Source organism: Salvelinus alpinus, chromosome 2 (assembly GCF_045679555.1).
Source record: "Salvelinus alpinus chromosome 2, SLU_Salpinus.1, whole genome shotgun sequence".
NCBI lineage: Eukaryota > Metazoa > Chordata > Actinopteri > Salmoniformes > Salmonidae > Salvelinus > Salvelinus alpinus.
In genome coordinates, this window is record NC_092087.1 from 45,833,922 (window position 1) to 45,978,100 (window position 144,179).

Consider the following 144,179-nt stretch of genomic DNA (forward strand, 5'->3'; position numbering starts at 1 on the left):
CGCTCGTCCACACGAAGCCATACACGTGGTCTGCGGTTGGACATACTGCCAAATTCTCAAAAATGTTGTTGGAAGTGGTTTATGGTAGAGAAATTAGCATTACATTCTCTGGCAACAGCTCTGGTGGACATTCCTGCAGTCATTATGCCAGCTGCATGCTCCCTCAACTTTAAACATCTGTGGCGTTGTGACAAAACTGCACATTTTAGTGGTCTTTTATTGTCCCCAGCATAAGGTGCACCTGTGTAATGACCATGCTGTTGAATCAGCTTCTTGATATGCCACACCTGTCAGGTGGATGGATTAGCTTAGCAAAGGAGAAAAGCTCACCAATGGGGATGTTAACACATTTGTGCACCAAATTTAAAAGAAATACACTTTTTGTGCTTATGGACAATTTCTGGGATCTGTTATTTCAGCTCATTAAACATGGGACCAACACTTTACATGTGTTTATATTTTTGTTCAGTATAGTTTAAGAAGTGGGGAAAATGAATTCAATAAGTGTTTTGTGTTAATAATACTAACTCTAGTAGTTGAAGAGAAGTAAAACGTTTGGATATTGTATTCACATAACTGTATGACACCATGAACCACCTTATTCACAATACGGATTCTCTGTACTGACAGTAAGGCGTACAGCTAGGGTTGCAAAGCTACCGGTAATTTACCAAAGCTACTGGAATCTTCTGGAATTTTGGTAATTAACATAATCTATTTCAATCTATAGCTAGGTATCCATCCAATTGCGACAAATTTTAATGCAAATATTCTAAAATCTCTATAAAAACAATATGCACTTACAATATGGTCATATTTCCATCAAATTGACTTGTGGGAAAAAGTATGTGCGCGATGATGTAGTGCACATAATTACTTTTGTGGTTGAATTTCTATTCCCATGTTAAATGGTTTTCCATCTTATTTTCAACTCTTATGATGTTTTTGTCAGCATATATTTTGGGTTATATAGCGAATGTGTCCACTCCGGTCTTGGCACATGCTCTAGCCAACAGCTGGCAGGTACAATGCAGGTATAGCCTACATGATGAAATTATTATGTACAAGAGCGAGATTATTTTTATTTGTCAAACAGCAGCCAAGCATTGATCATCGTGTCACCAGAATAAGACCCTCGATATTTATTGGAATGTAGCATCAAGCTCATGACTGTCCACTTTCACCACCCTGTGACGTTCATAATTTAATTAATCTGTAGCCTACATAAACTGCATGCTTTCCTTAGTTACAATTACAATTACAATTTCCATTACAATTCCTCGCATAATTAATTTTACACACACAAAAAGATTCCACCTTGTCTAGTGTGTTTTGTTGACATTTGGAAAGTTAACAAATTAGCCGTTTCCATCAGGACTAGTGCAATTTATTTTCCTACATGTACTTAACACACAAAAATCTGGGATGGAAAACTGATCTTTGTTCATTTATACTTGAATATAAATATTTGAAAATATATATTCATATATAGTATTCATTTTTTATATCTGTGTGCATATTGTCCATGAGTTTCTAGTAGATAGACCATAAAGTTCAGGAAAATACAGCCTAATTAATGAAGAAAGCACCTAATCAACAATTGTTTTCATTAACTCTTCAAACTATTGACTTATTTCACAACTGCCACCAGTTTGATTCCAAAACATTTACAACATAGATATTGAAATAGTAAAATAAATGTGTATATAAAGGATATTTCATGCTGAAACCATCATATTAAACACCAATGGTGTTCACTTAGTTGATGGTTTATATTTAGGATAATGCTTGTCTTTGTATTTTTTATTTTAAAATCAACTTATTGAATTATTTCATAATTACAGACACGTGATAATCTGAAGTACTAAAAAGGCCACTCGATGTCATTTTATAAAATTCCAAAAGAAATCTGAAAATTACCAAAATTACCAATATTCTGGTAATATACCCTCCCTTTGCAACCCTTCATACAGCAGTGCATTCAACGACAAGTCTATCCTGAAACCAAGTAAAATCAATGCAATGTTGTTAAATCTATACAAAAAGGATTTACACTCATACATTACGTAATACTGGTATGTATAGTCACATAATTTAGCTTTCACAGTCCTCTGTCTGAATAGAGAAAGCCTCTAGTTGTCTCTACTGTAAATGGGACTTGAGATATGACATGAGCGTTATGTCATCAGCAGCCTTGTTGGATGAGAGGGGATGATTTCAGATGGCACTGTAGCTTGTGTTGTTTGGAGAACGGAGGAATGATACAAGCAGCTCAACCTCCTTCACAAAGAGGACGTAGTGGAGTCCACCACCTCACGACCGTTACACACCGTTGTTACCGCTGTTGGCACACAGGCAGAGAGAGGCTGATGCAACAATAATAATACAAAATAGAGAGTAAAAATGTAAAATACCATTTTTTTTAAAGCAGATAAAAATAACTTGCTTGTTTTTCCACATTGATTAAAGCTAAAATAAAAAATCTGGTTTTAGCACATTTTAGTAGTGTTCTGCATACGCCTATATAGTTGCCAAACACAACAGACACCTCCACTGTAATCATAAATATCAGTAGACCTATGTATGTTTCAGATGATGGCTCACTATTTTTGGAACCCATAACCAAATCTTGTGTGCTTTGGCCAGCAACATCTATGTCATGAGATGCATGTCATGTTCACCAACAATGACTGAAACGTTCATATTTGCCAGTGATAGCTACCTTTTGAGGAGCTGGGGACGGAGGCTGATGTTGTGGTGACCGTGGCCCCGAAGCGGTTGGCAGGCACCCTTAATGTGGTCACGTTCTTCTGGGGCTGGAATAGGATGACGTGGACCTTAGGAGCGAAGAGACAGCCTAGCACCACAGAGCCACTCAGACTGACAGAGATACACATGGTGGTGGTCTGAACCTGTATAGGGAGATAGACCGGGAGAGGAGACAGGTTGAATCATCAGGATTCACTGAATAGACTGATAGGGCTGGGGTCTTAGTTGTTTCCTGACAGACATTGAGCTCTATTACAAGACAAGTGACTAGTGGTCTTTTGCTATCTGCCATTTCTGCCAACCAGTTGAGCTGTCCTCAGCATCTCTGGAGGACCAAACTGATGGAAATCTCATTCAACTGTGCCCACTAATGACTGGCACTGCTGTCTGTCCTGGCAGAGCCTGGGCCCAGATTCACAAAACACTTCTTACGCAAAAACTTAAGAAGCTTCTTAAAAAAAAGAAGTTCATATGATAGTTTGTAAGTGAAATTCCTCAACAATATCTTAAGATTTAATGAATTTCTTACGAACTTCTCCAATGTCTTCTTACAAATCTTCTTAAAATATTTGTTGCTGGGCAACTGTTTGGCAATAATGTTAGTATATTTCTTACTGAGATTACTGTTCTAAAACATGTTCTTGGGTTTAAAATAATCAATACTGAAATTTTCAGATTAAGTTTGTGAGTGAATTAAACGTTCAATTGCTTTCATGAGCTTGTTCTCTCACTGCCCTGAGTTTAAGACAAGGGGTTAGCTATCTTGGAATTAAGATTACTTTATTTTCAAGAATCTAATTTCTTCTTCACTTTTTGCTTAAGGAGAAACATATGAAATAGCGCAAGCACATTTCCAATAACCTTTTTAAGGAATAGCAACTTTGCTTAACTTTCTTCTCAAGTCTATGGTTAAGGAAAACATGGCAGTTAAGAAGACATGTCTTCTTAAAAAGGTTCTGTGAATCTGGGCCCTGGTTTGTCATCATGAGCCAATCGTTAATCTGCTCTGACTCCTGACCTGTGGTTACTCAGTCTTCACAACCAATAGGCTGCCTCGTACCACTGCTGTTTCCGCATGCAAAGATCACCAGTTCACACAACAGTATGGTCTGACTCTGAGCATCAAAGCACATCTATGTAGTACATTAACAGCATGCACAATCCATAATAGTATGATGGAAGGCTTTCAGATTTGTTTCTGTTGAATTTGAACTCCATTTCACCCTGATGAAATAACACTATGACAGTGTGACACTGCTTTTGTCCAGGTCACAGTTGAGTGTGAATCTCCAAGAGCTGTCAATGGCCCTTCGCTGACCTCAACAAGCATCAGGTTTGATAATATATATATGCATGTATGTAAAGATACAGTAGGCATTTAGCTACCTAGGAGCTATTCAATGCATATTTTAACACAAGATAATTTAACGAACCATGCACTAGACTAGATCAATAGCCTTGAGCTTTAAGAGAGAGAGAGAAGGTGACTTAGAAATCAGGAGAGAAAGAGAGAGAAGAAAAGTCTGCCATTTCACGGTTGCTGGAAGCACCGTCTGGAATATTGAATGTCCATGTCCATATGAGACCCCAGGTTCATTGAAATTCAATGAACAACACAGCTTGTCTTTCATGTGAGAACATCTCCAATGTTGAAATGCAGGAAGCTGAGCCCAACTGCTGTCATTATTAATGGCACACAAACAGAGAGCAAAGCGTTCTGTTGCATAGCCAAAACCTTTTCCTAGCTTAATTATTCCGTCTACCACAGCTCCAATATGAACACTCATCATCTATATTCAATATGTACACTCATCGTAATACTGTTCATCCAGTCTCTCACTCCTTTCTCGCCTGCTTTCTCGCCTCTTCTCTCAAACCTTTCTCTTCCAACTCAGAGGTGTTTTTTGCTAGTACATAGAACACCATAGAGATGATGAGGAGATAGCCTGGGGAAACTCATGATTCTGATGCAAGGCCAATATGAGACTCCCTCCTCCTCCCCCTCTCTTTTCTCCTCCCAGAGCCCAGTGGCACACCAACACCAACCGGACTGTCATTAGACTAGACTAGATTCAGCCTTGGGTCACCGTTATCATACACCCTGGACTGAACTTTTGTGTCAGTTGTATACATATTGTCTCTCTTTATCTTGCTTACATGCCAACAAAGACTGCATAGGTCTGAAACACGCTGATGAAAGCACCTTTAAGCTATATTTTGATATAGATATAATATATACAGTAAGTCATCTATCCTGTTAGGCTATATTGTGGTGTCATATTGGTCTCGTCATTTGGGTGTTGAGAAGGGGCACACTGGGTCACTGGTTCTGGGTGTTCATTAGTTGATTAGTCGATCAGTTAAGCAGATGGCTGTCTGTAGATGACTAAGACAATCTTAGCATCAGGCCCTCAGAAGCCCAGCTATTCCCTTGTTTGAACTGATCTCAGTTGAGAACTGGAAACGAAGCTGTGGCAATATTGTAGAGAAATGCTGGGAACAACCCACTGGGCACAGACATCAGTTTAACATCTACTTTTGATTTACATTTGGTTGAGTTGTCAACTAACATGAATTCAATGTGAAATCAACAAAAAATTCCGCCATGTCATTGGATTGGATTTAGGTTAAAAATACGAAATTCCCTTACGTTGATGACTTATTTCAAATCCAATCAGTTTTCCACCTTGATTCAACGTTATCATATTGAATTTTTTGGTTGAAATGATGTGGAAACATCATTGATTCAACCAGTTTTTGCCCAGTGGGAAGAGTCTTCCTATCTAAATTCCCTGGGGGAAATCTCCTGCACATTTCACTGTCGATGTTAGAAGGGAGAAAAAAAACATACTTTTCAAATCATAATGTAACGTATATAAATGGCGATACTGGAGTTTTAGATTAGATAAGGAACGTCATTTGGAGAATGGCTATACGAAGAAGGTGATGATCAAAAGGAATTTATGTATGTCACGTAGATCCATTGGTACACTAAAGACACATTCAAGGACTTATAGATTTCTTTAATAATGAAAATATACCCACCTTGTCATTAATAACGTAATGACCCTAGTGTTGATAAGTACAATTACCTCGTTCTACTCCGTCATTTCATTACAATAGATTGGAGTTGGGGTTGCAAAATTCCAGTAACTTTCTCCAAATTCCCAGATTGTCCAGAAGTCCTGGTTAGAATATTCCCAGAACCAGAAGGGGAATAAGCAGGAAATCTGGAAACCTCCAACCAGGATTTCTGGAAAATCTGGACATTTTGGTCAAGTTACCAGCATTATACAACCCTAATTGGAGTATATTTTTACCACTCACCCTGTAGTCGCTGGCTGTGACGTAGAAGATGGGTTGGAAGGCCAGCCAGATGATACAGGTGGTGTACATGGTGAACCCAATGAACTTGGCCTCGTTAAAGTTCTCTGGACACTTCCTGGTCTTGAAGGCGTAGACTGTGCAGAGGACGATTAGGACGCAGTTGTAGGCCAGAGCAGCCAGCATGCTGGAGTCCTTGCTGTTGCACTTCAGGGTGACTATATCCCTCCTTTCGGGGCTCACCTCCATATAATTAAATAAAACAGAACCATATTAGGAAATAGAGTAGTGTATACAGTATATTAATATAGAATATTATTATATATTTCTATGGTCATGTGATGGGCAATAATATCACTGTGCTTGCTTAACAGTATAGCTTTCTTCCCTGACCCTCACTGGGCTGGAACCAGGGATCATCTGCTCTGCAAACATACACGACCCTCCACTTGACAAAAGCTAATGAGTTGATAGCTTGTGTGGAAACATTTCAGGCCAGGGAGTGATGTTAGGAATCCAACTCTGTTACGCCCACCTCCTTCCTCACGCCAGGCATCTCTACCAGGAGCCAGACCACAGCCACCAGGAGCTGACAGGAGATAAGTCCACCGCAGATGGCCACCTGGGAGGCTGGGCTGATGAACCGTGGCCGTGTGGCCCCGTCCTTCACCCCGCTGAAGATCCTCGCGATGCGGTTGGTCTTAGTGAGCAGTGCCGAGTAGCACACGGCGAAGGAGGTTCCCAGGCCTAGTCGACGTAGGGTACACACGGCCATCGAGGGCTTGGCGATGTAGATGAAGGTCATGCTGTAGCACATTAGGACCCCGAGTAGGAGGATATAGGACAGCTCACGGCCGCTGGCTTTGACCACAGGGGTGTCATTGTTCTTGAAGAACAGGCCCACCACGGAAAGGGTACACAACATGCCCAGGCAGGAGATGGTGACGGGCCCAATGGCCCAGGCATCCTAAATCAAATGAAGGTTTATTTAAAGTGTTATTTCACACGTAAATGTCTCAAAACACAGACAAATATTTTAAAAAGAGGAGAAAAATTTGGTAAAACAGTGACAGTACCTCCCAGCGGATGTACTCCTCTGGGAGGTCGAAGCAGCCTGTCAGGTTGGCCTGGGGCCACTGTCCGAAGCTGCAGTCTGCACAGGTGAACTCATCCAGCAGGTACTGGTAGGGCTGGCAGGGGAAATAGATAGTTAAACATCTACAGAACATCTACAAACTATCAACAATATTTCAACTTACTATCCACTTACCCTAGCCCTAAACTTAACCATCCTAACCCCCCCCAAAAAAGGTAGTGCATACTCAACCGGCAGAAATGAATGGCGCCGGATGGAACACACCCTCAAAGTGAGCTGCTGATCATCGGAAGATAAACTATACAATGAAAAAATAAATGAATCTCTCACACTCATCTCTCCTTGCTTGTGGATGTATTACCTGGCAGGGGATGCAGATCCAGCAGCACACATCTCCAGGCTGCATGCTCTTCACCTCGTTCTTCCTGCAAGGATCACTGCACTGGGAGGTGGGGGGCGCTCCGGCTGGGCCCCTCCATGGCACCTGGCTGGTGTTCAGGATCAGGCCCTGGGCCCAGTAACCCACCTGAAGAGGAAAGGAGAGATACTTTATTCTTCTTCCTTTTTCCCATCCCCAGACACACACACAGGGTCAGCCGTGGTTCAGCACTCCTGGATGAAGAGCTACATACCTTCCTATACACGTATTTATCATCCAGTTTGTGGTAGTGGAAGATGTTGTAGCGGCCCAGACTGTCCCCGTAGGTGTCAAAACGCACGATGTTCTCCGTGTCGGCAGGTCTGAAGGGAGCTGAGGGGAAACAGAAATACTGTATATCAATGATGACATTTCAGAAGAAAGAACAACTCTGCAAACAAATCACAAATGAGATGTTATGTCAATGTTTCCTTTATCTTATCCATTTGCTTTTTAATTCATTTATTTAATGGAACATCTATTCAAGAGGCATCTTCTCAAAATAGTGCACGCTGTTCGCCTACTCTAAGCATCTTACTGAGTCCCTATTTGTTACTGATCCCACTGCAAATCAAATCATCCCCAAACCCTTTTCAACAGGGACACAACATAAACTGCGAAACCAATCTCACGGTAAATTCAGATCGGCATTTGTTTCAAATTGCCCCAATGTACCAATATTGATGAAACATTTAATACTCAATTATAATTAGACATCATTCTAGGACTAGCTCAGGTAATAACAGGATTGCTATGTGATTCTGAGCTGCTTCCGCTCTGTTCTTACATTCTGCGTTATCACATTGAAAATAAGAAATGTAAGAATAGATTAAATGTATTATTTCTGATGACATGAATGGTACACTATATATACAAATGTATGTGGACACTCCTTCAAATTACTGGATTTGGCTATTTCAGCCACACCTGTTGCTGAAAGGTGTATAAAATCAAGCACACACCCATGCAATCTCCATACATAAACATTGGTAGTAGAATGGCCTTACTGAAGAGCTCAGTGACTATCAACGTGGCACCTTTCCAACATAGGATGTGGCTGAATGCCACCTTTCCAACAGCTTACAGCTGCCCCGGTCAACTGTAAGCTCTGTTATTGTGAAGTGGAAATGTCTAGGAGCAACAATGGCTCAGCCGCAAAGTAGTAAGCCGCACAAGCTCACAGAACGGGACTGCCGAGTGCAGAAGCGCGTAGCAACACTCACTACCGAGTTCCACACTGCCTCTGGAAGCAACGTCAGCACAAGAACTGTTCGTCGGGAGCTTCATGAAATGGGTTTCCATGGCCGAGTAGCAGCACACAAGCCTAAGATCACCATGTGCAATGCCAAGCGTCGGCTGGAGTGGGGTAAAGCTAGCCGCCATTGGACTCTGGAGCAGAGGAAATTATTTCTCTGGAGTGATGAATCACACTTCAACATCTGGCAGTCCGATGGACGAATCTGTGTTTGGCGGATGCCAGGAGAACGCTACCTGCCCGAATGCATAGTGCCAACTGTAAAGTTTGGTGTAGGAGAAATAATGGTCTGGGGCTGTTTTTCATGGTTCAGGCCATGTCCCTTAGTTTCAGTTAAGGGAAATCTTAACACTACAGCATACAATGATATTCTAGACGATTCTGTGCTTCCAACTTTGTGGCAAGGCCCTTTTCGGTTTCAGCATGACAATGCCCCTGTGTACAAAGCAAGGTTCCTACGAAATGGTTTGTCGAGATCGGTGTGGAAGAACTTGACTGCCCTGCACAGAGCCCTGACCTCAATCCCTTCTAACACGTTTGGGATGAATTGAATCGCCAACTGCGAGGCAGGCCTAATCGCTCAACATCAGTACCCAACCTCATTAATGCTCTTGTGGCTGAACGGAAGCAAGTCCCCGCAGCAATGTTTCAACATCTAGTGGAACGCCTTCCCAGAAGAGTGGAGGCTGTTATAGCAGCAAAGGGGGTACCAACTCCATATTAATGGCCATGATTTTGGAATGCGATGTTTGATGAGCAAGTGTCCACATAATTTTGGTCAAGTGGTGTACATATACAGTTTAACTATAAATTACAGTACAAGCCAAACGTTTGGACACGCCTACTCATTCAAGGGTTTTTCTTTATTTTTAATATTTTCTACATTGTAGAATAATTGTGAATACATCGAAACTATGAAATAACACATATGGAATCATGTAGTAACCAAAAAAGTGTTAAACAAATCAAAATATATTTTAGATTATTTTAAGTAGCCACCCTTTGCCTTGATGACAGCTTTGCACAGTCTTGGCATTCTCTCAACCAGATTAGCCTGGAATGCTTTTCCAACTGTCTTGAAAGAGTTTCCACGTATACTGAGCTGCTTTTCCTCCACTCTGTGGTCCAACTCATCCCAAGCCATCTCAATTGGGTTGAGGTCAGGGGATTGTGGAAGCCAGGTCATCTGATGCAGCACTCCATCACTCTCCTTCTTGGTCAAATAGCTCTTATACGGCCTGGAGGTGTGTTGGGTCATAGTCCTGTTGAAAAACAAATGATAGTCCTACTAAGTGCAAACCAGATGAGATGGCGTATCGCTGCAGAATGCTGTGGTAGCCATGCTGGTTAAGTGTGCCTTGAATTCTAAATAAATCACTGACATTGTCACCAGCAAAGCAACCCCACACCATCACACCTCCACCTCCTCTATGCTTCACGGTGGGAACCACACTTGCAGAGATCATCCGTTCACCAACACGCCGGTTGGAACAAGAAATCTCACATTTGGACTCATCAGACCAAAGGACAGATTTACACCGGTCTAATGTCCATTGCTCGTGTTTCTTGGCCCAAGCAAGTCTCTTATTGGTGTCCTTTAGTAGTGGTTTCTTTGCAGCAATTCGACCATGAAGGTCTGATTCGCACGGTCTCCTCTGAACAGATGATGTTGAGATGTGTCTATTACTTGAACTCTGTGAAGCATTTATTGGGGTTGCAATCTGAGGTGAACTTGTCCTCTGCAGCAGAGGTAACTCTGGGTCTTCCTTTCTTGTGGCGGTCCTCATGAGAGCCAATTTCATTATAGAGCTTGATGATTTTTGCAACTGCACTTGAAGAAACTTGAAAAGTTCTTGAAATTTTCCGTATTGACTGACCATGTCTTAAAGTAATGATGGACTGTCATTTCTCTTTGCTTATTTGAGCTGTTCTTGCCATAATATGGACTTGATCTTTTATCAAATAGGGCTATCTTCTGTATACCAATCCTACCATGTCACAACACAACTGATTGGCTCAAATGCATTAAGAAGGAAATAAATTCCACAAATTAACTTTTAACAAGGCACATCTCTTAATTGAAATGCATTCCAGGTGACTACCTCATGAAGCTGGTTGAGAAAATGCCAAGAGTGTGAAAGTTGTCATCAAAGCAAAGGGTGGCTACTTTGAAGAATCTCAAATATAAAACATATTTTGATTTGTTTAACACTTTGTTAGTTACTACATGTTTCCATATGTGTTATTTATTCATTTTGATGTCTTCACTATTATTCTACAATGTAGAAAATAGTAAAAATAAAGAAAACCCCTGGAATGAGTAGGTCTGTCCAAACTTTTGACTGGTACTGTATATCTAAACCTGTGCAGTGAATGAAGGGTGCATATAGGCTAACATTGTGATATAGCCCGTAATCAAGTCACCTGACCTTATATGGCTGTTAAGGCCATACACATTTTATTACATTACCCGCAGAATTGGATGCACTGCATATGGCCTCCGGTCCACCCATCATGGAACATTTACTTAAATGGGGATTTCCCTTTCTGGGAGTTCTATTTCTATTGTTAAGACTGCTTCACTCACCATCGAACTTGGCCTTGAGGATGAAATCCCTATAGAACCTCTTCCCGGTGCCTGGCTTCATGGCATCACAGATCTTGGTTGCATTGAGTGGGCAAACTGCCTGCCTCATATTATGTAGGGCATGAGCCATAGCATACACTGCGTTCACTACAAACATGATCTTGGACTCCTGCTCAAACTTGCCGTCCCGCAGACTCTGTTCGCTACAACCAAGCTCTGTGAGACTACAGTCGAAGCGGTGCTCCCAGAATTCTCTGAACCAGGGGTTCCGTGTGTTAGTGTAGGGGTTCAGCTTGGTGAAGTAGTCGGCAAACTCCCGGATGGGGTAGGAGGCCAGCTCGATGGTGAAGGCCCCCTCGGCTGCTGTCTCACTTCCCCTCACAACACTCTCCTGCAAATCATTCACATTTTCTCAGTAATTGGAATGAAAATACACCCTCTATCAAAATCGCAAAACATTACATTTCATGGTAAACAAAGGTAAAATGATGGAAATCTATTCTTATAAAGGAATGTATTCCTTAATTGTGAAGGAGTCGATTTTGATTGTTAGGAAATCGAGAATCAACTCTTTTTGAACGGAAGCCAAGGCCCTACCTGAGCCCCCCAGCCGTCGCTGGCCACCCAGATGAAGGTGACGTTCATGCGGGCGGCAGCCACTAGCAGCTCCCTGGCATCCTCACTGCGTGTGAACAGAATGACCACCTTGGCATTGGACTTCTGCTGCAGCGAGCGGATCACCTGGTCGAAGCTGTACCGGTTCATCGAGCGGCTCACCTGTTAATTATGCACCAGCTTTGAACCATCATGTGCTAGAATAAGACATAGTCTATAACAACAAGGCAGCAAAAGATACAACACTATTCTAAATGGAATCAACCAATGTCAGGATTTAATCTGATCGTGGGTTGTCGACAAATCAGCTTTTAAAGCCAATTTCCAATTGAGCTGCAGTGTTTACAGTGAATGCGATCTCTGCTAACGCGGTAAAATTGCCTTTAGAAACCCCATTGTCGTCAACCCGCGATCAAATTAAATTTAATACCATGCAATAGTATTGTAGCGAAATCGGTGGGTAGCCCATATTTGGATTCTAACCCGGGTCCAGAGACTCTTAAACCAACACCTTAACCATTACGCCAAGATTTCTGAACTCCTTGACAAGGTCCGTAGGTGTTGGGTAAATGTCGCTACAGTATGAAACCTTTGTAATGATGAATTATTTTCACTGTGAAAGTGGAAACAACAACAAACAAACAACAACAACTGGCTGACCTTGGCCGAGGTGGCGATGCAGATCTGGCGGGCGCGGGCCTCCTGCTGGAAGGCATCGATGCCTGTCTCACCGTAATCGCCCTCGGATGCCACGGTGGACACGTAGGTCCAGTTGAAGTAACGCAGGATCTCGGCGATGGCCTTGGCCTGGTAGAAGTCTGGCGGCACGGTGCGGGCGAAGTAGTCATAGCGAGACTTGTCACTGAGCTTGGCGCTGGTGGAGGCGTAGCTGATCTGAGGGATCTGGAAGAGGCGCAGGAGGTTGGCCACCTGGGGTGGGAAGAAGCGAGGGAGAGTGATAAACCATGCCAGCTAGTCTCAGACATTTAACATAATGCAATCATCTCCCATCTAATCTAAAATTCTAATCTCATAATAATTGAATGATCTCGCCATTTCCACTACTGGAAGAGGCAGAGGGGGGAGTTTGGCCACCTATACAGAGAGAGAGTGAGGGAGGGACGGAGAAACTATGTCAGCTAGTTCCAGACATTTACCACCTACACTTACTGTTGAAAAAGGCCTAAGAGAGCTTTATCCTCATCTAAAATTCAAATGGGCTATAATCACCATATTTATCATGTAAATTATTCTCACAGTGACAATGGCTGCAGCATGTGTATGCTTGGACGTGACCATACACAGTTCCCGCCTTGGGTTAGGTGATCTCAACCGGCACATCATTTATATATACAGTTGAATTCGGAAGTTTACATACACTTAGGTTGGAGTCATTAAAACTCGTTTTTCAACCACTCCACAAATTTCTTGTTAACAAACTATAGTTTTGGCAAGTCGGTTAGGACATTTACTTTGTGCATGACACAACTAATTTTTCCAACAATTGTTTACAAACAGATTATTTCACTTATAATTCACTGTTTCACAATTCCAGTGGGTCAAACGTTTACATACACTAAGCTGACTGTGCATTAAACAGCTTGGAAAATTCCAGAAAATGTCATGGCTTTAGAATCTTCTGATCGGCTAATTGACATAATTTGAGTCAGTCAGGAAGTCATTTGAGTCATTTGAGTCAGTCAGTCAGGAAGTTAAAGCTTGGTCGCAAATGGGTCTTCCAAATGGACAATGACCCCAAGCATACTTCCAAAGTTGTGGCACAATGGCTTAAGGACAACAAAGTCAAGGTATTGGAGTGGCCATCACAAAGCCCTGACCTCAATCCTATAGAAAATGTGTGGGTAGAACTACAAAAGCGTGTGTGAGAAAGGAGGCCTACAAACCTGACTCAGTTACACCAGCTCTGTCAGGAGGAATGGGCCAAAATCCCCCCAACTTATTGTGGGAAGCTTGTGGAAGGCTACCCAAAACGTTTGACCCAAGTTTAACAATTTAAAGGCAATGATACCAAATACTAATTGAGTGTATGTAAACTTCTGACCCACTAGGAATGTGATGAAATAAAATCTGAAATAAATCATTCTCTCTACTATTATCCTGACATTTCACATTCTTAAAATAAAGTGGTGATCCTATCTGACCTAAGACAGGGAGTTTTTACTCGGATTACTCGGATTATTGTGAAAAACTGAGTTTAAATGTATTTAGCTAAGGTGTATGTAAACTTCCGACTTCAACTGTATATATACAAGTGTATACTACCGTTCAAAAGTTTGGGGTCACTTAGAAATGTCCTTGTTTTCCATGAAAACATACATAAAATGAGTTGCAAAATGAATAGGAAATATAGTTAAGACGTTGACAAGGTTATAAATAATGATTTTTAATTGAAAAAATAATTGTGTCTTTCAAACTTTGCTTTCATCAAAGAATTCTCCATTTGCAGCAATTACAGCCTTGCAGACATTTGGCATTCTAGTTGTCAATTTGTTGAGGTAATCTGAAGAGATTTCACCCCATGCTTCCTGAAGCACCTCCCACAAGTTGGATTGGCTTGATGGGCACTTCTTACGTACCATATGGTCAAGCTGCTCCCACAACAGCTCAATAGGGTTGAGATCTGGTGACTATAATAGAGTGGCCAGCACAGACAGAATACCAGCTGACTGCTTCTTCCCTAAATAGTTCTTGCATAGTTTGGAGCTGTGCTTTGGGTCATTGTCCTGACGTAGGAGGAAATTGGCTCCAAATTAAGTGCCGTCCACAGGGTATGGCATGGCGTTGCAAAATGGAGTGATAGCCTTCCTTCTTCAAGATCCCTTTTACTCTGTACAAATCTCCCACTTTACCACCACCAAAGCACCCCTAGACCATCACATTGCCTCCACCATGCTTGACAGATGGCGTCAAGCACTCCTCCAGCATCTTTAAAATAATTTCTGTGTCTCACGAATGTTCTTCTTTGTGATCCGAACACCTCAAACTTAAAAATGTGTTATTTTTCCCATCTTAATATTTTATTTTTATTGGCCAGTCTGAGATATGGCTTTTTCTTTGCAACTCTGCCTAGAAGGCCAGCCTCCCGGAGTCGCCTCTTCATTGTTGACGTTGGGACTGGTGTTGGGTGGGTACTATTTAATGAAGCTGCCAGTTGAAGACTTGTGAGGTGTCTGTTTCTCAAACTAGACACTGTAATGTACTTGTCCTCTTGCTCAGTTATGCACCGGGGCCTCCCACTCCTCTTTCTATTCTGGTTAGAGCCAGTTTGCTCTGTTCTGTGAATGGAGTAGTACACATCGTTGTACAAGATCTTCAGTTTCATGGCAATTTCTCGCATGGAATAGCCTTCATTTCTCAGAACAAGAATAGACTGACGAGTTTCAGAAGAAAGGCCTTTGTTTCTGGCCATTTTTAGCATGTAATCGAACCCACAAATGCTGATGCTCCAGAAATTCAACTTGTCTAAAGAAGGCCACTTTTCTTGCTTCTTTAATCAGCACAACAGTTTTGAGCTGTGCTAACATAATTGCAAAAAGGTTTTCTAATGATCAATTAGCCTTTTAAAATGATAAACTTGGATTAGCTAACACAACGTGCCATTGGAACACAGGAGTGATGGTTGCTGATAATGGGCCTCTGTACGCATATGTAGATATTCCATAAACAATCTGCCGTTTCCAGCTACAATAGTCATTTACAACATTAACAATGTCACACTGTATTTCTGATACATTTGATGTTATTTTAATGGACAAAAGATAAGCTTTTCTTTCAAAAACAAGGGCATTTCTAAGTGACTTCAAACTTTTGAACGGTAGTGTATATATATATATATTAAAGGTGCACTATGCACAAATCGCTCCTCCATTTCCTGGTTGCTAATATTCTAAGAGTTCGCCTAATCTTCAGTTTATGTGAAAAAGTAATTGTGTAGAGAATCATTGTAGCATCTAAATCGCTGTGAAATATTTTGCGTAACCAAAAATATTGTATTGTCAGCTGTTTAAAGCTGGTGTACAAAACTGAAAGTAAAAGACACATAAACCAAACTTAAGAATGGGAAGCATAGAAACAGAGCACATAGAACAGCTATTTCGCTTCTTAGACTTGTTTTCAAAGCAAATGACAGATCTATAACTCTCATTTCTATGTAAATGTGATCGAGTCGCCCAAAAAGTTACATATTGTAGCTTTAAAGGAAATTAACAAAACCACTGCAGCACAACATGTGCTCTGTTTTCAGAGCTAATTTATCAGGGAGTGATATCAACTGCGCAGCCCCAGTCCAAAGGTGTCTATAGTTGTGTCTTAAATGGCACCCTATTCCCTATATGGTGGCTCTGGTCAGAAGTAGTGCACTATATAGGGAAAAGGGTGCATTTGGGAAGCATGAATACATATATATATCTGTAATAAATCTTCTGCTGTCCAAAAATGTTGATCTCTTTATTTCTGCAGTCCCAGTCCAAAAATGCCTATTTCTACTGTATCAGTCTTCCTCAGAGGAGCTTCTTTAAAACAGCTTCTGCTGTCTATCAGGAGCCTACCTTAGGATTTGACTTGCATTGGTGAGATGAGGAGGCCTCCAGCCAATGCCCCTTTGACATATCTCCAACCCTGTCTACCATGTCAGCTATCCACAGTACGTGGCGCAAGAGCCATAAGTGGTTATAACAACCATATCTGTTTAATTATATGATAACAACAACAAAAGCATCATTGAGATAAGAACATTAGACGCTTGTTTTGCAATTTGCCCAGCAGCTTAAAGCTGTCTAGTCCAAGGCCAGATACAGTCAAGCCCCCAGAAAGACAGACTGAGGTGTGTGTGTGCGTGTGTGTTGTAATCTACAGTCAATATTCTGACACCATAAGCTCATTATGCCCCAAATAACTTGAACAAGATTTATTGAACTACAGCGTGGGCGCTAGTGAAAGTGTATTCTGCTGAGAGCAACGAGGGACATTACTATGTGTGATGCACCACTCTGAAAGCAGATCATGTTGAATGAGCATTAGAAATTGTAATCATTGTCACAAGAAACATGTGTTTGTTTAGTGGTTAATGTACGTCTATGTTGCCCTTTTTTTTATTGAGTGCCACATTGTCCACAAGAGAATGGTAGCAAAAGTCATCTTCCTTTCAGCAAGAAAAATGGTGTCGATAGAGAGGGCTGCCATGCTTCTAGCTCTTAGGAAACTTTGCAGTATTTAGTTTTTTTATGTGTTATTTCTTACATTATTAGCCCATGTAAGAAATATTACATACAGCCGGGAAGAATTATTGGATATCAGAGAAGCAGTAACTCACCAGCATTACCAGCATTACGACCAGGAATACGACTTTCCTTTTTTGTTCGTACCCCCCAGGGCAATTGAAGTGATTCCAGATGCTAATCAAAAACACTCGGAGTGGTCTTCTAGTCCGACTCAGGAGGCGCACACACCACCCACAGCTTCCGAGTATATTACTTGCTAATTTTCAGTCTCTGGATAATAAAGTTGGCGAGTTCAGGGCGAGGATTTCCTTCCAAAGAGACATCAGGGATTGTAACGTACTCTGTTTCACGGAAACATGGCTCTCTCGGGATATACTGTGAGTCCTTACAGCCAGTTGGAATCTCAGTTCATCGAGCAGACAGGAAAACATATCTCTCCAGGAAGAAGAAGAGTGGGGGTGTATGTTTCATGATTAACTACTCTGGTGAGATTGTGATAACATACTCAAGTCCTTTTGTTCACCCGACCTAGAATAACTCACAATCAAATGCTGACCGTATTACCTCCCAAGAGAATTATCTTCGGTTATAGTTGCAGCCGTGTATATTCCCCCTCAAGCCGATACCACGACGGCCCTCAAAGAACTTCACTGGACTTTATGCAAACTGGAAACCACATATCCTGAGGCCGCATTTATTGTAGCTGGGGATTTTTAACAAAGTAAATGAGAAATTGAGAAAAACCCTGCCGAAGTTCTATTAATACATTGACTGTGGTACTTGCACTGCTAAAACACTAGACCACTGCTACTCCAACTTCTGGGATGCCTACAAGGCCCTCCCCCGCCCTTCCTTTGGCAAATCTGATCATGACTGCATTTTGCTCCTCCCTTCCTATAGGCAGAAACTGAAACAGGAAGTAGCCGTGCTAAGGACTATTCAACGCTGGTCTGACCAATCAGAATCCTCGCTTCAAGATTGTTTTGATCACACAGACTGGGATATGTTCCGGGAAGCCTCCGAGGTTAATATCGACGAATACACTGATACGGTGACTGAGTTTATCAGGAAGTCTATAGGAGATTTTGTACCCACTGTGACTATTAAAACCTACGCTAACCAGAAACCGTGATTAGAAGGCAGCATTTGCGCAAAACTGAAACCGTGAACCATCGCATTTAACCATGGCAAGATGACTGGGAATATGGCCGAATACAAACAGTGTAGGTATTCCCTCCATAAGGAAATCTAACAGGCAAAACGTCAGTATAGAGACAAAGTGGAGTCACAATTCAACGTCTCAGACACAAGACATATGTGGCAGGGTCTACAGACAATAACAGACTACAAAGGGAAAACCAGCCACATCGTGGACACTGATGTCTTGCTTCCCGGACAAACTAAACACCTTCTTCCCCCGCTTTGAGGATAACACAGTGCCACCGATGCTGCCCGCTACCAAGGACTGTGGGCTCTCCTTCTCCGTGGCTGACGTAAGTAAGACATTTAAGCGCGTTAACCTCCGCAAGGCTGCCAGCCCAGACGGCATCCCTAGCATTGTCCTCAGAGCATGCGCAGACCAGATGGCTGGAGTGTTTACCTACATATTCAATCTCTCCCTATCCCAGTCTGCTGTCCCCACATTCTTCAAGATGGCCACCATTGTTTCCTGTACCCAAGAAAGCAAAGGTAATGGAACTAAATGACTATCGCCGCATAGCACTCACTTCTGTCATCATGAAGTGCTTTGAGAGACTAGTCAAGGATCATACCACCTCTATCTTACCTGACACCCTAGACCCACTTCAATTTGCTTACCGCCTTAATAGATCCACAGACGATGCAATCGCCATCGCACTGCACACTGCCCTATCCCATCTGGACAAGAGGAATACCTATGTAAGAATGCTGTTCATTGACTATAGCACAGCATTCAACACCAGGTGGCTCAGGTAGGAAAAAACACCTCCAAATTCACCCATGACTGTGTGGGCACGCACGCCTCCAACTCAATCATCAAGTTTGCAGATGACACAACAGTAGTAGGCCTGATTACTAACAATGACGAAACAGCCTACAGGGAGGAAGTGAGAGCCCTGGGAGTGTTTTGCCAGGAAAATAACTTGTCACCCAACGTTCAACAAAACAAAGGAGCTGATCGTGGACTTAAGAAAACAGCAGAGGGAGCATCCCCCCTATCCACAATGACGGGACCGCAGTGGAGAAGGTAGAAAGCTTCATGTTCCTCAGTGTACACATCACTGACAAACTGAAATGTTCCACCCACACAGACTTGGCACCTAAAACCCTCACAAACCTTTACAGATGCACAATTGAGAGCATCTGTTGGGCTGTATCACCGCCTGGTGTAGCAACTGCACCGCCCGCAACCGCAGGGCTCTCCAGAGGGTGGTGCAGTCTACCCAATGCATCTCCAGGGGCAAACTACCTGTCCTCCAGGACACCTACAGCACCCGATATCACAGGAAGGTCAAAAAGATCAACAAGGACAACAACCACCCGAGCCACTGCCTGTTCACCCCGCTATCATCCAGAAGGCGAGGTCAGTACAGGTACATCAAAGCTGGGACCGATAGACTGAAAAACAGCTTCTATCTCAAGGCCATCAGACTGTTAAATAGCCATCACTAGCAAATTAGAGGCTGCTGCCCTATATACATAGACTTGAAATCACTGGCCACTTCAATAGCGGAACATTACTCACTTTAATAATGTTTACATATTTTGCATTACTCATCTCATATGTATATACTGTATTCTATCCTATTTTACTGTATCTTAGTCTATGCCGCTCTGACATTACTTGCCCAAATATTTATATATTCTTAATTTCCATTCCTTTCCTTTAGATGTGTGTATTTACATTTACATTTAAGTCATTTAGCAGACGCTCTTATCCAGTATTGTTGTGAAATTGTTAGATATTACTGCACTGTTAGAGCTAGAAACACAAGCATTTCGCTACACCCGCAATAACATCTGCTAAACACTTGTATGTGACATTTCAATTTATCTGATGTTGTTCTCCATCTCTCCAGCTTTCCATGCCCGCCCCAGGGTTTCTGAGTTTGTGCCAATGTGTGTTCTAACACTACTGTAACTAACTAGCACTGTCTCTCAGGCACCTCATGATGCCTAGAGGGTTCCACAGCCCTACCATTCCCTTGGAGCTCATTTAACAATTCCTCTTCACACTAATCCACATTTAGATTCCCATTCTTTCACCAGCCTTCATTCGCTTCCCAGTTTCCAGCTTTAAGTAGCCAGATATTAATCTTTAAATAGGGAAATTAATCCAGTATTTGATACTTCATGCACATCCTTACACAAACAATGTTCTGTGGAACATAAAATACAAGTATTCGTATGCCGTGTTGCAGCTGTATGTTTTTCAAAGCACATATGTGGCCTTTTTCATTCTGTAATTCTATACATCACTGACACTGATGACTTTTTCAGAGCACATATGTGGCCCCAATTGTGGTTTATGTGGTATGATATGATTGGACATTGTGCTGTCTTCAATCAGATGTACAGTATGAGATGCTAAAGAGTATGATCCTACAGAAGTCTCGCCATTTGTGTCTGAAACAGAAAAATAAGACTTAACTTACCATAGATGCAACATAAATGTACTGCTTATTGCCTAAACTGTAGACAACATTCCTTCAGTCCTATGGATGGCATCTGGGAGCTTACAGCTGATTGAGCGATTTTGTCCAAGACATATCTGGGTATTTCATTTCAAGGACACTGTTGCATAAATAAACGTCAGGGGCATCAAAGTGGACGGACATTGTACAAGCTGGAGAGACCAAATAGACCAGTTAGTATGGTGAGTGCAACGCTAACATACTGTGTAGTGCGTCTCCCTGGAGCGTGCCTCTATAAACTGGCCATAGAGTTGGATAGAGAGGACGCACTTACCACGAAAACCTCAATGGGGCTGCCCATGCTGTCACAGAAGTGATCATGGCAAAGATAGGGGATGGGCTATCTTTCTAACTCAATGGAGTTAACTGAAATTAACCCTGATCTTAACCGACTCTGACAGTTCCATTTAAAACACCCTGTAGACCACAGGCCTGGGGAAGCAGCAGGCACACTTTGTCCCTAGAGAAGAAATGGAGTAAATATTATCTATTTAGACAGGCGCAATGCAATGATCCCTCTGGACAACAGCGTAAGTCCATTCCATGTCCTCCTTCTAGCTGAATATAGAACAGGAGCAGAGGGTCGACTGATATATGAATCCACTGAGAGAACTAAACTTTAACATATCATGATGGCTACCTGGGGCGGAAGGTAGCCTAGTGGTTAGAGCATTGGGCCAGTAACCGGGGTAGGCCGTCATTGTAAATAAGAATTTGTTCTTAACTGACTTGCCTAGTAAAATAAAAAAAATACTTGCTTTTATTGGTTCTCTGTCTTTGCAACCATTTTAACCCTTACCTTATGTTCAATTCAGCCTACACCATTTATGTTCAGAGTAAATTAAGTACAGTAAGTACAGTAAGTACATCAAGATAATACATATATGATTTTAACCTCCCAAAATGTATTTTCCAGTAGATGAGAATGTTCTCTTTCATATATGTCTTTCCCCTGAATTGATAGACCCAACTGTTCCAAATTTAGAGTCAAATGTTTGATTACTGTACCAAAGTCATATATCATTCAAATTATGACATTGTATTACATTTATGGAAATGTTATGCTCATTTTTTGCCAAATTTTCGATCACTGTCCCTCAGTGTAACGAGTGCCCTGAGAGTCGGAAAGCAAGTTCAGGGAGTGAGTGTTTTAATAAATAAAAGAAACAATGAACACGAAACACAAACAAAGCACCGACATGAAAACAGAGTCAATCACACCTGAGGATAGAACCGAGGGGAGTGACAGATATAGGGAAGATAATCAAGGAGGCGATGGAGTCCAGGTGAGTGTCATGAGGCGCAGGTGCGTTTGATGATGGTGACAGGTGTGCAGGATAATCAGCAGCCTGATGACCTGAGCCTGAGGCCAGAAAGGGAATATATGTGACACTCGGCCTCTAAACATCAAAATACCTGAACATCAAAATACATCAAAATACCTCTGAACATCAAAATCCTTGTGATCATCATGGATAGACCTTTACTGCACATAATACCATTTGTCTCTAGCACAAAAATCAAGGTCAATTTGACTTCAAATTTACTTCAGAACAGTGTTGCTCAGCCTCTGAGCATCATCGGGACATCATTTGGTAACACTTTATTTGGATAGTTAATCTGTAAATGCTCTACAGACTATCTACAGACTATCAGTAACATTTCAACTAACTATCTACTAACCCTAGCTCTAACCGTAACATTAACCCTTATCCTAACCCTAAACGTAACCCTAGCACTAACCTTAAACCTTACCCTAACCCTTATTCTAACCCTAACTGTAACCTTAGCAAGCAGTTGCTTATCAACAGATAGTTTGTTGATAGTATAACCTTCTGTAGAGCATCTACAGATGGAAAATCCAGACTATCCAAATAAAGTATGACCCATCATACTGATATCTTTGTGATCAGCATGGTTTCACCATTCTTGTGCAGGAAGCAGCTTGTTTTTAGGACACACAGTTCACAAGTTATATACAGTGGTTCATCCTTAAAAAGTTGCGTCATACTGCGGCACACCTGCGGCACACTAACTGATTCCATATGTGTTATTTCATAGCTCTGATGTCTTCACTATTATTCTACAATGTAGAAAATAGTAAAAATATTGAAAAATCCTGGAATGAGTAGGTGTCCAAACTTTTGACAGTACTTGTTTAATTAATTTGATTAATATTATGGTGTTTCTATTGCAGGAAAAACTAAAAACCCGCTGTGTTTCTGTTACGATGGAACAGAAAATATGGCACTGTATAACGTGACGCTCATAAATTCAAAGAGTTGTCAGATTGTCAGTTTGTAAATTCAGACCGTTTCGCTCTGACGTTGTAGGGTTGATTTGAGCGTTCTGGCCTTACAACGGCAGTCAAGCATCCAAGCTAACGTTGGCTAGCTTGCTAGCTACTTCCAGACACAAATGAGACCACTCTGACCATTTTACTCACCCTAGTAGAGCTGGTTAGGCAATTTTCGTGTTAACCAGAGCGTTGGTGACTCTAACTGTGCTGCTGGAAACAATTTAATTATGCTTTTTTGCAGATGTTTACTGACACCGGCCATATTCAACGGGTGTTGAGCACTCATAAATTCATTATTCTGTGCAGACGAGAGTGCTCTGAAATCGGTGTAGATTGCCAGAGCGAATTTACGATAGCACCCGATTGTCCATTGAGAACGCACAACGACTATACCTTTTAGCCAAGCTAAGAATGACGGGAATAATCAACTCAATAAAAGTTGGGTAGTTAGATAGCCTATAGTTAATATACTGTCAAGTTTGATGTATACCTATTAATGTTAGGTAGTCAGCCAACATAACGTGTAAGGTAACTTATATGAGAAGTCATTACTTTATTACATTGAGTAGCAAGCTACTGTGAGACCGCACTCTATCAACTCTGCGGCTTGAGCATGCTTTTGGTGCACAGTCGATAGCGCGCTGAACTTCGGGCAAGAAGGTTGAGGGTTCGAAACCTGCTCCCTGCTTGTTTCATTTGAGGTTGTGCACAATTATCAGTTTATTATTTGGTTTATACTGCCCATTCATTGTCAGTTAGAGACACGGTAGTGTATTGAGACCCAAAAGCATAATCAGTGCTCTAACTCCCCCTTGGTCGTTAGGGCAAATCTGGTCTGTGATAGGAGGGGGGGTTTCACACCTAGCTCGGCTATTAGACTATTCTTTAGTAAAGGTTCAATAGTCTATTGTTCAGATATTAGTCCCCCTCCCCAGCTTGCAATGAATTCATGTATTTTTGTCGAGAGCAAAACGTTTTTATTTTCAATCAAAAATTATTTTTCTGTAAGCAACTTTTTTTTATTTTCAATCAAAAAGAATTGTTCAGAAAGCAAAAACGAGGTTTCAAAGTAAAAAAATTAAATTGCAATTTAATATTTTGTAATAGAGCGCAAAACTTTACGCATTTTGTTCCCCCAAAATATTTAGAGAACAAAAAGTGTATTTGAAAACAAAACTCCAATTCAATTTCTCTATCAACCATTTTGGCAATTTTTTGAGTGTCAGTTTGGCTACAACCAATACTGTTCAGCCTTTCTTTACAACACAAAGAAGTGACCTTGGATCACCTACGAAGAAGGACTGTCTGATTACGGCATCTCAGGTAATCAGCTGAGCGTTCTTCTGTCCAACTTTTACATAGCTCTTAGTTAGATCCTACGATTCAGTGTCGTTTCATAACATTGTACTATATTACATACATGCCGTAGAATGATAAATCATGCAATTACTATTCTCAAGCTAACCAAAAGCATTTAGCTACGAATGCCTGTACAGACCATTTTCAGTTGAATTAATCTAACTTTCTTTCATGGCAACTCATAAGCAGGCCATGTCCTATTTGTTTCATAGTCGATATATAATCGTATTTCATGACAGTGTAAACGGTTAGCTTTTTTTACAGAAGGATGAAAGAACACAATATGTCTGTCAGATAAAGAAATAGACCAGAAAGTCTGCGCCATTAAGGCAAGGATGCCCCATGCGGGCTTTAGAATGGTCAAAGGAAGTTTCAGAGCAATGGGCCATTGTGTACAATGCCGAAGAGTTAGGGAGTCTTTGCAGCGTGTAGATGGTGCAGGTATCATTGCATATTTCCCATCACCTAATGAACAACCACAATACCAGTCTGGTGTTAAAGGGATAGGTCTCTTTTTTCTCCACTTCCTGTCTGAATGACATGCCCAAAGTAAACTGCCTGTAACTCAGGCCCTGAAGCCAGGATATGCATATAATTGGTACCATTGGAAAGAAAACACGTTGAAGTTTGTAGAAATGTTAAAATAATGTAGGAGATTATAACACAATAGATATGGTAGGAGAAAATCCAAAGAAGAACACACCGGTATTTTGTTTTGAGAGAGACCATCCTCTTAGAAATGTAAGAGAAAGGTTGTATAGCTCTCTGGATGCAATTCCTATGGCTTCCACGGGGTGTCAGCAGTCTATGTTCAAGATTTCAGGCTTGTAACTTCAAAAACAAATAAGAAATATCAGTTTTAGGAGAAAGACACAGTCTTGGAAATTCGTGTTTGCGCGCCATGAAGACATTACGCACCTGATCGGTTTCCTATTGAACATACTTCTTTCTGAAAGAAATATTACAGTTTGATTACATTTTAGGGTATCTGAGGAGTAAATACAAATGTATTTTGACTTGTTGAAATAAAATTTAGGGGTAGATTTTCAGATTCCTTTCACTGCAAATTGAACGAGTGGATTACTCAAATCGATGACGCCAACTAAACATACTTTTTGGGATATAAAGAAGGATTTTATCTAACAAAACGACACTACGTTATAGCTGGGAACCCCCGGATAACAAATCAGAGCAAGATTTTCAAAAAGTAAGTGAATATTTAATTGTTATATGTGAACGTATGAAACCTGTGCCACTGGAAAAATATTTTGAAATGGGGCACTGTCCTCAAACAATCACATGGCATGTTTTCGCTGTAATAGCTACTGTAAATCGGACAGTGCAGTTAGATTAACAATAATTTAAGCTTTCAGACAATATAAGACACTTATATGTACCTAAATATTTAAAATAACTAATATTTATGATTATTTCTTTGAATTGTGCACCCTCCAGTTTCACCGGAAGATGTCCAACTAGCGGAACACCGATCCTTAAGATGTTTTTAAACTTTCTGTGCTGTATTAACGTATCCTGAAAATGACATTTGCTGCTTTAGATTGAACGGTCATATCTGAGTTATTGTAATCATATCTACAAAAAATAAGCTATTTTCTTTACTTTCAAAGTGCGAGCTGATCAAGGGGTCAAAAATGTAGATATTGCCAGATGTTCACTGTCCGAGGAACAGGCCGTGGAAGCTTTATTGCTGGCAAAAGTGTCCATAACCAGAGGTAATTAAACTGTTCTGTGTTCTTTTTCTCTCTTCCTCTCTGCCTGTCTTGTTGTACATGGAACCTGTCTCACATTCACAGTTTGGAGGAAGAAGGATACCTTGACCTGTCGAATTCTATCCACCTCTTCTGTGTGGGATATGTGTTCTTTCCTTGTCTGCGGGCAGATCTGCAGCATTTCACAGAGAGTTGGAATAATCACCATTTAAGTACAGAGGCGATCCTGACACCTCACCAGCTGTGGCATATAGGAATGCTCCAAACACCTGTGCACATTTTTCCTTTTGCCTTAGCACTACACAGCTGATTCAAATGATCAAGTCATCATCAAGCATTAAGTGGTATTTATGTCTAATAATGACATTATCTTCTATCGTTTGTCCTCATGTGTCTGTTTTTCAGCATAAAGTACTCTGTAGCCACTTAGTGTGGACACCAGGTGAGACCACACACACACAATAACAGTCTCTCTCCTTCACTTCATCCCTCTCCCCCTTCTCCCTAAATCCTCTAGGTTATATCAGCTGTGTCGGTGAACCCCTCCTGCATCTGAACTGGCTGACACAGATGGCACAGCATGATCATAGGTGAGAGGTCACTTGGTTCGGGTCAACAGGAAGTGTTATTAAAGAGATGCTTTACATTGAAATACAGATAGAGATGTAGTAGTCCCAGAGTTAATGATCCAAGGTCAGTTTTGCATTTCACTTTCTAATTATTATGATGACTGACTGTGTTAGAATAAAAAAACACGGCTTAATCATGCTCTCTCTATCCATCTGTCTCTCATCTGCAGGTATGTTTTGATGTGAGAGAGGAAGCCAGTCCCGTCATCGCCAACTCACCCGCTCTTAACGGGATCATTGCCCCTCCAGCGGGATGGTTGAGCTAATGTGCGCTAATGTGATTAGCATGACGTTGTAAGTAACAAGAACATTTCCCAGGACATAGACATGTATTTTATAGGCAGAAAGCTTACATTCTTGTTAATCTAACTGCACTGTCCAATTTACAGTAGCTATTACAGTGAAGAAATACCATGCTATTGTTTGAGTAGAGTGCACAACAAAAAACTTTCATCACGGCAACTGGTTTGATACATTCACTTCTGAAGTTAAATAATGTACTTGCATTCAGTAATCTTCCTCTGATTTGTCATCCTGAGGGTCCCAGAGATAAAATGTAGCATAGTTTTGTTTGATAAAATCCATTATAATTTTCAAATGTAAGAACTGGGTTCTACAGTTTGAACCCCTGCTGTTTCTGGTCCCACACCCACCCCGCCCGGCCATCTAGATATGTGAAGGTTAGTTTGTGTATTCTGTAGGTTTAACGGTTTTCTTCCAGGGGTGAAGGAGAGGACCAAAATGCAACGTAGCCAGTGCTCAACATGTTTAATTAAAGAACCAGTGAACACTACAAACAACTTACAAAATAACAAACGTGAAAACCGATACAGACCTATCTGGTGCAGAACACAAACACAGAGACAGGAAACAAACACCCACAAACTCCCAACACAAAACAAGCCTCCTATATATGATTCTCAATCAGGGACAACGATTACCATCTGCCTCTGATTGAGAACCATATTAGGCTGGACATAGAAACAGACAAACTAGACACACAACATAGAATTCCCACCCAGCTCACGTCCTGACCAACTAAACACATACAAAACAACAGAAAACAGGTCAGGAACGTGACAGAACCCCCCCCTCAAGGTGCAAACTCCTGGCGCACCCCTAAAACTCAAGGGGAGGGTCTGGGTGGGCATCTGTCCGCGGTGGCGGCTCCGGCGGTGGACGAGGACACCACTCCACCACTGTCTTTGTCCCCCTCCTTAGCGTCCTTTGAGTGGCGACCCTCGCCCACGACCTTAGCCTAAGAATCCTCCCCAAGGCCCCCACATGATTTTGGAGGTAGCTCAGGACAGAGAGGTAGCTCAGGACAGAGAGGTAGCTCAGGACAGAGAGGTAGCTCAGGACAGAGAGGTAGCTCAGGACAGAGAGGTAGCTCAGGACAGAGAAGTAGCTCAGGACAGAGAAGTAGCTCAGGACAGAGAAGTAGCTCAGGACAGAGGGGTAGCTCAGGACAGAGGGGTAGCTCAGGACAGAGGGGCAACTCCGGACTAATGGCAGCTCCGGACTGAGTGGCAGCTCCGGACTGAGTGGCAGCTCCGGACTGAGTGGCAGCTCCGGACTGAGTGGCAGCTCCTGACTGAGTGGCAGCTCCTGACTGAGTGGCAGCTCCTGACTGAGTGGCAGCTCCTGACTGAGTGGCAGCTCCTGACTGAGTGGCAGCTCCTGACTGAGTGGCAGCTCCTGACTGTAGGGCAGCTCATGACTGTAGGGCAGCTCATGACTGTAGGGCAGCTCATGACTGTAGGGCAGCTCATGACTGTAGGGCAGCTCATGACTGTAGGGCAGCTCATGACTGTAGGGCAGCTCATGACTGTAGGGCAGCTCATGACTGTAGGGCAGCTCATGACTGTAGGGCAGCTCATGACTGGCTGGCGGCTCTGGACGCTCATGGCTGGCTGACGGCTCCGGCAGATCCTGTCTGGTTGGCGGTCTGGCAGATCCTGTCTGGTTGGCGGCTCTGGCAGATCCTGTCTGGTTGGCGGCTCTGGCAGATCCTGTCTGGTTGGCGGCCCTGGCAGATCCTGACTGACGAATGGCTCTAGCGGCTCCTGACTGACGAACGGCTCTGACGGCTCGGGACAGACGGGCGGCTCTAACGGCTCGGGACAGACGGATGGCTCAGACGGCGCTGGGGAGACGGATGGCTCAGACGGCGCTGGGGAGACGGATGGCTCAGATGGCGCTGGGGAGACGGATGGCTCAGACGGCACTGGGGAGACGGATGGCTCAGATGGCGCTGGGGAGACGGATGGCTCCGATGGCGCTTGGCAGACGGCCAGCTCAGACGGCGTTGGGCAGACGGACAGTTCAGACGGCGTTGGGCAGACGGACAGTTCAGACGGCGTTGAGCAGACGGGCAGTTCAGGCGCCGCTGGGCAGACGGGCAGTTCAGGCGCCGCTGGGCAGACGGCAGACTCTGGCCGGCTGAGACGCACTATAGGCCTGATGCGTGGTGCCGGAACTGGAGGTACCGGGCTGAGGGCACGCACCTCAGGGCGAGTGCGGGGAGCAGGAACAGGGCACACTGGACTCTCGAGGCGCACTATAGGCCTGGTGCGTGGTACCGGAACTGGAGGTACCGGGCTGAGGGCACGCACCTCAGGGCGAGTGCGGGGGGAAGGAACAGTGCGTACAGGGCTCTCGAGGCGCACTATAGGCCTGGTGCGTGGTACCGGAACTGGAGGTACCGGGCTGAGGGCACGCACCTCAGGGCGAGTGCGGGGAGAAGGAACAGTGCGTACAGGGCTCTGGAGACGCACAGGAGGCTTGGTGCGTGGTGCCGGAACTGGAGGCACTGAGCTGGAGACACGCACCATAGGAAGAGTGCGTGGAGGAGGAACAGGGCTCTGGAAACGCACTGGAAGCCTGGTGCGTGGTGTAGGCACTGGTGGTACTGGGCTGGGGCGGGGAGGTAGCGCCGGAAATACCGGACCGTGCAGGCGTACTGGCTCCCTTGAGCATTGAGCCTGCCCAACCTTACCTGGTTGAATACTCCCCGTCGCCCGACCAGTGCGGGGAGGTGGAATAACCCGCACCGGGCTATGTAGGCGAACCGGGGACACCATGCGTAAGGCTGGTGCCATGTAAGCCGGCCCAAGGAGACGTACTGGTGGCCAGATATGTAGAGCTGGCTTCATGGCACTTGGCTCAATGCTCAATCTAGCCCTACCAGTGCGGGGAGGTGGAATAACCCGCACCGGGCTATGCACACGTACAGGAGACACCGTGCGCTCTACTGCGTAACACGGTGTCTGCCCGTACTCCCGCTCTCCACGGTTAGCCTGGGAAGTGGGCGCAGGTCTCCTACCTGCCCTTGGCCCACTACCTCTTAGCCCCCCCCCAAGAAATTTTTGGGGTTTCTTCTCGGGCTTCCTTGCTAGCCGCGTACCTTCATAGCTTCGGTTCCTTTCTCCGGTAGCCTCTGCTCTCCTCAATGCCTCCAGCTGTTCCCATGGGAGGCGATCCTTTCCAGCCAGGATCTCCTCCCATGTGTAGCAACCCTTGCCGTTTAAGACATCTTCCCATGTCCATTCCTCTGTCTGTCTCTGCTGCTGTCGCTGACCGTTGCCACGCTGCTTGGTCCGGGTTTGGTGGGTGTTTCTGTAACGGTTTTCTTCCAGGGGTGAAGGAGAGGACCAAAATGCAGCGTAGCCAGTGCTCAACATGTTTAATTAAAGAACCAGTGAACACTACAAACAACTTACAAAATAACAAACGTGAAAACCGATACAGACCTATCTGGTGCAGAACACAAACACAGAGACAGGAAACAAACACCCACAAACTCCCAACACAAAACAAGCCTCCTATATATGATTCTCAATCAGGGACAACGATTACCATCTGCCTCTGATTGAGAACCATATTAGGCTGGACATAGAAACAGACAAACTAGACACACAACATAGAATTCCCACCCAGCTCACGTCCTGACCAACTAAACACATACAAAACAACAGAAAACAGGTCAGGAACGTGACAGTAGGGAAGCTAATTTTCCATCATTTATGACCTTCCTGGGTGTGTGTATTTTTTTTATTACCATATCATTTTTGTATGTTCTCTGTAGTTATGTACTTGAAAATGTATCAACTGACCAATTCGGCACATTTGGGTAGACTTGCTAAAAAATGTCTGATGTATTGCAATGCTTCACTGGATCAGTCTGAAACTGTGCACATATAGTGCTGCCATCTAATGGCTAAATCCTAAATTGCTCCTAAACTGCAACATTATTTTATGGCCTTTCTCTTGCATTTCAAAGATGATGTAACAAAAAATAAATTAAAAAACATGTTTTTTTTGTTTGTATTATCTTTTACAAGATCTAATGTGTTATATTCTCCTACATTAATTTCACATTTCCAAAATGTCAATGTGTCTCCTTTCAATTGTATCAAGAATATAAATATCCTTGCTTCAGGTCCTGAGCTACAGGCAGTTAGATTTGGGTATGTTATTATAGGCGAAAAAAAAAAAAAAAAGTGTTCAGTCCTTAAGAAGTTTTAAATGCTGTGTTTTACAAGTTTGAGACTCATACTCAGGAAATTAGATGAAGGGTCATGGTGGGTTAAGCATAAGAGTGTATTAGGCTGCATGAACCAACAATGAGGTCGAAAACTCTCATTACTGGCAATTTTTATACATTATTCGACTTTATATAGCTAACTACCCTTGAGCCAGGCGGTCACACATGCATGGGTACCACATCCTCCAGCACTCTCAGACATACAGTGAAGTGCCATTTAACTGTCACCAGATACCACCCCCTCAAAAAAGAAATCTTACAGAAAACATATCAGCATACCACTGGAGTGTGTGACAGTAACTGTCTGTGTATCCCTTCCTGTACACTCTCTCTCTCTCTGTTTCATTCACACTTTCTCCCTCTCTTTGCAAGGTACGACTACGAACAACTCCGCTGCATTAGACCCTTATCAGGTACTTCAATTAAATATTTTTCCAAAAGTCAAACCTTCACCTGTGTCACGTTCCTGACCTTGTTTTCCTTTTGTATTGTTGTGTTTAGTGGGTCAGGACGTGAGCTGGGTGGGCAGTCTGTGTTGTTTGTTCTATGTTAAGTGTCAGGTTTAATTGACCTTGTATGGCTCTCAATCAGAGGCAGGTGTTTTCGTTTTCCTCTGATTGAGAGACATACATAAGGAGGTTGTTTCACATTGTTTGTCGTGGGTGGTTGTCTTCCGTGTCAGTGTATGTTCGCACCACACGGGACTGTTTCGTTGTCGTTAGTATATGTAGTCTGTTCCTGTTCGTGCGTTCTTCATGTTTTATGTAAGTTCTCTCATTCAGGTCTGTCTACGTCGTTTTGTTGTTTTGTAAAATTATCAAGTGTTCTTCGTGTGTTTAGTTTCGTCTTGTTAATAAAGATAATCATGTCATCATACCTCGCTGCAAATTGGTCTTCCGATCCCTCTCTCCTCTCCTCGTCCGAGGAGGAGGAATTAGAGTTTCGTTACAACCTGCTTAACCTTTAATTGACAGAATTGTGTCATTCAATTTGTACTTAAACTCTGCTAATATGATTCCGATAGACTGTATTATTCAGAAAGAGTTTAAAATACTAGCTGAGTGAGTAGCTCCCCCCTCAATGCTGCTTTAACCCCGGTCAGGTCCAGAGTGAGTTGAGCCTTGAGACAGTATAGTAATGCAGGCATTACAGCAGGACTAAGGAACAAATTGTATGTGAGGTTACAGAATTGTTTATGTAAGAGTGGAATCATAGCAATCCTTTAACAGTAAGAGTTCCAGTTATGAATTGATTCCCTATACATACATGAGACTACATGGACAGAATGCATCTATGCATGTATCTATAAATTCATCACTGTTTGAGATGTAAGAGTTCCAGTTATAGGTGCATGCCTGTTTCTATATACTGTACAAAGAAGATTCCAGTTCTAGTTAAGCCCCTAGAGTCGATGTCCGCGCCCCGCAGAAATCTAATTAGCATAACAAAAAAATTGCCAAAAAAATCCATCAGTTTAAACTAGAGATATCTGTTTTTCATTGGATGCGTCTCAATCGACCGCATCTGGCGATGTCGCACTTCCGCATCTGTAGTGAAAGGTAGCAGAGCTAGAGCGGTGTTTGTCAGACCATGAGACATCGCAAAAATTGGTCTCCTCACAAAGTTGTCTCTAGTGTCCAAATGGTTTATGACCCCTCTAAAGAAAGATGAGACTCTCACGAACACAATGGTGTTCTCCGTTGTTGCTCTACAACCCTCACAAGCGTATTGGGACTCCTCTGAAGTCGGTACAGCCCATCTGCCAACCAGAAACAGCAGGGGTTCAAACTTTAGAACCCAGTTCCTACATTTGAATATGAAAATGTATTTTATCAAACAAAATTATGCTACATTCTATCTCTGGGACCCTCAGGATGACAAATCAGAGCAAGATTACTGAATGTAAGTACCTTATTTACCTTCAGAGGTGAATGTATCAAACCAGTTGCCGTGATAAACGTTTTTTGTTGTTGTGCACTCTCCTCAAACAATAGCATGGTCTTTTTTCACTGTAATAGCTACTGGACAAAAGCTAAATTGGACAGTGCAGTTAGATTAACAAGAATTTAAGCTTTCTGCCCATATTGACATGTCTATGTCCTGGGACACATACAAGATGGAGAGGAAGGAGGGAAGAAAGCTGAGATACAGATCCACTATAGATGACGTGTAGAAGAGAGCAACTCAAGCCCTTATCTATTAGCCTCTCCTCTCCATACTGTCACGCCCTGATCTGTTTCACCTGTTCCTGTGATTGTCTCCACCCCCTCCAGGTGTCGCTTATTTTCCCCAGCATATTTATCCCTGTGTTTCCTGTCTCTCTGTGCCAGTTCGTCTTGTATGTTAGTCAAGTTTACCAGCGTGTTTTTCCCATACTCCTTTTGCTATTCTCTTTATGATAGTCTTCCAGGTTTTGACCCCTGCCTGACTCTGGACTACTTTCATGCCTGCCTGATCATCCTGCCTGCCCTGACCTTGAATCTGCCTGCCCTTTGGTATCTTTTGGACTCTGAACTGGTTTTGACCCTTTTGCCTGTCCACGACTATTCTCTTGCCTTACAATATTTATTAATCCAATATGGTACGACTCCAACCATCTGCCTCCTGTGTCTGCATTTGGGTCTTGTCTTGTGTCATGATACATACAGCCTTCTGCCATGGGAAAACACAAACTCAACTCAACTGTGTACTGTCAGTCAATGTCAGATATGACAATCATTTGATTGATAAGGAGATTATGTGAACCTTGTAGATTGTTACTCTTTTCTTTATCTGAATCTTACTCTCTCTATGACAATCTCTATGGCCAATATGGGCTGTGTACCCATTGTCTAAGGCCATGGTGCTCAGCTTAGCCTGGTTCATCATGTTCAAAACCACCCTATTATACAGTGCCTTCAGAAAGTATTCAGACCCCTTGACTTTTTCCACGGCTTTATTCTAAAAATGATTAAATCGTTTTTTTTGGGCTCATCAATCTACACATAATACACCATAATGAGAAAGCAAAAACAGATTTTTAGAAATGTTTGTTAATTTATAAAAACGGAAATATCACATTTACATAAGTATTCAGACCCTTTACTCAGTACTTTGTTGAAGCACCTTTGGCAGCGATTACAGCATCGAGTCCTCTTGGTAATGACACTATAAGCTTGGCACACCTGTATTTGGGGAGTTTCTCCCATTCTTCTCTGCAGATCCTCTCAAGCTCTGTCAGGTTGGATGGGGAGCGATGCTGCACAGCTATATTCAGGTCTCTCCAGAGATGTTCGATCGGGTTCAAGTCCAGGCTCTGAATGGGCCACTCAACGACATTCAGAGTATGTCTCGAAACCACTCCTGAGTTGTCTTGGCTGTGTGCTTAAGGTCGTTATCCTGTTGGAAGGTGAACCTTCGCCTCAGTCTGAGGTCCTGAGCGCTCTGCAGCAGGTTTTCATCAAGCTTCTCTCTGTACTTTGCTCCATTCATCTTTGCCTCGATCCTGACTAGTCTCCCAGTCTCTGCCACTGAAAAACATCCCCACAATATGATGCTGCCACCACCATGCTTCACCGTAGGGATGATGCCAGGTTTCCTCCAGATGTGACACTTGGCATTCAGGCCAAAGACTTCCATCTTGGTTTCAGCAGACCAGAGAATCTTGTTTCTCATGGTCTGAGAGTCTTTAGGTGCCTTTTGGCTTTTACTGAAGAGTGGCTTCCATCTGGCCACTCTGCCATAAAGACCTGATTGGTGGAGTGCTGCAGAGATGGCTGTCCTTCTGGAAGGTTCTCCCAACTCCACAGAGGAACTCTAGAGCTCTGTCAGAGTGACCACTGGGTTCTTGGTCACCTCCATGACTAAGGCCCTTCTCCCCCGATTGCTCAGTTTGACATGGCGGCCAGATCTAGGAAGAGCCTTGGTGGTTCCAAACTTCTTCCATTTAAGAATGATGGAGGCCACTGTGTTCTTGAAGCCCTTCAATGCTGCAGAAATGTTTTGGCACCCTTCCCCAGATCTGAGCCTCAACACAATCCAGTCTCGGAGCTCTACGGACAATTCCTTTGACCTCATGACTTGGTTTTTGCTCTGACATGTACTGTCAACCTTATAGAGACAGGTGTGTGCCTTTCCAAATTATGTTCAATTAATTGAATTTAACACAGGTGGACTCCAATCAAGTTGTAGAAACATCTCAAGGATAATCCATTGAAAAAGGATGCACCTGAGCTCAATTTTGAGTCTCATAGCAAAGAGTCTGAATACTTATGTAAATAAGGTGTTTCTGTTTTTAATTTTGAATACATTTGCAAAAAATTCTAAAAAACATTTTGTCAATATGAGGTATTGTGTGTAGATTGATGAGGATTTTTTTATTTATTCCATTTTAGAATAAGGCTTTAACGTAACAAAATCTGGAAAAAGTCAAGGGGTCTGAATACTTTCCGAAGGCACTGTACACAATACATACTAGTATAGCGAAAAACTCCAGTCAGTCAGTTGTATTGACCCGAGAGAGGCTGCATGGTGTCTGTCTCTCTATTGATGAAGCCGCATTGATCTGTGTGTCAATGAACAGTAGACCTGTGCAGAAGGAATCGGTGGAGTGCTCAACACTTAAACAACAACACCTCACAACCTCAGCATGAGATCAAGACTTGAGTCAATTTTGAGCTGAACAGAATATACCCATGATGTTTTTATATTTTGGTTTTAGAGCTAAGAAGAGCACTGAGACTGAGATTCTCCTCCGGGTGTTGATGTGTCCTTCCCGTTCCCTTCATAATCAGACAATTATTGAGATCGTATTTCAATAACCTCACACATAATACGTTTGACTTGGATACAGAATGCATGAGGTCGGTCGAATAGTGCTTAAAATGTGAATGAAGGGAAGTAAATTAGGTAGTTTGATTAATCATAGCTCACGATTGCACACATACCTGCACTGACCCTCCGCACCTTAGTACACAGATCAGCTTAGCACATATTCATTCCCTCACGCACACACAGATATGCACTTATGATGGAGCCGACAGAGATGGTCGCCTCACTTCAGGTCCTTCGAAAAATATGCAGTTATTTGTTTTTTTATGTATTATTTATTACGGTTGTTAGCCCAGAAAATCTCATGTGTTATTACATTCAGCCGGGAAGAACTATTGGATATAAAAGCGTTGTCAACTTACCACCATTACGACCAGGAATACGACTTTCCTGAAGCGGATCCTTTGTTCGGACCTCCACCCTGGACATGCGATCTTATCCCAGAGGCCGACCCAAAACAAAGCGGTCACCGAAGGAGAGGCAGACGGAGCAGCCTACTGGTCAGACTCAGAAGGCAAGCACATCATCCACCGCTTCCGAACATATTACTCGCCAATGTCCAACCTCTAGATTGTCAGAGTCGGTACAGCCACCCGGTTTCTTCATGCATCGCGCCAACAGAAACAAACATCTCTCTGGTAAGAAGAAGGGCGGGGGTGTATGCCTTATGATTAACGACTCATGGTGTAATCACAACAACATACAGGATCTCAAGTCCTGTTCACCTGACCTAGAATTCCTTACAATCAAATGCCGACCGCATTATCTTCGAAGAGAATTCTCTTCGATTATAGTCACAGCCATGTATATCCCCCCCAAGCAGATCCCTTGTTGGCCCTGAAAGAACTTCACTGGACTCTATGTAAACTGGAAACCATACATCCTGAGGCTGCATTTATTGTAGCTGGGGCTTTTAATAAAGCTAATCTAAGAACAATACTTCCTAAATTTTATCAGCATATCGAATGCACGACAAGAGCAGGTAGCATTCTGGATCATTGCTACTCGAACTTCTGTGATGCATACAAAGCCCTCCCCCACCCTGCCTTCGACAAATCTGACCATGACTCCATTTTGTTGCTCCCAGCCTATAGACAGAAACTAAAACAGGAAATGCCCATGGTCTGACCAATCAGATTCCACGCTTCAAGATTGCTTCGATCACTTGGACTGGGATACGTTCCGGATAGCCTCAGACAACAACATTGATGTATACGCTGACTCGGTGAGCGAGTTTATTAGCAAGTGTGTCAGAGATGTCGTACCCTCTGTGACTATTAAAACATTCCTTAACCAGAAACCGTGGATTGATGGCAGCATTCGCGCAAACCTGAAAGTGCGAACCACTGCTTTTAATCATGGCAAGGCGACCGGAAACATGACCGAATACAAACAGTGCAGCTATTCCCTCCGCAAGGCAATCAAACAAGCAACGTGTCAGTATAGAGACAAAGTAGAGATGCAATTCAAGGGCTCAAACACGAAAAAGAAAACCAGCCCCGTTGCGGACATCTATGTCTTGCTACCTGACAAATTAAACAACTTCTTTGCTCACTTTGAGGACAATACAGTGCCACTGACACGGCCCGCTACCAAAGCCTGTGGGCTCTCCTTCTCCGTGGCCAATGTGAGTAAAACATTTAAACATTTAAAACATCCTTAGAGCATGCGCAGACCATCTGGCTGGTGTGTTTACAGACATATTCAACCAATCCCTATCCCAGTCTGTTGTCCCCACATTCTTCAACATTGCCACCTGTTCCTGTTCTCAAGAAAGCTAAGGCAACTGAACTAAATGACTATCGCCCCATTGCACTCACTTCTGTCATCATGAAGTGCTTTGAGAGACTAGTCAAGGATCATATCACCTCCACCCTACCTGACACCCTAGACCCACTCTAATTTGCTTACCGCCCCAATAGGTCCACTGACGATGCAATCGCCATCACACTGCACACTGCCCTATCCCATCTGGACAAGATAAATACCTATGTAAGAATGCTGTTCATTGACTACAGCTCAGCATTTAACACCATAGTACCCTCCAAACACGTCATTAAGCTCGAGACCCTGGGTCTTGACCCTGCCCTGTGCAACTGGGTCCTGGACTTTCTGACGGGCCGCCCCCAGGTGGTAAAGGTAGGAAAGAACATCTCCACCCCGCTGATCCTCAACACTGGGGCCCCACAAAGGTGTGTTCTCAGCCCTCTCATGTTCTCCCTGTTCACCCATGACTGCGTGGCCATGCACGCTTCCAACTCAATCATCAAGTTTGCAGATGACACTACAGTGGTAATCCTGATTACCAACAACGACGAGACAGCCTACATGGAGGAGGTGAAGGCCCTCGGAGTGTGTTGTCAGGAAAATAATAGGAAAATAACTCTCACTCAACGTCAAAAAAACAAAGGAGATGATCGTGGACTTCAGGAAATAGCAGAGGGAGCACCCCCCCATCACCATCGTCGGGACAGTATTGGAGAAGGTGGAAAGTTTTAAGTTCCTCTGCGTACACATCACGGACAAACTGAAATGGTTCACCCACATAGACAGAGTGGTGAAAAAGGTGCAACAGCGCCTCTTCAACCTGTCGGGCTGTATCACCGCCTGGTATGGCAATTGCACCGCCCTCAACCGCAAGGCTCTCCAGAGGGTTGTGCGATCTGCACAACATATCACCGGGGCCAGACTACCTGCCCTCCAGGACAGCTACAGCACCCGATGTCACAGGAAGGCCAAAAAGATCATCAAGGACAACAACCACCTGAGCCACTGCCTGTTCACCCTGCTATCATCCAGAAGACGAGGTCAGTACAGTTGCATCAAAGCTGGGACCGAGCGACTGAAAAACCGCTTCTATCTCAAGGCCATCAGACTGTTAAACAGCCATCACTAACATAAAGAGGCTGCTGCTAACATACAGACTCAAATCTCTGGCCACTTAAATGAATGGACTTAATAAAGGTATCACTAGTCACTTTAAATAACACCACTTTAATAATGTTTATATATCCTACATTACTCTCATCTCATATGTACATACTGTATTCTACACCATCTACTGCATCTTGCCTATGCCACACGCCATCGCTCATCCATATATTTATATATACATATTCTTATTCATCCCTTTACATTTGTGTGTATAGGGTAGTTGTTGTGAATTTGTTAGATTACTTGTTAGATATGACTGCATAGTCAGAACTAGAAGCACAAGCATTTCGCTACACTCGCATTAACATCTGCTAACCATGTGTATGTGACCAATAAAATGTTATTTTATTTGACTCATCCACACACACACACACACACACACACACACACACACACACACACACACACACACACACACACACACACACACACACACACACACACACACACACACACACACACACACACACACACACACACACACACACACACACACACACACACACACACACACCACACACACACACACCAGTGTTAATTTGTCAACGAAAACAGTGACAAAAATACTTATCAAACACCTATTTTTCAGTGTCAATTGACGAGTGCCAACTGACAAAATAGACCCAGAAAAAAACTATAACTAAACAAAAATGATTTCTCATTTCGGTTGACATAAACAATTTGAGGCTAAATTATCTCTTTGACTAAAATTGGATTAGCATTCGGTCTTGCATTCGGTCTTGTTTGAATCAACACAATGAGTAAAGTGGACAAGACTTTTTGGAGAGATTGAGAGCTTTTTAATGTTATTTGTTTATCCCAATCAAAAGCATGCATGACATTAGCAGATTGTTAAGGCTTTCTCATTGGAATATTGCAATACGGTGGAAAATAAATGCCATGCCCAGGTCATTCACTAGTCACCTCTCTAACCGGCATCTGTTCTCCAATTTGGTGGCAACAAATCATTGATGCAACAAAGGTACACCCCATGGCTACTCTTCAGGTAGTATAAGCTCCCAGTAGAAAAAGGGCCAATGTTTGGAGCCACTTTACTCATTGTGTTGATTCAAACAAGACCGAATGCAAGGTTTCCACTGAGAAGTTTTGTTTATTACTGCATTTTCACCCACAAGTTGACGGGAAAAATACACCACCCTCAAGAGACATCTGAAAGCGCATCATTCCAATATATACGCTCAGGTAATAACAGATTGATAATGCTGGCTAGTTAGCTTGCTGCAACCTATCAGATCACTACTTATGACAGAACTTTGATTACAATATACCTACAGTATGTCAAGCGGCAGGGCTCCAGACTACAACCATTTAGTCACATTTTGCGATCCTTTGACTTGGCTCTGCGAGTTACATTTTTAATTGGTCACATCAGTGCGGGCCAACCTTCATTGTATGGCCACCTCACTCAAAAGTGAGTGCATTATCCTCATTATTTCTGTAATGAAAGTGTCTTCCCAGATCCTGGGCCTGTTTCGCTGAGGCCTGTCTTGCTGGGGCCTGATGCTGTGTTAAATGAGCCACTTGATGTGTGCTCTGGGAGAGAGAAAAAAGCCTTTTAATTGTATAACATTTCTAAATCCTATTATGGGAGATACATAGCTTTGGAAGCAAATACTGTTGGTCTCAGCTTTCTGTGGGTCTAATTTTTATTTGTCGTCGTAATATTGAGCTCAATAGAAACTATTCAACAACTGAGATATTTGATATTGCTTTAAATGTTGACTTTGGGCATGAAAAACGGTCCCTTTCCGCCACTTTCTAAATTTTCTAACAGAAATGGGGTGTGCCTTTGGTGGTTCTTCAATATATCATTCTGGTCATGCGCACCATAACCAACATTTAGTTTGTTAGCTAGTTTGTTAGCTAAGCTAGCCACTTTAGCTAGCCAGTAACTGCTCCAGTATGTGTTGACATCATTTTAAAGGATTTGTTTTTGGACCGAAGCTGTAGAGATCTTTAAGAAATGACACTTCTGTAACCAAATATCGTATTCATCCCTTTTTTTACGCATTAAATTACCTGGTATGATGGTGCATTGATCAGTTATACAGTTTAAACCCGTTCTTTTTGCATTTTTGCCCAAAGTCGACTGTTAATTACGATACGAAGTGTACGAAATGGGCAATTGCGCATCAGCCATTGCAAGTGCATAGGGTAGCAGGCTCCAACAGCAAAGTATTTTTAGGAAATAACATTTACTGTTAGATTAATACATTATTACTAGCAGTGGGTATTATATTTAGTGTTAGCAATCTAGCAAATGTGTTTTGAGTTTTCACTTCCTCATGGTGGTGAATTAGCCCCAAAATAAATGTGCCTATGATATTAGTGCACATAAAGATGTAGGAAAATTCATCTAAATTCAACAACACAATTCAGAAAATTCTGGAGTCCTATTTTGACATTAAAATATAACCCTAATAATACCCTATTGTCAACCTACAATTCATGGCAATCACTGGATTAGGTTGTACATCAAAATATCTTGAATCATGCATTCCTGCTTGGACAGATGAAACAACTTATTTATTGAATAGCTTACCATCTCAGTAGTCTATTACACAGTGTCAGGCACTGTGGATGACTTTATAAGGTGATAAAAAATATATTATATTGTGTGGCGCCGCAGAAAAAAATTGGTGCAACCAAATTATGAGCTGGTGCCACCAACTGAAAAGGTTAGTGGCACCAGTGCCACTAGGGGAAAATGTTAGTCTGGAGCATTGTCAAGGGGTGTGATTTTTATCTGCTGCAGAGTAATGTGTTCCTCTGCCAATTTGGCTGTTGGGAAGAGAATCATGCGATAGTATGTTATGCCGAAACATATGCTGGTACAACAAGGCTATGTATGTTTGTGCACATGGAAGTCAGTGATTTATGTTTACTATAGATTAATGAGGCAATAAAAATGTGATGTGACTAAAATGAGACTGAACTAAAAGGGCATTTAGTTGACTAAAATGGCCCACTGTTTTTGTCATTTTGACAATAACTAGACTAAATCATTATTTAAAATGTGACAACTTAGTGATCTATTAGTTAAAATAACTAAGACTAGACTAAATCTAAAAAGAGTGGCAAAATTAACACTGACACACACACACACACATGCGCACACGCACACACACACACACACACACACACACAAACAGACGCAGCCTGTGAGATGTTATTGGATCGGCTGACAGTGCTCTTTACAAGGAAGTCACCCACAGCCAAATCAACCACATGTTAATGACCTCTATTAAAACTTCCTCCCACCTCCACACCAACAACAATGCAAGGCTCAGAGTGAGTGACCACAAAAATACCCCAACACACACACACACGCCTGCACGCCTGCACGCCTGCACGTCTGCACGCCTGCACACCTGCACACACAAACACATTGTTCTGCATCATTTGTTTGCAGAGCCTGTGTAATGCTATTTTCTCCCCAGTCTCCCGCATTGCATTTGTAAAAAAGTCTGAAACAATTCCAGGTATTTTTTATTTCATCATAGTTGATACCAGAGGATATAAGCTTGTCATGCATATTTATGCATATAATTACATTCAAAATGCAGTGTGGAACACCCAGAGGTTCTGAACAAAAAAATGAACATTTATTTAATGTCACCTTGTGAGAGAGAAGGAAACAAAGACAACAACAGTTCTCTGGGAAATGGGAGGAACAAAAGGTTTGTGTGTGTGTGTGTGTGTGTGTGTGTGTGTGTGTGTGTGTGTGTGTGTGTGTGTGTGTGTGTGTGTGTGTGTGTGTGTGTGTGTGTGTGTGTGTGTGTGTGTGTGTGTGTGTGTGTGTGTGTGTGTGTGTGCATGCGAGTTTGTGTGAGCGCACGTGGATATAGATTGTCTGGCATTAACAATGCCTGTCTCTGTGTGGTACGCACGGGCTTCTTGAATCACACTTCTTTCAACCTCCACTGATTCCCTCACTTCTAAACGACATTCTGCCGCACTAATTAGCGTCCCTCACCGTAGTTTGCAAAAATGGAAAGTTTTTAAAATCACAGGTTCAGGTAGGAGAAGGTGGGAGGAGGTGAGGAGGGAGGGAGGGAGGGAAGAAGGGAGAGAGGGAGATGGCAATGATACCGCACAAGACCCTTTTGAAGTTCACACCAAAGGAGAAGTATTTTTTACCCTGCATTGCAATCTCTGTGTGATGCTCAGCTCAGTTTGAAACACAAACACACACAGTGAGAGATTCATCCACCCGCCTAGCCACTCTGACACATAATCAACACTTATACAATACTCTAGCACACTCTAAACCTGGGGCTCGATTCAATCCGTATCGAGCTGAAGATCAGCGCTGTAGTGCGATTGAAATTGAAAGGTCATTTCAGATTTAGCTGACATATGCAGCGTTTACCGTGAACGCAGGAACATTGTATTTAAATGTCAATCAGGCTACGACACAGAACTTCAGCACTACGGAGTGATTCGAGCCCCTACACTCCAACATCTACCTCATAATTACTATTATCCACCCTGAGATAACAACACCCCAAATCACAGTGGACCTCCGTCCTCAAACAACTCATATTGCCTCAAGTTATGAGAGTTGTAAAATAGATTTTAGTAATGTGATTGGGTGTGCCGAGTCTCTTTTTCTAATTCGCTGAATTTATGGATTGATATCTAACACCTGCTCTAAGACATTGAATGTTCATATGCAATATTTTCCTATTTTGATCTACAGGACACCATGCAGATATGGGGCTGGTATATCTGAGGTTAATTTAAGGTGACAAATAGAGAGACTTTCTAGAATATTCACATGGAGTGAGGTGTTGTTTTGTGAGGAGTTCACACAAAGCCTTCTGTCTGAATACAAAGCACGACCACAGAATGCTCGGACTGGTTAACAAACAGACCATCTTAGTAGACATGTCTGTCAAGTAGAAGGTATGTGTTGAACATGTAGAAATACAAGTCTGACCACAATAAGCATCACGCATACATATTCTATTTCTAGTTGTGGTGGGTAAACAGTAGCAGCATAGCTAATATAAAGAGCATCATTTTTGATACACTTTGAAATGGATAGGGTATATCCTTATCATTTGCACCATGCACAAATCAATTCCACACGGATTCAATTTCTACTTGTGGTGGTTGGTTAGCAATAGCACAATTTATAAAGCCTAAAGAGCATCATTTCCAGTATGCAATTAAACTTGTCAGCTACCTATCATTTGGCACCTGAACTAAGTGTAATTTAGTCATCAGTGATGCTTTGCCCCCAGCCTCATCCCAGATGGTGATAAAGCGTTTTCACATCAACGAGAGAAAAAACAGCTAATCCAAACGGGTAGGATGCTGTCCCATGTGCTCTCTGTCTGAGTTTCCTGTTATAGCCTATGGATGTGTCCCAAATGGCACCGTGCGGAGGCTGTGAATGACTGGTTCTGACGCCCATGCATACATGCACCACCAGATGGCCAGCACATCACACAACCCCCTCACAGGCAGCCCTTGGCCCCAGTGACGGGCATCTAGGCTGGGGCAGTGTCGCTGCGTCTTTCCCCCACCACAGTCAGGTGGAGAGGTCCGTGCCAAGATTCTCAGTTTCTCTGTGGCCCTGTTGCACCCTACAGATGGGAAAAGCAAAGCAGCTCCTCTGAAGGATGCAGACAGCATCACAGAATTGAATAGATTTCTATATGAGTGTTATATTGTATCATATTGTATTATTACTTTGACATATTATTACTTTTCTATTATTTCTCTATTTTCTCTCTCTCTGCATTGTTGGGAAAGGCCCGTAAGTAAGCATTTTGCTGTTAGTCTACACCTGTTATTTACGAAGCATGTGACAAATAAACATTTTTGCAAACCTTTGTGTGCGATAGTCCTGTAGAGTATCCCTGCCTGGCTCTTTTTCCCAATCACGGTGAAGTATCCAGTCCCTTTCAGCTTACCTGTCACTGACTGTCATTGACCACAAAAGGGGCCACAGATGGCCACACAGGTCCATTAAGCTCTACTCTCTCAGTAGGGAGGCCTTGTGTTTGCTGCGGTCTCAACTGACTCAACTGAAGTGTATAATACAATCCCTGCTGTGTTGTCTGGTGTTTCTCTACCAAACAAAGAGCTACAGGTGTACTATTTGAATTTGATCACTATGTGGCAGGACATGCAAATTGTAGTGTATTTGAGGTTTAAAAAGCCTTCTAAAGTTTGTAATTTCCACTTTAAAATGCCAGAGTTGATTTATCTTAACAAAAAATGTATCAACCTCTACAAAAATGTACATTAATTTTAACCCACATAAAAATGTACATTTCCTGTTGTCGCAAAATACTTTTTTTGCTGTGAGAAACTGGTCAAATTAATATTGTCACGCCCTGACCTTAGAGATCCTTTTTAGGTCTCTATTTTGGTTTGGTCAGGGCGTGAGTTGGGGTGGGCATTCTATGTCTGGTGTTCTATGTTTTCTTTTCTGTGTGTTTGGCCGGGTGTGGTTCTCAATCAGAGGCAGCTCTATCATTGTCTCTGATTGAGAACCATACTTAGGTAGCCTTTTTCCACCTGTTTGTTGTGGGTAGTTGTTTTCTGTTTTGTGTGTTCACACCTGACAGGACTGTTTCGTTTCGTTCATTCTCTTTATTATTTTGTTTAGTGTTCTGTTGTATTTAATAAACATGGACACTTACCACGCTGCGTTTTGGTCCACTCCTTCTTCCCAGGACGATCGTTACAAATATAGAATATCTGTATAGACCTTCCCCAGAAATGTATTTTATGCGAGCTCTGAACAAAATCTTTAATTAGACCTTAAAAGTTCAATCGACTTCAATAGAGAATGCAGAATCGGGAAAAAGAATGCAGATCCACTGGAAACATGCTTACTGAATGGCCCAAAGGAACAGTAATTTTACTCTGTTTTGGGATGACATTATAAATGATCCTTTTCTGGGTTTTCTTTAAGAAGGGAACAGAACTCTCTCTGTTAGATCCCACCTCTATAGACCATATAGTTAAATTGTCCTAGCTACAATCTCATTGATCAACTATTGAATGACTCAATATCCTCAGTCTTCGTCAGGCATAAACTGTTCAATACAATTTAACTTCATGACTTAATGAGCAGAAGCTTAATCATCAAATCAAATCAAATTTAGTTATATAGCCCTTTTTACATCAGCTGATATCTCAAAGTGCTGTACAGAAACCCAGCTTAAAACCCCAAACAGCAAGCAATGCAGGTGTAGAAGCACGGTGGCTAGGAAAAACTCCCATGAAAGGCCAAAATCAAGCATCCACAAGCTACTGTGCCTCACATCTGACAGAGAGAGCCATCTATCAAGTCATTTGTTATAACACCGAGTTGCTATAAGATGTGTGTTCTGTTCCTTCATCATTTTGATTGCTTTATCTCACTTGCTAGGAAGCATTGGCAAAATACTGCACTTGATAAATCATTCCAGAATTGACGCACCGATGTGAACTATGTCTGTGTCACCTATGGCCCCTGGTCAAAGGTAGTGCACTACATTGGGAAAAGGGTACGATTTGAGATGCAAACTATATTTCACCAAGGATTGGCACTTAACAAAGGCATAGTAAAGTCACAGTTCATATGATGTGTGATCATATTCTGATCTTATTCACATCCTTACGTGTCTTGACTGGCATGGTGCTAATGGATTCTGAAGCAGACATGCTGTAACACTCCATGATGACATGTTCTGTCTGTGGGATCACTTCATCATCAGCAATATGCACACACACACACACACACACACACACACACACACACACACACACACACACACACACACACACACACACACACACACACACACACACACACACACACACACACACACACACACACACACACACACACACACACACACACACACACACACACACACACACACACACACACACACACACGCACACTGTACACTTCTCTATCAGGTCCATCGTTGACATGATCCTTACCTAACAACATCGCTCCCAGTGTAATGTCCTGTCTCTGAATTATTAAATTATTCACACAGGCATCCTCTCCTTTACGCCTAGTGCATCATGGGTAATTACAGTTAGCCCTGGGAGTGGAGAACAGGTGTTAATTAAGTAGCTATGTATTGGACGTAGGGGCTTCTCTTCATAGGTTTCAAGAAAGGTCAGAGTTCTCCGTGTGGCGTACGGAAGTTATCACACTGACAAAGTGACAGAGGTCTCTGTGGACAAACGCCGTAGAGGAGCAGAGCTTCAAACGGCTAATGTGGGCAGCTACTGCAAGCCTCCCAGGGGATAATTATTCCAGCCCGACCAAAGCCAAACTAAATGTACAGAACTGGAACTAGAGGCAAGTGGAGGTAGGTGGGGATGGGATGCAACCCGTTTCCAGTGACTGTTGTCTTCTCTTTTTTTAAAGTGTTTTTCCCCCGGTATACTACACTTCCTATCCAACATGACACCATCTTAAAGACACAGTGTAGACACTTACAGACATAGCAACCCACTCATAAACATAAACACACACACACATGTACACACATGTACACACGTACACACACAAAGACACACAAACACAATATTTGGAGTACTAACTCATGAAACAGGAATACGACATCATCTCAGCCGGGACCAATTAGTTACAGAGAGCTTTGAATCGTCAGCGAAAGCCGAGAACTGAATCCCACTCCATCTTAGCTCTTTCTCTTACTGCCGCTAGTTAAACCTGAATACTGATATCACGTTAACAGCACGTCTCTACCAGCACGTCTCACATCTATCTACCAGCAGGTATATGCAGGCATAGGCACAGAAAAAAGACAAATTCAACACCTGATACCTAATGTGCAAAGAGAATAATACTGTGTGGCTAATAGCTAAAAAGACTGCATAGCTGCATCCTCCAAGGCTCGTTTCGGAACCTGCGATGACTGAAAGAAACTGACCAAAACTAAGTTGTCCTATTTGCTGGTGGGTAATGGTAGCCTACCTTACTCTCAACTGTTTGTCATGTGTAATATATTAGACATAATCAAATTTCACATTGTATGAGGATTCATTAGTAGTATTTTATACGTTTTTTATTACACATGGAGGGGTGGGGGCTTAGACTCCTATGGGTGGGGTGTGAGATGACGAGGTGTAAAGGTACCTGTATGGACCATAGGCTGTATAGAACTGACTGGACACAGTCATAGCCAGTTAATGAATGGATTTCTATGTGAAACGTACCTGGATGGAAACGTCACTGTAGGAGCCCCCGATGACTCCAGAAATGGCCAGAGGGACATCATCCTGGATGGGGTTGGATCCGTCTGGACAGATGAACCCCGGCTCGTGCACCTTAGTGAGGGAGGCGCGTACAAACTCCAGGCTCTGCTCCAGAGCGTAGGTGTCCTTAGAGCAGGTGTCCAGGATGTGGGCTCCCAGCTTGAGGCCTGGCAGCAGCCTCTCGTCCGCGTTGATCTCGTCCAGCGCTAAAAGCATCGCCTCCAGTCTCTGGATCCCTCTCTGCTCGTTGATCTTCCCACAGTCCTCCACCCCCTCACCCTTCTCGTGCACCGGGAACAGTCCGCCGATCACCAGGTCCCCGTCGATGGTGATCTCCCTCTTGGTGGAAGGGGGGAATCTGTTGTTAGGGCTGGCCAGGGCCTCAGAGATGAGCAGGTCAAAGAGGAGCAGGTGAAGGGACCACCAAGGGGCAGCCTTGGCCCAGAGCCCAGGGCAGAGGAGGCCGGTGGTGGGCATGGTCAGGTCGTCTAGCTGGGGTCAGTGTAGTGGGTCGTGGGTAGGTGGGTGTAGGAGTGGGACACAGAAGGGTCTTACAGGGGCTGAGGCTGGGCGAGGTGGATCACTCTAGAGCCCACTCTTGACACTCATGTCATCTTGGTTATTCACTGCAAGTGGAGGAGAGGAAAATTAATAATATATCATTGTTCATGTTACAATTCCAGTAATGTTATGGTACTTCAGTTATAAAAGTGACTGATACAAATTTGTAATTCAAAGAGCATTTTTGCCCCCTCCAAAATAAAAGCACAGAATTTATTCCAAACCATCCAAATTGAGGTTCACAGATGCTCTTTGCTCCTACTCATGGCAGGAAGGTGTGAAAATCCAGATTTTCCTCACTACCTCCAGTCCAGTTTAAAGGGAAACTTCACAATTTTGTCAACAAGGCTCTTTATCCACTTCCCCACAGTCAGAAGATCTCGTGGATACCATTTTTATGTCTCCGTGTCCAGTATGAAGGAAGTTAGAGTTAGTTGCGCTTACGCTATGGCTGGAAGTCTATGGGTATCATAGACTTCCAGACATTGCACTAACGCTAGTTAGCATTGGCTTTTGAAACTAACTCTAACTTCCTTCATACTGGACACAGACATACAAATGGTATACACACGTTCATCTGTCTCTGGGGAAGTGGCCTCGTTGCCGAAATCCCGAAGTATCCCTTTAAGGTGTAAAGGGAATAGATATCTTCATTTTTCCCATACATCTTTGAACAACCTCTACATGTTTATTTACAGCCCTTCTATAAGAGCTCTCTTTCTTAAAGACTGCAGGTGTTTGTGACTCTCGGCACATTCCTCAAGATGCACTTCACCCCAGCAACCTATCTTGTGCCACATAACCAGACTGTCAGCCATCTCAACAGATGAGTGAGTGAGTATGTGCCACTGTGTGTGTGTGTGTGTGTGTCTGTCTGTGTGTGTGTGTGTGTGTATTTGTGACCCGTTTCAGGAAGCTAGGCGTATGTCGCACGTCACTACTTCACAGAAGAGGCATTTGAATGTAATTTATTTATCAAAATGTGTTTTTTGGCAGAAATGCCTTCTGGAACATGTGAACTTTCATCTGCCTTAATAAAAAATGAGGATGCCATCTGTAAATACTAATAAAATTGTTAAATTACGAGCTTAGTTGGTTTACCCACGAAAAAAGACGGGAACCTTCCCGCTAGCCATGATTGGCTGAGATAATGGATGGGCTGAACGTGCAGATAGATGAGTTCAGATTGGTCTGCCATGTAGCATGCATTGATGCCCTTAGTTTAGCAGGCACTATCGACAAAGATTAGTGGGAAAAAGTTTTAGTTATAGCATAATGTTAGCTAGCTAGCTCACATTGAACCTAGTTGGTTAGCTTTAACTACCTGTACATTCATACTAGAGCATTTCATGCATGGTGCCTAGCTATGACAATCAGTGTTGTATTGCTAGTAGTATGGGTTGGGATTATGGTTCATTGTTTAGCTAGCTACATGTCATAAGAAAATCATAAGAAAATACTCCACTTTGCCAGATGATTACATGACCCATCAAGTTAGCCAGGTGTCTCTGTGGGTGATTACGGCCATATATTGTATTTCATGAACATGTGTATGTGTCTAGACAATAGTGACCCATCCACTTAGCTAAATGTGGCTGGGGGGTGGTTATCACATTTCTTTCACGTCCCATCAATTTAGACAAGTGTGTCTGGTAGGGGTGTGCTGATATGGCCATACTCATATTCGTAATCGTATCTGTAAATTGACACGTGACAGTTGGATAGGATGATACACGTGATCAGAAAAAACTGAAGTGTTTTAACATTCCTAAATAGTTGTTGGTAATTTACCTCCCTGCATGTTCTCACTGAAAAGAAATATGCCGATTAGGAGCAGCTCGCGGAGGTGTCAGTGCGTATGTGTGTCTGTGTCTGTGTCCTCATTTTGTTGCAGGCAGCCAAGTTTGCTGTCACTCAGTCAGAATGTGCATTAGCATTTTAGCTTTTTTCCCTACCCTTACCCAACTTGTTAGATATTATGCACATTGATAGCTTGATAGCAAATGTCCTCGCAATGTGATTTATCATAGTAGCAGGCAGCAACAATCTAAATGATCAGACCGAAAACATGCAAAGAAAAGTCATCCTGAAATTATGAGGAGAAATAGATCTTCACTCTATCCAATCAGAGCAGTAGTATCAACAGCAGCAGTATCAAGTATCAAGCCAGTTGAGTTATTTAGACCATGCAAACGAGTGACTCAAAGACAGTACAGTATGGTTCAGAAACTCTCTGACTAACACATGAGAAACATGCTTGTTGGCACCCCAAAAAGTTCTCGGATCATAATTGTATCAAGACAATTGCTCATATCCGTTTATCACGATCGTTGGTTGAATTAATGGACCAAGGCGCAGCGTGCATAGAGTTCCACATGTTTATTGGATGAAACTCACAGAAAACAATAAAGCGCAAAATGAAATGTGAAACTAATGTAGTGCTCGCAGGCAACTAGACATAGACAAGATCCCACAAAAACCCAGTGGGAAAAAGCTGCCTGAATATGATCCCCAATCAGAGACAACGATAGACAGCTGCCTCTGATTGGGAACCATACCAGGCCAACATAGAAAGGAAAAAACTAGACTACCCACCCTAGTCACACCCTGACCTAACCTAAATAGAGAATAAAAAGGATCTCTAAGGTCAGGGTGTGACACCGTTATTATACTTGTTTTGTCCGACTACTCGGCACACCCCTAAGCATCATCTAATAATTATTAAATATTTATACAATATTTTTATCTGGACACTTTCTATTTTTTATATTGCTACTATGCAAATATAGAAGTAACCATTTCACTGTGACAAATAAATGTTGATTTTATTTGTGTGTTTACCAGAGATGGTAATGTGAAGAACAACATCACCTGCACCAAGGTCAGATTAGGATATAGGCCAAGGTCTAGATAAAGTGTATTTTAACCTGGAGTTTTTCTTTATTGTAGGCTAGTACTTTCACAATTTTTAGTTTTGAAATCTTTGGTTGATTAAAGAGATGGGTGGGGCTAAGGCTTAAGAGGGTATAAACAATGCTGAATAGGTGTAGACAAAGAAGAGCTCTCCAGTAGGTGTACCAAAACATTCAAGGGCCATTTTCTCAAAAGTGAGGTTACAAGTTCATTAACTTTCAAAGCATAATTACTTTCCAATTGTTCCTCAACTGCAGTGTATGATATACAATTTGTAGCTCTGATTCTCTACTTTTCTCCAATGTAAAAAACACAATTTCAAATGTTGCTACATAAGACCGAATCGAGGTGGTTGGTCACGTTTCACTCCTCTGCCTGGATTTCCCAGCACCCAAATCTACTGCCCTCTAGACATTTAAATACCTATATTCTCCCATTTTTTCCTAATTCCTAATCTCTTTTTCTCTGTCTTTCTCTCTCTTCCACAGCCACACAGACTCTACCTCTGAGTTTCTCTCCCACCCTTCCTCTTTCTACCATTTTGCGCATAATTAAAAAATAATTATAAATAACAATGCTTCAGTTAAAGTACCACTGGTTCATGTGGTTCCTATTAGCCTGATAGCCTTGTCTGCATCCTAAATGGAACCATATTCCCTATAGTGCACTACTTTTGAACAGGACCCATATGGCTCGTGGCAAAAGAAGTGGACTAGGTAGGGAATATGGTGCCATTTCGGATGCACAACTTGTAATCTGTCAATTATAATGCTCCCTGAGTATGTTTCCATGTGTTTGTGCTCTTCATCGAAACATGATAGAAAGTCAAATTCTGGGCAGTCCAATCTATCATCTGTGTGCATGTCACGTGTCACTTGTTGATAGATATCACGTTCCTAAAGTTAGCATTTTCCACCTTGGCAAGTTTATTGCCTGTATTTGTAGCAATAGCAGTAGGAAAGGCTTCCACATAAGACATGAAAAAAAGGGCAGCACATGTTTCATACTAGTGTAGAAAGTGATGTACTGTTAATGTCTCCTCGCCACGAGAGGGCGTACTCACTCTATGGAATACTTGACCTGGGAAAAGATTATTGGGGTTCATGCATGTTCCCGGGTGGTCTTTTGAACTAGCCTTTGATGTATTACTTGTTCTATGTAAAGCTAGCAGTTGGATATTACATATTAATCATCTAAGTGATAAGCTATTAGGCTCATCTTCATATCCACACCTTACATAATAGGTGACAGAGGCTGGGGAACAGAACTTTACAGTTTCTGTTAGGAATTACAGACTTTATATGCTGTTTTGCATGACGGTGCTACTGACCACAGCACTGAACTAGCTAGCATGCAAACTGTGAATGAATGAGCCTCTGCTGTGAAGCTTTCTATTCAAGACCAAGAACTGCGGTTGAAAATTAGCCGGCTGGCTAAAACTGGTAACTTTTACTAAAACGTTGATTAATGTGCACTGTCCCTGTAAAAATACAAATAAATTCAAACTATGCAACCAAGCAGACTTACGAAAGGACTATACAATTACAAGTGAGTGGAATAACAAACGGACAAAACAGCTAAAATGTGAGAGGAATTAAATTTGATATCTGATTCAAGATATATCAATAATTCAAGAATGTCAGACTCAAAGGAGGATAGGAGAGGCGAGAGGAAAGGCGAGAGCTTGCTGCTGTTAACAAAGTTATATATTATAAAGTGGATCTGCTCCAACCATTTCATGGTGATGGAAAGGACAAGGAGAGTTTTACTCTAAGGATTTTTGGGGGGGAATTACCTGTCAAAGCTTGTGCTGACACAACAGACAATGATTTAGCCACAATCCTTCCAACCAAACTGGATTTCTCTGCCACAAGCAACTCAATTTTCTATGGGAAAACTATTGGAAAGTTTGATGTTTTTGGTGGAAAGCAATACTCTTTTTCAGAGTTAATGCTCACACTCAAGGACGTTCCTTTTGAGTAGTCAAGGGAGGCAGATGAGGTTTTCAAATACTTGAAACAGACCCTCTCAGTGCCACCTATCGTGTCATTCCCTGACTTTTCCCGAGCCCTTCCTCATTCACTGTGATGCATCCAAGATGGCAGTTGGTGCTGTTCTCAGTCAAGTGCAGAATGGCAGAGAATCAGTGATCGCCTATGCTAGTCACATATTCAACCCATCTGAGAGAAACTGGTCCACACATGACAAGGAACTCTACGCTATAGTGTGGTCCATCCGATATTTCATACACTATCTGGGAGGCAATCCGTTCAAGGTCGTAGCTGATCACATACCACACGTGTGCTCAGGATGATCCCACTGGACAATGACCCTACAGGGCGGAGAGCACGATGGGCACTGGAACTCAATGTTTACAACTACGTGGTCAAACACAGGGAAGGAAGAAACATGCCAATGGCACTGTGTTGTCACTCCACCCAGCCCGTCTGACATCTCCTCAAAGTCCCCATCACAGTACGCCTCCTCCGTAACATCCAGACTACTGTTGGCCTTTGCTGATGCCAACTCCCAGTTACATCTGGCTTGGGGGAAAAAACAGGAGGAGCAATATAACAAGGGAACTGTTTTCAAACCATTTGAAGTTGGTGATCTGGTTTTCATGACCGATCCAGCCAAGCTGCACTGCAAACTATCCCTACGTTGGAAGGACCCATCCAAAACCCTACATCTGTTCGACACAGATGTGTCGGAAAAGGTTATTGGTATTCATGTACGTTCCGAGGTGGTCTTTTGAACTATCCTTTGTATGACTTGTTCTATGTGAAGCTAGCAGTTGGATATTAAATATTAATCTTCTAAGAGAGGTTGTTTGGCTAATCTTTATATTGATGCCTTATACTACAATCTAACATGAAAACTCCATGAGATCTTACAGTAAACTCCATGAGACATAAGATGGGAGACTGGACACACGCAAGGCGTAGGAGATCGGGGAGGAAGTCTGGCCACCCTTCATCTATCCGAGAAGATCCAATCCAGCTATCAAACAGCTTTGCCCCGCTTGAGACAGACCTACCAGCCCCGGGAGTCAGCATGGATCCTGGGTGTATACCAACAGGCCGCCCAGTGGCATCCTCTCCAATGGCCACCACAGTTCAGCAGGTCGCTTACCCATTGGATTCCATCACGACCACCATCAATGTAGGCAGCCCTATAGTGAGAGATTTTGGCCTGCCTATGATCTGTGGACCGACCAAGGTCCACTGTCACCCAGGAGCCCATGTCCATGACATCAACTCCCTTCTGCCCACGGTTGTGGCCAAATACTCCATTGACACCATCATCACTCACGTAGGTTTTAACGACTTTCATTTTAGGCGATCATTTTACGCTAGCACAGGGAAGATAATAATTATCTCTTGCCCCCTCCCATGCTATCAAAGGTGTCCGTAACGTTTCAGCCGACTCTTTGCCCTGAACAAGTACCTGAAGAAACTTTGCAATGACAGGAATCTCTTTCTGTGACAACTTTCATTTGCTGTGGGAGCAACCAGAATGTTTTAAAGGAGCCGGGATTCACCCTAACCGCACATTTTGATTTTGTCCATCCACACCAGACGCGATCAGGACACACAGGTTGAAATATCAAAATCAACTCTGAACCAACTATATTACTTTGGGGACATTAAAAAACATTAAACATTCATGGCAATTTAGCTAGCTAGCTTGCTGTTGCTAGATAATTTATCCTCGGACATTAACATTGGCTTGTTATTTTACCTGAAATGCACAAGGACCTCTACTCCGACAATTAAACCACAGATAAAAGGGTAAACCAAGTTAGTTTCTAGTAATCTCTCCTCCTTCAATCTTCTTCTTCTTCTTTGGACTTTATATTGCGGTTGGCAACCAACTTTAAGGTGCATTACCACCACCAACTGGATGGGAGAGTGGACCTCAGTTCACCATTCAATCACTCACGTGGGTATATGCTCCTAAAAACCAATGAGGAGATGGGAGAGATGGGACTTGCAGTGCGTAAAGCGTCACAAATAGAACCAAGTTCTATTTTAGCGCCTGGCGACGCAGACGCTCGTTGACGTGTGCGAGCAGTGTGGATGCAATGATTGAATAACATATACAGTTGAAGTGGGAAGTTTACATACTTAGGTTGGAGTCATTAAAACTAATTTTTCAACCTCTCCACAAACGTATTGTTAACAAACTATAGTTTTGGCAAGTCGGTTAGGACATCTACTTTGTGCATGACACAAGTAATTTTTACAACAATTGTGAACAGACAGATTATTTCACTTATAACTCATTGTATCACAATTCCAGTGGGTCAGAAGTTTACATACACTAAGTTGACTGTGCCTTTAAACAGCTTGGAAAATTCCAGAAAATGATGTCATGGCTTTAGAAGCTTCTGATAGGCAATTTGACATAATTTGAGTCAATTGGAGGTGTACCTGTGGATGGATTTTAAGGCCTACCTTCAAACTCAGTGTCTCTTTGCTTGACATCATGGGAAAATCAAAAGAAATCATCCAAGACCTCAGAAAAAATTTGTAGACCTCCACAAGTCTGGTTCATCCTTGGGAGCAATTTCCAAACGCCTGAAGGTACCACGTTCATCTGTACAAACAATAATACTATAATAAATATAAACACCATGGGACCACGCAGCCGTCATACCGCTCAGGAAGGAGACGCGTTCTGTCTCCTAGAGATGAACGGACTTTGGTGCAAAAAGTGCAAATTAATCCCAGAACAACAGCAAAGGACCTTGTGAAGATGCTGGAGGAAACAGGTACAAAAGTATGTGTATCCACAGTGAAACGAGTCCTATATTGACATAACCTGAAAGGCCGCTCAGCAAGGAAGAAGCCACTGCTCCAAAACCACCATAAAAAAGGCAGACTATGGTTTGCAACTGCACATGGGGACAAAGATCGTACTTTTTGGAGAAATGTCCTCTGGTCTGATGAAACAGAAATATAACTTTTTGGCCATAATGACCATCGTTATGGAAGAAAAAGGGGGATGCTTGCAAGCCGAAGAACACCATCCCAACCGTGGGTGGCAGCATCATGTTGTGGGGGTGCTTTGCTGCAGGAGGGACTGGTGCACTTCAAAAAATAGATGGCATCATGACGTAGGAAAATGATGTGGATATATTGAAGCAACATCTCAAGACATCAGTCAGGAAGTTAAAGCTTGGTCGCAAATGGGTCTTCCAAATGGACAATGACCCCAAGCATGACCCCAAGCATACTTCCAAAGTTGTGGCAAAATGACTTAAGGACAACAAAGTCAAGGTATTGGAGTAGCCATCACAAAGCCCTGACTTCAATCCTGTAGAACATTTGCGGGCAGAACTAAAAATGTGTGTGAGCAAGGAGGCCTACAAACCTGACTCAGTTACACCAGCTCTGTCAGGAGAAATGGACCAAGATTCACCCAACTTATTGTGGGAAGCTTGTGGAAGGCTACCCGAAACGTTTGACCCAAGTTTACCAATTTAAAGGCAGTGCTACCAAATACTAACTGAGTGTATGTAAACTTCTGACCCACTGGGAATGTGATTAAATAAATAAAAGCTGAAATAAATCATTCTCTCTACTATTATTCTGACATTTCATATTCTTAAAATAAAGTGGTGATCCTAACTGACCTAAGACAGGGAATCTTTCTATGATTAAATGTCAGGAATTGTGAAAAACTGAGTTTAAATGTATTTGGCTAAGGTGTATGTAAACTTCCGACTTCAACTGTATGTGTAAATGTATTTTGCAACGCTTGTGCACGTAACGCGAGAGGTGTGGTCAGCATGTAAGCAACACAGAACTTGGAAAGCATAAGCAACTCCTGTTGAAATGGCACTACGGTTGTTGTGAGTAACCTAATTTATGTTACTTTAACTCCACCTTCTGGTGAGTTTATACAAACTGTCATCTTCTACCATTCTGTTAGACTGGAGACTGTCAGAAAACGTGTTTATAACGTTAATAATTTGGTTGTTATTCCATTGGTTACCTCGAGGCAGATTCCCCAGGGGCAGAGTGTCCCACAGTCATTGAATATAGGGCTTTTAAATATTAGAGCAATCACTAGTAAAAGCTTTCTCGTGAATGACCTCATTACTGAGCTCAAAGTTGATTGCATGTTTCTCACTGAAACATGGCTGTCTTCAGACTGTAGTGATTCTCTTATTGAAGACTCCCCCTGGACTACAGCTTTTCATACTCTCTCAGAAAATGGAAAAAGGGTGGGCGGGCAATCTCTATTTTTACTAATACTCTCAGCTGTAAGGATATTTCGTTTGGCGACTTTTGGTCTTTTGAGCATCATGCTATACTGTTTAAATGTCAGCATCCAATGCTGGACATAACCTTGTATAGGCCACCAAAGTCCTGCCCCACTTTATTTAATGATTTATCTGAATTATGTCCTTGAGAACTATGATAAAATCATTGTGTTGGGCGATTTTAATATTCATGCTGAGAAAGAGACTGACTAAAAGGCCGTTAAATGTATGAATCTTTTGAGCTCTATGGACTTTTCCCAACATGCTACTGGGCCCACTCATAACCGCGGCCATACTCTGGACCTGTTAATTACCAAGGGGCTTTCTATTGACATATCCTCTATTGTTGATGTTGCTTTATCTGATCACCACTGTGTATTTTTTACTACCTTGTTGCCCATAGCACAGGGTAATACTGAACACATTATTAAGAAACACTATCCTACCTCTGAAGTTGCTACAGATTTTATTGAATGTATGAACAATTCTCCACCACCTATTCAGCCTTCCTCTTGTGATGATTTAGTTGATAACTTTAATAGAAAATGAAGGGCAACCATTGATGACATAGCTCCATTAAAGTTGAAAAAGGCCACATCACCCTTGGATGAGTGAGGAAATTAATCAATTAAAGAGAAATTACAGAAAGGCAGAGCGGAAGTTGAGAAAGTCAAAGTTGCAGGTCCGTTATGATATTCTGAGAGAGCAACTTGGCATATATAAAAAGGCAATTAGAAATGCCAGACGGGCTCATTTTTCTAACTTGATCACTATTAATCAGAATAATTTGAGAGTGGTCTTCTCGACCATTGATGGCCTGATAAATCCTACCCCCTCAAACCTATTTGAACTTCCCTCCACATCTAAATGTGATGACTGTGCGGCTTATTTAAGAGATAAGATAATCAACATTAGGCTGGGTATCAGTCAAGCAAAACCTGATGAGAAGTTTGATGATATGTTCCCTAGTCTACCACGCAAAGGCACTACAGATTTATTTTCCCTGTTTGACACAGACATGCTCAGGAAAGTGATATTACAACTTAAGACTTCTACCGGCCTTCTAGATCCTAACCCCACCACCTTCTTCAAAAATAGTTTTTAATAGCATATCTGAAGAAGGCAGCCTTAGTTAAAGTGGGAGATTATCTTAGAGCCAACCGAGATGCCAAACAGCTCGCTGTCCTTGTACTCTTGGATTTAAGTGCTGCATTCGACACTGTTGACCATGATGTCCTTCTGGACAGACTGGAGAGGTGGATTAGTTTGGGTTCGGTACTGTTCAGTTTATATATGTTACAAGGGGTAACATATATAAACTGAACAGTACCGGACCCAAAATCAAACCTTGTGGAACGCCACATATGATATGTATTTTCTCTGAGTTATGTTCACCGTATACGGTGACAGAGAACTCTTGACCGAATAAATAGGTCCTAAACCAATTTAGATCTGAACAGCATTATCAGAAAGCACAGCATGGATTTTGACTGCTACACAGACGATACATAACTTTATATTTATGTGTCACCAGAGAATTTTTGGAATCAATTATTAGACTGTATTAGTGATTTAAATACTTGGGTGGCTTACAACTTCCTCCAACTATATCAAAACAAGACCAAGGTACTTTTTGTTGGTGCCAAAGCACAGAGCGCAAATCTGGCCGCACATATTAATTAATGGGCAATAAAGATAAAACACCAGGTAAAAAACCTAGGTGTGAGTTTTAGATTCAGAACAAAAATTTGAATAACACATTAGGAATGTGACCAAAATAGTTTTTTTTACCACCTGAGGAACATTGCCAAAGTGCGCAGTTTCTCTCTCAGGCTAGGACAGAGAGACTCATCCATGCTTTTATTACAAGCAGGCTTGACTACTGTAATGCTCTCCTCTGTTCTACCCAAGAAAGCCATTGGTCAACTGCAAAACATACAGAATGCTGCAGCACGGGTACCAAGATTCTTCTATTGGTTTTAAACCAATCCACGATTGTGCACACCAATACATGTCAGACATGCTTTTAAGTTATGTACACAGTAGGTCCCTCAGGTCGTCTGTCACTGGCCTTTTAACTATCCCAAAACCTAGGATCAAGAGGCATGAAGAGGCATTCTTTAGTTATTATGCCCTCATCCTCTGGAATAGCCTGCCAGAGAACCTGAGGGGGGCCAAAACTGTGGACATATTTAAAAGAGATCTTAAAATTAATATCTTTATCTTTTCTTAGGGTGCTTTTAAGTCGTTCAGTTTTTGTCATAATTTTTTTTTTTAATCTTATGTTTGTTGTGTTGTAAATATTTCTGCTTTTATTTTCATCGTTTTTTTACACATTTTTTCCTATGAAGCACATTTTGTTGCGTTCCATGTCTGAAATGTGCTGTATAAATAAAGCTTGATTTGATGGTTTGATACGATACATTTAATCTTATGACACATTTGACTTCTCTGAAACGTGAAACACTCACCCACTTGCACCCACTCACATACTGTACATCTACAGTATATACATACGTCCTCTGTTTTCACTTGACTGACTTTACAGTACATACACAGCACATGCACATGGGTACATAATACATTTATTGAGTGAATATACTGCATCATGTGTTGCCCTCTGCTTCTGTCGAGTGCGTCCAGCACTTGACACGAGTTGTTCTAACTAATTGCATCACTGGGAGATTAAGAATATAAACAGTGAACACTGACTTGTGGAGAAAGAAAGTTACAACAGAGATAAAGGGCTCTATTTTTGGATGACGCTAAGGAAGCACAAGTGTCAAATTCACGTTTGTTTTCTATTTCGTCATGTAAAAACTGTCTCACTGGTATTCTCCAGTCATAACACGAGGTTTGTCAATTTACCTGTCTAACATCAGGTCGCTTGAACTGCGGAGGAGGGGTGGCAATATTTGAGGTGTGTCCTTAAAAACAAGTGCAAAAGTGACCATTTCATGCAGTGCTAATGGGAAGTTTCAAGACCCACAAAAAGTGGGTTTTAAGGCTATAACCTTTTTCTATGCTAAAATATATATTTTTTTTACCTTCAAGAAATGGTTCTATTTACAGTAGCACCAAAAAAGGGTTCCGCTATGGTTACAAGCTAAAGAACCCCTATTTGGTACTATTAAGCAGAATTTTTTGTGTGTGTACTGGGAGCTAGTTCAGTGAAGAACCATCTCCAAGGACTGCATGCAAGGAGAAACAGTGTGGAAAACCACAGTGGGATCACTTTTTGAATGAAAGGTAGAAGTGAATGAATATTGTATCAAAGAGCTCTGTCCTTGGACAGTGGTTTTATCATACTTCGTTATTCGTTATTCTAATCGAAGACAAATCCATAATGAAAAAGCTAATCAAATATTTACAGTGTAGCATCATGGAGTGTGAACCATACCACCACCATACCATACGAGAAGTATAATCAGAGATATTCTCACTCTTGGAAGGGCTCTCTTCTTCGCTAACTGGGGTTGCCATGGAAACATGGTGGGCAAAAAAAGAGGATGGTGGTGGGTGGGCAGGGAGGGGTAGTGGGCAGTATGACAAGAGTTTTGCTCATATAAATTCGTATCATGTTGAGGTCATATATCAGGTATATTAGGGTTGAAAATATTTGTTTGACTGGAGAGAGAGAGAGAGAGATAGAGAGAGAGAGCTGCATGGGTTTGTCAAACAAAGCAATGGGGGTCTTTGTAATGAATGGCAAAGTACAGTGCATTCAGACAGTATTCAGACCCCTTCCCTTTTTCCACATTTTGTTACGTTACAGCTATATTCTAAAATGGATGAAGTATTTTTTCTCCTCCTCATAAATCTACAGTATATAATACCCCCATAATGACGAAGCGAAAACAGAAATACCTTATTTACATAAGTATTCAGACCCTTTGCTATGAAACTCGAAATTGAGCTCAGGTGCATCCTGTTTCAATTAATCATCCTTGAGATGTTTCTACAACTTGATTGGAGTCCACCTGTGGTAAATTCAATTGATTGGATATAATTTGGAAAGGCACACACCTGTCTATATAAGATTCCACAGTTTACAGTGCATGTCAGAGCAAAAACTAGGCAATGAGGTCGAAAGGAATTGTCTGTAGAGCTCCGAGACAGGATTTTGTTGAGGCACAGATCTGGGGAAGGGTACAACAGTCGCCTCCATCATTCTTAAATGGAAGAGGTTTGGAACCACCAAGAGGCGACCAAGAACCTGATGGTCACTCTGAGTTCCAGAGTTCATCTGTGGAGATGGGAGAACCTTCCAGAAGGACAACCATCTCTGCAGCACTCCACCAATCAGGCCTTAATGGTAGAGTGGCCAGACGGAAGCCACTCCTCAGTAAAAGGCATATGACAGCCCGCTTGGAGTTTGCCAAAAGACACTTAAAGGACTCTCTCTGGTCTAATGAAACCAAGATTGAAGTCTTTGGCCTGAATGCCAAATGTCACATATGGAGGAAACCTGGCACTATACCTACCGTGAAACATGGTGGTGGCAGAATCATGCTGTGGGGATGTTTTTCTGCGGCAGGGGCTGGGAAACTAGTCAGGATCAAGGGAAAAATGAATGGAGCAAAGTACAGAGAGCTCCTTGATGAAAACCTGCTCCAGAGCGCTCAGGAACTCAGACTGGGGCAAAGGTTCACCTTCCAACAGGACAACGACCCTAAGCACACAGCCATGACAACACAGGAGTTGCTTCAGGACAAGTCTCTGAATGTCCTTGAGTGGCCCAGCCAGAGTCCGGGCTTGAACCCGATCGAACATCTCTGGAGAGACCTGGAAATAGCAGTGCAGCGACGCTCCCCATCCAACCTGACAGATCTTGAGGATCTGCAGAGAAGAATGGGAGAAACTCCCCAAATATAGGTGCGCCAAGCTTGTATGCTGATTTCAAAGCTGATTGCCAACAAAAACTTTATTCATTCACTTATTCGGTCTTTGTCTCACGTCTCTCCCAAAGATGATCTATGCCTGAGCGAACTGGCTGTGTTCCGACAGGCCGCCCCCCTCTTGCCTTGTGAATGACGATATTACTGGTTAAAGAGACAGCACACATTTTTATAAAATAGGCTATTTGTATGCAAATGTACAATAAGGAAGGGAAACAGATTGTTTGTTATCTGTAGCCCCATGGAATCAGCCAAAACAAGCTCAATAACTCAATGCAGGTACACACACTCCTACTGAATGTGCGTTCACCTGTATTGTGGATAGGCCTAGGCTTCATCTTGATTTAGCCAGTATATCAATAGAGATCTTTAATTCAAATAAATGATTACCATTATGTTGTTATGTAGATTGGTAAATACAAAGTAAAATTGATTGTATGATTGTATAATTGATTCAATAATGCATACATGGCATCTGAAACATGTTGAGGTAAAAAAATTGTAATGTAATGAACTCAAAAGATGCCCAGCGATTGAACAGAGCAGTAGCTGAGCTTAACTGTCTGGATCAAGTGCCTTTGGCTAATATGCCTTCTTTTTTTTTGCAGTGATATTGTTTTGTTATTGAGTATCGTAACGGAATCGAGTATTTTGATACTATACCTGGTATCGGTATCGAAGTAAAAAATTCTGGCATCGTGAAAACACTACTTAAAAAAAAAAAAAGTTTCACAATCGACATTCAATTTCAAACTATGATTGGTCATCTGAGAACTTTGTTAAGGAAAGCTGAGGTAATCAGTCCCATTAGCTGCTGGACACACCACCTCATCACTGATGGTAGATAGTAGCTATAGCTGTTAGTTGAAGGTGTGGCCTGGGTTTTCAATCAACCATCTCACTCATACTGTACATGCTGTTGCAAAACTGGTTGAAAATACATAATTTCAACCAGTTTTGCCGTTGCTAAAAGGATACGGCCAGATGTTGATAATCTTTGCCAAGCTCTGGTAGTGGACATATAGAGGAGTTCATGTAATACTATTTGTCAAGATAAATGTCTTAATCTTAAACGTTTTCTACCTACAGGTACCTTATCGCAGTAAACTGGTCAATGTTAAACATACACAAAGTTTTTTCAAAAAGTTAGTACAGAAGGAATGTGCACACCTACATCTCTCAGCACCCATGACTATAGTTAGTAATAACTTGTGGTCATAGTATGCCACCTATAGCATGTTCTGTCACTCTTCCTGTGGGTGGGCCCCTGGTGAGAAAGAGGCTAGTCAGTTCAGTCTTCAGTCTGGCCAAAAAAGTTGGTCTGTGTGATTCGGTTCACTCGGCTCTCAGCAGCGTGACATACATCATCACTTTGTACACCAGGAGTGTTCGTATAGCCTCTCCCCCCTGGTGCGTGCGTGTGTGATAGTGTTCAGGGGGATATTGTTCAGTCACACCCCAGCAACAGACAAGGAAGCAAATGAGCAGGAACAAGTGCAATGATTGCTGCTGAATCTGCCATCTCTACAGAAACTCAACCCCTACATTACTGTAGACCATATGGTGCCTTGATGAAACCTCTTCTCTCCCTCCAAGAGAAAAACAACTGAAACTGCCTGTGCACCATTTGCAAGACAGTGATCCACTCTCAATAAAAATAGTGTGAGGAGAACACTTATAACGGCAAAAACTTCATAAACAACCAAATATCCTGTCCAAATCAACTGTCCATATTATTCTACAAGGTAACTGAGTTAACTATTTTACAATGCTACATTTTCTTCTACCTTCTATTCTGTTTTATAGCTGTTTAGACCTGTCAAGGCAAAACCCAGAACTTTTGTTTGGTGTAGTTTAGTGGAGCAGGTGTTTAGCATGGCTATGATTGGTATGGTGAGATCATGAAGCATACAAATATGCCAGCCATATCCTTCTTCCTGTCTCATAGCGTGTGTACCAATAGTATCTCCTTTCTCTCGAACTGTGTACTTGTTCAGTTCCCTTTATGGATTTGAAAGGATATGACTGGTATATGGAAACTTCCTCTAGCCCATGCCTACACCAATCCATGCTTTACAATTTGTGGGGAGTAGTGAACGAGTGCACACTTCAAGAGGAAGGAGAACTTGTTGGGACTGAGCCACAGTCTGTTGTTGTAAAGCCTTCCAACAGGAGCTACTGGGTACAGGTGAACCAAAACTGTTTAATTGATGTTAGCAATTGAATCCTCCCACTCGACTGTCCCTTGTACCAGGTGGGCTTGGTACGGACTCTCCATTTGCAGAGCCTGAGTTTAATGGACGAATCGGGGCCAACCAAGAAGACCAAGAAGGGGGCCAACAGGAACTAGGCCAAGGTATGGTCTAAGGACTGACTGTCATAGTCGCCCCAAAAAATCCTAAAGATATAGAACACGGACACAATGGCATCACCACATACATTTAATTAGGCTTAGTTATACAACGTTTTGAGGCTGGTGATAGCTGGTGTGTTGAAGAGATATAGGGATACACAAGCTTGAAGTATGGGAGGTAGGTAGATATCAAATGATATCTCTGGCAAAATTAGGAAAACATTTCCCACTTAGTAGAGCTCATAATACTTTCCCCTTAAACAGGAGACAGCAAATAACCAAGGGGACCAAGAGTCATTTGGAGCTGCTACTACAACTGTCAACTCTTGCTCAGCCTCCTCTTAGTTCTGAGGAATTTTTTATCAGGCCATGGTCACATCATTAAATTTGTCTCGTGGCGGAATCGACCGTCACGATAGCACTTGGCAGCCAAGAGAGCTGCTCCCTCCCTACGCAGCTGTCTCTGCACAATTATTCCCAGTGAAACAGGGGTTCAAAAAGAGAAGACAGTGTGCATAATTGCTCCACTTTGAACCCTCAGCTCGCTAGCTAACACACACATACAGTACCAAATCCACACCAGCCTCCCATCACGTGCGTTGAAAAGCTGTAGGTCTCTCCAACGCAGATCACTCTAGCAGCATACAGTACAGTAGTCAACCGCCTCCAATACAATGTGCCTCTCTCCCATGGATCCAAATAACGGACATTTCTCAAATTTGTCAGGTTTTGGCCAGGACTGTTCTGGTTTGTGTCACTAGATGTCCCCATTGCACCTTTTTTGAACCTTTTGTTTTTTCCTTGCTCTTTTATTGATTGCACCTGTGTGTCGTTCCCTTGTTAGTATTTAAACCCTGTGTGTTCCTCAGTTCTTTGCTCAGTGTTTGTATGTTAGCACCCAGCCCCAGCCCAAGGCTTGTTGTGGACATATATTTTTCTCTTGTTGGATTTTCCAGAGGTTCTCTGGTTTTGTTCTTGAGTGTTTTGGATTAGTCTTTTGAGGTTTGTTTTTTCCCTTGCTGTTCTTACCACTTTGTGGATTTTCTTTGTATTTTGGAAGATATCCCTTTTTTGCCTCTTGGCTGTATTTTGGACTTTGTGGATTTAGATTCTTTGCCTGAAGATCTTGTTCTTTAATTAAACCACCATCTCTAGTACTGCTGTGTCTGCCTCATCTTCTGGGTTCTGCCGATTATTAGTGACTGTTTCACGCACCGGGTCCTGACAGAAACACTGAGCCATTAATATGAACCCAGAGGCAGCCAGTACCCAGGACTTTTTTCCCATGCTGTCCCACCACGAGGGGACTGTCCAACGTCACGAAGCTGCTCTGGTCCAGCAAGAGGCCTTACTGGCTGGACATTCTCAACTTCTGTCGGAGATGATGACTTCCATAAAACAGATTTCTGATCAACTTTCCCCTGCAACCGCTTCTGCTCCAGTTCATCAGATTCAAGTGCCCATGGCAGTTCACTCCCTGGCTGAACCTCGTCTGCCGCCTCCCCAACGGTTCTCAGGTGATCCGAGTGTTTGTAAGGGGTTTTTCACCCAATGTTCTCTCTCCTTCGAGCTGCAACCCTCGTCGTTTCCCACCGACCGGTCCAAGATAGCATATATCATCACCCTGCTGTCAGAAAAAGCCCTAGCCTGGGCTACTGCTGTGTGGGATGCCCAAAGTCCCTGCTGTGCCAGCTACTCTACCTTTGCTGAAGAATTCAAGCGAGTGTTTCAAGATCCCACCAGCGGTCCTGACTCAGCCAAACAGCTCCTGACTCTCAGCCAAGGTCGGCGCAGCGTGACGGACTATGCCATCCAGTTCCGCACGGTGGCAGCAGCGAGTGGCTGGAACGACGAGGCGCTCACAGTGTGCTTTTTGAAGGGTCTTTCCGACACCATCCAAGATGAACTGGCCACTCGGGAACCACCGGACAACCTCGAGTCCCTGATCAAGTTGGCTTCACGCATAGACCAGCGTCTGAGAGAGAGAGAGCTCAACCGCAGATCTCTCACCCTAGCTCCTATCGGTCCCAGCTCCGAGTCTCCACCTTTATCCTCGCTGACTCCACCGGAACCCATGCAGGTTGGACGCATCTCCCAGGCTGAGAGAGACCGCCGGATAAGGGAGCGATGCTGTCTATATTGCGGCAAACCGGGCCATTTCCTCTCCACGTGTCCCGGGCTCCAGGGAAAACGCACTCTCCCGTGCAGGCCTGGGAGGACTGTAACGGGAAACATAACCTCCTCCCATCCATCCAACTCCCGCCTGCTCATTCCAGTTACCCTTTCCTGGGACGACCACGAGTTTCCTCTTCAAGCCTTGGTAGACTCTGGAGCCGCAGGTAACTTCATGGATGGGGTCTGGGCGAAGGAGAATGGCGTTCCCTCTGAACCTCTAAGTGACCCCATAAGGGTTACTACGTTGGATAGAAGCCCTTTGGGATCTGGACTTGTCACTCGTGCCACTACCCCCTTGCGACTTTCAGTTTCCCAACACCAGGAAGTGATGAACTTTCATCTGATCTCCTGTTCCGAGTTCCCTCTCGTCCTTGGATACCCCTGGCTACACAGCCATAACCCTCACATTGACTGGTCTGTGGGCACTATCAAGCAGTGGGGACCTACGTGCCAAGCCACTTGTATCTTCCCGAGTTCCCCGAGTTCCCCTCCCGAGTCTCTAGAATCCATCGACCTGTCCCGAGTTCCCGAGTGTTACCATGACCTCAAACCGGTATTTAGCAAACAGAGGGCCACCAGACTACCACCCCATCGACCTTACGATTGCACCATCGAGCTGTTTCCGGGGACCTCCCCTCCCAGGGGTCGGATCTTTTCCCTATCTCCTCCCGAACGAGCGGCTATGGATACCTACATCAAGGACGCTCTGGCAGCAGGCCTCATGCGTCCATCCACCTCGCCGGCGGGAGCAGGGTTTTTCTTTGTGGCCAAAAAAGACGGTGGATTACGTCCTTGCATCGACTACCGGGGACTTAATGCCATAACCGTTCGTAACCGCTACCCGCTACCCCTTATGGCCACAGCCTTTGAGCTGCTCCAGGAAGCAGTGGTCTTCACTAAGCTTGACCTGCGGAACGCATACCATCTTGTGCGGATCAAACCCGGTGACGAGTGGAAGACCGCTTTCAACACGCCTACTGGTCACTACGAATACTTGGTGATGCCCTTCGGCCTGACCAACGCCCCGGCTGTGTTCCAAGCGCTCATAAACGATGTGCTTAGGGATATGCTTAACATTTTCGTGTTTGTTTACTTGGATGACATCCTCATCTTTTCGAGCTCCCTTCAAGAACACACTAAGCATGTCAGACAAGTGCTCAAACGCCTCCTAGACAGCCATTTGTACGTTAAGCCGGAAAAGTGTGAATTCCATTCCTCTCGAGTACAATTCCTGGGATTTGTAGTGGAACCCGGTCGAGTCCAGATGGACCCCAAGAAGGTAGGGGCGGTAGCGGATTGGCCCACCCCCAAGTCCTTTAAGGAAGTTCAGCGTTTCCTGGGCTTCACTAACTTTTACCGCAAGTTCATCAAGAACTTCAGCTCGGTGGCAGCCCCTCTCTCAGCTGTAACCAAGGGTGGCAACACAAGGTTTCTGTGGGGAGAAGAAGCTGAGACGGCCTTCCAAGGACTCAAGCAGCGCATCCTCTCTGCTCCCATCCTGACACTACCGACGGCGGATGAACCTTTTGTGGTGGAGGTAGACGCATCAGAGGTTGGTGTTGGAGCTGTCCTGTCTCAGAGGGGGGAAGACAAGAGGCTTCATCCTTGCGCCTTCTTCTCTCACCGGCTTACCCCGGCCGAGAGGAATTACGATGTGGGGGATCGTGAACTCCTAGCGGTTAAGATGGCATTGAAGGAATGGAGACACTGGCTCGAGGGGGCTTCTCAACCATTTCAAGTGTTTACGGACCACAAAAATCTGGAGTATATCCAGCAGGCGAAGCGGTTGAACTCCAGACAAGCTCGATGGTCTCTTTTCTTCAGCCGATTCCAGTTCATCCTCACCTATAGACCCGGGTCGAAGAATCTCAAACCGGACGCCTTGTCACGAGTCTACTCTCCTGCCATAAGAGAAGATACGGACATGACTGTTCTTCCTGCCGCTAAGATCGTGGCTCCTATCTCGTGGCAAGTTGAGGATACCGTGAGACAAGCTCAAGCCATCGAACCGGGTCCTAAGGGAGGTCCTGCCAATCGGTTGTTTGTTCCCAAGGCAGCAAGATCCCAAGTCCTTCTGTGGGGGCACTCCTCTCGCCTCACATGTCACCCGGGCGTAGGTCGCACCTTGGAGTTCATTCAGCGTAAGTTCTGGTGGCCCACCATAAGAGAAGACGTTGCCACTTTCGTCAAGGCCTGTTCCGTGTGCTGCCAGGGCAAATCTTCTCACCTCCGCCCTCAAGGACTCCTTCACCCTTTATCTATTCCCCACCGACCCTGGTCCCATATCTCGTTGGACTTTATTACTGGCCTTCCTCCGTCCCAGGGTAATACTACTATCCTAGTCATCATCGACAGGTTTTCTAAGGCGGCCAGGTTTGTTCCCTTGACCAAATTACCTTCTGCCAAGGAAACAGCTGAGTTGGTGATTAACCATGTGTTCCGAGTCTTTGGCATCCCGCAAGATATGGTTTCCGACAGAGGTCCCCAGTTCGCCTCAAGGTTTTGGAAGGCCTTCTGCCAACTCATAGGGGCCACGGCCAGTTTATCTTCAGGGTACCATCCGGAGTCCAACGGCCAAACTGAGAGGATGAATCAGGAGCTGGAAACCACCCTCAGATGTATGGTTTCCAACAACCCGTCCACATGGTCATCCTTCATTGTTTGGGCCGAGTACGCGCACAACACCTTGTGCTCCTCCTCCACTGGTATATCCCCGCACGAGTGTCAGTTTGGCTATGCTCCTCTGTTGTTCCCTGACCAGGAGGCAGAAGTCAGAGTGCCTTCAGCCTCGAGGTTCATCAGACGCTGTCGGCTTACGTGGAAGAAGGCACGTCTTAATCTTCTGCGTTCCTCACAGCAGTACCAACGACAAGCCAACAGACGTCGCCGTCCCGGTCCTACCCTGTACCCCGGCCAGAGTATGGCTCTCAACAAAAAACGTACCGCTACGGGTGGAGTCTCGCAAGCTGTCCCAGAGATTCATCGGTCCCTTTAAGATTGCCAGGAGAGTCAATCCCGTTACTTTTCGCCTGCACTTACCCAGATCCCTTAAGATCAATCCCACATTTCACATTTCTTTATTAAAACCTGTTGTTTTTTCTCCCCTTATCCCGGCAGGCAGACCTCCCCCTCCGCCCCGTGTCATCGGAGGCCAGTCGGCTTATACCGTCCACCGGATACTGGACTCCCGCCGGGTGCAGCAGTCCTGGCAGTATCTGGTGGACTGGGAAGGCTACGGTCCCGAGGAGCGCTCCTGGGTTCCTGCCAAGGACATACTGGACCCTGACCTCATTCGTCAGTTCAGGGCCCTCCACCCTGAGAAGGCTGGTAGGAACGTCAGGAGCCGTTCCTAGGAGGGGGATTCTGTCAGGTTTTGGCCAGGACTGTTCTGGTTTGTGTCACTAGATGTCCCCATTGCACCTTTTTTGAACCTTTTGTTTTTTCCTTGCTCTTTTATTGATTGCACCTGTGTGTCGTTCCCTTGTTAGTATTTAAACCCTGTGTGTTCCTCAGTTCTTTGCTCAGTGTTTGTATGTTAGCACCCAGCCCCAGCCCAAGGCTTGTTGTGGACATATATTTTTCTCTTGTTGGATTTTCCAGAGGTTCTCTGGTTTTGTTCTTGAGTGTTTTGGATTAGTCTTTTGAGGTTTGTTTTTTCCCTTGCTGTTCTTACCACTTTGTGGATTTTCTTTGTATTTTGGAAGATATCCCTTTTTTGCCTCTTGGCTGTATTTTGGACTTTGTGGATTTAGATTCTTTGCCTGAAGATCTTGTTCTTTAATTAAACCACCATCTCTAGTACTGCTGTGTCTGCCTCATCTTCTGGGTTCTGCCGATTATTAGTGACTGTTTCACGCACCGGGTCCTGACAAAATTATTGAGTGACTAAGTACAAATGTTGCTTTGAGCACATGTTTCAACCAAGCACAGGTCTTCAAGATCCATTGGTACGGTACAGTTCACTGGCTTTTACTGTACAAAGACTCCTGATTGAAGCTTCTGTTTGCATCAACTGTGGGCAGCAGACACTTGTGAATATATTGATGTAGAAGAGTCTAGAATAGGTTCTACTGAGCTAGACTTTCAGATCAAATAGTTTGCAGTTAGTTCTCTTGGTAAGTTGTGCATGATGGCACCTTCATATGGACAGTAATGTTGTTAGTTGGTAGATGTCCCCATGCTGTGTTAAGTGGCACCCTGATCAGGTGGTGAGATGTCAGACAGCACAGCCAGTGACCCTCCCTAACAGACCTGAACACCATCACACAACACATGGTGGAGCCAGAAGGAGCCTATGCCCTGTTTGCCCTCAGACAGAGAACCCAGCTGCTCAAGGCACTGCTCAAATACAGCCTCCATAGATTAAACATGTCTGATTGTGTCTATCATAACATTGGCATTATAATGGGTATCACCATTGGTATGAGTATGAATGGCTGGTGTGAATATAATGAGTATTATATAATGTCATTGGTATAATTATGATTGATGCTCAGTCTGTAATATTTAAAATAATGGCTTTGGTTTTTCTTCTCGAAAATATTCTGTTTCATGTTTTGGGTTACCAGGCACGATGAACTTGTTTTAACATTTCAATAAATAAACAATTAAACAATGCTTCCTAAGATGGATATAAATATTTAACACATAACACATAAGTAGCAATGACTTACACCCTAAGGCAACACTAACAGTAGACACCTTGTGTTGATGAATGGGAATAACACCTGTAATCATAAAGGGATAACACGTCTTATTCTAGACAGATATACCTAAAGGTGGTATCTATTTGTGACTCTGAAATAATCATGATTTAGATTAACCCATGTGATATAGCACCTTTCCCGCTTTTCTATCACTCCAAGTCACTATTGTGTTTCAGTGATCCATTTCATCTCTCAGTTTAAACACACGGACACACACACACCACAACATGCTGGTCAATTCCCTTTCTCCTCACTTGAACCAAAAATGTTAACTTCAAGACCTTCCCCCGGCACTCATCTCTGCGTTGCTATGGAATATTCATCAGTACAGCGTGAGAATGCCCAAGACTCAATGGGCTTCAAAATGACCTCAAAATGTTCCATAGCTGAATCTAACTCTGATAGGTACTTCAGATTTCAAGTAGTTCTCACAGGGGGACATTCAGAAGGCCAACTGGTGTTCTTTTGTGATGTATTGAAAAAGTGCACTCAGTAAACGGAAGCCTATTCAAACTAGAAAGTTTGACTGAATAGCCATTGTATGCTACAATATAGAGCATTAGTGACTGAGTGTCAAATTCTCACAGGAGGGTTTTGGGCTCAATCCCCCAAAAAGTCATCCAACTACGATCTACTTTTTGTGGGGTGATAAGAGGCTTTTGACTCCTTTCTACATGAGATGAATGGGGTTATTGGTCCTGTAAAGTGAGCAGAGAAACAACACACAATGGGTGTGACTTCAAAACAGGAAGGAAGGTGGTTTTGATGGTGTTTCATGAAGAAGGATAGAGCTTAATTAGATGAATCTCTATTCCCAGTTAAATGTGTTAGCCTATAGAGGAAATGCGGCTGTTTCTGGTCCTGTATGGCTCAGTTGGTAGAGCACGGCACTTGCAATGCCAGGATTGTGGGTTTGAATCCTTGTGCCACATATATGCAGTGGTGTAAAGTCCTTTAAGTAAAAATAATATTTAAAGCATTACTTAAGTCGTTTTTGGGGGTATCTGTACTTTAATTTACTATTTATATTTGTGACAACTTTTACTTCACAACGCAGAATTAACAATGAGGACAGCCTGTAGTAGCCTATGCTATAGGTAGAGAGGACAGACAAAATCCAAGTTGCCTCAGTACCTGTTCACCACATAACGTGATCTAAAAATACATTAATATAGCGCCTGGTAGGGCCTACTGTAGGCTACGCTATATGCTGCTATGGTCAGCTTTAAATCTTAGGACAGATCTCTGATGTCTCATGGAGGATGGTCATGCTTGCTTGGCACAGGCAGTTTTTTGATGTGTTGATTGATTAGAATATTTCACTTTTCGCAGGCTAGCACCTGCATCTCCAGCTCTGCACTGTCAATAAAATCTATCCTTTCCCCGCTCTTAAGACCAAGTTATCATCGTGACTTTTAAATCGGCTATTGCTCCTGTAAATCGCTCTGGATAAGAGCCTTTTCTAAATGACTAAGATGTGAAATATAATGCAAATATTCCTAATAAAATTCCTATATAGCCTACCAGTGAGCAATACATAGGATATCATTTAGGATATCATTTAGTAATATACAAGGTATGATCTAGGAATAGTTCATTTTAAAACATAGTCAGTACTGTGTCACATTCTTCTTGACCTGTCAAACTTTGCTTTAGATTGATAATGTGCAGAACAATAGAGCATGGACTACATATGAAGAGGGAGTGGTGACAACTTGTGCATGTGCTTATAAACAGTTGATTCAAGATTATATTTATTTGTAATCATAATACGCCTACTCTTCCAGCATTTATTATAGCCTGCTATTGTATGCAATAGATCTTCTAAATTCAACATATTTTTTCAAATGGAAAATAATCTATTTGTAGGCTATTTCCATAAACTGCATAATTTAGCCATATAGCATGGAAGGCTACAATGTTAAAACCTACATCGATATGGAGGTAAAATTGTATTGTACAGTTGCTATAGACCTGTAGGAAAGGCACTATTAAACCATGTGAATAACGCTTTAGCTAATGCTATATGGATACACAAGTATTTCTGATAAAACTGGCATGCTGTGACAGTGAGTAGCCCAGCCTAAAACAGCAGAGTTAATTTCTTACCTGGTTGCATTGTTAAAGTCGGGAAGTGAGGAGACGTCGCGCGTCGGTCTCCCAGGTGGAGCAGGTGTGAACTGTCCTTGGTTCTGAAATCTAGATCAGATTGGCAGGATTGGGAAATTCCTCGACATTCTTGACCACATAGTTGTGCTCGAAATTCCAAGGCGCTGAGTGTAGGATATAGTTGGCTATTATGACTTTAAACGGACACACTGACCAGAGTAGATAGTCAAGTATAAAGTTATGTAATTCAAAATGCTCCTAAATGTATCGATCTGCAAGCGCTCTTCAAAACCAGATTGAATGGACTGTAAAATATTCTGAACGTTAGAGTTAATTCTCATTAGTCAATTTAAACATCACGTGCCATTTAATAATGCGATTATAACATACTTGCTTCATGTATTTCCAATTAAATGCCTTCAATGGCAGAGAGAGAGAGCGCGATAGAGATATCCTTCTCTGTACGCGAGTTCATCAGGTCAACTTCGAAACAGACGCAACCCCTGACTGATATGCTCTGTTGTCTCGCGCGCAAATTGCTTGCTGTGTAGCAGTTGTTTTTGGAATCTAGCCTGCACTGGGTGATTGTTATGCACAAATTACTATTTGAAATTTGACATAATAATCTACTTGTCTTGGATCTATACAACTGTAAATATTAATTAATGTCCTTTATGGAATACCTTTCCAATAAAAAAAGATCTAGGCATATTCGCCTTTCAGGAAATCCGATATCCACCAAATGCCTTTGATGGTCTTTACTGATGGCTACTCTTGTAACGTTACACTGTTAATAACCCAAATGCATTCTTGGCAGGAACTTTATTTCAATTGCTCAATTTAATTTCCCCATCAAGCTACAGAGACATATCAAGCTATGTAAACTCACATTATTTCAAGAATCTTGCCTGGCTTGGTTACTATGTAGACTGGACTTCCATTCCCATTTGGTTATGGGACTGTAGACTAGGACTGCTGCCTTCTGTTAGTGTGGAGAAGTTCGGTTGGCTGTGTTTAAGGAGTGCCTGTCCAGTGCACTGACATAGGCTACCAACTACTATCAGGGCCCCCTTCCCCCCTCTGCTTGTGCTCTACCATCTTCCTATCTACATTTAGTGCATTAAATAACAGGAGGAGTCACCATGCATAGGAACGATAGCCTACACTGTAATGGAAAACTGTAATTTACCTGGTCATTTTAGATATTATCAAGATAAACATTTAACCTTTATTTAACCTTTATTTAACCTTTTTTTAACCAAATGATGATGCATTTGGTGAAAATTGCTGTATTTCTAGTGGTACTGTAATTCCACACCACAGAGTACAGTGCCGTACCATATCTTTGGAGCACCAACAACCTTTTGACTACTAGTGGGTGCATGGTAATATTGTTTCTGTCTCATTAACATATTTTGAGGTGTGCCTTGTAAGAGGCTATATTTGTTGCACCCGTGAGCAGTACCAACTTAACTCGTATGTCGTTATAGTGCCCAATCAATTTAGAATGTACAGTATAGGGGACAGATTAGAGTGGCAGCAAGTCTTAAACCTTAAATGATTTAATATTTTGCGATGTCTGTTTTGCCCTGTAGTTGCTGCCAGTTTGTAAGCTTTTGTTAAGATCTCAAGAAGTGCAAGTGATGTAAAACACCAAATATTCATATGCTGTAATGTGTAAACACTTTATCCAACAGCCAACCTGCTTGCATCAATCCCTTGTAATTGCAGTAAAATAGCCGACTGTGAAATACAAACTCCTCCCCTCAATGAATGTAATTCATTCATCCATTCATTCCGATTATGGTAGCATTTACCTTTTTACAGTATAATAGACAGTATTGTACAGTGTGTCATCAAATCGAATTGTAATGTCACATGCACTTTGCTTACAAGCCCTTCCCAATGATGCAGAGTTAAAAAATAATAATGAAACGTTTAAAAACGAATTGAGGTAGATATGTACATAAAAGCAAGGTAAAGTGACTAGGCATCAGGATAGATATAAAAATTAATAAGAGTAAAATGAAGAACAGTAGCAGCAGCAAATGATGAAGGTAAAAGTGTAAGTGTATGTGTGTGTATTGTGTGTTTGCGTTGTGTCTGTATGCGTGTTTGTGTTGTCGGTATGCATATGTGTGCGTGTGTATGTAGTGTATGTGAATGTGTGTGGGTGGGTTTGTGTATGTGTGAGTGTGTCGATAGTCTTGTGAGCGTGTATAGAGTTAGTGCAAGATAGGATCAGCGCAGATAGGCCAGGTAACCATTAATTATGTAACTATTTAGCGGTCTTATGGCTATTTAGGAGTCTTATGGCTTGGGGGTAGAAGCTGTCTCAGAGCCTGTTGGTCCGAGAGCCAACAGGCTGGTACCGTTTGCTGGATGGTAGCAGAGTGAACACTCTATGGCTTGGGTGGCTGGAATGTTTGACACATTTTCAGGGCTTCCTTTGACACTGCCTGATATGGAGGTCCTGAATAGCAGGGAGCTCGGCCCCAGTGATGTATTTCGTTGTCCGTACCACCCTCTGTAGCGCTTTGCGGTAAAAAGGTGGTGCATTTGCCATACCAAGCGGTAATGCAACGAGTATGCTCTCTATGGTGCAGCTGTAGAAGTGTTTGATAATCTGAGGGCCCATGCCAAATATTTTCAGCCTCCTGAGGGGGAAGAGGCGCTGTCGTGCCTTCTTCAAGACTATGCACATGTTTGTGGACCATGTTAAGTCCTTAGTGATGTGGACGCCAAGGAACTTGAAGCTCTCGACCAGCTCCACGACAGCCCCGTCGATGTGGATGGGGCGTGCTTTCCCCTCTTTCTCTTGTAGTCCACGATCAGCTCCTCCCTGTAGGCTGTCTCATTGCCGTTGGTGATCAGGCCTAGTACCAATCTGTCATCAGCAAACTTAATGATGGTTTTGGAGTCATGCGTAGCAATGCAATCGTGGGTGAACAGGGAGTACAGGAGGGGACTAAGCACACACCCTTGAGGGGCCCCAGTGTTAATGGTCAGCGTGGCGGAGGTGTTGTTGCCTACCCTCATCACCTGGGACCGTCCCATCAGGAAGTCCAGTTAGAGTGAAGTGTTCATTCCCAGGGCCCTCAGCTTGGTGATGAGCTTGGAGGGGACTGTGGTGTTGAACGCTGCCCACGGAAAAAACTGTTTGAATAAATGTTGTTTCCACATAATTTCAAAAACACACATGTGATGACGTTGAAACAACATGAAACCGATTGGATTTGAGAAAAGTCATCAACGTAACGGAATTTCATAGTTTTTTCATTTCATTATTATAATTATTTTACCTAAATCCAATAACATGGTGATTTCTTTTTTCGCATTGAATTCACGTTAGTTGACAACTCAATCAAATGCAAATCAAAACTACATGTTGAATTTACGTCTGTGCCTAGTGTGTGAGCTGTAATCTATGAACAGTATTCTCACATAGTTATTTCCCCTCATAGGCCAGGTGGAAGAGGGCAGTGTGAAGTGCAATTGAGATTCCGTCATCTGTGGATCTGTTGGGGTGGTATGCGAATTAGAGGGGGTCCAGAGTGTCTGCGATGATGGTGTTGATGTGTGTCATGACCAGCCTTTCAAAGCACTTCATAATTACAGCTGTGAGTACCACAGGGTGATAGTCATTTCAAATCAAATCAAATCAAATTGTATTTGTCACATGTGCCCTATACAACAGGTCTACAACAGGTCTACAGGTCTGTAATTTCACTGTAATGCGAATGACAAGGATGTGGGCCTTCATCCAGTACGATGTGAGTAATCGTTGTCCTGATATCCAGTAGCTCATTCGGTTATAAGAGACGGTGGCAGAAACATTATGTACAAAATAAGTTACAATTAACTCGAAAAAAACACACACAATAGCACAATTGGTTAAGAGCCTGTAAAACGGCAGCCATTTCCTCTGGCGCCATTGACAATCTAGTCAGGTTACATTGGAGTTCTTGGGAATAGGGACAATAGTGGTCAGCTTGAAACATGTTGCGATTACCGATTGGGACAAGGAGAGATTGAAAATGTCCCTGAACACAGTTGCCAGCTGGTCTGCACATGCTTTGAGAATGCGCCCTAGTATTCCGCCTGCCTTGCGACTGTTAACCTGTTGAACATTTTTACTCACAACTCACAGAGAGCGAGATTACACAGTCATCCCGAAAACAGGGGCTTTCATGCAAGACTCTGTGTTGTATTCCTTGAAGCAAGCATAAAAGGCTTTTAGCTAATTTGGGAGTTCTGCATCACTGGGCATCTCATGGCTTGTTTTTGCTTTGTAATTCATTATCGTCTGCAAGCCCTGCCACATATGATGAGCATCGGAGCCGGTGTAATAGGATTCCACATTCCTCCTATATTGTTCTTTTACATGTTTCATGTCTCGTTGGAGGTCGTAGCGGGCTTTCTTGTATTCGTCCATATCCGTGTTCCATCTTTTTCTAATGGGTAGCTCTATTCTTTAGCCCAGCACGGATTAACAGCAATAATATATAAATCTCACTCTATTTTATGGTTGTGAGTAGGGGCGTTATGTCATCCATTTTTCACACACACACACACACACACACACACACACACACACACACACACACACACACACACACACACACACACACACACACACACACACACACACACACACACACACACACACACACACACACACACACACACACACTATTAATATACAACAAGTGCATTAGTTTGTCAGAGTGAGTGTACCTGTCAAAGTAAGTGCACATTATGGTCAGAAAGCTGAGAGGGGAGTATTGCTGATCTTTATAAGCTGTGGTCATTCTCAACAACAAACTATCTATTTGACTGTATTACTGAGAGGAGAGTTTTTGTCCTGTGTGACAAATTAGGTTAGTTGTTTTGAGCTACAATAAGTCTCTACTTCAGGAATAACAGAGAGGGAGAGAAGGAGTTAGGCCTACAGCTTGTAGGTGGCGGATGGACAGAGGACTGTTTGGGCCATTCAATGGTGTGGCTGTTTGGATGAGCTATCCATGTGGAACTCGATGAGGTGTGATGGATTCCCACAGGAATCTCCTGAACACAGTCAGGAGAAGAGTGTTTATGTGTGTGTGTGTGTGTGTGTGTGTGTGTGTGTGTGTGTGTGTGTGTGTGTGTGTGTGTGTGTGTGTGTGTGTGTGTGTGTGTGTGTGTGTGTGTGTGTGTGTGTGTGTGTGTGTGTGTGTGTGTGTGTGTGTGTGTGTGTGTGTGTGTGTAGGCTGCTATAGAAGGCAGAAAAGGAAATGCACATCAATTATTCTCTGAACCAAAATACATAACTAGTTTAATGACGTGAAAGTAAGTGCACCACCCTTTGACAAGTTTACCACTCCCTATTAGAATTGTTCATAGACAACATACTTTGACCGTACAAACTTCATGATATTGTCTCAACCGGTCCAGAGCCCGCAGGCTATTGTGTAGCACTTTGTTGAATTATTTGGCTGATGTAGGTAACATCAGCCAAATAACTGTTGCATAATCTGTCACAGAGGAAGTGTTCACGAAGTCCTCATCCCCTCTCTCTCCTTCCGTCTTCCTTCCCCCTCCTCAGTCGTCTTTTGTGGGCAGATCGTCTGAATGAGCACACAACCAATTAAGAGCAAATCTGGAAACAAGGACAGGAAGCAACATATGAAAACAAAGATCATTCTATCTCAAATTAACATACCTCTCTCGTTCTGTCTCTCTCTCTGTGTCTCTACTTTCTCACCTCCGGACAAACAGAACAGTTTATTTTCAGTGGGAGAGAGAGAGGTAATTAAAATGACTAGCAGTTAGTCCATGTTCGTTGCATAATTCCCCCTCTGCCAACACAAAGGGACCAATTTCCTCCTGAAATAGACTTTTAGTTAACATTACAATGGCAGGGATCTCGGGGGAGGAGGAGGGAGAGTAGGGACGTTAGATAGGAGCATGTCAATAAATGTAGTGGGGAATTATAGAGAACAGTCTGTTATCAAATACTTCCTGTACAGTGGTCACTCAGTCTCTGATGAAACATCTAGATGTTGTAGTAGGCTACAAACCAAAAGACACGCACCAACTGTGTGAGTGGGTGCGTGAGTGTTTGCGGGCGTTTGTAAGTCTCTCTCTCTCTGTTGTTCCATCATTTGGAGAAGGATGAATGACTGTTGTGGTATGTGGGTCATGAAAATTGCAAGTAAATGTTTTATGCAAAACAGATCTCTGCTTGTACTCATTTATTTACCGAAACATCCATCGCACATGTCATATGTGTTCTTTCATATCAATGTATAATTACAGTATAATTGAGCTGGCAATGGCAGTACCAAGCGCAGCCTCAGTGGGGTGCTTGTAAAGCCTGCCCCTGGACCCTGCACTTGGTTCCCTGCTCCTCATGTCCCACACTACTTTTGACCAGGGCCCATAGGGTTCTGGTCAAAAGTAATGCAGTATATAGGATATGGGGTAACGTTTGGAATACAACACTCCTTTTACACCTCACTTCACCTTTTTACACCAGACTCTGTAGAGTTTATCAATGTAATCACATAGTTCAGAGAATTACAACAATCAGTTCAATCAACTTTCTTTTTTTTACCAAGCCGACAAAACCTGTAGGAGCCGTTTTGACCTGCCTATATGTATGTAATTGAATGTGTTACAGAAGGTATTATCTGAACATGAAAGAAAATGGACAGATCTATGGAAAAGATCAGACCACATGCAGACTGACTGGTTTAAATCCAAAATGTCTACTAGCCTTGAGTTTTTGGATCATGTGAAACAGGGGCTGTCTGACTTTGGACAGCAGGGTCATATTGGGGCCGGCATGGGGTTGCTGATTGGCAGCGATGCTCCACAGGCCAGCGACCCTGCTGATGACGACAATGTTGGTGATGGATTCCACACTGCTGTGATCTGGTCTCTTAAGAGTGTTGCATGCTTCCCAGTCGAAACAGCTTGTGCATATATTACGAAGACATTTTGGTTTTCAACTGGGTTTTTTTAGTGACTGTTCGTGCACAACCTTTTTTTTTCTTGAGGCAAGTCGAAGTTTGGTAGGCGAAGTCTACGCCCCTTTGCCGTTGATTGGTCAACAGTACTACTCCAATTAAGGGTTGGGTATCATTCAACGAGAGACAACTAGATTTCATGCACATTTTCTCACTTGAGAAATACAGCACAAAACATTTGATATGAGTTAAATTGTGCGACTAAGACCTCCTCAGCAAAAAAGGTGAACAATGACTACAGATTTCTTTATTTATCTTCGATTATTCATGACTATTCTGATGAAAGTGCAGACTGTGTATATGTTGTCTTTCTAGGAATGTTTTAACTTGTTTTGGGGCACTATATATGGGTTCATGGGTCACTGGTCGCATGTATATAGGTAGCACGTGACCAGGAAGTGTTAGCACAAGTGAGAGGAGACAGCATACGATTCTTACCGTATCACATTACATGCTCATAGATTTGACTTCTGCTCCTTTTATAGTGTAATATTTTGCATTGGAACTGTGTATCTTTTTATAAGCAATACATGTGAACATCACCCAAATAAATATCTATGTTTGGGAAGCTGAATTGATAGCAAAACCTCTTGATAGCAATATACCATAGGGCCAATTAAACATAATACGACATTTATCTTGAGGTTAAAAACAATTGGGATATCTGACACACCTTATGAACAGATTTAATTAATTATTAAACAGTGATGATGCAAGCCTGTGAAAAACATATAATAGGTCTTGGAGGTCTATTAAACAAACCAAAACAAGGAGGAAATATTCACTATATATCGGATTCTGTATGCACCCACTCTGTAAGTGGCGGGGGAGAAAAAGCAACAACCAAGCACGTGACTGCAAATATGAGAGAAGACGAACATACAGAATGGAGGTCCTCGCACACACAGGTACGCGCACACACACACATTTCTCCCAGAGCAGTATTTTAGCATAATGACGATACACACAATCGCAGGCCTTTGCTTACAACCTAATTTGTCTCATTTACCTACAGTAGTACAATATACCCTCATGGGCTGCACTGCTCCAAATCTAGAAAATAATTATTAGCATTTAGATTACAAATGCAAATACACACCATCGGTCTCTGTCCCAAATGGCACCCCTGTCCCTATTGTCAAAAGTAGTGCACGATATAGGGACTAGGGTGCCATTCGTATCATCAGATTAGTACAATTTGTACCAGATCAGATGTTTTATTTCAGGCCCCGTACACACTCAGGTTGTACAACTAATCTACAACCCATTTGACACAATGGTTATGATACACAACTGATATTCTTGGGATGAAATATTTACACAACCTCTATGCGGTATCTCCAAACCCCTTGTGCAATTATTTTTGTGCAGATAAACTCTCCATTGTATCAAAACAGAAGTGTCAAATGCGTTGTACATCAGTTATACAACTTGAGTGTGTATGGGGCTTCTCATTCTGCCTTACCAGGTCTTACTTTTGAGTCTTGCTCTCCGAGGCTGATAAGTGAATATTGGGCAATTAAGTGAATAATACAAATGACCCACGTATGTTGTGACCCTTAGAGAAATTGTATAACTGGGTTGTTCCACGAAATGGGTGCCTATACATTTTTTTACTTTAAAAGATCTGTTCTTTCAACATTCAATTGCATGGAGGATAAGTTTACCCTACGGAAAAACACATTTCCCATCTCAGGCCTTAAAATCCTATGAACTAAGAGCATTTTATCTGCACTTGTACCACACAGTCTGTCAACTATGTTACAGACACTTGCACAACTGCCTAGCCTAACTATTATATAAAAGCACGTTTGAGATAAATCTATTTCTCATTGATTAAGTGTCCCTTGATCAAATAAACACACATATGATATCAAACTGATAAAGTTACCGTTGGGTTGACGATGACAGGGTTGAGGTTTTAGGTGAAGATCAACAATTACTTATGTGGTGAAAAACATGGGACCACATGGTGTTCATGAAATTAGGAATTATACATATATTCCACACATAATGAAAGTTTAATCAAATGTAAGTTTTCCTGACATTAATTGAAGTGTTATAAGTAGACCAAGAAGAGAGAGAAGACTTACTTATCTTTCCACCATGCTGTTCAGAAGACAAACTATGTCACCTGCTGTGAATCATTTAACTTGGTGGAATGATCCATTATTTTAAAATGGGTGAATTGTTCGCATAAGGGTTGGCCTTAAAATATGTAAATGCATCACTATTCAAAGTAATATAAATTATAATCTTCAGAAATGACTTTGTCGAAGCGGCACAATAACTAGGCCTTTACAATGATGGTGAATCTTGGAGACATTTTTGGATTACTTCCTAGAAGTAACACAGAGTTGATGGAGGGACATGTAAAAAATCTGAATTTTGGAACTTTAGCAAACCTTATTCATATACAAATCAGATTTATTGAATTCTCCATGTGGTCTATATTAAAGTGCAATTTATTTAACAGGTTTTAAAACTGCAATATTGGTGCATAATTTCTACTTTAAATATCAAAGGGACTCAAAAGGCACCTATTTCGTGGAACTACCCAATTGTGTTTTGCTCTGTATTTTTATTCATTTTGTTTACTAACACAGTTCCAACAAAACTCTCAGGAGAAACATATTGTTGCAGAGCAGCAAAAATGTACAAATCAGTTTCATATTTCATATTATCAGCCTTCAGGCCCTTAAAATGGCATCTCCCTCTGGATCAGTGTCAACCTTGTTATCATGGGTCTGCGTCCCAAATGGCACTCTATCCCCTACGTGGTACTACATAGGAAGTAGGGTTCCATTTGGGACGCAGATATGGTCATCACATCACAATGCCAAAATAGACAACATCAGTACACTTACCCAGGGGTGGAAATGAAAACAGTCCCTCTCGGAACCCACTTGTGGTAAATCCTTGAATTAACCTTTAAAAGCTATGTCAAAATGGAACTATGGAAAAACCATGTATAACTAAGTGCACCGATTTTAGATGTAAAAACATTGGCAACAACATATTATAAATGAAGATAGATCTGGTTGGGTATAGCTTGCAACCAGGGCTTGTATCAGTATCAGAGTGGGTGGTTGTAGCACTTTGAAGTTTGACTCAGAACAAATTCACCCACCGACTTGCCTTGATTTCACAGAGGAGAGGTAAAGCAACTCAACCGAACAACCTACAGGAAGCGTGTGGTGGTAAAAACAATGGATGGATCAAACCTTGGACATGGCTGATTGATGATCTTTTGAGTGTCTGAGGGAGAGGTATACAATATGTATTATATTCTCAGATTACCCTTTAAAGACATAAAAAAAAGATGATACAGTTCATCCATGGATATGTCTATTGTTACTGTATATATCCCTTCATAGTCCTTTTCATTACTGAGTTTTACAAGGTGGCGAACAGAGAGTTAGCATATTGTAACTGTCATGAAGGAGGAGGAAAAGGGGGACCAGCAAGACAAATGACATGTTAGTTGATTATATATGACATTAGTGTACTCTACGCTGACAAATGTATATGAGTTATATATCAACTGAAGGTTGTGTGTGTCTAGAAAGACATCCATTCAGCGCCTAAAGCAGACAGGGAATGTGTCACAAAGGGCACCCTACTCCCTACATAGTGAACTACTTTTGACCAGAGCCTTATGGCTCTATATAGGGAATAGGATGCCGTTTGAGACACACTCAGGGTTAGAAACAGTAACGAACTGAAGTGGAGATGGATTCTTCCCAGCCTGGCTTGTATTATACATCTGTCTGAGTATGGAACGAATGGGTGATCTTGAGAATACCTTAACACTGCTGCTTATGAATATATATGCTGGAGTCCAGAATATACAAACACCATTTGCATAAAACTGGCATTTATGGTCTCCCAGTCATTTAATTCCCTCTGTGTTGTCTGTACACTTTCCTTTCCTCCCCATCTCTCTCTCCTTCTCACCCCTCCCCTCTTTATCTATCTCCCTCACATCACTTACTCCTTCTCTCTCTACTCACCACCTTGCATTTTGCTCTGCTCTGTCTCCCTCTTTCCTACATAACTCCCCTTCGCTCTCCCCCCTCTCTCTCCAACTCTCCCAGCACAGTGAGTAGGACGTGGCTGGCCTGGGAGATTACTGACGGGGTGTTGTGTCTCTCAGTGTGTCTGGCTGGATGTAATGGGCTGTCTGAAGATTCAGGATGGGATATGTCTCCCTCCTCTCTCGTTCCTTTACCTTCCCTTTATCTCTACCTCCCTCTCTCTCCCACTACCTACCACCCCTCTCTCTTTCCCTCCACCCCACCCCTCTCTCTGTGTGTAATAGGCTGTGTGAAGATGCAGGATGAGTATATGCCTGGACATGAGCCTCATGGTGAGAGACAACGGGTGGTCTCTCAGGCAACAGCTGCCTTACGCTCATCACAGAGACAGAGAGAGTGAGAGTGAGCTGGAGTGGGAGACAGACAGGGAGGGGTGAGATGGAGGAGATTAGGGGAAAGGGAGAACGAGAGAGTGTGAGGAAGGGAGTGAGGGTGTGAAAATGAGAGAGGGAGGTAGGAGAGGGTGTCAAAATAAATGCTAGAGAAAGATAGCATAGAGGGAAGAGATGCAGAGAGAGTGTGATGATAGAGACTGGAAGACATTGAGAGACATTCTACTCTTTATCATGGCCAAATTAATATCTATGAATTCATTAATTCATTAATGGTGAATTAATGATCTCATGGCTCGTCTTCCTGGCCAGAGGGTACAGATTCAGTATGTTTTTGCTCACAGCACAGAACAAAGCACAGTATAGCATATCTTAGTACACAGTACCTAGTGAAAGTCTGCACACCCTTTGCACAGTCTTCACATTTTGCTGACCTACTCCACATTTTCAAAGTGAAAGACAGTTATAGAACATTTTCCAAACTGATTTAAAAAAAAAGATGTCTTGATTGCATATGTCTTCACACCCCAGAGTTAATACTTTGCGGAAGCACCATTGATAGCCATTACAGCTGTCAATATTTTTGAATAAGATCTTACCATGAGGTAGCACTTTGCTCAACCCTTAGGGCAACATACAGGCAGGGGTGGAAGTAACGAATTACACATACTCTCGTTACTGTAATTGAGTAGCTTTTCCAAATGCTTGTATTTCAGTCAGAAATGTTACTTTTACTTATGTATTAAGTTAACATTATATACCTACATTTTTAAAACCATATGGTATAGTACAATTTTGAAGGCTATCCACTGGTGTAATGCAGTTTCTATGGACCCCCGCTAGGTCGGAGTTCACCAGACAGCCACTCACAAAGTATAGACTACCGACCTCTGTCCATGGTGCTGAAATTGCGACATGACTATGCAGTTGCCTATCGAATCGATTATTGGCTTTCTGTGATGCCACTGCCAGGGCATGTAGCCTATAGCTTTGTTTTAGTTGATGGGTAAATGTTCATTGGTGGGCCTATTTGGTCATAATTTTCTCATGTTAAGCCTAACATTTCACGAAGCTGTACACAGGGTATGCTGGTTAGCTGGCGTTTATAATAATTACTTGTTCGATAATTAAAGTTGGAAATTCAAACACTGCAGTTGTGCATAAAACAAGTCTATTAATGGCAAATAATACAGTCAGTCCACCCTCAAAACACTAGCTTACTGGGGATTGTTTCATTATTCAGTGTACTATCTATAGCTATATACTGTATATAGCTGCTTGTTATAAAAGTAGTTGGCTTGAGGATAAATTCAGACACTAACGTTATTTATTGTTGAACTCAGCGGGTTTTGCCTGGGCTGCAATATTCAAGGTAAATAACATTATATCAAGTTAAACCAACTTGAGAGACTCCCCTGGACACATGAAGCCCTCAATGCTGATTCTCTCTCTGTGTTAGTTTTAGCCTATAGCAGCCTATAGCCTATAGCAGCTACAGTATGTGACTGCATCGCCTTGCATTTTTGTGTGCAAATAATTTCACCAGGTTTCGAGCGCGACTGTTTTCTGTACTGAGTATTGTTATTAACCCACACAGTCTTTCCTGAGACATTGTGCATTACACAGTGCCTTCATGAAGTCTTCACACTTCACAGACTTTTCCCACAATTTGTTGTGGGATCTGTTTCACCTGTCTTTGTGCTTGTCTCCACCACCCTCCAGGTGTCGCCCATCTTTCCCATTATTCCCTGTGTACTTATATCTGTGTTTTCTGTTTGTCTGTTGCCAGTTCGTCTTGTTTGTCAAGCTTACCAGCGTTTGTTCTGTTAGCTCCTGTTTTTCCCAGAAAAATTAAAAATGTGTTATGAAAGAGAGGATTTTTTATTTATGAAGAGGTGTGTGTGAAAAACAATAGAGACGGATGAGACAGAGGAGAGTCAGGAGACAATCCAAACACAGACCCAGTGTCACGCCCTGACCTTAGAGAGCCTTTTTATGTCTCTATTTTGGTTTGGTCAGGGTGTGATGTGGGGTGGGCATTCTATGTTCTGATGTTCTATGTTTTTGTATTTCTATGTGTTGGCCGGGTATGGTTCTCAATCAGGGACAGCTGTCTATCGTTGTCTCTGATTGGGAATCATACTTAGGCAGCCTTTTCCTCTTTTGTCATTGTGCGAAGTGACTTTTGTTAGTGGCACTTAGCCCTCGTAAGCTTCACGGTCGTTTATTTTGTTTCTTGTTTGTTGGCGACATTTTGAAATAAATGGAAATGTACGCTCACCACGCTGCACTTTGGTCCACTTCTTTCGACGGCCTTGACAGAACTTCCCAGCACCAAAGGACCAAGCAGCGTGGCCAGGAGGAGCAGGGATCCTGGGCCCGGGAGAAGAGAGAATGGAGGACATCTTGGACATGGGAGGCAGTTATGGCAGGGGACAAGACTCTGCCATGGAAATAGGCTGAAGTAGCGAGGGAGGAACGACTTTGCTACCAGGAGTCACGGCAACGGAGCAGACACAAGAGGCAGCCCCCCCAATTCTTTTGGGGGGGGAAACACGAGGAGATTGGCTGAGTCAGGTTGGAGACCTGAGCCAACTCCCCGTGCTTACCGGAGGGAGCGTCGTACTGGTCAGGCACCGTGTTATGCGGTGGAGCGCATGGTGTCTCCAGTGGGCGTTCATAGCCCGGTGCGCTACATTCCAGCTCCCCGCATTGGACGGGCTAGAGTGAGCATCCAGCCAGGACGGAAGGTGCCGGCTCAGCGCATCTGGCCTCCAGTGCGTCTCCACGGCCCAGGATATCCTGCGCCGGCTCTGACACTGTGTCTCCGGTACGTCTGCACAGCCCAGTGCGTCCTGTGCCAGCAACCCGCATCTGCAGGGCAAAAATAACCATCCAGCCAGGACGGGTTGTGCAGGCTCTACGCTCGAGACCTCCAGTGCGCCTCCACAGCCCAGTGTATCCTGTGCCTGCCCCCAGAACCAGGCGTCCTGTATGTCTCCCCAGCCTGGTGAGTCCTGTGTCTGCCCCCAGACCCAGGCCTCCTGTATGTCTCCCCAGCCTGGTAAGCCCAGTGGCAGCTCCACGCACCAGGCTGCCAGTACGTCTCCTCAGTCCGTTGAGACCTGTTCGGCTCCACGGAGGAAGCCTCCAGTGATGATCCAGGGCACGAAGCCTCCAGTGATGATCCATTAAATAAAAGGAAATGTACGCTCACCACGCTGCACTTTGGTCCACTTATTTCGACGGCCATGACACCCAGTGTCTGCATCTTTTGAAGAAGACAATGAGGAGAATCCCTGGCCGCGTTACAGTGACCAGTTCTCCTTCAAACACAGGAGAGGCGACAGTGTAATCATGCAAAGCAAGCTCCTTACCCAGGATGGGAAAGGGAAAGGGGGATACCTAGTCAGTTGTACAACTGAATGCCTTCAACGGAAATGTGTCTTCTGCATTTAACCCAACCCCTCTTAATCATAGAAGTGCAGGGAGCTATCTTAATCGACATCCACGTCTTCGGTTATAAAAACTATGCCTTGAACTTGAGGAAACATGTAGAGGTAACTAAGAAAACTAGACATGAAGTATCTTTTTTTTTGTTGCTAAGGATAGCCTTAGCAGCTAGTAGCCTAGTTGTCTAGTTCTTTGTAGCTCAGTTAGTAGAGTATGGTGCTTTGTAATGCCAGGTTAGTGGGTTTGATTACCAGGATCACCCATACGTAAAATGTATGCATGACTATAAATTGCTTTAGATATTTTGCAGATGCTTTCATCCAAAGTAACTTAAAGTCATCCACTCATTATTTCAGCCAATCATGGCTAGCCGAAAGGTTGCTGTCTTTTTCCGTGGCAAAAACAACTTGTGAAGTGGTAAGGTTGGACCCAGGTGTGGAGAAGAGACCAGACGAGGAATCAGTGGTTAAGGATAAACATAATACTTTACTAAGAAATGGTAGCCACAGGATCACAGTACACTTGAAAAAACTACAAACACTAAGTCTCGAAAACTCACTCAGGAAACAAACACACATGGTAAACAATTCAAGCTTCTTCAAAGGACCACAGAAAACACACCTCTTTTAATAACCTGAGTCCAATAAAAGTCTCTAGGGCGGTCTCTGCCGCCCTCTGGTGCTAGGAGGAACCATGACACAACTAGGCTCGTAATTTAGCAATTTTATTCATATTTAAATATGGCATACAAGTTTGTTATTAAGGCACATGAAAGTTCACATGTTCCAGAAGGCATTTCTGCCAAAAAACGCTAATGAAACTCCTGTGAAGTAATGCGTTATAGTTACATACGTTATAGTTTCCTGAAACAAGTCACATATGTTATACACAATGTACAAACCATTAGGAACACAGGCTCTTTCCATGACAGATGCATTTTTCACCGGACAAAGGCTTAAAATAATAGCAAACATTTTATGGCAAGGGAAATGGATTTCATTAAAGAGACATACATAATTTTTGGGAAAAAATGGCCACTCCACCACTTCTGCTCTGTCTGTCAGCTCAGAACACATGATAACCCTCAATATTAATATCAGAGTCCAGAATGTCCCCAGAGATCCAAGTTTCAGTCAATACCATAATATCTGGATTCATCTGCAGAGCCCAGATCTTGATGTAAACCAGTTTAGGAAGTAGGCTCCTGTTACTTCCTAAATGCATCAACCCAAGACTTTTCCAATTTTATAGTCACATGGAAACACCAACTCAAACAAGTTACGTTCAAGAGGCAGTTGCAGGCCCTGTTTGATGGTTGATATAGTTGGTATGGCTATAAAATTGCATAGAATTGCAGAATTTGATCTATTCCTATTAGTTATAGAGGAAGGAAAGTAAATTGGAATTACTTTTCCAAGGTTAGCACCATAGGACCTGAGGCCACAGTCAATGTCAATATGAGGAACTCTGAGAGTAACCAATGATGGAATGTTATAAACTGACTTACATGGGCTTTGGTTGCTATCGTGCAACAGCCCAAGCCTTCAGTGTTATTTGAAAACCGAGGGAGTATTCAAGTTTATGTAATTCACATTTGAAGACCACAGTGGTTCCTCTTTTGAGCTAACAATAGCAGATATAAGAGTGGAGTTCAAACAAATGGGTACAAGATTACAACTGACAACACCCATGGCAGTATAGACACCAGTACGATGATAACGCTCAGAGAGGATGGGAGGTATTACCTGAGCAGGGCTTGTTCTGTCTCTGAGTCAATATCTTAACGCAGCCTTGAAATATGAAGAGACGGTCCAGGCTCCGTGATGGTTTGGGTGGAGTCCATTGTCCCTGTAGAGCATCTTTTGTTTCCAAAAACGGTCAAACTGGTCAATTAAAGTTATGCCAACAGAGGGGCAATAGTCCTTAAGCCAGATATGAAGTGCTAAGTGCCTGGTGAACCTTTTTGGAGCCTCAGACACCCTCAAGATCTGATGTGCGAGGGTGCCCGGAAGGTATGGGCCTTTAGTAGAGATCACCTGAGCTGGACCCTTGTGGGACAAGGTAGACGATGAAGGGGGAGGAATCTCTGGAAACAGGTGGGCAAAACTGTTGCTCAGCAGGATGGGATCCACCAAAGCCATTTTAGCCCCATTCACCAACGACCACTGCCTTGCGCTTGGCTTACGGTGTGTGATGTGCCTCCACTGGGATGCAGGGCAGCCCTGGCCAGTCAGTCAGAGAGTGGCAACACGGTGGCGAGGTAGTGGCATGACGACCAGGCTGAGGAGTAGAAAAGGAAAAGGTCTTGAAGTGGGACCTATCCAGGATACACTGCAATGTCTCAATTTGCTTACGCTGGACGTCCAGCTCACTGGAATGTCTTATTCCTTAATAAGCTGACAGTTTCCACATTGGAACTGGAACTGTGTAAAATAGGTGCAGCTTCTATATGGGATGAAACGTTCACCTTAGTCTCTGAAGGTGGTTGGAAAAAGTCAGTTTCCCTTTATGGCGGAAAGTGTTAGACGCCATTTAAAAAAATTCCGTTACAATCCATGCAAATAAAATAGTTTGTGAGGAATCAGCTAAAAGTCAATCAATCTACAAATCAAATCAAATCAAATTGTACTTGTCACATGCACCGAATACAACAGGTGTAGACAGGTGTAGACCTTAATGCTTACTTACAAGCTCTTAACCAACAATGCAGTTTTAATAAATTAAGAGCAGCAGTAAATAACAATAGCGGGGCTGTATACAGGGGGTACCGGTACAGTCAATGTGCACCGGTGTTGAGGTAATTGAGGTAATATGTACATGTAAATAGAGTTTAAATAGTCTGGGTAGCCATTTGATTAGATCTTCAGGAGTCTTATGGCTTGGGGGTAGAAGCTGTTTAGAAGCCTCTTGGACCTAGACATGGCGCTCCGGTACCACTTGCCGTGCGGTAGCAGAGAGAACAGTTTATGACTAGGGTGGCTGGAGTCTTTGACAATTTTTAGGGCCTTCCTCTGACACCGCCTGGTATAGAGGTCCTGGATGGCAGGAAGCTTGGCCCCGGTGATGTACTGGGCCGTGCGCACTACCCTCTGTAGTGCCTTGCAGTTGGAGGCCAAGCAGTTGCCATACCAGGCAGTGATGCAACCCATCAGGATGCTCTCGATGGTGCAGCTATAAAACCTTTTGAGGATCTGAGGACCCATGCCAAATCTTTTCAGTCTCCTGAGCGGGAATAGGTTTTGTCATGAATAGGTTTTGTCGTGCCCTCTTCACGACCTCTTGGTGTGTTTGGACCATGTTTGTTTGTTGGTGATGTGGACGCCAAGGAACTTGAAGCTCTAAACCTGCTCCACTACAGCCCTGTCGATGAGAATGGGGGCGTGCTCGGTCCTCCTTTTCCTGTTGTCCACAATCATCTCTTTTGTCTTGATCAGGTTGAGGGAGAGGTTGTTGTCCTTGCACCACACAGTCAGGTCTCGTTGTCGGTGATCAGGCCTACCACTGTTGTGTCATCAGCAAATTTAATGATGGTGTTGGAGTCATGCTTGGCCGTGCAGTCATGAGTGAACAGGGAGTACATGACGGGACCGAGCACGCACCCCTGAGGGCCCCCCGTGTTGAGGATCAGCGTGGTGGTAGTGTTGTTACCTACCCTTACCACATGGGGGCGGCCTGTCAGGAAGTCCAGGATCCAGTTGCAGATGTAAGTGTTTCATCCCAGGGTCCTTAGCATAGTGATGAGCTTTGAGGGCACTATGGTGTTGAACGCTGAGCTGTAGTCAATGAATAGCATTCTCACATAGGTGTTCCTTTTGTCCAGGTCCAGGTGCTACAGGTTCGTAGTCATGTAGGCAGGTTACCTTAGTGTTCTTGTGCACAGGGACTATGGTGGTCTGCATGAAACATGTTGGTATTACAGACTCCGCCAGGGAGAGGTTGAAAACGTCAGTGAAGACACTTGCCAATTGGTCAGTGCGTGCTCGGAGTATACTTCCTGGTAATCCGTCTGGCCATGCGAACTTGTGAATGTTGACCTGTGTAATAAAGGTCTTACTCACATTGGCTAAGGAGAGCGTGATCACACAGTCACCCGGAACAGCTCTCCTGCATGTTTCAGTGTTACTTGCCTCGAAGCGAGCATAGAAGTTATTTAGCTCGTCTGGTAGACTCGTGTCACTGGGCAGCTCTCAGCTGTGTTTCCCTTTGTAGTCTGTAATAGTTTGCAAGCCCTGCCACATCCGACGTGCATCGGAGCCGGTGTAGTACGATTCAATCTTAGTCCTTTATTGACCCTTTGCCTGTTTGATGGTTCGTTGAAGGGCAATGCGGGATCTCTTATAAGCTTCCGGGTTAGAGTCCCGCACCTTGAAAGTGGCAGCTCCACCCTTTAGCTCAGTGCGAATGTTGCCTGTAATCCATGGCTTCTGGTTGGGGTATGTACGTACTGTCACTGTGGGGATGACGTCATCAATTCACTTGATGAAGCCAGTGACTGATGTGGTGTACTCCTCAATGCCATCGGAAGAATCCCAGAACATGTTCCAGTCTGTGCTAGCAAAACAGTCCTGTAGTTTAGAGCCTGCTTCAGCTGTTTAGAGCCTGCTTCATCCTGCTTCAGTGCTTCCTGTTATAATTTTAGCTTGTAAGCAGGAATCAGGAGGCTAGAATTATGGTCAGATTTGCCAAATGGAGGGTGAGGGAGAGTTTTTTACGCTTCTCTGTGTGTGGAGTAATGGTCTGGAGTTTTCCCTCTGGTTGCACATTTAACATGCTGATAGAAATTTGGTCAAACTGATTTAAGTTTCCCTGCATTAAAGTCCCCGGCCACTAGGACTGCCGCCTCTGGATTAAGGTTTCCTGTTTGCTTATGGCGGTATACAGCTCATTGAGTGCGGTTTTAGTGCCAGCATCGGTCTGTGGTGGTATGTAGACAGATACGAAAAATACAGATAAACTCTCTAGGTGGATAGTGTGGTCTACAGCTTAACATGAGATACACTATCCCAGGCAAGCAAAACCTCAAGACTTCCTTAGATATCGTGCACCAGCTGTTGTTTTTCAAATATGCATAGGCCCCTGCCCCGTATTTTACCAGAGGCTGCTGTTCTATCCTTCCGATAGAGTGTATAACCCGCCAGCTATATGTTATTAATGTTGTCATTCAGCGACGACTCGTGAAACTTAAGATATTACAGTTTTTAATGTCCCGTTGGTAGGATATACGTGTTTTCAGTTCGTCCCATTTATTTTCCAGCGATTGAACTTAAGCTAACAGATGGCAAAGGCAGGTTAGCCATTCGTCACCTGATCATCACAAGGCACCCCGATCTCTTTCCGCAAAATCTCTTTTTTTTTCTCCAGCGAATGACGAGGATGAGGTCCTGTACGGGTGTTTGGAGTATATCTTTCCAGTCTGACTCATTAAAGAAAAATTCTTTGTCCAATTCGAGGTGAGTAATTGCTGTTCTGATGTCCAGAAGCTCTTTTCAGGCATAAGAGACGGTAGCAGCAACATTACGTAGAAAATAAGTTACAAACAATTTGAAAAAACAAACAAAATAGCACGGTTGGTCAAGAGCCAATAAAACGGCAGCCATCCCGTCCGGTGCCATCTTCACTTTCACACTGTGATAGTTAGTTAGATTGTATCACGCAGTTTGTAGGATCACCACAGCTATAGGCAATAAGCCAGAACCTAAACACAGACTAAAAAACAGTACTAGGACCCACAATAAACACAGCCAATACACAAAACTGGCCAACCTAACAACAGCAAGGAGAGAGCAACGACTTACTCAATGCGATTAAATGCTGGGGCAGCAAAAACAGCAAACGCAACAGGGGCTGTGTTACCAGTATGATAGCCAGGATAGAAGCACCTTGGAGGGGATGTAGTTTCCAGCACAGGCCGGTGGAAAGCTGGGAGGGTTGCAAGCGCTACACCGGGCCGCGGGAGAGTCCAAAACAGTAAATCCAAGTGGAGTTCAAGTTTGGCAGTAGTCCAAAAACATCCGAGGCATAATGTCAAGTGGAAGGACGAAAGCAACAGTAGGCAGGTGTCTGCTTAGATAATGCCCCAGTGCAGGCCCCAGTGCAGTGTAGGGTGTCCAAGTGTATCCAATATTGCACTATTGTCCAATTTGTTCATTTCCAGATGAAACAAAGGTAAATGTAGACAGAAAATTCACAAAAAGCTTTTCAGCTACAAACACTGATTATGGTGGTAATTAATTAAACAGAACAAATCTGGGGGGGCACGTGCCTTTGTGCCCCATACAGGCATGACAGTCGTGTCCAGGGGGTGGCCCACGGCCCCCCCTTAAATCTGATTGGCCCCCCTAGAAATTCTGAGATCTGATAGGTTGTCTCTGAATATATTGACAATTTTGACCAAGACACGCAGCGACAACAAGGCTAATTAATCTCCCCGGAGAAAGCATCCGAGTGAGCTAAACAGCGCCCCTCTGTTTTAGCATGTTTAGCCCATGTATCTGATGCTGTCTGGCCAAAAAGCGTATGACATGTCATATTCTTTTTGTCCAGATCGAATCAGATACATTGCTTTCTGGCCAAAAAGAGAGCGACATGAAATATTATTTTTGGAAAGACAGCATCAAATACATGGGCTACAGATGGGCTGTTTGCTTCGCTCCAATGCTTTCTCTGGTGAAATAGATTCAGCCTCTTGTGAACTGAAGGAAAATTATGAAACCCGGATAAACACAAATGAGAAATTATTTTATACATTTAATTTTTTCAATGTTTTATTTTTTTTATTTTCGGGAAGCCTGGCTTCCCTTGGCATCCATGAATACATGCCACTTTGTAGGCTGAATATCATTACACTTAGGGTGTTTGTAATAGATGTCCCTTTCCATTCAAAGACGGGTGCACAGTGCACTGTTCAGATGCTGGACTTGTTTTGGAGTAGAAGAACAAGCGCAGGTAACCTACAGAACTGAAGTTACTTTTGAAGTGTATTGTTTGACAATCAGATGAAATCATCATTACTGGTTGTGTTCATGACACAATATAAGATAATACATTTTTACAGTTAAACTGTCTTAACTATAAAACCCATAAAAAAAAATTGTGTGCACATAGGAGGTCCCGTAAAAAGAATAAGAGACCCCCCCCCCCCCCCGAATGTCACAGTAATATTCACACTCTGGATGGCACTTTTAAGTGATTTTACTGCTGTATGCTAATACCCTTATATAAAATCCTGACCTTGAATGCAAGAACTGTAACAAGACTATTGGAATTGATTCATTATTTATTTGAACAGGGAAATGCACCAAACCTAAGCTGAAGCATTTAATGAGTTGAACCATAATAATTATATTGAAAAAATCCACCTTGCATTGATTAAGGTTCAAAATGTTATGGACCCCTAAACTGGATCTGTGCCCCACCTTGGCCACCCCAATCGAAATGTGTGGACACGCCACTGGTGCATGATGCATCTGGAAACAAGGTACCATAGACAGTTGGTGGCACCTTAATTGGGGAGGACGGGATTGTGGTAATGGCTGGAGAGGAATGAGTGGAATGGTATAAAATACATCAAACACATGGTTTCCCTGTGTTTGATGCCATTCCATTTTACTCCGTTCCAGCCATTATTATGAGCCGTCTTCCTCTCAGCAACCTCCTTTGCAATGTACAACGGTCAACATGATCACTTTGCACACTTCGGCATATTTGGAGTCAGATCAATTTCTGCATATTTGGATTTTATGAGTGAGATTTAGAAGGAAAACTCCTGCTGACTCTGCTCCTGGGGTGGCCAAAGGATCACTCTAGGCATCATCTCTTAGCAGAGAAAAACGCTATTCTCTTCTCCTTGAAAAAGCGAGATGAACTACATTCAGCAAGATAGATATCTTGTATTCATAATATTCCTACAGTAGTGGGATGAAAGCTAAAGCACTACTAACATATCAGATGAGGGATACAATAGTGGGAGATGGAAACTAGGACACTACTAATGTATAGTGATGGGGGAAAAATGTACACAGTTACACATCGCAATATTATTTTGAACAATATTATATTGATACTTTGACTCAAAGTATCGATTTGTAAAAAGTCAAAGTGAAGGTAACAATTGGTTATTTCAATAACACTCTAGGTGTGAAATTCTATTGGAGATACAGTAGTGGCAGATGGAAACACTACTAAAGTATGGTGATGGGGGAAAAAGTCGATAGAGTCAAATATCGCAATATTCTTTTGGACAATATTATCTGTTTAATGCTAGGTAGTGTTATTTGTTTGCAAGGTAGTGTTAGCTAGCGCCCTTCAGCTGTACCTGCGCCAAAACTCTGGTATTTTTCATTGAATAGCTTGTTATCCATGTTTTCAGCACTTTTATTTCCATGACTGGCCAAAACGAATTTCCTCATGCTCTCTCTTGTCTCCCTGCAGCAGACATACAGTGAGCAATATACTGTATTTGGAAAATTGCATTATCGAATGGCAATGCATATAGAATTTTGAATCGCAGTACATATCGTATAGGCACCTAAGTATCATGATAAGATCATTTCTTGAAGTCCAAGTCAATTCCCAACCCTAGTAAAGTATGTGCAGTAATCAATCAATCAAATTTATAAAACCCTTTTTACATCAGCAGCAGATGTCACAAAGTGCTATACAGAGACCCAGCCTAAAACCCCAAACAGCAAGCAATGCAGATATAGAAGCACTTTGGCTAGGAAAAACTCCCTAGAAAGGCAGGAACCTAGGAAGAAACCTAGAGAGGAACCAGTCTCTGATGGGTGGCCAGTCCTCTTCTGGCTGTGCCGGGTGGAGATTATAAAAGTACATGGCCATTAAGGCCAGATTGTTCTTCAAGATGTTCAAACGTTCAAAGATGACCAGCAGGATCAAATAATATTCACAGTGGTTGTAGACGGTGCAACAGGTCAGTACCTCATGAGTAAATGTCAGTTTGCTTTGTATAGCCAAGCATTCAGAGGTCGAGACAGCAGGTGCGGTAGAGAGAGAAAGTCAAAAACAGCAGGTCCAGGACAAGGTAGCACGTCCGGTGAACAGGTCAGGGTTCCATAGCCGCAGTCAGAACAGTTGAAACTGGAGCAGCATCACGACCAGGTGGACTGGGGACAGCCAAGAGTCATCAGGTCAGGTAGTCCTGAGGCATGGGGGGGGGGGGGGGATTAGAGGGAGCATAGTTCAATTGTTCACAGGACACCAGAAAAGACAGGAGAGTTACACCAGATATAACAGACTGACCCTAGCCCCCTGGCACGTAGACTATTGCAACATAGATACTGGAGGCTGAGACAGGGGGAGGTCCAGGGTACACTGTGGCCCTGTCCGATGATACCCACGGACAGGGCCAACCAGGCAGGATATAACCACACCCACTTTGCCAAAGCATAGCCCCCACACCACTAGAGGGATATCAACAGACCACCAACTTACTACCCTGAGACAAGGCTGAGTACAGTCAACTTAGTGTATGTAAACTTCTGACCCACTGGAATTGTGATACAGTGAATTATAAGTGAAATAATCTGTCTGTAAACAATTGTTGGAAAAAATTACTTGTGTCATGCAGAAAGTAGATGTCCCAACCGACTTGCCAAAACTATAGTTTGTTAACAAGAAATTTGTGGAGTGGTTGAAAAACAAGTTTTAAAGACTCCAACCTAAGTGCATGTAAACATCCGACTTCAACTGTAAATTGAAACACACTCACACTCACTGCTGTCCCACACATCAAAGAACATTGACATGTTCAGATGCCGTTCTAGTAAATATATTTCTATTAATATTCTGGAGCTGACAGTCTCTTGGGAACGTCATCTGGAGGAGGCTTACAAGAGGAAGAGGGCCATGTACAAGGGACTGGTCGTTGACTGCTGGAAGCAGGATTGGAATTAGCATGCCTATTGAGGTAGGCTGCAGGGGTTTTGTTTGGCAATCCCTCTACAGAGCCTACAGAACACTCTGCATCAATGGAGCAAAGAAGAGGAACGCCATCAGCAACACCATCAAGGTAGCTGAAGAAGCCTCATGATGGATCAAGAGAGGAGATCCATGGGAAGCATCACTAGGACACAAGTCGGGGTCTGATCAACCTCGGCTGGGTGAGAGTGTCTGATGTTGTAGGACCCCAAATTCTTTATGACCCCAGGTTACTGTCACTGGGCTCCCTCCATCTGATGGCAACACTGTCATTCTAATGGTAGTGGACTGGTTCTCCAAGGCCACCAATTTCGTCCCTCTCCCCAAACTACCCTCTGCCAAGGAGACGGCCCAGCTTATGGTGCATCACATCTTCCGGATCCATGTACTCCCGGTGGACATGGTCTCCAACCAGCGTCCTCAGTTCTCGTCTCAGTTCTGGAAGGTGTTCTGCACCCTTATTGGGTCGTCGGCCAGCCTGTCCTCCGGATTCCATCCCCAATCCAAAGGCCAGTTGGAGCGAGCAAACCGGGACCTAGAAACCATCCAAAGATGCCTGGTCTCAACCAACCCCACTACCTGGAGCCGACAACTGGTCTGGGTGAAGTATGCCCGGAACACCCTTCCCAGTTCAGCCACGGGACGCTCCCCTGTTGTGTGCTCTATGGGGTATCAACCTCCAATCTTCCTAGAACAAGTACCCTCGGCCCAGATGTTTGTCCGCCGCTGTCGACATACCTGGAGAAGAGCTCGGGGGTACTGTCACGCCCTGATCTGTTTCACCTGTCTTGGTGATTGTCTCCACCCACCTCCAGGTGTCTCCTGTTCTCCCCATTAGTCCCCAGTGTATTTCTTGTGTTTCCTGTCTCTCTGTGCCAGTTCATCTTGTTTTGCCAAGTAAACCAGCGTTTCTCCTAGCTCCTATTTTTCCCAGTCTCTGTTTTTTCCTAGCCCTCCTGGGTTTGACCCTTGCCTGTCCTGGCGCCGAATCCGCCTGCCTGACCACTCTGCCTGTTCTGACCTCTAGCCTGCCTATCCCCTGGTACTGTTTGGACTCTGACCTGGTTTATGAACTCTCGCCTGTCCCCGACCTGCCTTTTGCCTACCCCTTTTGATGTAATAAATATCGGAGCTCAACCATCTGCCTCCTGTGTCTGCATTTGGGTCTCGCCTTGTGTCCTAATAGTTACATCACTGATGATGTGTCCAGGAGCATCAAGAGACGCATTCATGCAATCTATGGTTGAAAATAGAATATAATTTCAATAACACTGTAGAGGCACCAAATCAGACTTACTGCTGAGGGGTTCATATCATCAATTCACATCTTTACTGAACGCACATCTATCACTCTCTGTATGAGTGGTGGGGATAAGCTCAAGAAGCATCACCTCAAACTCAGCATTTTTTATTGATAATGATACATTAACACAACATTTCCTTAGTTTCAGTTTTTAATGTCTGCGTCTGTGTTTTTGCAGCAGAGTGATGGTTTGGTTAGTTAGTCCTCCAGTGTACCTATTAGCAAATAGGAATAAACGTAAGGAAGGATCATATCTGTCCCATCTCATTTTGTCACAGTGGCTCTCACACACACCACCCAAGGACGGAGAGAGACAGAGAGAGAGAAAAACAGAGAGCCCGCGAGAGAGACAGAGAGAGAGAAAGAGAGGGAGAGAGAGAAGCAAAGAGAGAGATGAAGTTGAAGCTGATAGGAGGTGTCATACTGCATGGGGTTGACACCAAAGACAATGACGTGTTGACTGCAGTTTATGTTGAAGGGTTTATCACCTGTCTATCTCTTTCCATATCATTTCAATCCAAATAAAATAAAATGTCATTTGTCACATGCCCTGAATACAAGTGTAGACTTTACCATGGCATGCTTACTTACAAGCCCTTTCCCAACAATTCAGAGTTAAAAAGTAAGAACAATTTGCTAAATAAAAAAGGAAATAGTAACACAATAAAATAACAATAACGAGGTTATTTACAAGGATTACCGATACAGAGTCAATGTGCAGGGGTACAATGTAGTTGATGTAATATGTATGTACATGTAGGTAGGGGTAAAAGTGACTAGGCAATCAGGGTAGATAGTAAACAGAGTAGCAGCAGCGTATGTGACGAGTGTGAAAGTGTGTCTATGTGTGAGTGTGTGTGTGTGACGTCAATATCCATGTGTGTATGTGTGTGAGTGTATGTAGTGTGAAAGTGTGTGTGTGTGTGTGTGTGTGTGTGTGACGTCAATATCCATGTGTGTATGTGTGTGAGTGTATGTAGTGTGTGTGTGTGTGTGTGTGTGTGTGTGTGTGTGTGTGTGTGTGTGTGCGTGTGTGCGTGCGTGCGTGCGTGCGTGCGTGCGTGCGTGCGTGCGTGCGTGTGTGTGTGTTGGAGTGTCAGTGTAGTATTAGTGTAGTTGTGTGAGTGTGCATGGAGCCAGTGCAAGAGAGTCAATATGCCACTAATGACAGGACAACAAACACTGACACAAAGCTCACTGACTCTTGACAATAAGACAACAAGACAGTTTCATTCTGTTTGAGTTGAGTTAGCTAACACTTGGCGACATTAGCAAAATCATAGGAAATAGCCATGAAACAAGTCTAAACTATTTCTGGTACACACAGAGACACACAACCAGTGCAGTTGTATCTTAATAAAACTGCCCCATTGCATTGAAATTGAAATCTAGTCAAGAGCTGTCACTGCTTAATTGACATAATTTACATTTGATGGATAGGAAGTGGAAACTGAAATATGAAGCACATTGAGGAACACATCAGAGAGCACACACACGCACAAACACACAATCACACAATCACACACTCACGCCAACACACACGCACACAAACGCATGCACTGACACAAACACACAAACGTTACAGCTTAGTCACATGGGCTTCTGCCTGGTTTTAAATAATTTTCTCTCCCTGGTCTCCCGCCTTAAGCTACTCGTACTAAATTGAATCAGTCAATAGAGGGAAAAAAAATCCCATTTGGTTTGGAAAACACACATTATGCATGATATTCTTCTTTTCCATGCGCCAAAATTGTTTCTGGATTTGAGAGGATGGGTTTATTGGTGCATTCAGGCTACCAGCTACCGTCTTCTTCTCTTCCCACCCTTCAAAGTTACAATTGATCCATTATCACAATGTGCCTGTGTGTGAAATATGCTGTGAAACTTTTATCTTGTTACCATTTAATGTGCTTTCTTTAGCTTGGCTTTGAATTCCAAAGGAATTTTCTGGAGCATTCTGAAAAAGCCACAGGCAATACTGAGCAGTGAGACATAAGCTAGCACAGCTATATGTCAGAAACTATAAAGAAAATCGCCTAGAACTCTCAGGAAAATGCAACCAAGTGCAAATCCATACAATGCCCAACCCACAATTTTTTACTAACATGCTAGTAAAAAACAGAGAGGGGAGAAGGTGGCTTTGAGATGGAAGGGAGGCTGACAGAGGGAGGAGGAAGCGGGGGTGTGGGTCGGCTGGCTCCGTCACAAAGACAGGGGGTGATGGTCCGGTGCTCCAGTGTTCCGCTGACCTCTGCGAGACGAGACCAGTCAGTGACAGGAGCATGGGTACCTGTCACAGTATCATCACACACACACACACGTGCACACACGCATTTATAGACAGTCGTGGGGAGATACAGAGATGACAGAGAGCGAGAGAGAGCAAGAGAGAGAGAGCCCGAGAGAGAGAAAAAGAGGGAGAAAGAGAGAGAGAGAGAGTGAGAGACAGACAGACAGACAGACGGAAGGGAGGGAGATTACACCATTTCACCTCAGCAGCCTGGGGGTATGAGAAGGTTGGAATGCAGATTTTCCATAAAGAGGAAGATACAGCGACACGTCATATGGCAGACAGACAACACACCTCCATGATCCGCCACACCAACAGCAACACAGTCTATATTCAGACCCATTGACTTTTTCCAAATACCCCATAATGACAAAGCAAAAACAGGTTTTTAGAAATATTTGCTAATTTATAAAAAATATTACATTTACATAAGTATTCAGTCCCTTGTTTTTTTTTGTGTGGTATTTTATTAGGATCCCCATTAGCTGTTGCAAGAACAGCAGCTTCTCTTCCTGGGGTCCACACAAAACATGAAACATGACATAGTACAGAACATTAATAGACAAGAACAGCTCAAGGACAGAACTACATACATTTCTTTAAAGGCACATGTAGCCTACACACCAATGCATACACACAAACTTTCTAGGTCAAATAGGGGAGAGGCATTGTGCCATGAGGTGTTGCTTTATCTGTTTTTTTATTTAACTTCTTATGGCTGGGGTCAGTATTGAGTAGCTTGGATGAATAAGGTGCCCAGAGTAAACTGCCTGCTACTCAGGCCCAGAAGCTAAGATATGCTGATTATTAGTAGTTTTGGATAGAAGACACTCTGAAGTGTCTAAAACAGTTTGAATGATGTCTGTGAGTATAACAGAACTCATATGGCAGGCAAAAACCTGAGAAGAAATCCAACCAGGAAGTGGGAAATCTGAGCCTTTCATTAGCACCTGACAGGGTGTCACTCACAGGATACGGTGTGTGTCTGTGTTAATATGTCACTCGCAGGACAGGATCACACCCTAGCTCATAAAAACAGACACACCATGGCACACAGTTGTGATTCAGCTCATAAACACAAAGCGACCGCCAACAATCAACAAGGTACAAATCCCATTGGTACTAGCTGGAAACTCAAATGATTTTATAATTATACACAGAACATACACAGTGTACATTTTGTGCATTATTGTTGAATCATCTGAAGCTGTTGTAAATGTTTTTTCAAAATAAACTATTGTACTTTCTGTTATAGTTCTAACTTATTATTTTCTGTTATAGGCATAACTTATTCCTTTGTGTTATAGGCCTAACTTATTTATTTCTGTTATAGGCATAACCTATTTCTTTATGTTATATGCCTAACTTATTCCTGTTTTAACATGATTAGCCAGTTGAATGAGTGCCAGGTTGTCAGCAGGCTGAAGGCAAAGCCGGCTAATACGATTGAGTGACCTGTTATTCTGTGGCAGTGCCAAAGAGGAGTCAGAACCAATAACAGTAAAACTGACACTAACTGTCAGAATGGATCACTATTACATTCACATTATGTGCAGAGTCCATCTCTATGCCACTGACCTAGCTATCTGTGTTCTGACACCTGCCGATGTGGATAGTCATATTCATTATTACATATATTACATATATTAGTGATTCAAGCAGTTAACAACAGATCATTATATGCCTACTTCTCCTGCTTATTGGCATGTTAATGGCCTCAAACATAAAGTGGTGAGATGCCCATGGAGGAAATAATGTTGTTCACTTCTACAGTACTAGGTTTAGAATTCAAAATTACAATGCTTGTCTTTCATAATTTGGTCAGATATACTTGAATGTGTAGTGGCACCGTTTGTTGCTGGCATGTCATTCCTAAATTTGCTAATCTTGCCAATTAAAAAATCATTAAGGTAGTTGGCATTATCAGTGGGTTTTGTGATGAATGGGCCATCTGCTTCAATGAATGATGGAGAGGAGTCTGCCTTTTTGCCCAAAATTTCATTTAAGGTGCTCCAAAGCTTTTTACTATCATTCTTTATGTAATTTATCTTTGTTTCATAGTGTAGTTTCTTCTTCTTTTTATTCAGTTTCATCACATGATTTCTCAATTTGCAGTACGTTTGCCAATCGGTTTGTACAGCCAGACCTATTTGCCATCTTTTTTGCGTCATCCCTCTCAACCATACCATTTTTCAATTCCTCATCAATCCACGGGTATTTAACAGTTTTTACAGTCATTTTCTTAATGGGTGCATGCTTATTAGTAACTGTGATAAGCAATGTCATGAATGTGTCAAGTGCAGCGTCTGTTTGCTCATCATTACACACCACGGACCAACAAATATTATTCCCACAAAAAAACGTATTGTATGACCTCTTATACACAGTATTTGGCCCAGCCTTTGGAATTTTGGTTTTCCTAGATATGCCTACTATATTGTGATCACTACACCCGATGGATTTGAATACTGCTTTCAAACAAATTTCTGCAGTGTTAGTCAACATATGATCAATACATGATGATTTCATTCTTGTACTGTTTGAGGCCAAATCAGGAAGGGCATTCACCCTTTAAAACGAACTAATGATATTTTGCACTTCTACCTTGCTACCTTTCAGATGAGCCTTGGAGGAGGACAGATTAGAACAGCAGGCCAGTGGAGTACTTAGCACAGCAGCAGCCAGGGGCAAATGGTAGGGAAGAGGATGATTTAGATGACCCAGACACAGGCCCAAAACAAGTTAAGCTACCTCAGTATCCCCTTGACCGTTTCGATTGCCAAATTAAAGAGACACACCAGACAAACACAGACCGGAACAGAAGAGTAAATGATGGAGAGAGGCACCAGACAAGGCACAGAGACAGCAACAGAATAGTAGGATTTGATGGAGAGAGACACACCAATCAAGACACAAAGACCGCAACAGAAGAATAGGATATGATAGGGAGAGAGAGAGAGACACCAGAACAAGAGAACAGGCCATAACAGAAGACGATGGACAAAGGAGACAGTAATAAAAAAATAACCTGAGACGGCAACATGCAAGACACAGACGGCAACAGACAAGACGCAGAGAAAGTGACAGAAGAGGGCAGATGGAGAGAGAACAGAGGTGGGTTGAGCACATAGTAGACTGTATCACTTCAAGCTGGTCTATAGATTCTCATTAGTTGCATTTATTTGCACAAATTATAACAGGTGAAATACAGATAGTGAATAAGTAAAACAAAGAATATGCAGGGGAGGTGAAAAAGGACTATTAAAACAACTGTTTACTTGTACACTTTTAACAACCAGGGCAAGACAAGAGAGGGTAGATGAGAGAGGGGATGAGAGAGAGAGACCACAGTAGCAACTGTAATGAAGTTCCTGGCCGTGTCTGTTGTGGTAGGTGAGAAGGTGCAAGTTACCGGCAAAAAATCTAATCTCTCAATGTTCATCTCAAAGTGCACCAAATTCATGCATTTAGCTGTTGAAATTCTTTTCAAAAAATTGCTGGGAAAGAATGCCCTCAGTGACACAACCTGATCTGTTTCACCTGTCCTTGTGATTGTCTCCACCCCCTCCAGGTGTCGCTTATTTTCCCCGGTGTATTTATCCCTGTGTTTCTTGTCTCTCTGGGCCAGTTCGTCTTGTTTTGTCATGTCAACCAGCGTGTTACTCCGTGCTCGTTCCCTTTCTCTGTTTTTTGCTAGTCCTCCCGGTTTTGACCCTTGCCTGCCTTGACTCTGAACCCGCCTGCCTGACCATACTGCCTGCCCTGACCTCAAGCCTGCCTGACACTCTGAACCTCCTGGACTCTGACGTTATGATATTTTGCCTGTCCACGACTATTCTCTTGCCTGCCCCTTGGATACTAATAAATATCAGAGACTCGAACCATCTGCCTCCCGTGTCTGCATCTGGGTCTCGCCCTATGCCTTTATACTCGGACCCCCCAACGGTTTATGGGTTGAGCCCCCAATGTCTTCAAATCCTAGAAATGCCCCTGTGCCTCATTTGTCCATGCTAACATACACGCATGCACACATGCATGTACGTGGGGACACACATACAGTTGAAGTCAGAAGTTTACATAAACCTTAGCCAAATACATTCAACTCAGTTTTTCACAATTCCTGTCATTTAATCCTAGTAAAAATGCCCTGTCTTAGGCCAGTTAGGATCACCACTTTATTTTAAGAATGTGAAATGTCAGAGTAATAGTACAGATAATGATTTATTTCAGATTTTATTTCATCACATGAAATGGGTCAGAAGTTTACATACACTCAATTAGTACTTGGTAGCATTGCCTTTAAATTGTTAAACTTGGGTCAAACTTTATCCTATCCTAGGATAGGATAAAGTAATCCTCCTAACCCCCCCCTCCCCCTTAAAAGAGTTAGATGCACTATTGTAAAGTGGTTGTTCCACTGGATATCATAAGGTGAATGCACCAATTTGTAAGTCGCTCTGGATAAGAGCGTCTGCTAAATGACTTAAATGTAAATGTAAATGTAAACGTTTCGGTTAGCCTTCCACAAGCTTCCCACAATAAGTTGGGTGAATTTTGGCCTATTCCTCCTGACAGAGCTGGTGTAACTGAGTCAGGTTTGTAGGCCTCCTTGCTCGCACACACTTTTTCAGTTCTGCCCACAAATTTTCTATAGGATTGAGGTCAGGGCTTTGTGATGGCCACTCCAATACCCTGACTGTGTTGTCCTTAAATCTATTTTGCCACAACTTTGGAAGTATGCTTGGGGTCATTGTCCATTTGGAAGACCCATTTGCGACCAAGTTATAACTTCCTGACTGATGTCTTGAGATGTTGCTTCAACATATCCACATAATTCTATGGCCAAACAGTTCTATTTTTGTTTCATAAGACCAGAGGACATTTCTCCAAAAAGCATGATCTTTGTCCCCATGTGCAGATGCAAACCATAGTCTGGCTTTTTAATGCCAGTTTTGGAGCAGTGGGTTCTTCCTTGCTGAGCGGCCTTTCAGGTTATGTTGATATAGCACTCGTTTTACTGTGGATATAGATATTTTTGTACCTGTTTCTTCCAGCATCTTCACAAGGTCCTCTGCTGTTGTTCTGGGATTAATTTGCACTTTTTGCACCACAGTACGTTCATCTCTAGGAGACAGAATGCGTCTCCTTCCTGAGCAGTATGACGGCTGCGTGGTCCCATGGTGTTTATACTTGCGTACTATTGTTTGTACAGATGAACTTGGTACCTTCAGGCGTTTGGAAACTGCTCCCAAGGATGATTCAGACTTGTGGAGGTGTACAATTTTTTTTCTGAGGTCTTGGCTGATTTCTTTTGATTTCCCCATGATGTCAAGCAAAGAGGCACTGAGTTTGAAGGTAGGCCTTGAAATACTTCCACAGGTACACCTCCAATTGACTCAAATTATGTCAATTAGCCTATCAGAAGCTTCTAAAGCCATGACATTATTTTCTGGAATTTTCCAAGCTGTTTAAGGCCACAGTCAACTTAGTGTATGTAAACTTCTGACCCACTGGAATTGTGAGACAGTGAGTTATAAGTGAAATAATCTGTCTGTTAACAAATGTTGGAAAAATGACTTGTGCATGTCAATGTCATGCACAAAGTAGATGTACTAACTGACTTGCCAAAACTATTGTTTGTGAAGAAGAAATTTGTGGAGTGGTTGAAAAATGAGTTTTAATGACTCCAACCTAAGTGTATGTAAACTTCTGACTTCAACTGTATGTAGAGTAATTATAATAACTTTGTTTGGTGGTAATATCAAGTTTAAAGTGGCCTTGTTTCTATAGCTGGACAAAGTGGTCAAACCGGCAAAACCACTTCATTGAGATGGAAAGACATGCAAATTCATTGGCTTTTCTACAGTGTCCTCTTGAGGGATTTGTCAGAAAAGCAATTCAAAATGCAATTTGGAGCCAGTCAAGTATGAGTGAATCCAACTGCAGGGTGGAATGGGGGTGGAGGTGGTGGCTCCCAGTTCAAGTTCACACAAAGGTACAGAGTGGTCTGAGGCCCTGTGATTTAGCTCAAGAAAATAGGAGAAATAAAGAGGCTGAAGACTGTGCTCTTGTTATTCAGGTCAGTGACTTTCAAACATGCTCGTGTTGCCTTCTCATGCATTTGGCTGAAATGGCTCAACAGACCTGGGTAAAAGAGGCTGTCGCTTAAATGAAGGCTCAATGGTGCCTGGTGGCAAAAAGATCTAGTCACAGCATTGTATGTGGATTTGTTAATCATTTTCCCTCGGTCTCCAAGGCACGCTCTTTGCACTTCGGTACTCTGACTAGCGACTTGAGAATAACGGAGATTAAGTCTAGGCTATGCTGCCTATATGTACCTCTACTCAGGGTGAGTTTGCAATATCAAACAGGTGACTGTGGATAACTGTTTTTCATGTAATCTTTAACTTTTTTGCAAATGAGACCAAGATGGGTTGGAGGGAGAGAAGAAGAGACCTACGCAGATATCAACATGGACTAACAGACATAATTTTGTTTTGATGTATTAGGATCCCCAGTAGCCGACACCAATGGGGATCACTAGTCTTACTGGGGTCCGACACATAACGAAGAAGACATTGCAGATCAAATACTGAACAATTGAAATACATTTCAAAACATTAACATGTAGTGTGCGTGTGTGTGCATCTATCAGTTACACAAATATGTCAGTGCATACACACAACAAGTGGGTCACATGAGGCGTTATGCCGTGAGGTTTTGCATTATTTGTTTTTTTTGTAACCAGTTTGCTGTTCACTTACGCTATATGATATGGATGGGAGTTCCATCCACTCATGGCTCTGTATAATTCTGTACATTTCCTTGAATTTCTTCTGGACCTGGAGATTGTGAAAAGACCCCTGGGGGCATGTCTGGTGGAGTAAGTGTGTGTCAGTGCTGTGTGAAAGTTGACTATGTAAACAATTTTGGTGTCTTACTGGATATTTCCAACACTTTAATGTTTCTTATAAAAACAAGAAGTGATGCAATTAGTCTTTCCTCAACTCTTAGCCAAGAGAGACTGGCATTAATAATATTAATATTAGCCCTCTGATTACAATGAAGAGCAAGACGTGTCGCTCTGTTCTGGACCAGCTACAGCATAACTACGTCTTTCTTTGCAGCACTTGATCAATGACTGGACAATAATCACGATAAGATAAAACTAGAGCCTGCAGGACTTGCATTGTGGAATGTGGTGTAAAAAAAGCAGAGCATCTCTTTTATACGGACAGACCTCTCCCCATCTTTACAACCATTGAATCTATATGTTTGGGCCATGACAGTTTACAATCTAAGTTAACTCCAAGTAATGTAGTCTCCTCAAATTGTTCAACAGCTACACCATTAATGACCCGATTCAGCTGAGGTCTACAACTTGGTGGAATAATTTGTACCAAATACAATGCTCTTAGTTTTAGAGATGTGCAGGACCAGTTTATTACTGGCCGCCCATTCCAAAACTGACTGCAACTCTGCTGTGTTTGCTGATGTGTATGTGGTTGAATCATCAGCATACATAGACACACATGCTTTGTTTAATGCCAGTGGCAGTTCATTGGTAAAAATATAAAAGAGTAGAGGGCCTCGAGAACCGAACAGAAAAGGGTCTGTAAAACACAGAAAGTAAGAGAGGATGTAAGAGGAAGAGTGAGATGGGGGAGTGGGGAGAGCAACCGGGTGAGAGACAGAGAGACAGAGAGGGAGGAATTGAGACCTGTCACCACTTGACACTTGCCTATACCCCGATCTCATTTTTGTAGTCTGCCCCATAATCTTCTCTGTCTGATTTTGTCTGCCTCTAGTGCCCCGTAATGCCACAGATTACAGTTATTAGACCACACAGGAACCGGCCAAGTGTCACAAACCCGTAAATTAGGAGGATAATTTGGGTTTGATGCTGCCCCTTTGCCCCAGCCAAAATTAGATGTGCTGGGTTAAAAACATCTTGGGTGAATTGTCTTACTGGGTGTGGGTAGTGTCTGTAAATTTGTGGGTGATGTGATCAATATGTATGCAGTACTTTTAAACAAGTAAGACAATTAAACCATAATTAACAAAGAGAACTCCAACTCCTGCAAGCACTACAATTAATTTCCAAATCCCAGTCATTATTGAAAGTCTTGCACCACTTGTTGGAAATCTTTTTACATGTCAACTGGTCTCTAGCCGATGTCTGTCAGTTGTGTTCAGTCCCCTCTTCCTGTCACTCCAGGGGAAGAGTGTCGTTGTTGAGGTTGATAATTGCTGTCTTTGGGATCCATGTCAACATACAAGGCAGTCATTTGTCAGCCATTTTTCCCTTGTAAAAATCTTCTCTCATCTCCCCCTCTCCTCCATCCTCTCTCTCTCTCTAACATTGAGCACACAGCCATGTCCATAGACAAACATTGGCAGTAGAATAGCCTGACAGGAAGAGCTCAGTGACTTTCAATGTGGCACCATCTTAGGATGCCATCTTTCCAACAAGTCAGTTTGTTAAATTTCTGCCCTGCTAGAGCAGCCCCGGGCCAACTGTAAATGCTGTTATTGTGAAGTGGAAACGTCTATGAGCAACAACGGCTCAGCCGTGAAATGGTAGGCCACGCAGGCTCACAGAAAGGGAACGCCGAGTCCCTCTGAAGCGCTTAGCAAGTAAAAATTGTCTGTCCTCAGTTCCAACACTCACTACCAAGTTTCAAACTGTCTCTGGAAGCAACGTCAGCACAAGAACTGTTTGTCAGGAGTTTCATGAAATGGGTTTCCATGGCCGAGCAGCCTCACACCAGCCTAAGATCAACATGCGCAATACCAAGCGTCGGCTGTAGTGGTGTAAAGCTTGCCCCCGTTGGACTCTGGAGCAATGGAAATGCATTCTCTGGAGTGATGAATCACGCTTCACCATCTGTGTTTGGCAGATGCCTGCAGAAGGCTACCTACCCGAATGCATAGTGCCAACTATAAGGTTTGGTGGAGGAGGATAAATGGTATGGGGCTGTTTTTCATGGTTTGGGTTTATGTGGGATATACACATGCGGTGATCATCTGTTCACCCACACAGTGTCACGCAAAGACACGGCGGTTGGAACCAAAAATCTCCAATTTGGACTCCAGACCAAAGGACAGTTTCCACTGGTCTAATGTCCATTGCTCGTGTTTCTTGGCCAAATTAAGTCTCTTCTTCTTATTGGTGTCCTTTTAGTAGTGGTTTCTTTGCAGCAATTCTATCATGAAGGCCTGATTCACTCAGTCTCCTTTGAACAGTTGACGTTGAGGTGTGTCTGTTACTTGAACTCTGTGAAGCATTTATTTGGGCTGCAATTTCTGAGGCTGGTGACTCTAATTTCCTTATCCTCTGCAACAGAGGTAACTCTGGGTCTTCAGTTCCTGTGGCGGTCCTCATGAGAGCCAGTTTCATAATAGCCCTTGATGGTTTTTGCCACTGCACTTTCAAAGTTCTTGAAATTTTCCGTATTGACTGACCTTCATGTCTTAAAGTAATGATGGACTGTCGTTTCTCTTTGATTATTTGAGCTGTTCTTGTCACAATATGGACTTGGTATTTTACCAAATAGGGCTATCTTCTGAAAACCCCCTACCTTGTCACATCATAACTGATTGGCTCAAACACATTAAGATGGAAATTAATTCCACAACTGAACTTTTAAGAAGGCACACATGTTAATTGAAATGCATTCCAGGTGACTACCTCGTGGAGCTGGTTGAGAGAATGCCAAGAGTGTTCAAAGCTGTCATCAAGGCAAAGGGTGGCTGTTTGAAGAATCTCAAATATAAAATAGATTTTGATTTGTTTAACACTTTTTGGTTTACTACATGATTCCATGTGTGTTATTTCATAGTTTTGATGTCTTCACCAATATTCTACAATGTAGAAACTAGTAAAAATAAAGAAAAACCCTTGAATGAGTAGGTGTTCTAAAACTTTTGACCGGTGGTGTAAATATATATATATAAAAATAATCAATAGGTTCAGGGCTGGATCAAAACATCCACGGGTGATGCCCCTGAAGCCCAGGCCAAATGACGCCACTGATGGTGCATACTGGATGGGTGGAGGTCATTGTGCCAATTCTCTGGACATATCTGTGTTAAATTGGTACGGGTCAGTGAAAGATAGCAAATATAGTTTATATTTTTCTGGTAGATGGAGCTGAAACTGACACCTTTTGGCAATTGGTAAATTCGGGAGGGCAAAAGGTCTCATACAAGAGAGTTTATTGTATAATTCACCATTATATTATAACTTTTAATATGATCTCTATGGTTGATAAAGCATAATGTCTTTGACCCTGTTGTCTTGGTTCAGAATAGAGCACTGATCAGTTTGAATGGACCTGGCTGACAGGTCAAACATAACCAAGGTGACAGGGACAGCTCTTATCGCCATGGTGACATAATATGGGGTGGGCATAGTGAGCTGTAAAATGAACCTAGAGATGGGCTTGTTGTCCTCTGCTCTCTCTCCTTTCCACTCAGTAGAAATGGTTACGATAATTGGTGTTCACAGACCCAAGAAGGCGAGTCACAGCAGCATAAGGTAAGGAAAACCTATAATGAGAGTGAGAAAATGTGAATGTGGTGTTGGTATGGTTACGCATCATACTGTCGTGACGTTGCATCGATTGTGACGACTGCTGTTCATCGAATGATTAACTGTTTATAATTACGTGATTAAATTAATCAGGTAATTATAAACTCATTAACCTGGGGCACCATGGGAAAGTTTGGTTTTATTGAGTTTCTATTTCCCAAATTAACTCAAAGAATGTCAGAATATCAATTTTTCAACAGTCGCTAATGAATTAATTTCCTCTACAGTCTCATCCTGAACGTCGCATAATCCGGGAATCTGCACAAACTACTAAATAAATCCCTACCACACCAATTGAGTTGATTATTTATTTACTAACATGCCTAAAAGATAATATAAGATACACAAACACACAGTCTAGGATATTGATTAGAACTTTGTACAGTGAAACAGGCCCCTGCGGGCCAATACATTATGACACGTGTTACACAAAATGGGGATTTCAAAAGCGAGAGAAAGAGAGAAAAACACACTTGGGTACATTTGTAAACTATGCTTAGTTTAGCCCTAACCTTGCCCCGAACAGCCGCTCTTATGGGTCAGAATATAATGATGTAATTACCTGTCGAAGATCTCCAATGGGGTAGCTCCTCGTGGACCGAGTTCCTCCTTCTCCTCTGATGGCGGCACTTCTGTTGTTACAGGCTGTAACTTTCTGATTGTCCACACAATGTCAGTGTCCTTTCTCTTAGTGGTCTGTTTCCTCGCCCTTGTTCTGAAAGGGGGTCTTCTGAGTATGGTCAGCCGTGTAGCTCAGGGCTCCAGTGTAGGAATGAAAGCAGTGTAGACACAAGATTCCTTGGAGAGTGGTAACCGGGTGGTCTTGCTTGAGTTCACCCTCTTAGACACAGCTACTCATCCGTAGCATAGATTGTTAAAAGGTTCCTTTGTCTTCTTCAACCTCGTTTTGGGTTTGCGACTACCTCGGACCTTGGCTGCAGCTCGTGGTCACCTAGTCTGATATTATAATTCTTAACTCACATGTTTTATACCCTCGGGTCAGAAATGGGCGTTTACGCCTTAAGGGCAAGTTCTCTGGGTATAACTAGTTACGAGGCAAGGTCTGGATTTTACTCAGATCCAATTTTGACAACTAACTTCACATTTCATCTTTACAAAAACATTATTTTTGATCTGGACATTTTCCACACAATGTACAGTGTGCAAACATCAGGTACATATTGTGAAAACTTCAGTTACAATGTTTTCGTTATAATGTCGTCATTTAACTTTTAATAACATAACAAAAATTACATTCATTTTCATATTCCATCTACCGTCATTACTACCATTTTGGCTGAGGAAACATATTGTCCCAAAGTCCATTTATTGCATGTTACTGTTCTGAGGTAGGTGCTCCATAGGCCCGTCATTCATTCCATTCCTCCACACTGAGAGGACAAAGGGATTTTGTCTGCTGCATTAAGATTTACAATGGGAGGGAGGTGTCATAAAACCCACCACCTCCATACCTCTCAATCTCTACCCCGCTGGTGGGTGGTCCACGGTAGCCTGACCAAAACAGGCCAGTCATGACAATACCAAAAATAGATGCCTGCACTATGACATTGTTAAGGCTTTCACAGAGTTACTAACAATCCCACTGAACTACGACATGGAAGAGCCTTTGGCTATAGGCCTGCCGGACTGTAGAAAACTACCACTAGAATGAATCTAGCAACATTTTACTCTCCCTCTCGGTTGGCAACTAGTAGGAGCAAACTGGTTACCAGGGAACCATTTTTTATAGATTCCCCCCCTCCCCCTTTTTCCAGAGATTGGATAAATAGATATCCCAAGGAGCAGAAAAGAGGGAGGAGGGTAGAGGGAGAGGCTGTGGATTTGTCTCTCTTACTTAAGTTAAGCTTCATTTGACGCTGTGAGATGTTGAACGCGAGGCAGCACACTTTAGGTAACAGGTGGGCTCGTCAGGTGGGTTCGTAAGTCTGCTGATAGGGTCAAGAATTAGGCAACAGGTGCAATCTGTTGCACCTAGTCAATTTCATCCAGGCCTAATACATATCATACTGTGAAGAATTGACACTTTTGAATTTATACTAGCCAGGTAAATCGAGCCAGGTAAATCTATTTTTCCCCAATTTACCATAACATATGCATTGCCATCAAAATGAATTAAACTAGGCCTATATTGTGGAATACGTCAACAAGGTTATATATGAAATACAAATCTTGAAATGTCTGTGCTAACGCAAAAAGCACATTCACAGAGGCAAGCTCTCTCTGCTTCATGCCTTCCAGAGGCACACCCCCAGACAGTGTTCATTAGCTTCCTTACTGTAGGGTTGAGACACTCACAGACCAACACCCAACATGACTGGAGCCTTGTACTATTTCATAGTCTTCTGGTTTTCACGAGGCTAAAAAAGGTCCCTGAAAACCTAGCCTGAAACACCTTCCATAATACCCTCATCGCGACTCCCCAGGCAAATGTTGCGTACCCCTGGGTATAGATTTAGGAAAGAAATGACTTAAGAGGTCTGTTTGATGACACTGTTACACACTTTGCAGCACAGTCTCTTCAGCAGGGAAGACAAAATTGGTACGGCAGGCCCTGTGATAATTGGCTCAAAACCGTCAGTCCAAAACGAATCTCCAAATAAAGCACAGAGAGGGTGAAAGTCAGTATGCCATCCCTGTCAGTTATTGGACAATTTCCACCTCAGAACAGTTCCAGCTAGCAGGTTTATGAAACATCGACATGCTTTAACACCTTTCTATTCAGCGTAGCTTCACCTTTACACACACAACAACAAAAACATGACACAGATAGAAATGAACCATTTGTCACAGCCAGGAGAGAATGATAATAGCACCAAAACTTCCAAAACAATGAAACTGTTCATCTTAATTTTAAAAGGATGGAAATGCAACAGACACAATCCTGACAATACAAATCGCTATGGCATTTCAAGCTATTGTTCTGGGTGTGGAGGTTTATTAATGTGTGGAGAGAGAACGTTGTTTTACCCAATTTTGTACATGGTATGTTAAGAAAAACTTTGTTCAATTCTACATTAAGTTCTTGTTTTTGTCACAGATAATGGGATCACAATAATGTAGTACAATTACAAATGTGAACTTCGATTTAACTTTCAACAGTTTTCTTTCTCAATATGGCACTACTATCTGGTAGGGCATTGAACAAGAACTGCCAACTAGAAAATTTCAACTTGAGTTTTGAATTTAAATTTGGAAATTGATTATGTTCACATAAAATAATATTTCAAATTTATTATACATTTATTATTATGAAATGTGATTTTTGGGGGGGCAGATATAAATACATACAGTACCAGTCTAAAGTTTGGACATATCCACTCTAGGGTTTTTCTTTATTTTGACTATTTTCTACATTGTAGAATAAAAATGAAGACATCAAAACTATGAAATAACACATTTGGAATCATGTATGAACCCAAAAAGTGTTAGACAAATCCAAATGTATTTTATATTTTAGGTTCTTCAAAGTACAGTGGTTGCTCCAGTAACTATTTTGCGATTATGCTGCGGTACTTAGAGGTAATTTGTGGTTTAGTACGGTACCTTGTGTCACCACTTGATTGCTCCAGACAAGCGCAAGGGGGAGTTAGTGCACAGATTATGCTTTTCAGTCCTACCCTGTCTCTAACTGACAATGAACAGGCAACATAAACCTAAATAGAAACTGATAATTGTGCACGACTTCAGTATTACTTACTAAAACTGTTGTTAAGGTTTTTATTATTTTATTTTGTTAAGATTATTTTGCTCTTAGTGTAGTACTCTAGCCCACTCCTGACCGATCATGGTGTATAGAGCCGGAGTGGTGCAATGGTCTAATACACTGCATAGCAATACAAGCTGTGTTGCTTCAGATGCTGGTTCGATACCGGTGCCGACCTCGAATGGGAGACCCGTTAGATGACAGTAGCTTTTTGGTTTCTCTCTCTCTTAAAAACAGAAATAAATAATTATAAATAACAAACTGACTTTATTTAGAAATTAGTAGCAATGCCTCACTCCATGTTCAAGAATGGACTTTTTCACACTCATTTTACGTTATTTGAAAACTAAATAATCTCCAAAATACTGTTATTTTTTAAACAAAGCGATTATCATTATTAATTTAGAATTATATAAAAGCCCCTTGGATATTCTCACAGATGTATTAGTAACCCTGTTATAAGCAGGACAATATCTATTGGTGTAAGGGGTGCATAACCGGTGGCAGACGCAGGAGAGCAGAACTATGTAATATCCGAAGCAGTTTAATTGCAAAACCAACGGCATAAAAAGTAACAAGACAATGGGTACAAAACCCGTCGCGCACCAGTCAACATGTGCACAAGCACTTACAATAAACAATCCCACACAAAGACATGGGGGGAACAGAGGGTTAAACATACAACAAGTAATTTAGGGAATTGAAACCAGGTGTGAGGAAAAACAAGACAAAACACATGGAAAATGAAAAGTGGATCGATGATGGCTAGAAGACTGGCGACGCCGACCGCTGAGGGTCGCCCGAACAAGTAGAGGACCCGACTTCGGCGGAAGTCGTGACAATTGGTCATGTTGGTCATGGCTCCCGAGTGGCGCACAATGGGATTGCCTTGCAGTACTCCAGCTGTATCCACTGAAAGCGCGCAAGGTTCAAGGCACGAGGGCAGGGGGCACGGGATGGGCAGCAGAGGGAATACAGAAGACAGACGTAGCCCATGGGGAAGGGAGGAGGAGGGTGGAAGGGAGGGTAGACCCCCACCACACTGGGTAGCACAGAGCAACACTTTAAGGGGCATTGCACTAATAATGGCAGACAATATACCTTTACCAACACCTCTTTGTATTTTGACACTTTGTGGTTGGGGCCTCCCCAGTGGCGCACCTGTCTAAGTCACTGCATCGCAATGGAAAATGCATTGCTACAGACAGGGCATTGCCAGAATTTTGGGGCCCCATGAAGAAAAAAACTACCGGGCCCCTAACATAGAAATCAGAATGTTTCAGATTAAAATAACATACTGAACAATATGTGTTATTAAATGTATTAACTATAAGCTTCTGCTGCTCTATACTACAATTGTGCAGATTCTAGTTCTCCACCTTCATCATTTGCCTATTTTAACAGTATTGCAAACGTTTTTGGATCCTAATGTCAACAAAAGCTGTCTGTATCATGAGATTTTTATGATGCTTTACTATAAAATAACTACACAATTGGTGACTTATTTTTTAATGAATGGTATTGTAGTCAGTTTTAATGAAGAAATTACCAATGATCCATGTATCAGAATAAGAAATGTATTACTAATTCTTATAAACAAGGCTAACCCTCTTCTGCCCTATGCATAATTCCTAAATATATGCCTAAATAACATACCCAAAATATAAATAAATCCTGAACTATGTGGACTGCAGGCATAAATGTGGTACCTACAGAGAACAAGCTTCTGTGAAACTGCAACTGTAGTGTCAAGACATTATGTGGGCATTCCTGAGTAAGTTCAACAGGAGATAAACCATAGCAGAAAATACTCTGAAACAGTATTTTGCCCATCCCCAGGCAGACTTGGGTAGAACAGGTTAAGGCATTTGTCCTTGTGTTTATTCCCTTCATGTGAGCAAACTCATTTATAATATCTTTAATAAAGTTACATTTTCTTTAAAGTTTTTCAATTGAAAGGATGGCAAGGTTGTTCAACCTGTCTTGGCACATTGTAGATCTTAGATAGTTCTTTATAAGTTTCAGCTCACTGAAGGCACGTTCACCTCCAGCAACTGTTACAGGTCATTGTACAGAAGATTCACAGTGCAATGACACCTCTCCAAAAATGCTCTGTAGCTGCATCTTGAGGATGGCATTTGGGAGCTCTACAGGAGAAAGACCATCTGAAAAAGTGTCACTATATATCGTCTTTAAATGTCACACTTCATTTTCAAATCCATCTGTGAGATCTTTGGAGTACTTATTTCTCAATTTCTGGCAATATACACAAATTTGGTTTTCAGTCAATGTAAGTATTGGTGAAAACTCCTCACATATATATAGCTGCAATCGTGTGGAACCGCATGTCCAAATGACTGATTATACTATCAAGAGCCACATAAAACACTGTGTTTGCTAAATCCAGTGTCTGACTTCTGTTCATTTGCTATGTCATCTTCAGTCTCATCAGGGAAATGTTTTCTTTTTTTCTGGCGGCTCCTCTGTTCACTGTGAAACTGAGTAGTTACACCCATTTCATTTGCCACCATGGAGGCTTCTGCCAGAAGAGCGTCCCATTGATTACGCAGAGCCTATATTTCTTCCTGTAGTGCCTTAACGTGAGCTGCTTCAGTGTCCAGAGAAATACTTCCTGACTGAAGAACTAGGCTTCTATTCTCAATACGCTGCAGAACTTTTACCCAGAAAGTGAGCAGGAAGATTGCCTTGAAAGACATGAAGTAGCTTTTCAGACCTTTTGCCTCAGATTTGGCTGTGTTTGTCAGGCTGCAGGTAGCAAGAAGCATGTCTAGGGCCTTGATGATAGACGGTAAATGAGGCGCCACTGGTCGGACCACAGCAATACGCCCACTCCATCGCGTGTCTGAAAGGCAGTTAAGACAACAGCCAGTCTTTTCCTTGAGAATGGCCCATCGCTCTGGGCTGGCACTGAACAGATTGTAAATTCGATTCACACAGCCCAAAAAAGGTTGATACTTCTGGGCACGACTGAGCTGCATGTACACCCACAAGATTAAGAGTATGGGAGGCACAAGGTGAGTATGTGGCCAGTGGATTCTTTTGCAGTATGTGTGCTTGAACTCCTTTCACTTTCCCTGACATATTTGCACCATTATCAGAGCCTCGACCACGACGGTCTGTTAAGTCGATACCATGCCCTTCCAACGCACTCAAAATCATTTCAGAAATGTCACTGCCTGTCTTTCGAGCAAAGTCTTTAAATTCAAGAAAACGTTCAATTATTTCCCATTCACCTGATCCCTGAACTTTATCTTAAGGGAAAATACTGTATCTCAGCAATAATAATTTTGCTTTTTTTGTCTGGAGTTGCATCACGTATAACCGAGTAATAGATTGCATCTTCTCTTTCATAAAGTATTGTTCTCAAAACCTTTTGACCACATATTCCTATGAAGTCGTTTTGGCTCTCAGGGCTGAGATAATGAGTCAATTGTGCTCCTTTCTTTTTGTCCCTGACTTTCTGTAAGTGCTCACGTAATGTTGTCATGATTTGACAACAATTCAAGTAAGCCTAGGTAATGTCCACTATGCACATCATGAAGACTGAGTGATTTCCCCCGTAATGGTAGATTCCTAGATGCTAAGTACAGTGTCACATCCAAAATCCTTTCTAGAAGTGCTCTGTTTTAATACATTTCTGACTGGATTTGTTTCTGCAGCTGACTGTCTATACCTGTAGCTGTTACGGTATGCTGCAGATTTTTCCATTTCCAGTAACAGTTCTTGTGAGACACATCATCCTCATGCTCTGGTAGTTTGTCATGCATTCTCTGCCATTTCACTGATGATATCTTATAGCCATCCTTACTATTCAGAGAACTGGATGATGGTTTACTTTGCTCATGAGAAAAAAATAACACATGGAATGCAATCTAATGCCTTTTTACACTCTTACTATAAATAAGCCAGTCTCTCTGCACCTTTTCTCTTCCGTTTGCTGACTTACTGCACTGTAAATAGTTTGGGAAAGGCTTGCCGTCTGAGTCTGGGGGCATGATTTTATACAGTTCTGTCTCCTCACCAGAACTGTTGGCTAGTCTGTGAACAATAGCTTCTCTTTCATGGTCTTGTACTTTCTCTGGCCACAGTGCTGGATCATCTAAAACCTCCTCTTCCTCGCTTCGGATCTGTCCTGTTCCTTTCCCTTATTACTTGCTTGTTCAATCTCTTCTGTCACTCCTTAACTGGCACTGCTGCTACTCTTTAACTCCTCTTTCTCCTTGTCACGCCCTGGCCTTAGTATTCTTTGTTTTCTTTATTATTTTAGTTAGGTCAGGGTGTGACATGGGGAATGTTTGTGTTTTGTCTAGTTTGGGTGGTTATATGGTAAAGGGGGTGTTGGGTGTAGTGTATGGGTTTGTGTTGAGTGAATGTGTCTAGGTATGTCTATGGTTGAGTGAATGTGTCTAGGTATGTCTATGGTTGCCTGAGTGGTTCTCAATCAGAGACAGATGTTTTTCATTTGTCTCTGATTGGGAGCCATATTTAAGGCAGCCATGGGCATCATGTATTTGTGGATAATTGTCTATGTTCTATGTTGCATGTGTGCACTAGTTCTTTAATAGCTTCACGTTCGTCTGTTTGTTGTTTTGTTTCGTTTTCCTTCTTATAATAAAAATAAGATGTATTTTGCACACGCTGCGCCTTGGTAATCTCTCTCTCCTATAGACGATCGTGACACTCCTCCTTGCTCTCCTCTGCATCAGAGTCTGTCTGACAGCATTCTGCTGAGATTCCGCCTACCTGGGGCTCTCTAGGCACTAGGAAGTGAGTAAACAAAGGGAATTTTAGGTTTAATGTTCGCTCCTACAAAAGGTTACCATACTAAAAATCTACTACTGAAAGAAAAAACTTTTAATACTATACATATCAAATAGAATATGTTTTTAAGTGTGTCTAAATCATCATGTGCCTAACTTTACAATTTGAAAATGGTCTAGTTAAGCTGGTGCTGCTACAAAACAACTGCCTCACCTCCAAGGTCCGCTATTTCAACTTCATGTAGTGGACACACGTTGGGATCTTTGTCTACAGCAGTAGTAGTAGTAGCATCTACAGTATGGATAGGTAGGCTACATGTTAGGTTTTAATTTTAGTCTACCTAGCTAACAAATATTGGGGAATACAGTTATAATAATATCTAAATAATAGCTTATTAGCTAGCCATAGCTGGTAGTGGTAGCTCATCATCGTAGTGTTATTAATTACTGCTCTGAATGTGCTGAGTGAGTCCACGGTAGGCAGCTACCTGTAGCTAGCAAGCTATCAAGCTAGCTATATTCGCTAGCTAGGCTACTCAGTTCGGCAGGTTGTCTGCACTGACTTACCACTCAAATCCTTCTCCTTGTTTTTTTTCTGGGAAGATGTTCCTGATTTTTGCTGTATCTGTCTCTGTTTCCTTTCTTTCCTTTCCTGGAAACCCGATGACATTTTTGACGGCATGGCTGGGTAGAGATGCCTGATCTGATTATGGTTATACATTTTAAATTACATCACATCATAATCATAATCAACATAATAAACAAATAATTATCTAAACATTTAGGGGCCCTGTGAATCATTCATTTTCCCCCCCTTAACAACGCCCTTGGCTACAGATACCTGTGCCGGCCGCCACCGGGAGACCCATGAGGCGGCTTTTGGTTTTAATTTAGAATCCTCCAATCCTCTATATGTCATTCTTGGCAGAGAGTCACGTCATATTTTTTGATATACCGTAGGCGACATGAGTCTCAGTAGTGTTGAGTAATGTGCTGTTAAAAGTGGTGTAGCTCTTATTTATTTAAAGAGCATATTGTAGTTAGAAGCAATAGGATTTGAAGCAATAGCCTACAACTATTTTAGCACCGTTTTGCTCGGCTCTGAGACAAGCATGGGGACTGGTCTTGATAAATCAATGACATTTTTATTTTGACTGAATCTTCGTTTGGGTATTGGTTAGACAAAAAATATGGTGTAGAAATGTTGTGCTCTTAGTGTAACCTTTATTTAACTAGGCAAGTCAATTAAGACTTAACAAATTCTTATTTCCAAGGACAGCCTATTCCTTCCTCCACGTCAGGGAATTGAACCCCGGTCTCCCGCGTGGCCTGCCCGCATGACACAGGATTCTTTAGCTAAATAGCCCAGTACTGTGTAGCCTACTCCCAACTGTCACATTAAACAGCACCATATTTTCTGTTCCATCCTGACGGAAACCCTTAGTTTTTCTTCTAATACAAACACATTAATATAAATCAAATTAATTCCAAACTCTAAAAGTAATTGGAAAGGTAAATACAAATTATTTGTTGACAATGTGGTTACAATAAAGAATGTAAACAAGATGTAAACAAGATGCTGTGTTTTTATATACAGTAGTGATGGACAGCTGGTGGCATTTTGAAAACAGGTTTTCAAACAATTGTAGCCCGATTAGCAGGACAATAGACTCTTTATAGCCAGGCTACTGTAGGTGGGTAGAGGAGAATTCTATCATCAAATGTATTTCTAAGTTAGGTTCTAAGTTAAGTATTATTATTATTACTATGTATCACATCCGACTGTGATTGGGATAAGATGGCGGAAAGTTGACCCAGTGTTTCTCTCAGTCTAAAAACAGAAATACATTTTTTGGCCTTTACAAATATTATTTTGGTCTTTATTCAGATTTCAATCACTCACTTTCAAACTTTTTGAACCCCGGGCTCCCGCATGCCCACACAACACGGGGACGGCCACGAACTGGAGACCCATGGGGCGGCGCAAAATTGGCCCAGCAGGGATGTTCTTGGCTTCCGGGTTAAGTGGGCATTGTGTCAAGAAGCAGTGCGGTTTGGGAGGGCTGTGTTTCAGAGGATGCACAGCTCTCAACCTTTGCCTCTCCTGAGTCTGTACGGGAGTTGCAGCGATGAGATAAGACTGCAACTACCAATTGGGAAGAAAAATGGGTAAAAATAAGGAAAAAATAATAAAATATATATTTTTTTTGCTCTGGTAATATGGGTCATATTTGGGCAAGAGCAGGAGTCTCCAACCTTTTCTTTCACAAAGGCTACTTCATACAAAAAAAATTTGCGCAAGCTAATCATATACAGCCTGCATATTTTGTTATTGTGTAGGACACTTATTGTGTTGACAAGAGAAAATTAAAGGGTTTTGCCTGCAGGACTAGGCTACTATCAATTGTGGTAATTTTATATCATAGTGGCCTTCTGAACCACAACCACAGTGAGTAGACTACATACTTGACCACAAATCGTGAAGAAACAGAATAATTATAGAAATGATGAAGAATAACAAAAGTGTAGTCTCTGCGAGCACATTAATTGACCGTGCTTTTCCTCCAACATGTACCTTTTTTTTGGAGCCTTTGTTTGAAGCACTATCAGCATGTACAGTACATGTTTAAAATTAACTTGTCTCAGTAGCATACATATTTGATGCAAAGAGGGCAGAAATTCCTTATTTGGTCCATATTACTACCAAGCCAAGCAGAGCTGTTTTATCAAAATGCAAATATCCTGTGCTTGGCTACATTGTAAACGTGACGCAGTCATGGTGCACTCACATACGGGGCTCAGCCAGGATGTTACTTTTGTAACTGAATTAAAACATTTGAACAATGTGATTTAACCGATTGAAGTTGTGAAAATAGAAGGCAAACATACAGAATGGCGTTTAATGCATGTAAATGGCATGGGGATGATTATTTTGTTTGTTACAGATTTAATCATGTAGTATTAGGCCTACTGATTATTTCTCACTATCTACTTGCGAGCTACTCATTGACAGCCCGCTAGCTGCCAGACATGCAGTGTCCTGCTAAGGTGCAACCTCTGGTAGGCTGATGGAAGGATCCTCGGAGTCAGAGTCTGCGCTCCAGCAAAGCCTAATCAAACACAACCGTACTCATCATGGTTCTTACAGGCAAAGTGAAATGATGCAATACATTTTCAGGTGGTTCACACAGCTCAAAATATAATAATACCACCATTGGACATGAAACAACGATAGAAATGTAACAACAGCTCAAAAAAATAGATTTAAAAAAAAAAGTTGTACAAAATGTTTTACAGGTGCCTTTAACTTTTAAACTCCAGTGGTGCAACTAGTGCTTTTTAATTGCATTGACCCAAAACAGTGGCATTCGGGAGCTAAGCAAAACTTTCCAGTGGTTAAAACCATTCATCTTGAGGCAACGGGGGAAGGTGTTGCAAAATGTAATCTGTTCATTTTTATATCATATATAAAAAGGACATATCTATTTTAATACCGATTAGCTCCAAACATGACTAATACTTTGAAATGACAAATTACCCAATGGATCATGATCATTTTTTTAGAATGGGGTTGAAGCTGCTCCATTTGCTCCGTTGATCAGGCACCTATGTACACAAGTTACATAGGTGCCTGACTTCAATCTCCAAGCAAACCCCTCAGAGTAGGCCTAAGCTCCACGTGTACCTGCTCCTCAACTGAAGACTTGAATTTGTTCCACTTAATCGGCACCAGAAGACAGAGCCTAGAGTGAGTGAGCTCTTGTTTACTTGCTTATTCGTTTCTCTGTTAGCTTTTTCCGAAGCAGCACAAGAAAAGTAACACAACACTGATACACTGATAGACAAGAACAGTCACACAATTGTAAAATACAGTGATATACAAACAATACAACTAAAAAATGATGTGTGTGTAGATTTAGAGTGTTAGAGTGTTATAGTGTAGGTCTGTTTGTGTGAGTGTCAGTTCACAGTCCCTACTGTGCCATGTATGTTGTTTTCTCAATTTTCAAAAGGTCGTTTTGACGTTTGCTTGATTAATTTGAGATGGAAGGAAGTTTCATGCCATCATGGCTCTGTATAATACTGAGTTTCCGTGAATTCGTTTTCGACTTGGGGACTGTGAAGAGACCCCTGATGGCATGTCTTATGGGTGTCTGAGTATCTGAGTACCTCCAACACCATCATTAGGTTGGTGACGACACAACAGTGGTAGGCCTGATCACCGACAACGATGTGACGGACTATAGGGAGGAGGTCAGAGAACTGGCAGTGTGGTGCCAGGACAAAAACCTCTCCCTCAATGTGAGCAAGACAAAGGAGCTGATCATGGACTACGCCCCCATTAACATCAACAAGGCTGTAGTGGAGCGGGTCGAGAGTTTCAAGTTCCTTGGTGTCCACATCACCAACGAACTATCATGGTCCAAACATACCAAGACAGTTGTGAAGAGGGCACGACAAAATCTTTTCCCCCTCAAGAGACTGAAAAGATTTGGCATGGGCCCCCAGATCCTCAAAAAGTTCTACAGCTGCACCATCGAGAGCATCCTGACCGGTTGCATCACCGCCTGGTATGGCAACTGCTCGGCATCTGACCGTAAGGCACTACAGAGGGTAGTGCGAATGGCCCAGTACATCACTGGGGCCAAGCTTCCTGCAATCCAGGACCCATTTAATAGACGGTGTCAGAGGAAAGCCCATAAAATTGTCAGAGACTCCAGTCACCCAAGATATTGACTGTTTTCTCTCTGCTACCGCATGGCAAGCGGTACCGAAGCACCAACAGCTTCTACCTCCAAGCCATTAGACTGCTGAACAATTCATAAAAATCGCCACTGGACAATTTACATTGACACACCCCATCTTGTACACTGCTGCTACTCGCTGTTTGTTTGTTACCTATGCATAGTCACTTTGTCCCCACCTACATGTACAGATTACCTCAACTAGCCTGTAACCCTTCACACTGACTCGGTACCGGTGCCCCCTGTATATAGCCTCGTTATTGTTATTCTTATTTTGTTACTTTTTATTGTTACTTTTTACTTTAGCCTACTTGATAAATATTTTCCTCTTCTTGAACTGCACTGTTGGTTAAGGGCTTGTAAGTAAGCATTTCACGGTAAAGTCTACACTTTTCATATTCGGCGCATGTGGCAAATAAAGTTTGATTTGATTTGAGCTGTGTGTTATCTGATTATGCATACAATCTGGCATTTTCATCACAGTAATATTTCTCAAAAACTAGAAGAAAAGCAGCTCATCTCTCGTCAACCCTCAACCAGACTGAAATGCATGTTGTTGATGTTCATTCTGTATGTGCAGTTAAGGGCAAGGTGTGCTAATGTGTTTTGAGCCAGTTGCAGCTTTGCTAGCTCTTTCTTTGCTGCACTTGACCATATTACCGGACAGTAATCCAGATGGGACTCCACCAGAGCCTGAGCAACATCAATATGACTTGACCATGATACAGTAATTGACCAATCCAATGTTATACCTAGGAGTTTAGCTTCATCAACTTGCTCAATAGTCCCACTCTTTATGCACAACTCAGGTTGAGGTTTAGGTCTTAAAGAATGTTTGTAAAGTTAGAGAGTGGGTCTCTAAATGAAACATATAAACCTTAATATCAACGTTCTAAACCCCAAAGGATACTATGTGCACTAACATCTGACATTCACTCCAAGACTTATCTTCCATCATGATCAAATCATCAACTGTATCACCTTCGCTGACCTCTCACCTCAGGGTAAACTGAAGGGTCAAAGGTCACACTCATTAAGTATACATGAGACCTGCAAGTCTTTTGAGGGGATTCCATTTCCCAATTAAGGAAACAAACAGCACTCAGACAGAGTGGTATGATGAGAATAGGAAAAGATAAAGTGACAGCAGAGGAAAGCTCTCAATTCATTTTGACCACAGCGGTCAGTGTTCTCTGTTTAATTTACACATCTCCTCTGTAACCAGACATGCCCCCTTCACTCCAGAGACACAACCTCATACACCTCCGCTCCACCCATCTCCCATCTCTCAGTCACTCATCCAACACACATCACCAAGACCAGGGCTTGTAGGCTACTCATAAAGCGTCTAAGAGTAGGAGTGTTGATCTAGGATCAGTTTAGCCAGTCCCCCCCCCCCTTAGCCCTCCCCTCCATTTTGCACGATCCCAGTAGTCACATTGATAGTCACAAGGGGTAGTGCTTTTCCAGCCCTCCAGTTGGCTCTCCAAACGAATCAAACCAAGATGCAGACTTCCTATCGAGCAATTATCAAAACTCCCATGAAGTTCTGTAACCAAAGGCTCTAAAGTTGTTTCAGGAAGTTAGCGAACAAAAACACTAGGTTGAAAGCAAAGGCAAGTAATTATAACTTCGTAGCGAATCATGCAAAGAAATTTATAGTTAAGAGGACCTACATGGGTACATACTGGTTGAATCAATGTTGTTTTCATGTAATTTCAATGAAATGACGTTGAACCAACGTGGAATAGACATCTGTGCCCAGTGGGGAATGTGTTAGTTAATGTAGAGACAAATGAGTATGCATATTTTTTGGTCATAAAGTTTATTGACCAAAATTGCGACTAAACAAGCTCTCTAACTAGCTAACATTAGCCAACTAGCTATACATTTAGCTTGTCATCTGTGAATTCCAGTGGATGTAAATGTACACTTTTACAAGCTTGCCTTGCTCCTCATTAAAAAAATGTTTGGCTTCCCAAGTGGTGCAGCGGTCTAAGGCATTACTACAGACCCGGGCTCATTTCCCGGCTGTACCACAACTGGCCATGGCCGGGAGTCCTATAGCATTATGCATAAGCATAATTGTCTGGGTATGGGGAGGGTTTGGCCGGTGGGGCTTTACTTGGCTCATCGTGCTCTAGTGACTCCTTGAGACAGGCCAGGTGCCTGCAGGCTGACCCCGGTAGCCAGTTGAACGGTGTTTCCTCCAACACATTGGTGAGGCCGGGGGGGGTGTTTTAACGAGCGTGGTTTGGCGGGTCATGTTTCGGAGGACTCATGACTCCACCTTTGCCTCTCCCGAGCCTGTTGGGGAGTTGCAGCGATGAGACAAGATTGAGAAAAAAGGGGTAAAATATATTTAAAATATATATATATATACACATATTTCCAATTCAATCACTTGTCATTGTTCTTTATTGTATTAAAGTTAATGTTAGAGATTGAAGATATTTGCCAATGCAGGTAACGTAGCATTAGCTAACTCTTTTGCTTCTTATTGTGTAATGGAGGACAAACATACCTATGTGCTATGGATGTGTAGCTACAGTTGAAGTCGGAAATTTACATACACTTAGGTTGGAGTCCAACCATGCCACAAATTTCTTGTTAACAAACTGTAGTTTTTGCAAGTTGGGTAGGCCACATACATTGTGCATGACACAAGTAATTTTTCCAACAATTGTTTACAGACAGATTATTTCACGTATAATTCACTGTATCACAATTCCAGTGGGTCAGAAGTTTACATACACTAAGTTGACTGTGCATTAAACAGCTTGGAAAATTCCTGAAAATTATGTCATGGCTGTAGAAGCTTCTGATAGGCTAATTGACATTATTTGAGTCAATTGGAGGTGTACCTGTGGATGGATTTCAAGGCCTACCTTCAAACTCAGTGACTCTTTGCTTGACATCATGGGAAAATCAAAAGAAATCAGCCAAGACCTCAGAAAATAATTGTAGACCTCCGCAAGTTTGGTTCATCCTTGGGAGCAATATCTAAATGCCTGAAGGTACCACGTTCATCTGTACAAACAATAGTATGCAAGTAAAAACACCATGGGACCACGCAGCCGTCATAAAGCTCAGGAAGGAGACGCATTCTGTCTCCTAGAGATGAATGTACATTGGTCGAAAAGTGCAAATCAATCCCAAAACAACAGTAAAGGACCTTGTGAAGATGCTGGAGGAAACAGGTACAAAGATATCTATATCCACAGTAAAACGAGTCCTACATCGACATAACCTGAAAGGCCGCTCAGCAAGGAAGAAGCCACTGCTCCAAAACCGCCATAAAAAAGACAGACTATGGTTTGCAACTGCACATGGGAACAAAGATCATACTTTTCGGAGAAATGTCCTCTGGTCTGATGAAACAAAAATGGCCATAATGACCATAAAGAGGAAAAAGGCGGAGGCTTGCAAGCCGAAGAACACCATCCCAACCGTGATGCACGGGGGTGGCAGCATCATGTTGTGGGGGTGCTTTGCTGCAGGAGAGACTGGTGCACTTCACAAAATAGATGGCATCATGAGGTAGGAAAATGAGGTGGATATATTGAAGCAACATCTGAAGACATCCTTCAGGAAGTTAAAGCTTGGTCGCAAATGGGTCTTCCAAATGGACAATGACCCCAAGCACACTTCCAAAGTTGTGGCAAAATGGCTTAAGGACAACAAAGTCAAGGTATTGGAGTGGCCATCACAAAGCCCTGACCTCAATCCTATAGAAAATGTGTGGGCAGAACTGAAAAAGCGTGTGCGAGCAAGGAGGCCTACAAACCTGACTCAGTTACACCAGCTCTGTCAGGAGGAATGGGCCAAAATTCACCCAACTTATTGTTGGAAGCTTGTGGAAGGCTACCTGAAACATTTGACCCAAGTTAAACAATTTAAAGGCAACCCTAGCAAATACTAATTGAGTTTATGTAAACTTCTGACCCACTGGGAATGTGATGAAATAAATAAAAGCTGAAATAAATCATTCTCTCTACTATTATTCTGACATTTCACATCCTTAAACAAAGTGGTGATCCTAACTGACCTAAGACAGGGAATCTTTACTGGGATTAAATGTCAGGAATGGTGAAAAACTTTAGTTTAAATGTATTTGGCTAAGGTGTATGTAAACTTCCGACTTCAACCCTATGTAGCCAATCTGTTTATGGACCCTAAAATGTTTGGTATAAATATTAGTTCAGAACAGTGGTTACATTTTTCTAGCTACAATGCTTCCACTTGTAATGACTGAGTGAAGGAAATGCAACTATTACATGTCAAACTGCTATGGAATGAAAGTTCTGCTACATTATTACTCCACTTGTTGTCAATGAATTGCATGGTATTTGTTGGCAGTTTCTGACGTGCGCGAGTGATCTAGTGATGTCCCATTCCCTAGGCCTTATTTAGCTCTCCCTACTACTAGTTGCTCCGTTTTCTTGTTCCACTTCCCCACCGCAGGACACTAGGAAACGAGGGGGGGGGGGGGGGGGGGTATTGGGATTGAGCCTATAACTCCAGAAACTGTCTATATAGCCTAACTGTCTGTATGGGCCATAAAATAAATGTCCATCTCTCTCTTCCCTCAGTAAATTTGTTATAAATATGCCGGTGCACCCGTCCAGAACAACAGCCGTCCGAAATAAAATCTACATCAGATCAATCATATTCAAATGTGACATTTAGTGCTAACAAATGCCTGTGGATTCCCTGCTGCCAGACGACTAAAGTCATGTTTGAGCACTTTATTGGCGAGATCGAGAACGGTCCACAGAGCCTCCAGTGTGTGTGTGTGTTTCATAGAGCCCCCAGTAACCAGACCTGGGTCAGACCCTGTCTGATATCTGTCTCAGTGCCAACCAACCAAGCCTGCTCTCACTGGACCTGACCTGACCTAACCCAACACAACACCACAATAACAGGCTAAACCCACTGGCTAACAATAAGGGCTGGGGAAACATTGTCATGGCTTGGTTTGAATGTATGAGAAGTGGAGTGCTTAGCTAGAAAGCAGAGTGCTTTGCATTTCTTTTCCAGTTTCCTCGACCTGGTAAAATTCTCTGGTTGAATGCTAGCACAGGTATTGATCACAAGATTTGTCACATCAAATGACTCATGGCTCTCAGCATAATTGCATCAAAAATATTAAACCACATTATTACTTCACAGCGAGCCTGCAATCTAAACTGAGGCCTAAAGCTAAACAAATAGACCCTACACATTCCTGCATATTTCCCCTTAGCCTCATTCTATTGAATTCTTGAAAAGCAGAGAAAGCCTTAATTTCCATAGCTTGGTAAAGCACCTTCTAATTTTGCCTTCACAGTGCCGGTGGTTGTTTGCTATACTACAAAGCAAGAGGAGGAGAGTCAGAGAATAGGATTAGGATGGATTTATGAAGGAAAATGGTGATATCTCAGACTACTCTGTATGGATAGTCCATAAAAACACACACACAAGCACACGCACACACAAACATGCACACACAAACATGCACACACAAACATGCAGGGTGAGAAAACAAAGGGGGTAGAGAATAAAACTATACCAATCTGTTCTCTCTGCTTTGAACAGTGAGAGACTCAAAGAGGTAACTAATTTCTGATTGGTTCCCATTTTAAAAAAGTATTCTGATGAATTCCTCTTGAGGAATGACTCACTCCCAATTGAAAGAAAAAAGTGCAATTGTTTTGTAGCCAAGACAGAAGGAGCAAACACAATTAATCATCCCAAAAATGCATTGTTAGGCTACAGCAAAGACAAAATGGAAAAGTGATGCCTTTCCTTTGTCTAGGTACAGAATTAGGATTGAGAGGCGGAAAGATGAGTCAGTGAGGTTCCTTCTCATACGCTTCTCTGTTACAAATTAATAGTGACAGAGTGATCTACTTTCTGTGTTGTTCAATTTGAGTATGTTTTTGTGACTCTGATGCATGTCCCAGTTGTACTGCATGTGGAGCGTGTTCAGGTGTTTGAGCGGTCGTCACATCTTCCAGGTGACCTGGACCAGGCCAAAGTGTGGCTTCCTGTGAACTTGTAGGACCAAATGACTGAGCTGAACCTGGGAGCCCAGAGTTGGATGGCAGGCCAAGACCAGGCCTTGTTTAGAGGCTTCACCCCTACACAACACTGTCTTCCCTCCCTTATGCCTGTCTCTCTCACTCTTTATGTCCCTCTCTCTTTCTGTATATCGCTCACTCATTCTACACCACCTTTTCAACTTCGTCCGTGTCCTTTCCTGACATTTATGAGTGTTTCTGCTCATAGGGCAACTGATCCCTACTGTTCCACAGGCCCTGCGGACTAGCAGATGTCTTGAGCCTTTGACTGACTAGCTAGGCCAATAAGCACTGCTAGCTGCCAGTCACATACAAACAAGCATCTATCAGCAGGCATCGTGTAGGGGAAAACAACAATTGTGTTCACCTAGCCTAAATAAAGTAAGTTTGAAAGTCGCTTTATATTCAACTCTGTCCCTCTCTGTGCTGGTGAGAGACCCTGTCGGTGCCCAGGAGCAAACAAATGTTCTGTCATCAGAGTTTCACTTACCCTCAGATCTCTGTAAATGTCAACGCTAGCGCCCCTCCACACCACTCCCCCATCCTCTCCACCCCAAACTCTAAACTCCAGTCTCAAGATGCCAGGGTTGTCTCTCATCTGTGATGTGACATAGCCCTAAAAGCCAGACAGCAAACACCAGGGCCGGTCAAGGGTCTACCGTCTTGGTGTGCAAATATCAGGCCCCCCAGTACCCCCTAACCTGGGCCGTCCACTCAGAGTGCCTGTCTGCCAGAGAGACAGCCTTCATTCTGGCATGACAAGCCAGCCATGCTAAATGATGAGTTCCTCTGAAAAGGTCTCACCACATGGGTACACCCAGAGTGTCAGCCACCACAGAAATGCTCAGCACACGGTATCAGGCCAGGGCTCATAACTGCATTGAGACACTATCCCAGTGTGCTAAACTGGTTGAAATGACTTGACAAATTACTGTTTGAAATGATGTCAAATGATAATATTCAGCCAGTTGTTGTCCATTGGGACAGTATACAGGCAATATTCTATGCGACATTGAGTTACAACATCGTCACTTCATTCTGACATAGACAAGGCTACCATTTCCCGCCACAAAGGAGGAGATTTTTATGTTTTACCTTTATTTAACTAGGCAAGTCAGTTAAGAACTAATTCTTATTTTACAATGATGGCCTACCCCGGCAAAACCATCCTTTAACCCAGACAACGCTGGGCCAATTGTGCACCGCTCTAAGGGACAACCAAGATCACAGCCGGTTGTGATACAGCCCGGGATCAAACCAAGGTCTGTAGTGATGCACTTAGGTGGAGTGCCTTAAACCGCTGCGCCACTCCATCACATGTAAAGTTTAGTGAATACTGCAATTTCTTTGATTTGAGGCAGAATATCACTGAGTTTTGTTTTCGCTGTGTCCAATATCTTATATGCATTCACGGTCTCCAAGATCTAATATACAGTCGCCGTCTCCAAGATCTAAAATGCATTCACAGTCTCCAAGATCTAATATCTGTATCAGATTTAATATCAGTACCAGATGTTCAGTGATAAACTGAAATGTCCTGGTGACATTTTATTGCATGTTTTCCCTATATAAGCCTATCCCATATTGCCCATACATGCTGGTTGTGAAAAGTCGACTTTCATCCATCCCCGTCTGTGTGGCTCTATGATAAGACAGTCAGTTGAAATGGAAGAGTGGGAGGATATGCTAAATAGCATCAGAATATTTTGACAACATAACAAATCATTACACACAGACCAGACCATTGCATGTGGTGTAGACTGGACTCGTCTCGCCTGTGCCAGTCTGTCCTTACAAGCCTCACCATTTATCATCTGACAGTCGACGCAATGTCACGCTGCTAAGAAACATGCTTTTCTGTAGTTCAAAGGTAAGTTGGAGAGTTAGTTGATTGCTGCAGTATCTCTGTGGTGGCTCAAACTGAAAGCACCAGTGACACGCACAAAACGTAGTTGGTCTAATGAAGCAGATGTTAATTTACAGGACTGTTTCGCACAGACTGGAATATGTCCAGGATTCATCTGATGGCATTGAAGAGTTTACCACATGAGTCACCAGCATCATTAATAAGTGCATGGACGACATTGTCCCCACATATCTTAACGAGAATAAATGGATTACAGGCAAATTCCGCACTGAGCTAATTGCTAGAGCTGCCGCTTTCAAGAAGTAGGACACTAATCCGGGCGTTTACAGGAAATTATGCAACGCCCTATGATGAACCATCAAACAGGCAAAGCATCAATACAGGACTAAGATCGAATCCTACTACACTGGCTCTGACACTCGTCGCAGATTACAAAGCGAACCTACCAGATGAGCTAAATGGCTTCTAAGTTTGCTTCGAGACAAGCAACACTGAACCATGCGAGAGCACCAGCTGTTCCGGATGACTGCGCTCTCCGTAGCTGATGTGAGTAAGACCTTTAAACAGGTTAACATTCACAAAGCCGCAGGGCCAGACGGATTACCAGGACGTGCACTTCACTGACATTTTCAACCTCTGTCATACCTATATGTTTCAAGCAGAACACCACAGTTCCTGTGCCCAACAACGTCAAGATAACCTGTCTAAATGACTACCGCCCCGTAGTATTCACGTCTGTAAACATGAAATACTTTGAAAAGTCTGGTCATGGCTCACGTCAACACCATCATCCCAGAAACCCTGGACCCACTCCTATTCGTATACCGCCAAAACAGATCCACAGATGATGCAATCTCTATTGCACTCCATACTGCTCTTTCCCACCTGGACAAAAGGAATGTCTATGTGAGAATGCTGTTCATTGACTACAGCTCAGCGTTCAACACCATAGTGCCCCCCAAGCTCATCACTAAGTTAAGGACCCTGGGACTGAACACCTCGCTCTGCAACTGAATCCTGGACTTCCTGACGGGTTGCCCCCAGGTGGTGAGCGTAGGCAACAACACATCCGCCATGCTGACCCTCAACATGGGGGCCCCCTCAGGGGTGTGTGCTCAGTCCCCTCTTGTACTACCTGTTCACCCACGACTGTGTGGCCGCCCACAACTCCAACATCATTATTAAGTTTGCCGACGACACGACGTGGTAGGCCTGATCCCCAATGACGATGAGACAGCCTATTGGGAGGAGGTCAAAGACCTGGCAATGTGGTTCCAGGACAACAACAACCTCTTTCTCTAAGTGTGCAGGACAAAGGAGCTTATCGTGGACTACAGGAAATGGAGGGCCGAACACGCCCCCATTCACATTTACGGGACTGTAGTGGAGCGGGTCGAGAGCTTCAAGTTCCTCTGTGTCCACATCATGAAGATGGTCTAAGCACACCAACACATTCGAAAACAGTCTCTTCCCCCAGGATGCAAGGGAAAATAAACAAGTACTCAGTTGAGCAGTGGGCCATGTGCCTATTGAACAGACAGCATACTGACAATTACCATCTGAAAAGAGCTTCTCAACAGCTCTCTTCAATTGTCATGGAGGCATTTGTATGAAGTACAGCCCGGCGAGCCTATCACACCCATTTGAAGTGTGCAGTTCAAAACAGGAGAGCACTTGCTGATAATGATAGATAATGAAGAGGGATCTTGAATGGCAGATCAGAAACAGTCTGGTTTAATGGAAGAACCCATAATGAAACAGCCTTCCACCAAACAGACAGAAAATGGAGACATTGGCTATATTCAAATGTCTGTACGTTTTGCAGGCAGAGACAAATAAATGGGTATTCAATTCTTATTGAAATGAAGAGGCACACCGCTCGCTCGACATAGTAACCTATGCGTACATTGTTCCTTCACCTTTTCCATTTCTTTTGTACAACTAGTCACCACTTATTTCAATTATCAATATTTATTGAAACTACAGTCTAATTATATTTTAATTGAATTTCCTTGGAAAGATATCTGCCACGTGATTCTCCGCCCATGTAGGCAGCCTACTCTATTTCAATCAGACCACACATAGGGCTACTTGGCGAACTTGAACTCGAACACGCCCAACCAGGAGTAGTAGGCTACTGATGGTGAAGCAGCGAATTCTGAGTGTGTGAATAAAGCAAAAAAATATGTGCTTTTAATGCAATAGCTAGGCTTAGGTTAAAATGGGCTACCAGCCTGGAAGCTGCAGCAGAATTTGAGATTAGATACATTCCTGACTATTGTCTTTCACATTAACTCATGGCTAGATGGCTTGCCTAAGGCGCATAGCTGTCCTCTGAGTGGAGGCTAAATGCCAGAGATGCATATGTGGCCTGCTGAGGGCGTATAGCGGTCCTCTGAATGGGGGCTATCCGCCAGAGATGCAAATCACGTCTTGAATGCCAAACTCCAAACGCTGGCGGTAGGAGATCATGGCCTTGGGAGTAGCGACAGTGGGAAATAGCAAGCGAGGGACATTTTTTGCTATCTGGGTGGCTTACACTGTGTATGTGTGTGCGTGCATGTCTGTGTGGGTGTGTGTTATGTGCGTGGGAGCCCGTCATGGTTAAACACCATAGGCTTTATGTGCTGCAGTGTTGTTTATTACACATTCATTACTCATTAATAAAACGTGTTTCGCGCCGTGCTCTTTTTCCCCCTTGAGGAGTTGATGCCCAATCAACTGCATTGTGTTTTGAATCGTTGACATGACGATCCCCTTGCATCTTGACCAAAATGAAATTGCTCATGAAGAGTGTGTGACGAAGCACAGAGAACATCAGTGCTTGGCCACACAATACGCTCTGCCACTTGACATCAAATTACTCAGTCTGGATGTTTGAAGATGCACATATTATGATTCTGAATGAAGGCCATATTGATTTCATTGATAATGCATCAAATGCAATTGATGTAAAAATGTTTTATATGCAACGTTTGGTTTTCAAAAAGGCTCTTAAAAAGATATCTTTGAATACTATAGACTATCACCTGTGAACGAAGAGAAAGAAAAGGCAGAACAAATCATGTCTGGCTTTTAACAAAAAATGTGTTATTGCCTTACTGACATAAATATATTGGAGATCTTCATTATCTTGCTCTCCTCTTACAACCTTGACCAGACAAAACTAACTTGCTACACAGCATATTTTAGGGATGAAAGTAAGGTACTTAAATCAGTGGAGAAAGAAAAACTGATGTGATGGACATTTTAGGCTTGTGCTTCTCTAATAACCAATTTCTATGTTTCGTGCAAGTGACTGTTTGAACGAATCGTCACTATCAGTATCTGGAATGTGGCAGTATGCCCAGAATCTTGTTTCGAGAAAGGGATATCTCAAGGTCTCAGCTTAGGGAAGAAGCCCTGTGAGGTATTGGTCTGTCACATGCATGACCCAGTATTGGTCGGTCACATGAAGGAAGCAAACGTTAATGATGAATTAATTATGAGTGATGAATAAGCTAAATCGTGCAAATATAACTTGTCTGTATATAAGAGAACTAATGGGACTGCCTCCCCGGTAGAGCTCCTGAGCGACGTGCACTTGGTGCATTGAGTTGGTTGGAACCTCTCCAGCATGATGATATTAAACAATGATTCATTTTTTTGACTTCGAGTGTCCCTGTGTAGTATTTCCACAACAGACTCTATATAACGTCTGGGTGCAAAACATTGGTTGCAATTATGACTGCTATTATGTTATTATGATGCATTTTATTTTAGAGGGTGGATCGTGCGAAAATCAAATAATGCTTTTCTGAGAAGTCATGCTGGTAGGGACTAGGGATTCTACTGACCAACTTTGACTGAAAGAACAACATGCTTGTGAGTGTCAGAATGCCTGATGACAATCCAATCATTCACCCAGATAGAGAGTGAGAGCAACATGATATCATTTAAAAACATCAATCTGGAACAGTTTTTATGTGAATACATCAAATTCAATGCGGTGAAGATAAGTGTCACAATATTGATGAATAGAGCAAGAATCAGAGACATAAAGCCTAAGTAAATACATTGCATTCAATGATATTGATGCATAGATATGCATCAAGTAGTTGACACAACAATCGATTTCATTCATGTCTGTCGGTTCTCTATCTCTCGCTCAATATATTCTCCATTCCCAGGTCTCCATTTCTCTCTCCCCCTCTATGTGCATCCCTCTGTCTCTATGCCTCCTTTTAATCTCCCCTCCTTCTCTTCTTTCACCCTCTCCCTTTTTCCACCCTCTCTCTCCCTCCCCTTTCTTTCACGCTCTCGCTTTCCTCCTTTCCCTTCCCTCCCTCTTCCCTCCCCTCCCTCGGTCTTTCGCTCTCTACCTCTTTATCCCTGCCTCCTTCTCTTCCTCCCCCTTCTTTCACCCCTCCACCCTCTCCCACCCTCTCTCTCCCTCAATCCGTCTCTCCAGCTCACTCTTTCCTATTAATTATTTTCCTCTCAATTCAATTCTATTTCAATTTAAGGGCTTTATTGGTATGGAAACATATGTTAACATTGCCAAAGCAAGTGAGGTAGATAATAAACAAAAGTGAAATAAACAATACAAATTTACGGTAAACATTACACAGTAAACAAACGTTCCAAAAGAATAAAAACATTTCAAATGTCATATTATGTCTACACAGTGTTGTAGCAATGTGCAAAAAATTAAAGTAAAAAAGGGAAAATAAATAAACATAAATGTGGGTTATATTTACAATGGTGTTTGTTCTTCACTGGTTGCCCTTTTCTTGTAGCAACAGGTCACAAATCTTGCTGCTGTGATGGCACACTGGTATTTCACCCAATAAATATGGGAGTTTGTTTTCGAATTCTTCGTGGGTCTGTAATCTGAGAGAAATATTTGTCTCTAATATGGTCATACATTTCTCTCCTTTTTTTCCTTTCCCCCGACTCTCTCTCTTTCCCTATCCCCCGACTCTCTCCCTATCTCCTGACAATCTCTCTCTCTCCTCTCTTTCCCTGTCTCCTCTCTCCCACCTCCACAGACCGGACATTGCCTTTAATGTAAAAAGATATGCATCAATTGATTTGACGCATAATTCAATACATTGCATTAAAGGCAAAAAAAGTTGGTAATAAAATGGAAATTGGTAAATTGATGAAATACTTAAAAATAAAGGAGCCGCACACTCTAGGAGCTCAGATGCAACAATTTAATTACCAACGTTTCGACAGCCAAGCTGTCTTCATCAGGGTATAATCACAAACACTGCGGGATGACTCGTTTATATATATATATGTCACGGTTTTCTAAAATAGAACCCAGAAGCAGACCAGGACAAGGAGAGTAGGACGAAGGTGAGTATTTATTTACAAGTTTAAACGTAGAGGTAGAAAGATCCAGGTGGCGGAGCGGGCAGCGGAGGTGAGTTGATGGGAGTGAATAGGCAGATCCAAGGGAGTAACAGAAGCCACCGACGACCAGGCAGGGATGGGGTGAGTGTTCCGGGTGAATGACTGTAGACAGAACAAACGGAGGTAAGTTCAAGGCAAGCAAGACGTACAAAACAACAAAACAAACTCTATCAAACTGGAGGCTGATACGCTGGCACAACATACTGTTCATGGCTAACGATCCGGCAGGGACTGGATGTCAGGTCAGAGCTTATGAAGTGGAGGGGTGATGATCAGGACCAGGTGTGCAGATAGCTGATGGGATACAGGTGCGGGTAATCAGAGATCTCCCAACTAGCTACGTCGCCCGGCAACCAGACAGGGTGCGTTCCAGGACACCGGAAAAACACTCCAGGACAGAACACAGGCAAAAACAGACTCAGGAAGCGGGATTCGTGACAATATAGTGTCAAAAGACACACAGGTGTCTGTTATCATGGCCAAGAGTGGCCTAATATCATTGGTTAATTCTCAAATATTAAAATCGCATACAAAGAGCAGCATACAAAAAACAAATGGATAGCATACGATCATAGATTCATTTTAGACTACACAAGCTTACAAACAATTACAATGGCAAAGTCACAAGAATTGCTTCAGATCAAAGTCTACGTTGAGACCGAAGGGAGCAAGGGTCTTTAAGTTAAAGATCCAGGCAGCCTCTCGTTTTAACAATAAACTATCAAGGGCACCCCTCTCTCCAACCTCCACAGACTGGACATTGCCTTTAATGTAAAAAGATATGCATCAATTGATTTGACGCATTATTCAATACATTGCATTCAAGGCAAAAAAAGTTGGTAATAAAATGGAAATTGGTAAATTGATGAAATACACCTTGAAGGGTTTTCCAAGTATTGAAGGAGTTCCCACATATGCTGAGCACTTGTTGGTTGCTTTTCCTTCACTCTGCAGTCCAACTCATCCCAAACTATCTCCTCTTCGTCTGAGGAGGAGTAGGAAGGATCGGACCAATGTGCAGCGTGGTAAGTGTTCGTCATTTATTTAAAATGCACTGAACACTAAAATACAAAATAAACAAACAAAGAACAACCAAAACAGTTCCGTCTGGTAACTAATACAAAGACAGAAAACATAGAATGCCCAGCCCAACTCATGCCCTGACCAAACTAAAATAGAGACATAAAAAAGGAACTAAGGTCAGGACGTGGCAATTGGGTTGAGGTCGGGTGATTGTGGAGGCCAGGTCACCTGATGCAGCACTCCATCACTCTCCTTCTTACACAGCTTGGAGGTGTGTTGAGTCATTGTCCTGTTGTAAAACAAATGACAGTCCCACTAAGCACAAACCAGATAAGATGGCGCATCGCTGAAGAATGCTGGTTAAGTGTGCCTTGAATTCTAAATAAATCAGACAGTGTCACCAGTAAAGCACCCACACACCTCCTCCTCCATGCTTCACGGTGGGAACTACATATGTGGAGATCATTCGTTCACCTACTCTGCGTCTCACAAAGACACAGCGGTTGGAACCAAAAATCTCAAATTTGGACTCATCAGACCAAAGGACAGATTTCCACCGGTCTAATGTCCATTGCTCGTGTTTCTTGGCCTAAGCAAGTTTATTCTTATTATTGGTGTCCTTTAGTGGTTTCTTTGCAAACCACCCATTGAACTACAGCACTACAGCACTATTTCCCACACATTCAAAATCGACATGCACACACCTCCTGTGCTATCTCACAACTTATGACCATTCAGAGCACCAACATTGTCTATGCCATAGCATTCATACTACAGTATGTCACAACTTGTATGCAAGAGAAACCAGCCACACAGACTTGACACGCCTCAAACACCTCTACACAATAAAAACATATTCAAAAATGAACACTAAACACACCTGGTCCAACACTTTCAAACACACCCCACAACCTCCCTCAGCATCACCGGTCTGGAGATGAAAGCCTCCTGGACCTCAGCCCAGAGAAGAGTTGCTGAATCCAGGTGAATAGCCAAACTCAAGATCTTGGCTAGGGTTAGGAAGGGTTCGGTTTGTGTTAAGGTTTGGAATGAGGCTAGGGTTAGAGTTGGGTCTTAGGTAAGGGTTGAACCGGAATGTGGACTTGAAGGTTGAGTTAGGGTCGAGCTGGAAGTGGACATGAAGCTAGGGATAGGGCCTCAACCCTAGACATTACCCTAATCTAATTAAACATTAATTAATTTCCCCCCTTCCCCTTCTACATGGCAAAAAGTTTGGCCTCACTTGAAGCCTAACATAGAATTAGGTGATTTTGAGTGACACCGGCCTACACCTGAATGCAAGCCTACACCTGACCATGTGAAATAAACTCAACAAAACTTAGTCCCACAGAGAACAAGGCATTTCTTCCATAGAAAAGCACTACTTACAGCCCTTACATAATTTTGACGCCACCGTGGACAGCGATTGCGCTAGCGTACCATCCTTACATAAAACCCATCGTCACCTTATAGGGATGCCCTGTGTTGAGGTTCAGCTTCCTGTGGCGACAGGACGTGGCTTATGACCTCAACATGGTCCTTCGTTCTCTTCCTGCAGGTACACGAAAATACTGTCCGTGTGTAACGGCAGTCTAAGTCGTCCTCCTCCTCAGACGAGGAGAGGCGAGAAGGATCGGAGGACCAATGTGCAGCGTGGTAAGTTTCCATAATTTAATGACATGAAAACTAGACAAGAATACAAAACAACAAAAGTACTAACCGTCACAGTCCCGTGTGGCACAAACACTGACACAGGAGACAACCACCCACAAAATCCCACCACAAAACAAGCCACCTATATATGATTCTCAATCAGGGACAACGATTGACAGCTGCCTCTGATTGAGAACCATATTAGGCTGAACACAGAAACAGACAAACTAGACACACAACATAGAATGCCCACCCAGATCACGTCCTGACCAACACTAAAACAAGCACAACACATAAGAACTCCGGTCAGGACGTTACACCGTGTCCTACTTGAATTTGGAGTTCAGAAATTCAAGTAGTGTAACGTGTGCACTGGAAGTCGCGAAGCAAGTTTAGAGAGTAAATACATTTAATGAATGAACGAAACATAATATCAAACACGAACAACGCACAGACATGAAACTGAAACAGAAACAATAACGCCTAGGGAAGGAACCAAAGAGTGACATAAATAGGACAGGTAATCAAGGAGGTGATGGAGTCCAGGTGAGTGTCATGAGGCACTGATGCGCGTGGTGACAGGTGTGCGCAATAATCAGCAGTCTGGTGACCTAAAGGCCGGAGAGGGAGCACCCGTGATAGTACACCCTCCCTGATATAGGGCTGCAGCCGTAATACGCCGACCAAAATGACGATCCCTGTGATCAGGAGCGGACCGGTCACCTCTGCTGAGGCGCGGGAACCTGTCGATCCGGCTGAGGCGCGGGAGCATGGTGACCTAGAGCGGCAGAGAGAGCAAACATGGCAGTACCCCCTCCCTGGTGCGCGGGTCCAGCTGCAGGACGCCAACCAAAGGTACGATCCCGGGGATCAGGAGCGGACCAGTCGCCTCCGCTGAGGCTCAGAAACCTGATGAACCGGCTGAGGTGTGAGATCCTGACGAGCCAGCTGAAACTCCTCGGTTGCTTTGGCCGAGGCACGGGAACCTGTTCACCCAGCTGATGCATGGGAGCCTGTCGAGCCAGCTGAGGCATGGGAGCCTGTCGAGCCAGCTGATGCATGGGAACCTGTCAAGCCAGCTGAGTCATGAGAGTCCGACGAACCGGTAGCTCCGGTACTGACACCCGGACCCGACATCCCCCTCCAACACACACAAAAATAATAAACACTCCCTGATGCTTCCCATTGGAGAGGCGTTATTCTGTAACGTGTGCGCTGGGAGTCGAGAAGCAAGTTCAGGGAGTGAATACATTTAATGAATGAACGAAACGTAATACAAAACAAGAAACACGAACAACGCAGACATGAAACTGAAACAGAAACAATAACGCCTTGGGAAGGGACCAAAGGGAGTGACATAAATAATACAGGTAAT

The 144,179-nt window shown here is 42.8% G+C and overlaps 1 protein-coding gene and 1 long non-coding RNA gene across 2 annotated transcripts; both read right to left on the reverse strand.

The window, feature by feature from the left end:
- Positions 1-562: 562 nt before the first annotated feature.
- On the reverse strand, positions 563-75,547 carry LOC139563107 (metabotropic glutamate receptor 2-like). Its single transcript, XM_071381392.1, has 13 exons — positions 75,424-75,547; positions 74,535-74,624; positions 48,510-49,174; positions 12,725-12,994; positions 12,047-12,226; positions 11,450-11,840; positions 7,822-7,940; positions 7,551-7,715; positions 7,170-7,283; positions 6,629-7,060; positions 6,097-6,336; positions 2,723-2,912; positions 563-2,341 (listed from the first exon to the last, which is right to left on the reverse strand). Exons 3-13 carry the CDS (start codon positions 49,023-49,025, stop codon positions 2,283-2,285), a joined length of 2,676 nt encoding a protein of 891 aa, XP_071237493.1. The 5' UTR covers positions 49,026-49,174; positions 74,535-74,624; positions 75,424-75,547; the 3' UTR covers positions 563-2,282.
- A 64,514-nt stretch (positions 75,548-140,061) lies between these two features.
- On the reverse strand, positions 140,062-141,113 carry LOC139563113 (uncharacterized). Its single transcript, XR_011672493.1, has 2 exons — positions 140,333-141,113; positions 140,062-140,230 (listed from the first exon to the last, which is right to left on the reverse strand). It is a non-coding gene; the product is annotated as an uncharacterized lncRNA (long non-coding RNA).
- Positions 141,114-144,179: the final 3,066 nt, after the last annotated feature.

Excerpts from the sequence above, each read along its gene's own strand:
- LOC139563107 (XM_071381392.1), bottom strand. The coding sequence starts at position 49,025 with ATGCCCACCACCGGCCTCCTCTGCCCTGGGCTCTGGGCCAAGGCTGCC. Across the intron at positions 7,061-7,169 it reads AGGAGTACATCCGCTGGGAG|GATGCCTGGGCCATTGGGCC; the intron begins GTACTGTCACTG and ends CATTTGATTTAG. Across the intron at positions 6,337-6,628 it reads TGCCTGGCGTGAGGAAGGAG|GTGAGCCCCGAAAGGAGGGA; the intron begins GTGGGCGTAACA and ends AATTATATGGAG.